The 144,179-nt window shown below is 44.7% G+C and overlaps 2 protein-coding genes and 1 pseudogene across 2 annotated transcripts; 1 reads left to right on the top strand and 2 right to left on the bottom strand.

Annotated features, from left to right (window-relative positions):
* The first annotated feature begins 57,443 nt into the window (after positions 1-57,443).
* LOC139563477 (adhesive plaque matrix protein-like) lies at positions 57,444-60,189 on the top strand (annotated as a pseudogene).
* A 10,763-nt stretch (positions 60,190-70,952) lies between these two features.
* plekhd1 (pleckstrin homology domain containing, family D (with coiled-coil domains) member 1) lies at positions 70,953-106,185 on the bottom strand. The gene is made up of 12 exons (XM_071382710.1): positions 105,796-106,185; positions 94,506-94,599; positions 94,212-94,301; positions 93,335-93,411; positions 91,102-91,193; positions 90,730-90,877; positions 86,654-86,747; positions 86,365-86,546; positions 84,807-84,939; positions 76,547-76,691; positions 73,251-73,394; positions 70,953-73,078 (listed from the first exon to the last, which is right to left on the bottom strand). The coding sequence occupies exons 1-12, from the start codon at positions 105,948-105,950 to the stop codon at positions 72,915-72,917; spliced, it is 1,518 nt and encodes a 505-aa protein (XP_071238811.1). The 5' UTR covers positions 105,951-106,185; the 3' UTR covers positions 70,953-72,914.
* Positions 106,186-110,886: 4,701 nt separating this feature from the next.
* Positions 110,887-128,082, bottom strand: LOC139563661 (zinc transporter ZIP9-like). The gene is made up of 7 exons (XM_071382513.1): positions 127,182-128,082; positions 126,778-126,886; positions 123,510-123,716; positions 122,646-122,714; positions 120,201-120,286; positions 115,245-115,379; positions 110,887-115,111 (listed from the first exon to the last, which is right to left on the bottom strand). Exons 1-7 carry the CDS (start codon positions 127,281-127,283, stop codon positions 114,875-114,877), a joined length of 945 nt encoding a protein of 314 aa, XP_071238614.1. The 5' UTR covers positions 127,284-128,082; the 3' UTR covers positions 110,887-114,874.
* Between the last annotated feature and the right edge of the window lie 16,097 nt (positions 128,083-144,179).

The following is a 144,179-nucleotide window of genomic DNA, read 5'->3' as shown; positions in this document are numbered from 1 at the left end:
TTGTGAAGAAGGCGCAGCCTCCATCAGGAGGCTGAAGAAATTTCGGCTTGTCACCAAAAGCACTCACAAACTTCTACAGATGCACAATCGAGAGCATCCTGTCGGGCTGTATCACCGCCTGGTACGGCAACTGCTCCGCCCACAACCGTAAGGCTCTCCAGAGGGTAGTGAGGTCTGCACAACGCATCACCGGGGGCAAACTACCTGCACTCCAGGACACCTACACCACCCGATGTCACAGGAAGGCCATAAAGATAATCAAGGACAACAACCACCCGAGCCACTGCCTGTTCACCCCGCTATCATCCAGAAGGCGAGGCCAGTACAGGTGCATCAAAGCAGGGACAGAGAGACTGATCAACAGCTTCTATCTCAAGGCCATCAGACTGTTAAACAGCCACCACTAACATTTAGTGGCTGCTGCCAACATACTGACTCAACTCCAGCCACTTTAATAATGGGAATTGATGGAAATGTATGTAAAAATATATCACTAGCAACTTTAAACTATGCCACTTTATGTTTATATACCCTACATTACTCATCTCATATGTATATACTGTACTCTATACCATCTACTGCATCTTGCCTATGCCGTTCTGTACCATCACTCATTCATATATCTTTATGTACATATTCTTTATCCCTTTACACTTGTGTGTATAAGGTAGTAGTTGTGGAATTGTTAGGTTAGATTACTCGTTGGTCATTACTGCATTGTCGTAACTAGAAGCACAAGCATTTCGCTACACTCGCATTAACATCTGCTAACCATGTGTATGTGACAAATAAAATTTGATTTGATTTGATTTATCTGATGATGTCTGGACAGATAAAGTATGACACGCCATACTCTTTTTGTCCAGACAGCATCAGATACATGTTCTACACATACGGAGACAGCGGGTCACCAGGCCCAGGCCCCCTAGGTCCCTCCCATACCACCGGCCCTGTCTCAGACCCCGTAAGGCCCTCCCATACCACCGGCCCTGGTCCAGGCACCCATACTGTCCCAAGTGAAACACTATTCCCTATATAGTGCACTAACTTTGACCAGGGCCCATAGAGTGCCAATATACAGCATCTTCTAAATGTGTGTTGAGAAACACTCCCTCCTTGTGGAGAACTGAGGAAGTGCACCTAAACCATCTAAACTAGCCACTTATAACAGTATCATTACCATCTGTTTGATATCAAATGGTTCATAGCAAAGTGTTGTCGAAGTGGTTGAAGACAGGTGCAGGTGTATAGAGCTGTAGTCAGTATTATATGAGAGGATCAGAGAGAGTTTTTGTAGAGAAGAGAGGGTATAGTGAAACACTGTGCTTCACTAGCAGCACAGAAATACACTGCACTGTCTTCAGCTTCTGTCACTTTGGGAATATGTAGATACGCCATTTTATTAGCTGCAGCATCTCCACTGACATTAAAACGCCCTTTAAAGAAATCTTCCACCGTTGGACTGGTGTATCTCACATACCCAATGAGTTTCAGAGCAGTGTTTTGGGCTGACTGTTGGTACCACAATATCATGTAGTAACTTGAAACAGTGTGGCTGCAGGTGAGATTAACTTTATCTTCAGGTCCTTTTAGTATTGCAGTAGGAGTCTGGTGAACTTTGTCTGTTGGTGACAGCCCTGTGGATGAAAACAGACAATATGAAATATACAGTATTACTCAGCATATTGACAGCAATATATTTCAGTAGTAAATCTATCTTTCACGAGGGATTTAGTACCTGTCACCCATAGTGGTAGAGTTGCTACATGTATGAGAAGCTTGATCATGTTGATGGTTCTGGAGAGAAGAGTCACATGGACAAGGAGAAAGGGTTTTCAGATAGTCAGAGATGTGATGTCATCTAGTGGGAGTGTCAAATGTATGTCAGCATCCCAAATGGCTCCCTATTCCCTTTCTAGTGCACTACTTTAGACCAGAGCCCATAGGGGGGAGAGGAGAATAAGGCAATAGAGAAGGGGAGCTGAACTGAGCTGCCGGAGGGGAAGGAAATCACATCACTTTGACGTCAGAACTTGTGTTGATATTCAAGCAGATCCCTTGTTCACCTTCAGGTCTCCTGTTCAACTTAAAGGTGTATTGTGGAACATACCGGTATCTACATCATTGAAAGTAGTCTGCATTTAGTCTTTAGATTTGATCTGTGTTATAGATTCTGCAGTCATCACACTAGAAATAGGATGTAATTTGAAGAAATACCTGAACCGTTTCTTCAAGACAACAACATCAACCACATTATTTGGTCTAGAGGTTTGATATCAACTTCCTCATGTGCTCAGACATCTACAGCGGTGGATAGCAGGTGTGCTGGGTGTTGATGTACACTGCAGTTATGGAGTAAAGGATCAGAAGAGGGTTTTGTAGAAGAGAGAAGGGTATCTACATCACTGTGTTGACTTCAGGTCAGAACAGTAATACACTGGACTGACTTCAGGTCAGAACAGTAATACACTGCACTGACTTCAGGTCAGAACAGTAATACACTGCACTGACTTCAGGTCAGAACAGTAATACACTGGACTGACTTCAGGTCAGAACAGTAATACACTGCAATGACTTCAGGTCAGAACAGTAATACACTGCACTGACTTCAGGTCAGAACAATAATACACTGCACTGACTTCAGGTCAGAACAGTAATACACTGCACTGACTTCAGGTCAGAACAGTAATACACTGCACTGACTTCAGGTCAGAACAGTAATACACTGCACTGACTTCAGGACAGAACAGTAATACACTGCACTGACTTCAGGTCAGAACAGTAATACACTACACTGACTTCAGGTCAGAACAGTAATACACTGCACTGACTTCAGGTCAGAACAGTAATACACTGCACTGACTTCAGGTCAGAACAGTAATACACTGCACTGACTTCAGGTCAGAACAGTAATACACTGCACTGACTTCAGGTCAGCACAGTAATACACTGCACTGACTTCAGGTCAGAACAGTAATACACTGCACTGACTTCAGGTCAGCACAGTAATACACTGGACTGACTTCAGGTCAGAACAGTAATACACTGCACTGACTTCAGGTCAGAACAGTAATACACTGCACTGACTTCAGGTCAGAACAGTAATACACTGCACTGACTTCAGGTCAGCACAGTAATACACTGCACTGACTTCAGGTCAGAACAGTAACACACTGCACTTACTTCAGATCAGAACAGAAGCTGAAGAGATGCTTCTTTCGATCCATTTCCAAGGATTTCAAAGTGCTCTTAAAATGATCCTTCAACTGTCTGACTTCTATAATACACATATCCAATCAGTTTCAGACTAGTATCATCTATTGACTGCTGGTACCATAATATAGTATTGTATAAACTAGTAGTATGGCTGCTGGTACTATAATATAGTATTGTATAAACTAGTAGTATGGCTGCTGGTACGATAATATAGTATTGTATAAACTAGTAGTATGGCTGCTGGTACTATAATATAGTATTGTATAAACTAGTAGTATAGCTGCATACCAGTATCACTGAGAGGAGAGAGAGAGGGGGGTGGGCAGGCTAGAGGGGAAAGAAACTAGAGACATTTTTAGAACTAGAGTTAGAGGTCCCCCTACAGTATGTGATGAGACCATCAGACATTAGTAGAACTAGAGTTAGAGGTCCCCCTACAGTATGTGATGAGACCATGAGACATTAGTAGAACTAGAGTTAGCGGTCCCCCTACAGTATGTGATGAGACCATCAGACATTAGTAGAACTAGAGTTAGAGGTCCCCCTACAGTATGTGATGAGACCATGAGACATTAGTAGAACTAGAGTTAGAGGTCCCCCTACAGTATGTGATGAGACCATCAGACATTAGTAGAACTAGAGTTAGAGGTCCCCCTACAGTATGTGATGAGACCATCAGACATTAGTAGAACTAGAGTTAGAGGTCCCCCTACAGTATGTGATGAGACCATCAGACATTAGTAGAACTAGAGTTAGAGGTCCCCCTACAGTATGTGATGAGACCATGAGACATTAGTAGAACTAGAGTTAGAGGTCCCCCTACAGTATGTGATGAGACCATCAGACATTAGTAGAACTAGAGTTAGAGGTCCCCCTACAGTATGTGATGAGACCATCTCTTTACATATTATATTACATCCTATTGAAATACTGGGGTTTTTGTGCAGCTGTACTTGTTGTCTGAATCACTGTGTTCACTCACAGCACAGAAGTACATCCCACTGTCTCCTGCCTCCAACTTCTTCACTGTGAAAGATCCCCTCTCAGCTACAGTCTTGTTGGCTGAGAATTTGTCTTCACTGAAATCCCCTGAATACTCAGGTTTGGAATTGGGAATAGTGAAGGCTACCTGCTTCATTCCCTCTCCTGGAAGCTGTCTGTACCAGTACATCTGGAAGTAGCTTCCACCCTTAGTGTGACTGCAGTTCATCGAAGCATCCCTGTCTTTCAGTCCCCAGAGTATGGTGGGTGTCTGAGTGACTTCACTCCCCTCAACAAGACCTGTAAGGATACAGTGAGAATGAGATCAATAGAGTTAGGTACAGTTAGACCTGAATACATCAAGACTCAGGTGAAGGGAACATATGCTTGGAAACATCAATATCTATAACTAGAGAAGACCGTCATTGTAAATAAGAATGTTGTTCTTAACTTTCCTGGTTAAATAAATGAAACATTATGAAACTGTACCTGCAGCACAGAGCAGTGAGACAGTAACAGTGGAGAGAAATGTGAACATGTTTGATCACGTTATATGTGAGAGTGCTGGAAAGAGTCTGGTATCAATGTCTATAAAACAAGAGGAGTGTCACATAGATGAATAGATGCCAATCAGTAGACCACGACAGGTTCCACCATATTCAACATGTCAGTGAAGTGGGAGGGACTGATGATCTGAATACATCATGCTAATTAGTGGTTCAGACTGTAGAGACATTCACATTATTAAAGTTAGAGGTCCCCCTACAGTCCATGATGAGACCATCAGCTCTTTACATATTATATTCTATCCTATAGAGCTCGCCAGCTTGTAGTCCTAAAACACGGAAATTAGTCAGCATTTTCTACCTCTGGTTCGACGACCATTGCTATGGGAGAAATGAAGGGGGAAATAATGGGGTTTTGGGATATAAGGTCTGAAGTTAACACAGGCTTTGGAGATATTATACATTTTGTTCTGTGCAATAACTTAAGGATCGGTCCCTTTTTTTCAATTTCACCTAAAATGACAAACCTGAATCTAACTGCCTGTAGCTCAGGACCTGAAGCAAGGATATGCATATTCTTGATCCCATTTGAAAGGAAACACTTTGACGTTTGTGGAACTATGAAATTAATGTAGGAGAATATAACACATTTCCAGAACGAAAAAATTCATCGTTTTTGAAATGCAAGAGAAAGACCAAACTTCCAGATAGGAGTCTAGGTGTAATTTATATTTTAGCCACCAGATGGCAGTAGTGTGTGTGCAAAGTTTCAGACTGATCCAGAGAAGAATTAAATTACTGCACAATATTTATAATTAATCTTGAGAGGACTTTTACCAAATGTGCCATTTTTGGTCCATTGATATATTTTCAAGTACATAACTATAGAGAACACAGGCAAATGATATGGTAATATCAAATTAAAGTTTACAGACTTCCAGAAATGTCATACATGATGGATCATTAGCTCATTTACTAACATTCACACATCAAGATGGCCGGGCGGGGTGGGTATGGAGCCAGAGACAGCAGTGGGGTCAAACTGTAGAACATAAAACTAGATTTTATCAAACAAAACTATGCTGCATTTTATCTCTGAGACCCTCAGGATGACACATCACAGCAAAATTACTGAATGTAAGTACATTATTTACCTTCAGAGGTGAATGTATCAAACCAGTTGCCCTGATAAAAGTGTTTTGTTGTTGTGGACTCTCCTCAAACAATAGCATGGTATTTTAGTCAATGTAATAACTACTGGTGAACGGGTGAAAGTGAGTGGTGCCCGCTGGGCTAGAGAGGCTGTAAGGGCTGCATGTGGGATATTTGGAGCAGAGGTATGAATAGTTGAATGGGAGATGTTTTTAACCATTTCTAATTATTATTGCTACATTTTATCGTTTGGGAAACACCAGTGAATAAAACCAAGAATGTAATGTCATCTAAAACAATAATTGGGTTCCATTAAGTGGAACAACGTCTGAGATTGAAGTAAATGTTCCACCTGCTGATACCACAGTATGGTGTTGTAGCTGGGGAGAGTGTGTTCCACCTGCTGATACCACAGTATGGTGTTGTAGCTGGGGAGAGTGTGTTCCACCTGCTGATACCACAGTATGGTGTTGTAGCTGGGGAGAGCGTGTTCCACCTGCTGATACCACAGTATGGTGTTGTAGCTGGGGAGAGCGTGTTCCACCTGCTGATACCACAGTATGGTGTTGTAGCTGGGGAGAGTGTGTTCCCCCTACTGATACCACAGTATGGTGTTGTAGCTGGGGAGAGTGTGTTCCACCTGCTGATACCACAGTATGGTGTTGTAGCTGGGGAGAGTGTGTTCCACCTGCTGATACCACAGTATGGTGTTGTAGCTGGGGAGAGTGTGTTCCACCTGCTGATACCACAGTATGGTGTTGTAGCTGGGGAGAGTGTGTTCCACCTGCTGATACCACAGTATGGTGTTGTAGCTGGGGAGAGTGTGTTCCACCTGCTGATACCACAGTATGGTGTTGTAGCTGGGTAGAGTGTGTTCCACCTGCTGATACCACACTATGGTGTTGTAGCTGGGGAGAGTGTCATCAGGACAGCAGTTTCTCCAGAACTCTGAAATACTGAAGATGGAGTCTGAAGAACGCTGGAACAGAGGAGTTCACCTGTTACAGAAGAGGAGAGAGAGACCTGTTTGTTATAACTACTGTAGTCATTCAGGAAATACATGTAGTTATAGATTATTTCAGACGGTATCTAATCTGTGTTCCAGAATAATCAAGAGATTCACGTTCATATGTGGAAAATATCCAACAGTGAAAGATTCTTAGTTCAACACTGAGTCAAGATGAACATTCAAAAGGACATGGATCTTCAGCTCTCAGACTCCTTACTACACACCATAGTTTACTGTGGTACTGTGTCTGGTGAGTCCACATGGATTTGTTGAGCTGTAACTCCACCTACAGGAAAGACATGATATCATACCATACTGTATCATGGTCTCCTGTATATCAGAGGGAACCTCCCCTTTCTGTTAGACCAGCTGGTGAGTGTTTTGGCATTGAATCAGAGTCAGATACAGTGTGATGTTAATACAGGTGTGATTAGTCTACAGTACACCAGGGAGGAGGTTTTTGTAGAGCAGAGAGAGAGATCTGATGCACTGTGTAAACTAGCAGCACAGTAATACACAGCACTGCTATTTGGAGTTAGTTGATTGATGGTTAAGGTGCTGGTACCACCTGCATTAGCATCTCCTTCTACATGAAATCCAGCCTCAGGATATCCAGTTTTCCTATTCTGGTATCCTAAATACACATATTCTCTGTAGTTGGATTGCTTGTACCAGAGGATTTTGTCATAGCTTGATATACTATGTGAACACTCCATCTTAGCCGACTTTCCCTGGTTCTTGTACAGGTCTGCAGGTCTCTGGTGAACCTGGTTACTGAGAGAAGAACCTGGAGAGAGAGACAACGAGAAGGAGAGAGAGAGACAGAGAGAGAGAGAAAGAGACAGGCAGACAGAAAGAGAGAGAGAGAGAGAGAGAGAGAGAGAGAGAGAGAGAGAGAGAGAGGCAACATATAAAGAAACATTTTCACCTGAAACATAAAAAACAATCAAATGAGGATATTAGTAGTTGATGAAATCAGTGATGTGAATACCTGCAGCCCAGGCTGTGTAACCCATGGTGATGGAGATAAGAATTGTGATCATGTTGACTCACTGTTAAGGAGACAGAATGAGACAACAGACAAACCCCTCCTCATGAATTAGAGGTGGCTTCTCATCAACTCATCTCAGTGATCTAATAGAGGGATGCTGCCTCCTTATGAGAACATCTAAACCATCAGAGACCTGAGATGAACCCTGCAGGAGGAGTCTATGTGGGACAGGAAGCAGGGTTTAGTAGAGCAGAGAGGGAGATCTGATGCACTGATATCTAGAGTTAGCTGATTGATTGAACCTGTTATGGCTGCAGCCCGGTGTCGGTACACTTATGACAACAGCCCGTCCAAGTGCAGGACGCGAAATTCAAAAGATATTTTTTAGAAATATTTAACTTTCACACATTAACAAGTCCAATACAGCAAATGAAAGATACACATCTTGTGAATCCAGCCAACATGTCCGATTTTTAAAATGTTTTACAGCGAAAACACCACGTATATTTATGTTAGCTCACCGCCAAATACAAAAAAGCACAGACATTTTTCACAGCACAGGTAGCTTGCACAAAACCAACCTAACTAACCAAGAACCAACCAAACTAACCAAGAAACAACTTCATCAGATGAAAGTCTTATAACAAGTTATACAATAAATCTATGTTTTGTTCGAAAAATGTGCATATTTGAGGTATAAATCATAGTTTTACATTGCAGCTACAATCGGAAATAGCACCGAAGCAGCTAGAACAATTACAGAGACCAAATTGAAATACCTAAATACTCATCATAAAACATTTATGAAAAATACATGGTGTACAGCAAATTAAAGACAAACATCTTGTGAATCCAGCATATATTTCCGATTCTTTAAGTGTTTTACAGCGAAAACACAATATAGCATTATATTAGCTTACTACAATAGCCAACCACACAACAGCATTGATATCGAATAAACCATCAAAATATATAAATTTTTTCAAACTTCTCAAACTTCATCAGATGACAGTCCTATAACATCATATTACACAATACATATATGGTTTGTTCGAAAATGTGCATATTTAGAGCTGAAATCCGTGGTTATACATTGGGAAAACTTAGCATCTTTTTCCCAGAATGTCCAGATATATTTCTGACACTCACCTATTCTAATCAACTAACTATTCATAGACTTTACTAAAAAATACATGTTGGACAGCAAATTAAAGATAGCTTAGTTCTTAATGTAATTGCCGTGTTAGAATTCTAAAAATAACTTCATTACGACATGCAGCTTACGTTATGGCGAGAGAGCGCCCAAAATCTGGGCGCAAACTAATAGTACACATGTTCGACAGATATATGAAATAACATCATAAATGGGTCCTACTTTTGATGATCTTCCATCAGAATGTTGTACAAGGGGTCCTTCGTCCAGAACAATCGTTGTTTGGTTTTAGAACGGGCTTTTTCCCTCTCGATTTAGCAAGCAAAACTTGCCAAGTGGCGGGAAGCTCTCCATCGTCAACAAACTCAGAGAACGGAACACGCCAAAACTCCCGAAAGAAAATTCAATAATCTGATTAAACTATATTGAAAAAACATACTTTACGATGATATTGTCACATTTATCAAATAAAATCAAAGCCGGAGCTATTAGCCGTCTATAACAACAGCTTTTCAGAAGCCAATCCGGAAGTCCTTTCCGCGTCTTCCTGAACAAAGGAAATTGGGGTACTGTCATTCCAAGCGCTCTTTTTTGACCATAGAAAGAGCTAGAGACCCCATTTCACCTCTCAAAGCCTATTGACATCTAGTGGAAGGCGTATGAAGTGCATGTATACTAATAGATTTCAAGCAAAAGATTAGATAGGCCCTGGAACAGAGCCTCGATTTGAGATTTTTCACTTTCTGACAGGAAGTTTGCTGCAAAATGAGTTCTGTTTTACTCACAGATATAATTCAAACGGTTTTAGAAACTTGAGAGTGTTTTCTATCCAATAGTAATACTAATATGCATATTGTACGAGCAAGAATTGAGTACGAGGCCGTTTGAAATGGGCACCTTTCATCCAAGTTACTCAATACTGCCCCTGCAGCCATAAGAAGTTTTAAAGGAAATATTCACCCATTTTGAATGTTATATTATTTTTGTGCATCTCTGAGTGAGGTCCTATCGATTCCAATGGGTGATTGAATGTTTTAATGTGTATCTGAGTTATTGGCATTCAAGCAGGCAGACATTCGTCCGTTTTGACGTAGTACTGTGGTAAAGTTTCTCTCAGTATGACGTAATACTGTGGTAAAGTCTCTCTCAGTATGACGTAGTACAGTGGTAAAGTCTCTCTCAGTATGACGTAGTACTGTGGTAAAGTCTCTCTCAGTATGACGTAGTACTGTGGTAAAGTCTCTCTCAGTATGACGTAGTACAGTGGTAAAGTCTCTCTCAGTATGACGTAGTACTGTGGTAAAGTCTCTCTCAGTATGACGTAGTACTGTGGTAAAGTCTCTCTCAGTATGACGTAGTACTGTGGTAAAGTCTCTCTCAGTATGACGTAGTACTGTGGTAAAGTCTCTCTCAGTATGACGTAGTACTGTGGTAAAGTCTCTCTCAGTATGACGTAGTACTGTGGTAAAGTCTCTCTCAGTATGACGTAATACTGTGGTAAAGTCTCTCTCAGTATGACGTAGTACTGTGGTAAAGTCTCTCTCACTACACTGGAAGTTAACAGGAATATGAATTGTAGATCACTAAAACGTCCATCATACATGTCAGATTACAATACTGGCTGATGTCATAACTCAGTCTTCTCTCATAACTCAAGATGTCCAATCATGATCATATTTTTTAGATATTCCTACCTGGAGAGATGTGTAATTTAACGTGTGTTTTCTCCTGCACATTTCTCCTATTTGTCTGTCTCTTCAGTCCGGGGTGCATTGCATGGTACCGCTGCCAAAGATATTAGAGAAAGGAGATAGGAATCCCATTGGGCAATGAATGGAGGAACGTATAACGACCCACCCAGCAGACTGTCGATTAGTCTGGACCTCTTTACTGCCGACACCGAGCCCCGCCGATTCATCACGACTGGTCTGCCGACGTAACCGTACGAGGGGGTTTCTACAGGCTCTTCGGTTGCGATGTCCCCCACAAGCCCCATCTGCTAGCCTGCTAGCCACGGCCTGCTAGCTGTTTGAATTGCCGTGTCTCCAGCTCGCCTAGCTACTCACTGCACCCTATGATCACCCGGCTACACATGCCTCTCCCTAATGTCAATATGCCTTGTCTATTGCTGTTTTGGTTAGTGATTATTGTCTTATTTCACTGTAGAGCCTCCAGCCCTGCTCAATATGCCTTAGCTAGCCCTTTTGTTCCACCCCCCACATATGCCGTGAACTCACCTGGCTTAAATGGTGCCTCTAGAGACAAAACCTCTCTCATTGTCACTCAATGCCTAGGTTTACCACCACTGTACTCACATCCTACTATACCCTTGTCCGTACATTATGCCTTGAATCTATTCTTCCGCGCCCAGAAATCTGCTCCTTTACTCTCTGTTCCGAACGCACTAGACAACCAGTTCTTATAGCCTTTAGCCGTACCCTTATCCTACTCCTCCTCTGTTCCTCCGGTGATGTAGAGGTTAACCCATGCCCTGCAGCCCCCAGCATCACTCCCATTCCCCAGGCGCTCTCATTTGTTGACTTCTGTAACCGTAAAAGCCTTGGTTTCATTCATGTTAACATTAGAAGCCTCCTCCCTAAGTTTGTTTTATTCACTGCTTTAGCACACTCCGCCAACCCTGATGTCCTAGCCGTGTCTGAATCCTGGCTTAGGAAGGCCACCAAAATCCAGAAATTTCCATCCCTAACTAAAACATTTTCCGACAAGATAGAACTGCCAAAGGGGGCAGAGTTGCAATCTACTGCAGAGATAGACTGCAGAGTTCTGTCATACTATCCAGGTCTGTGCCCAAACAATTCGAGCTTCTACTTTTAAAAATCCACCCTTCCAGAAACAAGTCTCTCACCGTATAGACCCCCTTCAGCCCCCAGCTGTGCCCTGGACACCATATGTGAATTGATCGCCCCCAACTATCTTCAGAGTTCGAACTGTTAGGTGGCCTAAACTGGGACATGCTTAACACCCAAGCCGTCTTACAATCTAAGCTAGATGCCCTCAATCTCACACAAATGATCAATTAGCCCACCAGGTACAACCCTAAATCCGTAAACATGGGCACCCTCTTAGATATCATCCTGACCAACCTGCCCTCTAAATACACCTCTGCTGTCTTCAACCAGGATCTCAGCGATCACTGCCTCATTGCCTGCGTACGTAATGGGTCTGCAGTCAAAAGACCACTCCTCATCACTGTCAAACGCTCCCTGAAACACTTCATCGCGAAGGCCTTTCTAATCGACTTGGCCCGGGTATCCTGGAAGGATATTGACCTCATCCCGTCAGTAGAAGATGCCTGGTTGCTCTTCAAAAGTGCTTTCCTCACCATCTTAAATAAGCATGCCCCATTCAAAAAATGTAGAACTTGGAACAGATATAGCCCTTGGTTCACCCCAGACTACCTACATGTACATATTATCTCAATTACCTTGACTAACCGGTGCCCCCGCACATTGACTCTGTACCGGAACCCCCTGTATATGGCCTTGCTATTGTTATTTTACTGCTGCTGTTGAAATATTTGTTACATTCATTTTACATTTTTTTATTAACACTTTTTTTCTTAAAAACGTCTTAACCCTCCCGTCATCCTCGTATTGTGCCTACACCCCATGTCCCCCGGGTCACCCTGTCCCGTCTTGGCTAAACGCTTGACGGGCACAAGTGTGACAGTATGCGTGTGAACAGCCTTTGCAGATGTATTTCCTACACCTGCAGCACACCGTGTGTGTCTTGGAGTCTTTCTTCGGTGGGCAGAGCTGACACCTCTTCCTCTTACTTGCCCCGGTGGCCGGGGTAGCGGCCGGGCCAGCGGAGGGCTCCTCGGGTTGTTGGCGAGCCGTAGCACTCTGTAGGACTTTGACAAGTGCTGACGCCGCACTTGTCACAACACTCCAGGAACACCCTCCTCCTTTTCCGCTTCCGAGGCATCCAGTCAGGTTTGATCTCTCGCCATATGACAAAGGCGTTGTAGGAGGACACGTCGAGGATGTTGTGGAAGATGACCAGGGGCCAGCGGGCAGTCATCCGTCTGCAGATGTAGGTCCCGACCACCTTGTCTAGGTTGTCCACGCCGCCCTTGTTGCAGTTGTTGTATAGGATGACGGCCGGCTTCCTGTCGCGGTGATCGCTGACGTCGGCCTCTGTGTGCAGCGTTTTTCTTTGCCAGGTACTAGAGTGGCGGTGGGCGTGAAGGCAAACCTGGAGGACAGGACCTGTCTGCCCTTTGACTCGAGCAGCGCCGGGAGCTCAGCCTTGTTCTTTCGCACCGTGCCCACCATGGTGAGGTTCCTCTTGAGGAGCCGCTGGCCCAGTTCGTAGGAGGTGAAGAAATTGTCACAGGTGACATTGTGACCACTCAGTCCCGTTGTCAGATCGAGGACGACGCGCATCCCCTGGTTCTTTTTGGGGCCTCCACTGGCCGCATTGCCGGTGTACACTTGCATCTTCCAAGCGTAGCTGGACTTGGCGTCGCAGGCCACCCACAACTTGATGCCGTATTTCGCCGGCTTGCTGGGAATGTACTGACGGAAAGGACAGCGGCTTTTGGCAGGGGAGAAGAGATTGGCGTCATTACTGGCTACTTGGGGACAATGAGTGCTATGTTATACATATACTACCTCTCTATACACACACACACACACACACACACACACACACACACACACACACACACACACACACACACACACACACACACACACACACACACACACACACACACACACACACACACACACACACACACACACACACACACACACACACACACACACACACACACACACACACACACACACACAGCAAAGTGTTGTTGAAGTGGTTGAAGACATGTGCAGGTGTATAGAGCTGTAGTCAGTATTATATGAGAGGATCAGAGAGGGTTTTTGTAGAGGAGAGAGGGTATAGTGAAACACTGTGCTTCACTAGCAGCACAGAAATACACTGCACTGTCTTCAGCTTCTGTCACTTTGTGAAAATGTAGATACGCCATTTTATTAGCTGCACCATCTCCACTGACATTAAAACGCCCTTTAAAGGAATCTTCCACCGTTGGACTGGTGAATCTCACATACCCAATGAGTTTCAGAGCAGTGTTTTGGGCTGACTGTTGGTACCACAGTTACGTGTCGTATCTTGTATCAGTGTGGCTGCAGGTGAGATTAACTTTATCTTCAGGTCCTTTTAGTATTGCAGTAGGAGTCTGGTGAACTTTGTCTGTTGGTGACAGCCCTGTGGATGAAAACAGACAATATGAAATATACAGTATTACTCAGCATATTGACAGCAATATATTTCAGTAGTAAATCTATCTTTCATGAGGGATTTAGTACCTGTCACCCATAGTGGTAGAGTTGCTACATGTATGAGAAGCTTGATCATGTTGATGGTTCTGGAGAGAAAAGTCACATGGACAAGGAGAAAGGGTTTTCAGATAGAGATGTGATGTCATCTAGTGGGAGTGTCAAATGTATGTCAGCATCCCAAATGGCTCCCTATTCCCTTTCTAGTGCACTACTTTAGACCAGGGCCCATAGAGGGGAGAGGAGAATAAGGCAATAGAGAAGGGGAGCTGAACTGAGCTGCCGGAGGGGAAGGAAATCACATCACTTTGACGTCAGAACTAGTGTTGATATTCAAGCAGATCCCTTGTTCACCTACAGGTCTCCTGTTCAATTTAAAGGTGTATTGTGGCACATATCAATCAATCAATCAAGTTTATTTTATATAGCCCTTCGTACATCAGCTAATATCTCGAAGTGCTGTACATAAACCCAGCCTAAAACCCCAAACAGCAAGCAATGCAGGTGTAGAAGCACGGTGGCTAAGAAAAACTCCCTAGAAAGGCCAAAACCTAGGAAGAAACCTAGAGAGGAACCAGGCTATGAGGGGTGGCCAGTCCTCTTCTGGCTGTGCCGGGTGGAGATTATAACAGAACATGGCCAAGATGTTCAAAATGTTCATAAATGACAAGCATGGTCAAATAATAATCAGGAGTAAATCTCAGTTGGCTTTTCATAGCCGATCATTAAGAGATGAAAACAGCAGGTCTGGGACAGGTAGGGGTTCCATAACCACAGGCAGAACAGTTTAAACTGGAACTGCAGCAAGGCCAGGTGGACTGGGGATAGCAAGGAGTCATCATGCCCGGTAGTCCTGACGTATGGTCCTAGGGCTCAGGTCCTCCGAGAGAGAGAAAGAAAGAGAGAAGGAGAGAATTAGAGAGAGCATACTTAAATTCACACAGGACACTGGATAAGACAGGAGAAGTACTCCAGATATAACCAACTGACCCTAGCCCCCCGACACAAACTACTGCAGCATAAATACTGGAGGCTGAGACAGGAGGGGTCAGGAGACACTGTGGCCCCATCCGATGATACCCCCGGACAGGGCCAAACAGGAAGGATATAACCCCACCCACTTTGCCAAAGCACAGCCCCCGCACCACTAGAGGGATATCTTCAACCACCAACTTACAATCCTGAGACAAGGCCGAGTATAGCCCACAAAGATCTCCACCACAGCACAAACCAAGGGGGGGCGCCAACCCAGACAGGAAGATCACATCAGTAACTCAACCCACTCAAGTGATGCACCCCTCCTAGGGACGGCATGAAAGAGCACCAGTAAGCCAGTGACTCAGCCCCTGTAATAGGGTTAGAGGTAGAGAATCCCAGTGGAGAGAGGGGAACCGGCCAGGCAGAGACAGCAAGGGCGGTTCGTTGCTCCAGAGCCTTTCCGTTCACCTTCACACTCCTGGGCCAGACTACACTCAATCATATGACCTACTGAAGAGATAAGTCTTCAGTAAAGACTTAAAGGTTGAGACCGAGTCTGCGTCTCTCACATGGGTAGGCAGACCATTCCATAAAATGGAGATCTATAGGAGAAAGCCCTGCCTCCAGCTGTTTGCTTAGAAATTCTAGGGACAATTAGGAGGCCTGCGTCTTGTGACCGTAGCGTACGTATAGGTATGTACGGCAGGACCAACTCGGAAAGATAGGTAGGAGCAAGCCCATGTAACGCTTTATAGGTTAACAGTAAAACCTTGAAATCAGCCCTTGCCTTAACAGGAAGCCAGTGTAGGGAAGTTAGCACTGGAGTAATATGATCAAATTTCTTGGTTATAGTCAGGATTCTAGCAGCCGTATTTAGCACTAACTGAAGTTTATTTAGTGCTTTATCCGGGTAGCCGGAAAGTAGAGCATTGCAGTAGTCTAACCTAGAAGTAACAAATGCATAGATGAATTTTTCAGCATCATTTTTGAACAGAAAATGTCAGATTTTTGCAATGTTACGTAGATGGAAAAAAGCTGTCCTTGAAACAGTCTTGATATGTTCGTCAAAAGAGAGATCAGGGTCAAGAGTAACGCCGAGGTCCTAAACAGTTTTATTTGAGACGACTTTACAACCATCAAGATTAATTGTCAGATTTAACAGAAGATCTCTTTGTTTCTTGGGACCTAGAACAAGCATCTCTGTTTTGTCCGAGTTTAAAAGTAGAACGTTTTCAGCCATCCACTTCCTTATATCTGAAACACAGGGTTCTAGCGAGGGCAATTTTGGGGCTTCACCATGTTTCATTGAAATGTACAGCTGTGTGTCATCCGCATAGCAGTGAAAGTTAACATTATGTTTTCGAATAACATCCCCAAGAGGTAAAATATATAGTGAAAACAATAGTGGTCCTAAAACGGAACCTTGAGGAACACCGAAATGTACAGTTGATTTGTCAGAGGACAAACCATTCACAGAGACAAACTGATATCTTTCCGACAGATAAGATCTAAACCAGGCCAGAACTTGTCCGTGTAGACCAATTTGGGTTTCCAGTCTCTCCAAAAGAATGTGGTGATCGATGGTGTCAAAGGCAGCACTAAGGTCTAGTAGCACAAGGACAGATGCAGAGCCTCGGTCTGACGCCATTAAAAGGTCATTTACCACCTTCACAAGTGCAGTCTCAGTGCTATGATGGGGTCTAAAACCAGACTGAAGCATTTCGTATACATTGTTTGTCTTCAGGAAGGCAGTGAGTTTTGCTGCGCAACAGCTTTTTCAATTTTTTTTGAGAGGAATGGAAGATTCGATATAGGCCGATAGTTTTTTATATTTTCCGGGTCAAGGTTTAGCTTTTTCAAGAGAGGCTTTATTACTGCCACTTTTAGTGAGTTTGGTACACATCCGGTGGATAGAGAGCCGTTTATTATGTTCAACATAGGAGGGCCAAGCACATGAAGCAACTCTTTCAGTAGTTTAGTTGGAATAGGATCCAGTATGCAGCTTGAAGGTTTAGAGGCCATGATTATTTTCATCATTGTGTCAAGAGATATAGTACTAAAACACTTAAGTGTCTCTCCCGATCCCAGGCCCTGGTAGAGCTGTGCAGATCCAGGACAGCTAAGCCCTGGAGGAATACGCAGATTTAAAGAGGAGTCCGTAATTTGCTTTCTAATGATCATGATCTTTTCCTCAAAGAAGTTCATGAATTTATTACTGCTGAAGTGAAAGCCATCCTCTCTTGGGGAATGCTGCTTTTTAGTTAGCTTTGCAACAGTATCAAAAATAAATGTTGGATTGTTCTTATTTTCCTCAATTAAGTTGGAAAAGTAGGATGATCGAGCAGCAGTGAGCGCTCTTCGATACTGAACGGTACTGTCTTTCCAAGCTAGTCGGAAGACTTCCAGTTTGGTGTGGCGCCATTTCCGTTCCAATTTTCTGGAAGCTTGCTTCAGAGCTCGGGTATTTTCTGTATACCAGGGAGCTAGTTTCTTATGACAAATGTTTTTCGTTTTTAGGGATGCAACTGCATCTAGGGTATTGCGCAAGGTTAAATTGAGTTCCTCAGTTAGGTGGTTAACTGATTTTTGTCCTCTGACGTCCTTGGGTAGGCAGAAGGAGTCTGGAAGGGCATCAAGGAATTTTTGTGTTGTCTGAGAATTTATAGCACGACTTTTGATGCTCCTTGGTTGGAGTCTGAGCAGATTATTTGTTGTGATTTCAAACGTAATAAAATGGTGGTCTGATAGTCCAGGATTATGAGGAAAAACATTAAGATCTACAACATTTATTCCATGGGACAAAACTAGGTCCAGAGTATGACTGTGGCAGTGAGTAGGTCCAGAGACATGTTGGACAAAACCCATTGAGTCGATGATGGCTCCGAAAGCCTTTTGGAGTGGGTCTGTGGACTTTTCCATATGAATATTTAAATCACCAAAAATTAGAATATTATCTGCTATGACTACAAGGTCCGATAGGAATTCAGGGAACTCAGAGAGGAACGCTGTATATGGCCCAGGAGGCCTGTAAACAGTAGCTATAAAAAGTGATTGAGTAGGCTGCATAGATTTCATGACTAGAAGCTCAAAAGACGAAAACGTCATTTTTGTTTTTGTAAATTGAAATTTGCTATCGTAAATGTTAGCAACACCTCCGCCTTTGCGGGATGCACGGGGGATATGGTCACTAGTGTAACCAGGAGGTGAGGCCTCATTTAACACAGTAAATTCATCAGGCTTAAGCCATGTTTCAGTCAGGCCAATCACATCAAGATTGTGATCAGTGAATAGTTCCTTGACTATAACTGCCTTTGAAGTGAGGGATATAACATTAAGTAACCCTATTTTGAGATGTGAGGTATCACGATCTCTTTCAATAATGTCAGGAATGGAGGAGGTCTTTATCCTAATGAGATTGCTAAGGCGAACACCGCCATGTTTAGTTTTGCCCAACCTAGGTCGAGGCACAGACACAGTCTCAATGGGGATGGCTGAGCTGACTACACTGACTATGCTAGTGGCTATCGGTGTCAGTGACTGTGACTCCACTAAGCTGGAAGGTTGGCTAACAGCCTGCTGCCTGGCCTGCACCCTATTTCATTGTGGAGCTAGAGGAGTTAGAGCCCGGTATCTACATCATTGAAAGTATTTGTCTTTCTTAGTCTTTAGATTTGATCTGTGTTATAGATTCTGCAGTCATCACACTAGAAATAGGATGTAATTTGAAGAAATACCTGAACCGTTTCTTCAAGACAACAACATCAACCACATTATTTGGTCGAGGTTTGATATCAACTTCCTCCATGTGCTCAGACATCTACAGCGGTGGATAGCAGGTGTGCTGGGTGTTGATGTACACTGCAGTTATGGAGTAAAGGATCAGAAGGGGGTTTTGTAGAAGAGAGAAGGGTATCTACATCACTGTGTTGACTTCAGGTCAGAACAGTAATACACTGGACTGACTTCAGGTCAGAACAGTAATACACTGCACTGACTTCAGGTCAGAACAGTAATACACTGCACTGACTTCAGGTCAGAACAGTAATACTCTGCACTGACTTCAGGTCAGAACAGTAATACACTGCACTGACTTCAGGTCAGAACAGTAATACACTGGACTGACTTCAGGTCAGAACAGTAATACACTGCACTGACTTCAGGTCAGAACAGTAATACACTGCACTGACTTCAAGTCAGAACAGTAATACACTGCACTGACTTCAGGTCAGAACAGTAATACACTGCACTGACTACAGGTCAGAACAGTAATACACTGGACTGACTTCAGGTCAGAACAGTAATACACTGCACTGACTACAGGTCAGAACAGTAATACACTGCACTGACTTCAGGTCAGAACAGAAGCTGAAGAGATGCTTCTTTCGATCCATTTCCAAGGATTTCAAAGTGCTCTTAAAATGATCCTTCAACTGTCTGACTTTTATAATACACAAATCCAATCAGTTTCAGACTAGTATCATCTATTGACTGCTGGTACCATAATATAGTATTGTATAAACTAGTAGTATGGCTGCTGGTACTATAATATAGTATTGTATAAACTAGTTGTATGGCTGCTGGTACTATAATATAGTATTGTATAAACTAGTATTATGGCTGCTGGTACCATAATATAGTATTGTATAAACTAGTAGTATGGCTGCATACCAGTATCACTGAGAGGAGAGAGAGAGGGGGGTGGGCAAGCTAGAGGGGAAAGAAAGTAGAGACATTAGTAGAACTAGAGTTAGAGGTCCCCCTACAGTATGTGATGAGACCATCAGACATTAGTAGAACTAGAGTTAGAGGTCCCCCTACAGTATGTGATGAGACCATCAGACATTAGTAGAACTAGAGTTAGAGGTCCCCCTACAGTATGTGATGAGACCATCAGACATTAGAAGAACTAGAGTTAGAGGTCCCCCTACAGTATGTGATGAGACCATCTCTTTGCATATTATATTACATCCTATTGAAATACTGGGGTTTTTGTGCAGCTGTACTTGTTGTCTGTATCACTGTGTTGACTCACAGCACAGAAGTACATGCCGCTGTCTCCTGCCTCCAACTTCTTCACTGTGAAAGATCCCCTCTCAACTACAGTCTTGTTGGCTGAGAATTTGTCTTCACTGAAATCCCCTGAATATTCAGGTTTGGAATTGGTAATAGTGAAGGCTACCTGCTTCATTCCCTCTCCTGGAAGCTGTCTGTACCAGTACATCTGGAAGTAGCTTAAACCCTTAGTGTGACTGCAGTTCATCTGAGCATCCCTGTCTTTCAGTCCCAAGAGTATGGTGGGTGTCTGAGTGACTTCACTCCCCTCAACAAGACCTGTAAGGATACAGTGAGAATGATATCAATAGAGTTAGATACAGTTAGACCTGAATACATCAAGACTCAGGTGAAGTGAACATATGCTTGGAAACATCAATATCTATAACTAGAGAAGACCTTCATTGTAAATAAGAATTGTGTTCTGAACTTTCCTGGTTAAATAAATGAAACATTATGAAACTGTACCTGCAGCACAGAGCAGTGAGACAGTAACAGTGGAGAGAAATGTGAACATGTTTGATCACGTTATATGTGAGAGTGCTGGAAAGAGTCTGGTATCAATGTATATAAAACAAGAGGAGTGTCACATAGATGAATAGATGCCAATCAGTAGACCGCGACAGGTTCCACCATATTCAACATGTCAGTGAAGTGGGAGGGACTGATGATCTGAATACATCATGCTAATTAGTGGTTCAGACTGTAGAGACATTCACATTATTAAAGTTAGAGGTCCCCCTACAGTCCATGATGAGACCATCAGCTCTTTACATATTATATTCTATCCTATAGAGCTCGCCAGCTTGTAGTCCTAAAACACGGAAATGAGTCAGCATTTTCTACCTCTGGTTCGTTGACCATTGCTATGGGAGAAATGAAGGGGTGAAATAATGGGGTTTTGGGATATAAGGTCTGAAGTTAAGGCTTTGGAGATATTATACGTTTTGTTCTGTGCAATAAATTAAGGATCGGACCCTTTTTTTCAATTTCTCCTAAAATGACAAACCTGAATCTAACTGCCTGTAGCTCAGGACCTGAAGCAAGGATATGCATATTATTGATACCATTTGAAAGGAAACACTTTGAGGTTTGTGGATCTGTGAAATTAATGTAGGAGAATGTAACACATTAGATCTGGTAAAAGATCTGGTAAAAAGAAAACGTACGTTTTCCCCGACGGAAATAATTAATCGTCTTTGAAATGCAAGAGAAAGGCCATACTTCGAAATAGGAGTCTAGGTGTATTTTATATTTTAGCCACCAGATGGCAGTAGTGTGTGTGAAAAGTTTCAGACTGATCCAGTGAAGAATTGCATTACTTCACAATATTTAGAATTAATCCTGACAGGAGTTTTACCAAATGTGCCATTTTTGGTCCATTGATATATTTTCAAGTACATAACTATAGAGAACACAGACAAATGATATGGTAATATCAAATTAAAGTTTACACACTCCCAGAAATGTCATACATGATGGATCATTAGCTCATTCACTAACATTCACACATCTAGATGGCTGGGCGGGGTGGGTAAGGAGCCAGAGACAGCAGTGGGGTCAAACTGTGGAACATAAAACTAGATTTTATCAAACAAAACTATGCTACATTTTATCTCTGGGACCCTCAGGATGACACATCAGAGCCAGATTACTGAATGTAAGTACATTATTTACCTTCAGAGGTGAATGTATAAAACCAGTTGCCCTGATAAAAGTGTTTTGTTGTTGTGGACTCTCCTCAAACAATAGCATGGTATTTTAGTCAATGTAATAACTACTGGTGAACGGGTGAAAGTGAGTGGTGCCCGCTGGGCTAGAGAGGCTGTAAGGGCTGCATGTGGGATATTTGGAGCAGAGGTATGAACAGTTGAATGGGAGATGTTTTTAACCATTTCTAATTATTATAAATACATTTTATAGTTTGGGGAACACCAGTGAATTTAACCAAGAAGGTAATGTCATGTAAAACCATAATTGGTTTCCATTAAGTGGAACGTCTGAGATTGAAGAACATGTTCCACCTGCTGATACCACAGTACGGTGTTGTAGCTGGGGAGAGTGTGTTCCACCTGCTGATACCACAGTATGGTGTTGTAGCTGGGGAGAGTGTGTTCCACCTGCTGATACCACAGTATGGTGTTGTAGCTGGGGAGAGTGTGTTCCACCTGCTGATACCACAGTATGGTGTTGTATCTGGAGAGAGAGTGTGAACAGGACAGCAGTTTCTCCAGAACTCTGAAATACTGAAGATGGAGACTGAAGAACGTTGGAACAGAGGAGTTCACCTGTTTCAGAAGAGGAGAGAGAGACCTGTTTGTTATAACTACTGTAGTCATTCAGGAAATAAATGGAATTATAGATTATTTCAGACGGTATCTAATCTGTGTTCCAGAATAATGAGAGATTCACGTTCATAGGTGGAAAATATCCAACTGTTAAAGATTCTTAGTTCAACAGTGAGTCAAGATGAACATTCAAAAGGACATGGATCTTCAGCTCTCAGACTCCTTACTACACACCATAGTTTACTGTGGTTCTGTGTCTGGTGACTCCACATGGATTTGTTGAGCTGTAACTCCACCTACAGGAAAGACATGATATCATACCATACTGTATCATGGTCTCCTGTATATCAGAGGGAACCTCCCCTTTCTGTTAGACCAGCTGGTGAGTGTTTTGGCATTGAATCAGAGTCAGATACAGTGTGATGTTAATACAGGTGTGATTAGTCTACAGTACACCAGGGAGGAGGTTTTTGTAGAGCAGAGAGGGAGATCTGATGCACTGTGTAAACTAGCAGCACAGTAATACACAGCACTGCTATTTGGAGTTAGTTGACTGATGGTTAAGGTGCTGGTACCACCTGCATTAGCATCTCCTTCTATATTAAATCCAGCCTCAGGATATCCAGTTTTCCCATTCTGGTATCCTAAATACACAAATTCTCTGTAGTTGGATTGCTTGTACCAGAGGATACGATTATAGCCTGATATACTATGTGAACACTCCGTCTTAGCAGACTCTCCCTGGTTCTTGTACAGGGATGCAGGACTCTGGTAAACCTGGTTACTGAGAGAAGAACCTGGAGAGAGAGAGAGAGAGAGAGAGAGAGAGAGACAGAGACAGAGAGAGAGAGAGAGACAGAGAGAGAGAGGGAGAGAGAGAGAGAGAGAGAGAGAGAGAGAGAGAGAGAGAGACAGAGAGAGAGAGAGAGAGAGAGAGAGAGAGAGAGAGAGAGAGAGAGAGAGAGAGAGAGAGAGAGAGAGAGAGAGAGAGAGAGAGAGAGAGAGAGAGAGAGAGACAGAGAGACAGAGAGACAGAGAGAGAGAGAGAGAGAGAGACAGAGAGAGAGAGAGAGAGAGAGAGAGAGAGAGAGAGAGAGAGACAGAGAGACAGAGAGACAGAGAGAGAGAGAGAGAGAGAGAGAGAGAGAGAGAGAGAGAGAGAGAGAGAGAGAGAGAGAGAGAGAGAGAGAGAGAGAGAGAGAGAGAGAGAGAGAGAGAGAGAGAGGTGAAACACCAGATAAAGAAACATATTCATCTGAAACATAAAAAACAATCAAATGAGGATATTATTAGTTGATGAAATCAGTGATGTGAATACCTGCAGCCCAGGCTGTGTAACCCATGGTGATGGAGATAAGAATTGTGATCATGTTGACTCACTGTTAAGGAGACAGAATGATAGACAAACCCCTCCTCATGAATTAGAGGTGGCTTCTCATCAACTCATCTCAGTGATCTAATAGAGGGATGCTGCCTCCTTATGAGAAGTAGAGCAGAGAGGGAGATCTGGCAAGATAGAACAGCACACTACGGGGGGGGGGGGGGGGGGGCAGTCTGTGCATATTTGTATACACCAGCTGGTGCACGAAATCTAAGGAAGTCTCTAGATTTTGCTCACCTGAAGTAGAGTATATTGTGATAAATTGCAGGCCACACTACTTGCCTAGAGAGTTTTCAGCTATACATTTTGTGGCTATTTTTTTACCACCACAGACAGATGCTGGCACTAAGACCGCACTCAGTCAGCTGTATAAGGATGTAAGCAAACAGGAAACCGCTCACCCAGAGGCGGCGCTCCTAGTGGCCGGAGACTTTAATGCAGGGAAACTTAAATCAGTTCAGCCAAATTTCTATCAACATGTTAAATGTGCAACCAGAGGGAATACAATTCTAGATCACCTGTACTCCACACAAAGAGACGCGTACAAAGCTCTCCCTCTCCCTCCATTTGGTAAATCTGACCACAACTCTATCCTCCTGATTCCTGCTTACATGCAGAAATGAAAGCAGGAAGCACCAGTGACTCGGTCTATTAAAGGAAAGTGGTCAGATGAAGCAGATGCTAAACTACAGGACTGTTTTGCTATCACAGACTGGAACATGTTCCGGGATTCTTCCGATGGCATTGAGGAGTACACCACATCAGTCACTGGCTTTATCAATAAGTGCATCGAGGACGTCGTCCCCACAGTGACTGTACGTACATACCCCAACCAGAAGCCATGGATTACAGGCAACATTCGCACTGAGCTAAAGGGTAGAGCTGCCGCTTTCAAGGTGTGGGACTCTAACCCGGAAGCTTACAATAAATCCTGCTATGCCCTGCGACGAACCATCAAACAGGCAAAGCGTCAATACAGGGCTAAGATTGAATCATACTACACCGGCTCCAACGCTCGTCTTATGTGGCAGGGCTTGCAAACTATTTCAGACTACAAAGGGAAGCACAGCCGCGAGCTTCCCAGTGACACGAGCCTACCAGACGAGCTAAACCACTTCTTTGTTCGCTTCGAGGCAAAAAACACTGAGGCATGCGTCTTGGTGAAATAAATGATCAATATTTCAATATTTTATTTGGACAGGCAAAGAGGTATGGTAGGGCGGGCCAGGACCCCTAGGGCCCTCCCATACCACCGGCCCTGGTCCAGGCCCCTTAGGGCCCTACCATACCACCGGCCCTGGTCCAGGCCCCCTAGGGCCCTACCATACCACCGACCCTGGTCCAGGCCCCCTAGGGCCCTCCTATACCGCCGGCCCTGGTCCAGGCCCCTTAGGGCCCTCCTATACCGCCGGCCCTGGTCCAGGCCCCCTAGGGCCCTCCTATACCGCCGGCCCTGGTCCAGGCTCCCTAGGGCCCTCCCATACAGCCGGCCCCGGTCCAGGCCCCCTAGGGCCCTCCCATACCACCAGCCCTGGTCCAGGACCCCAAACACATTTAAGGGGTGGTTTCATCCCAGGTAACACCCTATTCCCTATATAGGGCACTACCTTTGACCAGGGCCCATAGAGTGCCACCATACAGCATCTTCTAAATGTGTGTTGAGAAACACTCCCTCCTGGTGGAGAACTGAGGAAGTACACCTAAACCATCTAAACCAGCCACTTATAACAGTATCATTACCATCTGTTTGATATCAAATGGTTCACAGCAAAGTGTTGTTGAAGTGGTTGAAGACAGGTGCAGGTGTATAGAGCTGTAGTCAGTATTATATGAGAGGATCAGAGAGGGTTTTTGTAGAGGAGAGAGGGTATAGTGAAACACTGTGCTTCACTAGCAGCACAGAAATACACTGCACTGTCTTCAGCTTCTGTCACTTTGGGAATATGTAGATACGCCATTTTATTAGCTGCACCATCTCCACTGACATTAAAACGCCCTTTAAAGGAATCTTCCACCGTTGGACTGGTGTAACTCACATACCCAATGAGTTTCAGAGCAGTGTTTTGGGCTGACTGTTGGTACCACAGTATCATGTCGTATCTTGTATCAGTGTGTCTGCAGGTGAGATTAACTTTATCTTCAGGTCCTTTTAGTATTGCAGTAGGAGTCTGGTGAACTTTGTCTGTTGGTGACAGCCCTGTGGATGAAAACAGACAATATGAAATATACAGTATTACTCAGCATATTGACAGCAATATATTTCAGTAGTAAATCTATCTTTCATGAAGGATTTAGTACCTGTCACCCATAGTGGTAGAGTTGCTACATGTATGAGAAGCTTGATCATGTTGATGGTTCTGGAGAGAAGAGTCACATGGACAAGGAGAAAGGGTTTTCAGATAGTCAGAGATGTGATGTCATCTAGTGGGAGTGTCTAATGTATGTCAGCATCCCAAATGGCACCCTATTCCCTTTCTAGTGCACTACTTTAGACCAGAGCCCATAGGGGGGAGGGGAGAATAAGGCAATAGAGAAGGGGAGCTGAACTGAGCTGCCGGAGGGGAAGGAAATCACATCACTTTGACGTCAGAACTTGTGTTGATATTCAAGCAGATCCCTTGTTCACCTACAGGTCTCCTGTTCAACTTAAAGGTGTATTGTGGAACATACCGGTATCTACATCATTGAAAGTCTCTTTTAGTCTTTAGATTTGATCTGTGTTATAGATTCTGCAGTCATCACACTAGAAATAGGATGTAATTTGAAGAAATACCTGAACCGTTTCTTCAAGTCAACAACATCAACCACATTATTTGGTCTAGAGGTTTGATATCAACTTCCTCCATGTGCTCAGACATCTACAGCGGTGGATAGCAGGTGTGCTGGGTGTTGATGTACACTGCAGTTATGGAGTAAAGGATCAGAAGGGGGTTTTGTAGAAGAGAGAAGGGTATCTACATCACTGTGTTGACTTCAGGTCAGAACAGTAATACACTGCACTGACTTCAGGTCAGAACAGTAATACACTGCACTGACTTCAGGTCAGAACAGTAATACGCTGCACTGACTTCAGGTCAGAACAGTAATACACTGCACTGACTTCAGGTCAAAACAGTAATACACTGCACTGACTTCAGGTCAGCACAGTAATACAGTGCACTGACTACAGGTCAGAACAGTAATACACTGCACTGACTTCAGATCAGAAAGGTAATACACTGCACTGACTTCAGGTCAGAACAGAAGCTGAAAACAAACTTATTTCAATCAATTTCCAGGGATTTAAAATTGCTCTTTGAAAGAGAGAGAGTGGGGTTCAGGGGAGGGGGGGAGAGAGAGAGGGGGGGCAGGGGAGGGGGGAATAGAGAGAGTTAGAGGTCCCCCTACAGTATGTGATGAGACCATCAGACATAGAAGACCTAGAGTTAGAGGTCCCCCTACAGTATGTGATGAGACCATCAGACATTAGTAGAACTAGAGTTAGAGATCCCCCTACAGTATGTGATGAGACCATCTCTTTACATTTTATATTACATCCTATTGAAATACTGGGGTTTTTGTGCAGCTGTACTTGTTGTCTGTATCACTGTGTTGACTCACAGCACAGAAGTACATGCCACTGTCTCCTGCCTCCAACTTCTTCACTGTGAAAGATCCACTCTCAACTACAGTCTTGTTGGCTGAGAATTTGTCTTTACTGAATTCCCCTGAATACTCAGGTTTGGAACTGGGAGTAGTGAAGGCTACCTGCTTCATTCCCTCTCCTGGAAGCTGTCTGTACCAATACATCTGAATGTGTCCTACATCCTTAGTGTGACTGCAGTTCATCTGAGCATCCCTGTCTTTCAGTTCCCAGAGTATGGTGGGTGTCTGAGTGACTTCACTCCCCTCAACAAGACCTGTAAGGATACAGTGAGAATGAGATCAATAGAGTTAGGTACAGTTAGACCTGAATACATCAAGACTCAGGTGAAGGGAACATATGCTTGGAAACATCAATATCTATAACTAGAGAAGACCTTCATTGTAAATAAGAATGTTGTTCTGAACTTTCCTGGTTAAATAAATGAAACATTATGAAACTGTACCTGCAGCACAGAGCAGTGAGACAGTAACAGTGGAGAGAAATGTGAACATGTTTGATCACGTTATATGTGAGAGTGCTGGAAAGAGTCTGGTATCAATGTATAGAAAACAAGAGGAGTGTCACATAGATGAATAGATGCCAATCAGTAGACCACGACAGGTTCCACCATATTCAACATGTCAGTGAAGTGGGAGGGATTCTTAGTTCAACAGTGAGTCAAGATGAACATTCAAAAGGACATGGATCTTCAGCTCTCAGACTCCTTACTACACACCATAGTTTACTGTGGTACTGTGTCTGGTGAGTCCACATGGATTTGTTGAGCTGTAACTCCCCCTACAGGAAAGACATGATATCATACCATACTGTATCATGGTCTCCTGTATATCAGAGGGAACCTCCCCTTTCTGTTAGACCAGCTGGTGAGTGTTTTGGCATTGAATCAGAGTCAGATACAGTGTGATGTTAATACAGGTGTGAATAGTCTACAGTACACCAGGGAGGAGGTTTTTGTAGAGCAGAGAGGGAGATCTGATGCACTGTGTAAACTAGCAGCACAGTAATACACAGCACTGCTATTTGGAGTTAGTTGATTGATGGTTAAGGTGCTGGTACCACCTGCATTAGCATCTCCTTCTACATTAAATCCAGGCTCAGGAATTCCAGATGTCCCTATCATGTATCCTAAAAACACCAATTCTCTGTAGTTGGATTGCTTGTACCAGAGGATTTGATTATAGCTTGATATACTATGTGAACACTCAATCTCAGCCAACTCCCCCTGGTTCTTGTACAGGGATGCCGGACTCTGGTTAACCTGGTTACTGAGAGAAGAACCTGGAGAGAGAGAGAGAGAGAGAGAGAGAGAGAGAGAGAGAGAGAGAGAGAGAGAGAGAGAGAGAGAGAGAGAGAGAGAGAGAGAGACAGAGACACAGACAGAGAGAGACAGAGAGACACAGAGAGAGATGTGAAACAACAGATAAAGAAACATATTCACCTGAAACGTAAAAACCAATCAAATGAGGATATTAGTAGTTGATGAAATCAGTGATGTGAATACCTGCAGCCCAGGCTGTGTAACCCATGGTGATGGAGATAAGAATTGTGATCATGTTGACTCACTGTTAAGGAGACAGAATGAGACAGACAAACCCCTCCTCATGAATTAGAGGTGGCTTCTCATCAACTCATCTCAGTGATCTAATAGAGGGATGCTGCCTCCTTATGAGAACATCTAAGACATCAGAGACCTGAGATGAACCCTGCAGGAGGAGTCTATGTGGGACAGGAAGCAGGGTTTAGTAGAGCAGAGAGGGAGATCTGGCAAGATAGAACAGCACACTCACCTTTTGCTCACCTGAAGTAGAGTATATTGTGATAAATTGCAGGCCACACTACTTGCCAAGAGAGTTTTCAGCTATACTTTTTGTGGCTATTTTTTTACCACCACAGACAGATGCTGGCACTAAGACCTCACTCAGTCAGCTGTATAAGGATGTAAGCAAACAGGAAACCACTCACCCAGAGGCGGCGCTCCTAGTGGCCGGAGACTTTAATGCAGGGAAACTTAAATCAGTTCTACCAAATTTCTATCAACATGTTAAATGTGCAACCAGAGGAAAATAAATTCTAGATCACCTGTACTCCACACACAGAGACGAGTACAAAGCTCTCCCTCGCCCTCCATTTGGTAAATCCGACCACAACTCTATCCTCCTGATTCCTGCTTACAAGCAAAAATTAAAGCAGGAAGCACCAGTGACTCGGTCTATAAAAAAGTGGTCAGATGAATCAGATGCTAATCTACAGAACTGTTTCGCTGTCACAGACTGGAATATGTTCCGCGATTCCTCCGATGGCATTGAGGAGTACACCACATCAGTCACTGTACGTACATACCCCAACCAGAAGCCATGGATTACAGGCAACATGCGCACTGAGCTAAAGGGTAGAGCTGCCGCTTTCAAGGTGCGAGACTCTAACCCGGAAGCTTATAAGAAATCCTGCTATGCCCTGCGATGAACCATCAAACAGGCAAAGCGTCAATACAGGGCTAAGAATGAATCATACTACACTGGCTCCAACGCTCGTCTTATGTGGCAAGGCTTGCAAATTATTACAGACTACAAAGGGAAGTGACACGAGCCTACCAGACGAGCTAAACCACTTCTATGCTAGCTTCGAGGCAAGCAACACTGAGGCATGCATGAGAGCATCAGCTGTTCCGGACGAATGTGTGATCACGCTCTCCGTAGTCGACGTGAGTAAGACCTTTAAACAGGTCAACATACTCAAGGCTGCGGAGCCAGACGGATTACCAAGACGTGTGCTCCAGGCATGTGCTGACCAACTGGTTGGTGTCTTCACTGACATTTTCAACATGTCCCTGACTGAGTCTGTAATACCAACATGTCTCAAGCAGACCACCATAGTCCCTGTGCCCAAGAACACAAAGGTAACCTGCCTAAATGACTACTGACCCGTAGCTCTCACGTCTGTAGCCATGAAGTGCTTTGAAAGGCTGGTCATGGCTCACATCAACACAATCATCCCAGAAACCCTAGACGCACTCCAATTTGCATACCGCCCAAACAGATCGACAGATGATGCAATCTCTATTGCACTCCACACTGCCCTTTCCCACCTGGACAAAAGGAACACTTATGTGAAAATGCTATTCATTGACTACAGCTCAGCATTCAACACCATAGTGCCTCAAAGCTCATCACTAAGCTAAGGACCCTGGGACTAAACACCTCCCTCTGCAACTGGATCCTGGACTTCCTGACGGGCTGCCCCCAGGTGGTAAGGGAAGGTAACAACACAACTGCCACGCTGATCCTCAACACGGGGGCCCCTCAGGGGTGCGTGCTCGGTCCCATCTTGTACTCCCTTTACACTCATGGATCCATGGCCAGGCACGACTCCAACACCATCATCAAGTTTGCCAATGACACAACAGTGGTAGGCCTGATCACCAACAACGATGAGATAGCCTATAGGGAGGAGGTCAGAGACCTGGCCATTTGGTGCCAGGACAACAACCCATCCCTAAACGTGATCCCGACAAAGCAGATGATTGTGGACTACAGGACAAGGAGGACCAAGCACGCCCCCATTCTCATCGACGGGGCTGTAGTGGAGCAGGTTGAGAGATTAAAGTTCCTTGGTGTCCACATCACCAACAAACTATTATGGTCCGAACACACCAAGACAGTTGTGAAGAGGGCACGACAAAGCCTATTCCCCCGCAGGAGACTGAATTTTTTTTGGCATAGGTCCTCAGATCCTCAAATGGTTCTACAGCTGCACCATCGAGAGCATCCTGACTGGTTGCATCACTGCCTGTTTTGGCAACTGCTCGGCCTCGGACCGCAAGGCACTACAGAGGGTAGTGTGTACGGCCCAGTACATCACTGGGGCCAAGCTTCCTGCCATCCAGGACCTCTATACCAGGCGGTGTCAGATGAAGGCCCTAAAAATTGTCAAAGACTCCATTCACCCTAGTCATAGACTGTTCTCTCTGCTGTCGCACAGCAAGAGGTACCGGATAGCCAAGTCCAGGTCCAAAAGGCTTCATAACAGCTTCTACCCCCAAGGGAGAAGACTCCTGAACAGCTAATCAAAGGGCTACCCAGACCCCTCTTTTACGCTGCTGCTGCTCTCTGTTTATTATTTATGCATAGTCACTTTAACTCAACCTACATGTACATATTACCTCAATTACCTTGACTTTATTTATTTTTATTTTTTTATTTTACCGTTATTTTACCAGGTAAGTTGACTGAGAACACGTTCTCATTTGCAGCAACGACCTGGGGAATAGTTACAGGGGAGAGGAGGGGGATGAATGAGCCAATTGTAAACTGGGGATTATTAGGTGACCGTGATGGTTGAGGGCCAGATTGGGAATTTAGCCAGGACACCGGGGTTAACACCCCTACTCTTACGATAAGTGCCATGGGATCTTTAATGACCTCAGAGAGTCAGGACACCCGTTTAACGTCCCATCCGAAAGACGGCACCCTACACAGAGCAGTGTCCCCAATCACTGCCCTGGGGCATTGGGATCTTTGTTTAGACCAGAGGAAAGAGTGCCTCCTACTGACCCTCCAACACCACATCAAGCAGCACCTGGTCTCCCATCCAGGGACTGACCAGGACCAACCCTGCTTAGCTTCAGAAGCAAGCCAGCAGTGGTATGCAGGGTGGTATGCTAACCGGTGAACCCGCACATTGAGTATGTACCGGTACCCCCTGTATATGGCCTTGCTATTGTTATTTTACTGCTGCTGTTGAAATACTTGTTACTTATATTTTCAATTTTTTACTTAACACTTTTTTTCCTTAAAAACTTCTTTAAGCATTGTTGGTTAAGGGCATTTAAGTAAGCATTTCAATGTAAAGTCTATGCCTGTTGTATTCGGCTCAAGTGACAAATAAAATTGAATGTGATTTGACATGCCAATCTCCTTTTGTCCAGACAGCATCAGATACGTGGTCTACACATACTGAGACAGAAGGGAGCTGTTTCACTGTCCAGACAGCATCAGATACATGGTCTACACATACTGAGACAGAGAGGAGCTGTTTCACTGTCCAGACAGTATCAGATACATGGTCTACGCATACTGAGACAGAGAGGAGCTGTTTCACTGTCCAGACAGCATCAGATACACGGTCTACACATACTGAGACAGAGAGGTGCTGTTTCACTGTCCAGACAGCATCAGATACATGGTCTACACATACTGCGACAGAGAGGAGCTGTTTCACTGTCCAGACAGCATCAGATGGTCTACACATAAAGAGACAGAGGGGAGCTGTTTCACTGTCCAGACAGCATCAGCTGGTCTACACATAAAGAGACAGAGGGGAGCTGTTTCACTGTCCAGACAGCATCAGATGGTCTACACATACTGAGACAGAGGGGAGCTGTTTCACTGTCCAGACAGCATCAGATACATGGTCTACACATACTGAGACAGAGAGGAGCTGTTTCACTGTCCAGACAGCATCAGATACATGGTCTACACATACTGAGACAGAGAGGTGCTGTTTCACTGTCCAGACAGCATCAGATACATGGTCTACACATACTGAACTTTGTCTGTTGGTGACAGCCCTGTGGATGAAAACAGACAATATGAAATATACAGTATTACTCAGCATATTGACAGCAATATATTTCAGTAGTAAATCTATCTTTCATGAGGGATTTAGTACCTGTCACCCATAGTGGTAGAGTTGCTACATGTATGAGAAGCTTGATCATGTTGATGGTTCTGGAGAGAAGAGTCACATGGACAAGGAGAAAGGGTTTTCAGATAGTCAGAGATGTGATGTCATCTAGTGGGAGTGTCAAATGTATGTCAGCATCCCAAATGGCACCCTATTCCCTTTCTAGTGCAATACTTTAGACCAGAGCCCTATGGCACCCTATTCCCTATATAGTGCACTACTTTAGACCAGAGTCCATAGGGGGGAGAGGAGAATAAGACAATAGAGAAGGGGAGCTGAACTGAGCAGCCGGAGGGGAAGGAAATCACATCACTTTGACGTCAGAACTTGTGTTGATATTCAAGCAGATCCCTTGTTCACCTACAGGTCTCCTGTTCAACTTAAAGGTGTATTGTGGAACATACCGGTATCTACATCAATGAAAGTATTTGTCTTTCTTAGTCTTTAGATTTTATCTGTGTTATAGATTCTGCAGTCATCACACTAGAAGTAGGATGTAATTTGAAGAAATACCTGAACCGTTTCTTCAAGACAACAACATCAACCACATTATTTGGTCTAGAGGTTTGATATCAACTTCCTCCATGTGCTCAGACATCTACAGCGGTGGATAGCAGGTGTGCTGGGTGTTGATGTACACTGCAGTTATGGAGTAAAGGATCAGAAGGGGGTTTTGTAGAAGAGAGAAGGGTATCTACATCACTGTGTTGACTTCAGGTCAGAACAGTACTACACTGCACTGACTTCAGGTCAGAACAGTAATACACTGCACTGACTTCAGGTCAGAACAGTAATACACTGCACTGACTTCAGGTCAGAACAGTAATACACTGCACTGACTTCAGGCCAGAACAGTAATACACTGCACTGACTTCAGGTCAGAACAGTAATACACTGCACTGACTTCAGGTCAGAACAGTAATACACTGCACTGACTTCAGGTCAGAACAGTAATACACTGCACTGACTTCAGGTCAGAACAGTAATACACTGCACTGACTTCAGGACAGAACAGTAATACACTGCACTGACGTCAGGTCAGAACAGTAATACACTGCACTGACTTCAGGTCAGAACAGTAATACACTGGACTGACTTCAGGTCAGAACAGTAATACACTGCACTGACTTCAGGTCAGAACAGTAAGGGAGAGAAAGAGGGGAGAGAGAGAGAGTAGTCATGTGAATCACATCTATTCAGGGGGGAGTAATGGAATTTAACATTGTAACATTGCATAATGTATGTTAATGCGTGATGACACTAAACTGTAAATACTGGTATACTGTACTAGGACAGATATCACCTTGCTTATGCCATCATCCATCTGTGTTTATTCATTGGCACTGAGTCAAAGTCAAAGCTCAGATGCAGGTGTTCTGAGCCGTGGTGTAATAATACCATCAGACAGGGTTTTTGTAGAGGACAGGAGGAAGTCTACATCACTGTGTTGGCTGGCTGCACAGTAATAAACTGCACTGTGTTCAGGTCCTCTCAGACTCACTAGATGAAGATACGCCTCTTTCCCACCGTCTCCACTCACATTGAAGTGCTTTTCAAATGATTTCTCCATGGTTATTGACTTGTAATATGCATAACCAATGAGTTTCATAGCAGTGTCTCCTGCTGACTGTTTGTACCATAGTATCATGTAGTAGTTAGGGATAGTATGGCTGCAGGTGAGTTGAACGTTTCCTCCAGGTCCTTCTGTTAGTGCCACAGGCCTCTGATGAACCATGCTACTAAACGACTGTCCTGTGGACAGAGAGAGAGAGGAGAGAGGGAGAGAGAGAGGAGAGAGAGGAGAGAGGGAGAGAGAGGGAGTGAAGGTGATAGAGAGAGAGAGATGACATGAAGTGAGGAATAGAGAGAAAGAAAGAGAGAGAAGGAGCGAGAGAAACGATATTTTATTCAGTTTGATGACATTCGTAGTATCGTTAGGCTTCTCATCGTAAGTGATTTAATACCTGTCACCCAGAGTGGTAGAGCTGCCAGGTGAATCAGAACTCTGAACATCATGATGAAGAAGAATATTATGATGATGATGAAGATGATGAAGATGCTGAGGAAGACGATGATGATGATGAGGATGTGATATGAGTGTCTCCTGGATGAAGCTCTGAGGTGAAAGGAGATTGGCTGTAGTAGTATCATGTTTCCTACAGGGTGGTGGATAGTGACAGTGTTAGAGGGAGTGTCAGGAAGCCTGTACTGTAAAGCTTGCTCACAGAACCTCACTACAGTATGTGATGAAACCATCAGACATTAGTAGAACTAGAGTTAGAGGTCCCCCTACAGTATGTGATGAGACCATCAGACATTAGTAGAACTAGAGTTAGAGGTCCCCCTACAGTATGTGATGAGACCATCTCTTTACATATTATATTACATCCTATTGAAATACTGGGGTTTTTGTGCAGCTGTACTTGTTGTCTGAATCACTGTGTTCACTCACAGCACAGAAGTACATGCCGCTGTCTCCAGCCTCCAACTTCTTCACTGTGAAAGATCCCCTCTCAGCTACAGTCTTGTTGGCTGAGAATTTGTCTTCACTGAAATCCCCTGAATATTCAGGTTTGGAACTGGGTGTAGTGAAGGCTACCTGCTTCATTCCCTCTCCTGGACGCTGTCTGTACCAGTACATCTGGTAGTAGCTTAGACCCTTAGTGTGACTGCAGTTCATCTGACCATCCCTGTCTTTCAGTCCCAAGAGTATGGTGGGTGTCTGAGTGACTTCACTCCCCTCAACAAGACCTGTAAGGATACAGTGAGAATGAAATCAATAGAGTTAGGTACAGTTAGACCTGAATACATCAAGACTCAGGTGAAGGGAACATATGCTTGGAAACATCAATATCTATAACTAGAGAAGACCTTCATTGTAAATAAGAATTGTGTTCTGAACTTTCCTGGTTAAATAAATGAAACATTATGAAACTGTACCTGCAGCACAGAGCAGTGAGACAGTAACAGTGGAGAGAAATGTGAACATGTTTGATCACGTTATATGTGAGAGTGCTGGAAAGAGTCTGGTATCAATGTATATAAAACAAGAGGAGTGTCACATAGATGAATAGATGCCAATCAGTAGACCGCGACAGGTTCCACCATATTCAACATGTCAGTGAAGTGGGAGGGACTGATGATCTGAATACATCATGCTAGTTAGTGGTTCAGACTGTAGAGACATTCACATTATTAAAGTTAGAGGTCCCCCTACAGTCCATGATGAGACCATCAGCTCTTTACATATTATATTCTATCCTATAGAGCTCGCCAGCTTGTAGTCCTAAAACACGGAAATGAGTCAGCATTTTCTACCTCTGGTTCGTTGACCATTGCTATGGGAGAAATGAAGGGGTGAAATAATGGGGTTTTGGGATATAAGGTCTGAAGTTAAGGCTTTGGAGATATTATACGTTTTGTTCTGTGCAATAAATTAAGGATCGGACCCTTTTTTTCAATTTCTCCTAAAATGACAAACCTGAATCTAACTGCCTGTAGCTCAGGCCATGAAGCAAGGATATGCATATTATTGATACCATTTGAAAGGAAACACTTTGAGGTTTGTGGATCTGTGAAATTAATGTAGGAGAATGTAACACATTAGATCTGGTAAAAGATCTGGTAAAAAGAAAACGTACGTTTTCCCCGACGGAAATAATTAATCGTCTTTGAAATGCAAGAGAAAGGCCATACTTCGAAATAGGAGTCTAGGTGTATTTTATATTTTAGCCACCAGATGGCAGTAGTGTGTGTGAAAAGTTTCAGACTGATCCAGTGAAGAATTGCATTACTTCACAATATTTAGAATTAATCCTGACAGGAGTTTTACCAAATGTGCCATTTTTGGTCCATTGATATATTTTCAAGTACATAACTATAGAGAACACAGACAAATGATATGGTAATATCAAATTAAAGTTTACACACTCCCAGAAATGTCATACATGATGGATCATTAGCTCATTCACTAACATTCACACATCTAGATGGCTGGGCGGGGTGGGTAAGGAGCCAGAGACAGCAGTGGGGTCAAACTGTAGAACATAAAACTAGATTTTATCAAACAAAACTATGCTACATTTTATCTCTGGGACCCTCAGGATGACACATCAGAGCCAGATTACTGAAAGTAAGTACATTATTTACCTTCAGAGGTGAATGTATAAAACCAGTTGCCGTGATAAAAGTGTTTTGTTGTTGTGGACTCTCCTCAAACAATAGCATGGTATTTTAGTCAATGTAATAACTACTGGTGAACGGGTGAAAGTGAGTGGTGCCCGCTGGGCTAGAGAGGCTGTAAGGGCTGCATGTGGGATATTTGGAGCAGAGGTATGAACAGTTGAATGGGAGATGTTTTTAACCATTTCTAATTATTATAAATACATTTTATAGTTTGGGGAACACCAGTGAATTTAACCAAGAAGGTAATGTCATGTAAAACCATAATTGGTTTCCATTAAGTGGAACGTCTGAGATTGAAGAACATGTTCCACCTGCTGATACCACAGTACGGTGTTGTAGCTGGGGAGAGTGTGTTCCACCTGCTGATACCACAGTATGGTGTTGTAGCTGGGGAGAGTGTGTTCCACCTGCTGATACCACAGTATGGTGTTGTAGCTGGGGAGAGTGTGTTCCACCTGCTGATACCACAGTATGGTGTTGTATCTGGAGAGAGAGTGTGAACAGGACAGCAGTTTCTCCAGAACTCTGAAATACTGAAGATGGAGACTGAAGAACGTTGGAACAGAGGAGTTCACCTGTTTCAGAAGAGGAGAGAGAGACCTGTTTGTTATAACTACTGTAGTCATTCAGGAAATAAATGGAATTATAGATTATTTCAGACGGTATCTAATCTGTGTTCCAGAATAATGAGAGATTCACGTTCATAGGTGGAAAATATCCAACTGTTAAAGATTCTTAGTTCAACAGTGAGTCAAGATGAACATTCAAAAGGACATGGATCTTCAGCTCTCAGACTCCTTACTACACACCATAGTTTACTGTGGTACTGTGTCTGGTGAGTCCACATGGATTTGTTGAGCTGTAACTCCACCTACAGGAAAGACATGATATCATACCATACTGTATCATGGTCTCCTGTATATCAGAGGGAACCTCCCCTTTCTGTTAGACCAGCTGGTGAGTGTTTTGGCATTGAATCAGAGTCAGATACAGTGTGATGTTAATACAGGTGTGATTAGTCTACAGTACACCAGGGAGGAGGTTTTTGTAGAGCAGAGAGGGAGATCTGATGCACTGTGTAAACTAGCAGCACAGTAATACACAGCACTGCTATTTGGAGTTAGTTGATTGATGGTTAAGGTGCTGGTACCACCTGCACTAGCATCTCCTTCTATATCAAATCCAGCCTCAGGATATCCAGTTTTCGCTATCATGTATCCTAAAAACACAAATTCTCTGTAGTTGGATTGCTTGTACCAGAGGATGACATTATAGGTTGATATACTATGTGAACACTCCATCTTAGCAGACTCTCCCTGGTTCTTGTACAGGGATGCAGGTTTCTGGTGAACCTGGTTACTGAGAGAAGAACCTGGAGAGAGAGAAAGAGATTGAGAGAGAGAGAGTGAGAGAGACAAACATATTCACCTGAAACGTAAAAACCAATCAAATGAGGATATTATTAGTTGATGAAATCAGTGATCTGAATACCTGCAGCCCAGGCTGTGTAACCCATGGTGATGGAGATAAGAATTGTGATCATGTTGACTCACTGTTAAGGAGACAGAATGAGACAGACAAACCCCTCCTCATGAATTAGAGGTGGCTTCTCATCAACTCATCTCAGTGATCTAATAGAGGGATGCTGCCTCCTTATGAGAACATCTAAGACATCAGAGACCTGAGATGAACCCTGCAGGAGGAGTCTATGTGGGACAGGAAGCAGGGTTTAGTAGAGCAGAGAGGGAGATCTGATGCACTGATATCTAGAGTTAGCTGATTGATTGTTAAAGGAAGTATTCACCCATTTTGAATGTTATAATATTTTTGTGGATCTCTGAGTGAGGTCCTATCTATTCCATGGGTCATTTCATGTTTTAATGTGTATCTGAGTTATTGGCGTTCAAGCAGGCAGACATTGGTCTATTATGGCGTAGTACTATGACAAAGTCTCTCTCAGTATGACGTAGTACTGTGGTAAAGTCTCTCTCAGTATGACGTAGTACTGTGGTAAAGTCTCTCTCAGTATGACGTAGTACTGTGGTAAAGTCTCTCTCAGTATGACGTAGTACTGTGGTAAAGTCTCTCTCAGTATGACGTAGTACTGTGGTAAAGTTTCTCTCAGTATGACGTAGTACTGTGGTAAAGTCTCTCTCAGTATGACGGTGTACTGTGGTAAAGTCTCTCTCAGTATGACGTAGTACTGTGGTAAAGTCTCTCTCAGTATGACATAGTACTGTGGTAAAGTCTCTCTCAGTATGACGTAGTGCTGTGGTAAAGTCTCTCTCAGTATGACGTAGTACTGTGGTAAAGTCTCTCTCAGTATGACATAGTACTGTGGTAAAGTCTCTCTCAGTATGACATAGTACTGTGGTAAAGTCTCTCTCAGTATGACGTAGTGCTGTGGTAAAGTCTCTCTCAGTATGACGTAGTACTGTGGTAAAGTCTCTCTCAGTATGAGAGAGCCATCCTCAGGTCTCTACCACTCAGCCATCCTCAGGTCTCCGCCACTCAGCCATCCTCAGGTCTCCGCCACTCAGCCATCCTCATGTCTCCACCACTCAGCCATCCTCAGGTCTCTACCACTCAGCCATCCTCAGGTCTCTACCACTCAGCCCTCCTCAGGTCTCTACCACTCAGCCATCCTCAGGTCTCGAACACTCAGCCATCATCAGGTCTCTACCACTCAGCCATCATCAGGTCTCTACCACTCAGCCATCCTCAGGTCTCCACCACTCAGCCATCCTCAGGTCTCTACCACTCAGCCATCCTCAGGTCTCTACCACTCAGCAATCCTCAGGTCTCCACCACTCAGCCATCCCCAGGTCTCTACCACTCAGCCATCCTCCGGTCTCCACCACTCAGCCATCCTCCGGTCTCCACCACTCAGCCATCCTCCGGTCTCTACCACTCAGCCATCCTCAGGTCTCTACCACTCAGCCATCCTCAGGTCTCTACCACTCAGCCATCTTCAGGTCTCTACCACTCAGCCATCCTCATGTCTCTACAACTCAGCCATCCTCATGTCTCTACAACTCAGCCATCCTCATGTCTCTACCACTCAGCCATCCTCAGGTCTCCACCACTCAGCCACACACACTGATACTGACACTTCACATACACACATATATACAGTAGTGGCCAAAAGTTTTGAGACTGACACAAATATTAATTTTCACAAAGTCTGCTGCCTCAGTTTGTATGATGGCAATTTGCAATTTACTCCAGAATGTTAAGAAGAGTGATCAGATTTATTTCAATTAATTGCAAAGTCCCTCTTTGCCATGCAAATTAACTGAATCCCAAAAACACATTTCCACTGCATTTCAGCCCTGCCACAAAAGGACAAGCTGCCATCATGTCAGTGATTCTCTCGTTAACACAGGTGTGAATGTTGACGAGGACAATGCTGGAGATCACTCTGTCATGCTGATTGAGTTCGAATAACAAACTGGAAGCTTCAAAAGGAGGGTGGTGCTTGGAAACATTGTTCTTCCTCTGTCAACCATGGTTACCTGCAAGGAAACACGTGCCGTCATCATTGCTTTTCACAAAAAGGGCTTCACAGGCAAGGATATTGCTGCCAGTAAGATTGCACCTATATCAACCATTTATCGGATCATCAAGAACTTCAAGGAGAGCAGTTCAATTGTTGTGAAGAAGGCTTCAGGGCGCCCAAGAAAGTCCAGCAAGCGCCAGGACCGTCTCCTAAAGTTGATTCAGCTGTGGGATCGGGGCACCACCAGTACAGAGCTTGCTCAGGAATGGCAGCAGGCAGGTGTGAGTGCATCTGCACACACAGTGAGGCGAAGACTTTTGGAGGATGGCCTGGTGTCAAGGAAGCCACTTCTCTCCAGGAAAAACATCAGGGACAGACTGATATTCTGCAAAAGGTACAGGGATTGGACTGCTGAGGACTGGGGTAAAGTCATTTTCTCTGATGAATCCCCTTTCCGATTGTTTGGGCAATCTGGAAAAAAGCTTGTCTGGAGAAGACAAGGTGAGCGCTACCATCAGTCCTGTGTCATGCCAACAGTAAAGCATCCTGAGACTATTCATGTGTGGGGTTGCTTCTCAGCCAAGGGAGTGTGCTCACTCATAACTTTGCCTAAGAACACAGCCATGAATAAAGAATGGTACCAACACATCCTTCGAGAGCAACTTCTCCCAACCATCCAGGAACAGTTTGGTGACGAGCATTGCCTTTTCCAGCATGATGGAGCACCTTGCCATAAGGCAAAAGTGATAACTAAGTGGCTCGGGAACAAAACATCGATATTTTGGGTCCATGGCCAGGAAACTCCCCAGACCTTAATCCCATTGAGAACTTGTAGTCAATCCTCAAGAGGCGGGTGGACATACAAAAATCCACAAATTCTGACAAACTCCAAGCATTGATTATGCAAGAATGGGCTGCCATCAGTCAGGATGTGGCCCAGAAGTCTTGAATAAGAAAGGCCACACTGCAAATATTGACTCTTTGCATCAACTTCATGTAATTGACAATAAAAGCCTTTGCCACTTATGAATTGCTTGTAATTATACTTCAGTATTCCATAGTAGCATCTGACGAAAATATCTAAAGACACTGAAGCAGCAGACTTTGTGGAAATTTATATTTGTGTCATTCTCAAAACTTTTGGCCATGACTGTATATACACACACACACTCATTCACCCATGCTCAGTCACTCAATACAGTATGAGCCCTTGTATCTGAGGATGTCTGGACAGATAAAGTATGACACGCCATACTTTTTTTGTCCAGACAGCATCAGATACATGGTCTACACATACGGAGACAGATGGTCACCAGGCCAAGGCCCCCTAGAGCCCTCCAACACCACCGGCCCTGTCTCAGACCCCCAAGGGCCCTCCCATACCACCGGCCCTGTATCAGACCCCCAAGGGCCCTCCCAAACCCCCGGCCCTGTCTCAGACCCCCGAAAGGCCCTCCCATACCACCGGCCCTGTTTCAGACACCGTAAGGCCCTCCCATACCACCAGCCCTTGTCCAGGCACCCATACTGTCCCAAGTGAAATACTATTCCCTATATAGTCAACTAACTTTGACCAGTGCTACGATACAGGGCCGGTGGTGTTGGAGGGCTCTAGGGGGCCTTGGCCTGGTGACCATCTGTCTCCGTATGTGTAGACCATTTGTAAGTCGCTCTGGATAAGAGCGTCTGCTAAATGACCTAAATGTAAATGTAATACAGCATCTTCTAAAAATTTGTTGAGAAACACTCCCTCCTGGTGGAGAACTGAGGAAGTGCACCTAAACCATCTAAACCAGCCACTTATAACAGTATCATTACCATCTGTTTGACATCAAATGGTTCATAGCAAAGTGTTGTTGAAGTGGTTGAAGACAGGTGCAGGTGTATAGAGCTGTAGTCAGTATTATATGAGAGGATCAGAGAGGGTTTTTGTAGAGGAGAGAGGGTCTAGTGAAACACTGTGCTTCACTAGCAGCACAGAAATACACTGCACTGTCTTCAGCTTCTGTCACTTTGGGAATATGTAGATACGCCATTTTATTAGCTGCAGCATCTCCACTGACATTAAAACGCCCTTTAAAGGAATCTTCCACCGTTGGACTGGTGTATCTCACATACCCAATGAGTTTCAGAGCAGTGTTTTGGGCTGACTGTTGGTACCACAGTATCGTGTCGTATCTTGTATCAGTGTGTCTGCAGGTGAGATTAACTTTATCTTCAGGTCCTTTTAGTATTGCAGTAGGAGTCTGGTGAACTTTGTCTGTTGGTGACAGCCCTGTGGATGAAAACAGACCATATGAAATATACAGTATTACTCAGCATATTGACAGCAATATATTTCAGTAGTAAATCTATCTTTCATGAGGGATTTAGTACCTGTCACCCATAGTGGTAGAGTTGCTACATGTATGAGAAGCTTGATCATGTTGATGGTTCTGGAGAGAAGAGTCACATGGACAAGGAGAAAGGGTTTTCAGATAGTCAGAGATGTGATGTCATCTAGTGGGAGTGTCTAATGTATGTCAGCATCCCAAATGGCACCCTATTCCCTTTCTAGTGCACTACTTTAGACCAGAGCCCATAGGGGGGAGGGGAGAATAAGGCAATAGAGAAGGGGAGCTGAACTGAGCTGCCAGAGGGGAAGGAAATGACATCACTTTGACGTCAGAACTTGTGTTGATATTCAAGCAGATCCCTTGTTCACCTACAGGTCTCCTGTTCAACTTAAAGGTGTATTGTGGAACATATCGGTATCTACATCATTGAAAGTATTTGTCTTTCTTAGTCTTTAGATTTGATCTGTGTTATAGATTCTGCAGTCATCACACTAGAAATAGGATGTAATCTAAAAAAATACCTGAACCGTTTCTTCAAGACAACAACATCAACCACATTATTTGGTCTAGAGGTTTGATATCAACTTCCTCCATGTGCTCAGACATCTACAGCGGTGGATAGCAGGTGTGCTGGGTGTTGATGTACACTGCAGTTATGGAGTAAAGGATCAGAAGGGGCTTTTGTAGAAGAGAGAAGGGTATCTACATCACTGTGTTGACTTCAGGTCAGAACAGTAATACACTGCACTGACTTCAGGTCAGAACAGTAATACACTGCACTGACTTCAGGTCAGAACAGTAATACACTGCACTGACTTCAGGTCAGAACAGTAATACACTGCACTGACTTCAGGTCAGAACAGTAATACACTGGACTGACTTCAGGACAGAACAGTAAGGGAGAGAGAGAGAGAGATGGAGAGAGAGATAGGGGAAAAGGGAGAGAGAGTAGTCATGTGAATCACATCTATTCAGGGGGGAGTAATGAATATGACATTGTAACATTGCATAATGTATGTTAATGAGCGATGACACTAAACTGTAAATACTGGTATACTGTACTAGGACAGATATCACCTTGCTTATGCCATCATCCATCTGTGTTTATTCATTGGCACTGAGTCAAAGTCAAAGCTCAGATGCAGGTGTTCTGAGCCGTGATGTAATATTACCATCAGACAGGGTTTTTGTAGAGGACAGGAGGAGGTCTACATCACTGTGTTGGCTGGCTGCACAGTAATAAACTGCACTGTGTTCAGGTCCTCTCAGACTCACTAGATGAAGATACGCCTCTTTCTCACCGTCTCCACTCACATTGAAGTGCTTTTCAAATGATTTCTCCATGGTTATTGACTTGGTATATGCATAACCAATGAGTTCCATAGCAGTGTCTCCTGCTGACTGTTTGTACCATAGTATCATGTAGTAGTTAGGGATAGTATGGCTGCAGGTGAGTTGAACGTTTTCTCCAGGTCCTTCTGTTAGTGTCACAGGCCTCTGATGAACCATGCTACTAAATGACTGTCCTGTGGACAGAGAGAGAGAGAGAGGGAGAGAGAGAAAATAGAGGAGAGAGAGAGAGAGGGAGAGAGAGAGAGGAGAGAGAGAGAGAGGAGAGAAGGTGACAGAGAGAAGGAGCAAGAGAGAGGATATTTTATTCAGTTGGATGACATTCGTAGTCTCGTTAGGCTTCTCATCGTAAGTGATTTAATACCTGTCACCCAGAGTGGTAGAGCTGCCAGGTGAATCAGAACTCTGAACATCATGATGAAGAAAAATACTATTACGATGATGATGAATATGCTGAGGAAGACGATGATGATGAGGATGTGATATGAGTGTCTCCTGGATGAAGCTCTGAGTTGAAAGGAGATTGGCTGTAGTAGTATCATGTTTCCTTCAGGGTGGTGGATATTGACAGTGTTAGGGGGAGTGTCAGGAAGCCTGTACTGTAAAGCTCATAGGACCTCACTGTGAACATGACTGATTACATGATCATGACAATGAAACCATCAGACATTAGAAGAACTGGAGTTAGAGGTCCCCCTACAGTATGTGATGAGACCATCAGACATTAGTAGAACTAGAGTTAGAGGTCCCCCTACAGTATGTGATGAGACCATCAGACATTAGTAGAACTAGAGTTAGAGGTCCCCCTACAGTATGTGATGAGACCATCAGACATTAGTAGAACTAGAGTTAGAGGTCCCCCTACAGTATGTGATGAGACCATCAGACATTAGTAGAACTAGAGTTAGAGATCCCCCTACAGTATGTGATGAGACCATCAGACATTAGTAGAACTAGAGTTAGAGGTCCCCCTACAGTATGTGATGAGACCATCAGACATTAGTAGAACTAGAGTTAGAGGTCCCCCTACAGTATGTGATGAGACCATCAGACATTAGAAGAACTAGAGTTAGAGGTCCACCTACAGTATGTGATGAGACCATCAGACATTAGTAGAACTAGAGTTAGAGGTCCCCCTACAGTATGTGATGAGACTATCAGACATTAGTAGAACTAGAGTTAGAGGTCCCCCTACAGTATGTGATGAGACCATCAGACATTAGTAGAACTAGAGTTAGAGGTCCCCCTACAGTATGTGATGAGACCATCAGACATTAGTAGAACTAGAGTTAGAGGTCCCCCAACAGTATGTGATGAGACCATCAGACATTAGTAGAACTAGAGTTAGAGGTCCCCCTACAGTATGTGATGAGACCATCAGACATTAGAAGAACTAGAGTTAGAGGTCCCCCTACAGTATGTGATGAGACCATCAGACATTAGTAGAACTAGAGTTAGAGGTCCCCCTACAGTATGTGATGAGACCATCTCTTTACATATTATATTACATCCTATTGAAATACTGGGGGTTTTGTGCAGCTGTACTTGTTGTCTGTATCACTGTGTTCACTCACAGCACAGAAGTACATGCCGCTGTCTCCTGCCTCCAACTTCTTCACTCTGAAAGATCCAGTCTTAGCTGTAGTCTTAACAGTTGGATATTTTTTTTCACTGAAGGCTCCATAGTCTGGTTTGTTATAAGTACTTGTGTAAACTACCTTCTTCATTCCTTCTCCTGGAAGCTGTCTGTACCAATACATCTGGTAGTAGCTTACATCCTTAGTGTGACTGCAGTTCATCTGAGCATCCCTGTCTTTCAGTTCCCAGAGTATGGTGGGTGTCTGAGTGACTTCACTCCCCTCAACAAGACCTGTAAGGATACAGTGAGAATGAAATCAATAGAGTTAGGTACAGTTAGACCTGAATACATCAAGACTCAGGTGAATGGAACACATGCTTGGAAACATCAATATCTATAACTAGAGAAGACCGTCATTGTAAATAAGAATGTTGTTCTCAACTTTCCTGGTTAAATAAATGAAACATTATGAAACTGTACCTGCAGCACAGAGCAGTGAGACAGTAACAGTGAAGAGAAATGTGAACATGTTTGATCACGTTATATGTGAGAGTGCTGGAAAGAGTCTGGTATCAATGTATATAAAACAAGAGGAGTGTCATATAGATGAATAGATGCCAATCAGTAGACCACGACAGGTTCCACCATATTCAACATGTCAGTGAAGTGGGAGGGACTGATGATCTGAATACATCATGCTAATTAGTGGTTCAGACTGTAGAGACATTCACATTATTAAAGTTAGAGGTCCCCCTACAGTCCATGATGAGACCATCAGCTCTTTACATATTATATTCTATCCTATAGAGCTCGCCAGCTTGTAGTCCTAAAACACGGAAATGAGTCAGCATTTTCTACTTCTGGTTCGTTGACCATTGCTATGGGAGAAATGAAGGGGTGAAATAATGGGGTTTTGAGATATAAGGTCTGAAGTTAACACAGGCTTTGGAGATATTATACGTTTTGTTCTGTGCAATAAATTAAGGATCGGACCCTTTTTTTCAAATTTCTCCTAAAATGACAAACCTGAATCTAACTGCCTGTAGCTCAGGCCCTGAAGATATGCATTTTATTGATATCAGTTGAACATAAACCCTTTGACGTTTGTGGATCTGTGAAATTAATGTAGGAGAATATAACACATTAGATCTTGTAAAAATGCGTTTTCCCACCCAAACAATTAATCGTCTTTTAAATGCAAGAGAAAGACCATACTTTCAGATAGGAGTCTAGGTGTAATTTAGATTTTGGCCACCAGATGGCAGTGGTGTGTTTGCAAATTTTCAGACTGATCCAGTGAAGAATTACATTACTGCATAATATTTTGTATTAATTCTGACAGTAGTTTGACCAAATGTGTCATTTTTTTTTCATGTACATAACTATAGAGAACTATAGAGAACATAGAACAATTATATGGTAATAACAAATTAAAGTTTATTCCGTTCACCAGCTCCGGACGTGTAAGTCTGATAAGAGAATGATGTTCTCCAGGTACATAACCCAATTTAATTATATTACTCAGTCTGCGAACCAGAATTTGTAAGATCCTGGTCGAATTAAAAGACGGAGGCCCAGCTAAAATAGTCAAAAAGGTTTATTCACGGGAACGTTCTTAAGTCAAGAATACAAAACAATTCATTTTATACTGACTTCCCACGCACACACATTCACACAACCATACGCACACACAAACAGACGCACACAATGTCCTGCTACGCACACACTGTCTCACTACCCAGCCGACAAAGGAGACCTTGTCATTTAGACTCTCTCCCAAATCTCTAGTCAGGTCGGCACCAAGCTCAGACAGTCTGTGTTTAAAATACCATAAAGACATATTGTCTTACCCTAATTCTGACTAGGACTACACATTTATTGATTATGATTTTATACATTCTAATCAATTTCATACAAGTATATGTTTCAGGGCGGAATATTCTAATCATTCAATTAACAGATAATTCTCAACTATCAAAGTCACAGTCCATCTAGGGTTTAGTGCAGCTATACTTGTTATATTGTATCAAAACTGGGGGTTTAGTACAGCTGTACTTGTTAAAATATATTAATACTGGGGGTTTAGTACAGCTGTACTTGTTAAAATATATTAATACTGGGGGTTTAGTACAGCTGTACTTGTTATATTAATACTGGGGGTTTAGTGGATTTATTTAGGATCCAGATTAGTTCCTGCCAAGGCAGCAGCTACTTTTCCTGGGGTTTATTGTGGATCCCTATTAGTTCCTGTCAAGGCAACAGCTACTCTTCGTGGGGTTTATTGTGGGTCCCCATTAGTTCCTGTCAAGGCAGCAGATACTCTTCCTGGGGTTTATTATGGATCCACATTAGTTCCTGCCAAGGCAGCAGCTACTCTTCCTGGGATCCAGCAAAGTTAAGGCAGTTATTTACATTTAAAAACATGACATTAGATTTCATAACAGATTTCACAGCACATTAAGTGTTCGCCGTCAGGCCATTACTTTGCTACAACATGCACTATATGTGACTCATTTCAGGAAACTAGGTGTATGTCGTGTGTCACTTCTTGACATGAGAGGCATTTGAACGTAAACAATTTTTAAAAACTTTTTTGAGGCTCGCCGCCATTGGACTCTTGAGCAGTGGAGGGATGAATCTCTGGAGTGATGAATCACCCTTCACCACCTGGCAGTCCGATAGACGACTCTGGGTTTGGCGGATGCCTGGAGAACACTTCATGCCCCATTGCATAGTGCCAACTGTAAAGTTTGGTGGAGGAGGAATATGGTTTGTGGCTATCGTTCATGGTTTGGGCCCCTTAGTTCCAGTGAAGGGAGATCTTAATGCTACAGCATATAATGACATTCTAGAATATTCTGTGCTTCCAACTTTGTCGCAAGAGTTTTGAGGTACTTACAGAAGAGGAACTTTTTGAGGCAATGAAATATTTGCAGTCTGGAAAAACACCAGGGCTTGATGGTATACCAGTAGTATTTCTGACCTTTTTTGATGTGCTTAAAGATCCATTATTAGCATGTTTTAATTACTTCTATAAAAATGGTAGACTTTCAGGTACTCAACAAGAAGGTCTGCTTTCATTACTACTGAAACAGGACCCAGGTGGTAAGTATAAAGATCCAGTCCTTTTATACTTAAACCCAAAATGGTTCTCCAGTAGATTTTTTAAGAAAGTTTAATCCTTTGTTCAGAAATTTTCCCCTTTCTTAAACAAGCCATACAAAGCTTCTCACAATTGACATTTTATTGTCCAGAAAAGATATAACAAATATTGCAAAAAAAACATTCTTTGTATTATATTTATTCATAATATGATGTATAGCAATGGTGGAGCGATGTCACATATGCAGCTATAGAAAATATACGGGAACTGCTTTGCTCAATCCAAAATTACAACCAACGGATTGCAGCATTACCACAACAATGGAGGAGGCAAGCGGATTGCAGCATTACCACAACAATGGAGGAGGCAAGCGGATTGCAGCATTACCACAACAATGGAGGAGGCAAGCGGATTGCAGCATTACCACAACAATGGAGGAGGCAAGCGGATTGCAGCATTACCACAACAATGGAGGAGGCAAGCGGATTGCAGCATTACCACAACAATGGAGGAGGCAAGCGGATTGCAGCATTACCACAACAATGGAGGAGGCAAGCGGATTGCAGAATTACCACAACAATGGAGGAGGCAAGCGGATTGCAGCATTACCACAACAATGGAGGAGGCAAGCGGATTGCAGCATTACCACAACAATGGAGGAGGCAAGCGGATTGCAGCATTACCACAACAATGGAGGAGGCAAGCGGATTGCAGCATTACCACAACAATGGAGGAGGCAAGCGGATTGCAGCATTACCACAACAATGGAGGAGGCAAGCGGATTGCAGCATTACCACAACAATGGAGGAGGCAAGCGGATTGCAGCATTACCACAACAATGGAGGAGGCAAGCGGATTGCAGCATTACCACAACAATGGAGGAGGCAAGCGGATTGCAGCATTACCACAACAATGGAGGAGGCAAGCGGATTGCAGCATTACCACAACAATGGAGGAGGCAAGCGGAAATGGGAGAAGGTAGGGCACTTGTTTGTCTGCCATATATTAAAGATAGCAATTGTCTGAAAATAATTTGCATAAATAGAAAAATATACCTGATTCAGTTGAGGAAAAAATGTTGACAGCTGCACCATGAAGGTGCAAAATAAATGGAAAGAGATTTTGAATGTACCAATTCCATGGCACATGGTATAAAAACTGATACAAAAAACAACACTTGATTCAACACTTCAAGTTTTTAAATTTAAATGATTATACTAAATCCTTGCCACCAACAGAATGCTTTATATATGGGGTATACAACCATCTCAGCTCTGAAGATTTTACTGCGAAGAGACAGAATCACTAGATCATTTATTCTGGTATTACCCTTCTGTAGCTGGTTTCTGGTTATAGGTTCAGAAATGGTTATAAAAAATCACAACATTCACTTAAAATTAACCTTAAAAATAGCAATGTTGGGCGATTTGGAAAGCCATAGTCAATCAATCAATAATATAATAATACTCATAGGAAAGATAATGAACTTTAGCTCACAATCTGTGGATCCAATACGAGTAGAAAGGTTCAAAATGTATGTAAAACATCACAGCACAATTGAAATATATATGTCACACGGAAAACCAAACGAGGTCTATGATGGTCCCGTGTGGCTCAGTTGGTAGAGCATGGCGCTTGCAACGCCAGGGTTGTGGGTTCATTCCCCACGGGGGGACCAGGATGAATATGTATGAACTTTCCAATTTGTAAGTCGCTCTGAATAAGAGCGTCTGCTAAATGACTTAAATGTAAATGTAAATGATAGGTGGGATGGGCTGAGAGTGGCTGAGGGGTGGGATTAAAGAGCTTATGTTTGCTAATGTATTATTGTTATGTGATTGCTTTATATAAAAGTACCATCCAGGATGTATCACATCCGGCCGTAATTGGGAGTCCCATAGGGCGGTGCACAATTAGCCCAGCATCATCTGGGTTTGGCCGGGGTAGGCCGTCATTGTAAATAAGAATTTGTTCTTAACTGCCAAGCCTAGTTAAATAAAGGTTAAATAAAAAATAAAAATAAAAATGATGTACGTAAAACATGTATGTAAAACGTAATGTAAAATGTAATGTAAAATGTATGTGCAGCAGAAAAGCTGTAAAAACCAAACAAGATATGTGTCATCCGAAGAGGTGGATGGGTAAAAAAATAAAAAAAATAATGTAAAGGCCCTTTCCTGTTTTAGCATGACAAAACCCCTGTGCACAAAGTGTCGTCCATATGTAACAGTATAACTTTAGTACGTCTCCTCGCCCCGACACGGGCGCGAACCAGGGACCCTCTGCACACATCAACAACTGACACCCACGAAGCGTCGTTACCCATCGCTCCACAAAAGCCGCGGCCCTTGCAGAGCAAGGGGAAACCCTACTTCAGGTCTCAGAGCAAGTGACGTAACTGATTGAAACGCTACTAGCGCGTACCCGCTAACTAGCTAGCCATTTCTCATCCGTTACACATAGAGAAATGTTTTTTCGAGATCAGAGTGGAAGAACTTGACTTGCCTGAACAGAGCCCTGACCTCAACCCCATCGAACACCTTTGGGATGAATTGGAACGCCGACTGTGAGCCAGGCCTAATCGCCCAACATCAGTGCCCGAGCTCGCTAATGCTCTCATGGCTGAATGGAAGCAAGTCCCCGCAGCAATGTTCCAACATCTAATGAAAAAGCCAGAAGAATGGAGGCTGTTATAGCAGCAATGTTCCAACATCTAGTGGAAAGCCTTCCCAGAAGAGTGGAGGCTGTTATAGCAGCAATGTTCCAACATCTAGTGGAAAGCCTTCCCAGAAGAGTGGAGGCTGTTATAGCAGCAATGTTCCAACATCTAGTGGAAAGCCTTCCCAGAAGAGTGGAGGCTGTTATAGCAGCAATATTCCAACATCTAGTGGAAAGCCTTCCGAGAAGAGTGGAGGCTGTTATAGCAGCAATGTTCCAACATCTAGTAGAAAGCCTTCCCAGAAGAGTGGAGGCTGTTATAGCAGCAATGTTCCAACATCTAGTGGAAAGCCTTCCCAGAAGGGTGGAGGCTGTTATAGCAGCAATGTTCCAACATCTAGTAGAAAGCCTTCCCAGAAGAGTGGAGGCTGTTATGACAGCAATGTTCCAACATCTAGTGGAAAGCCTTCCCAGAAGAGTGGAGGCTGTTATAGCAGCAATGTTCCAACATCTAGTGGAAAGCCTTCCCAGAAGAGTGGAGGCTGTTATAGCAGCAATGTTCCAACATCTAGTGGAAAGCCTTCCCAGAAGAGTGGAGGCTGTTATAGCAGCAATGTCCCAACATCTAGAGGAAAGCCTTCCCAGAAGAGTGGAGGCTGTTATAGCAGCAATGTTCCAACATCTAGTGGAAAGCCTTCCCAGAAGAGTGGAGGTTGTTATAGCAGCAATGTTCCAACATTCCCAGAAGAGTGGAGGCTGTTATAGCAGCAATGTTCCAACATTGGCAGAAGAGTGGAGGCTGTTATAGCAGCAATGTTCCAACATTGGCAGAAGAGTGGAGGCTGTTATAGCAGCAATGTTCCAACATTGCCAGAAGAGTGGAGGGTGTTACAGCAGCAAAGGGGGGACCAACTCCATATAATCAGCTTGCATCAAGAACATTTTGATTGAAAAGAGAATAGAGGTTCTCTCAGTTACCAGCAGTGAGTCAACCCCAGCAGTGAGTCAACCCCAGCAGTGAGTCAACCCCAGCAGTGAGTCAACCCCAGCAGTGAGTCAACCCCAGCAGTGAGTCAACCCCAGCAGTGAGTCAACCCCAGCAGTGAGTCAACCCCAGCAGTGAGTCAACCCCAGCAGTGAGTCAACCCCAGCAGTTGTTTACCTTCCACTACTTGCCAAAATGTGGAAGGATTAATCATATTATCAGCAGTAGATTAAAGGTAGTGGTCTGCTTTCAGCTTTCAGGTAATAGCCTCACCCTGATTCAGAAGGCAGTAGAGGGTAGTGTTCTGATTTCAGGTCATAGTCACAACCTGATTCAGAAGGCAGTAGAGGGTAGTGTTCTGATTTCAGGTCATAGTCACACCCTGATTCAGAAGGCAGTAGAGGGTAGTGTTCTGATTTCAGGTCATAGTCACACCCTGATTCAGAAGGCAGTAGAGGGTAGTGTTCTGATTTCAGGTCATAGTCACACCCTGATTCAGAAGGCAGTAGAGGGTAGTGTTCTGATTTCAGGTCATAGTCACACCCTGATTCAGAAGGCAGTAGAGGGTAGTGTTCTGATTTCAGGTCATAGTCACACCCTGATTCAGAAGGCAGTAGAGGGTAGTGTTCTGATTTCAGGTCATAGTCACACCCTGATTCAGAAGGCAGTAGAGGGTAGTGTTCTGATTTCAGGTAATAGCCTCACCCTGATTCAGAAGGCAGTAGAGGGTAGTGTTCTGATTTCAGGTCATAGTCACAACCTGATTCAGAAGGCAGTAGAGGGTAGTGTTCTGATTTCAGGTCATAGTCACACCCTGATTCAGAAGGCAGTAGAGGGTAGTGTTCTGATTTCAGGTCATAGTCACACCCTGATTCAGAAGGCAGTAGAGGGTAGTGTTCTGATTTCAGGTCATAGTCACACCCTGATTCAGAAGGCAGTAGAGGGTAGTGTTCTGATTTCAGGTCATAGTCACACCCTGATTCAGAAGGCAGTAGAGGGTAGTGTTCTGATTTCAGGTCATAGTCACACCCTGATTCAGAAGGCAGTAGAGGGTAGTGTTCTGATTTCAGGTCATAGTCACACCCTGATTCAGAAGGCAGTAGAGGGTAGTGTTCTGATTTCAGGTCATAGTCACACCCTGATTCAGAAGGCAGTAAAGGGTAGTGTTCTGATTTCAGGTCATAGTCACACCCTGATTCAGAAGGCAGTAGAGGGTAGTGTTCTGATTTCAGGTCATAGTCACACCCTGATTCAGAAGGCAGTAGAGGGTAGTGTTCTGATTTCAGGTCATAGTCACACCCTGATTCAGAAGGCAGTAGAGGGTAGTGTTCTGATTTCAGGTCATAGTCACACCCTGATTCAGAAGGCAGTAGAGGGTAGTGTTCTGATTTCAGGTCATAGTGACACCCTGATTCAGAAGGCAGTAGAGGGTAGTGTTCTGATTTCAGGTCATAGTCACACCCTGATTCAGAAGGCAGTAGAGGGTAGTGTTCTGATTTCAGGTCATAGTCACACCCTGATTCAGAAGGCGTTTAAAAGCCATCCAATCATAGTCCACAAAGCATTCTGTTTCCTTACGATTTCAGCTAGTTCATCTGAGAACCAAGGGGTGTCTCTGCCCTTCATTCTGTATTGCTTGAAAGGGGCATGCTTGTTGCATATATCCTGGAATGCTTTGTGGAAGTAAGAAAAGGCAACATAATTTTTATAATAATTATATAATAATATATAATAATTATAATATATAATAATTACAATAATAATTCAACATCAGGGATGAATGCAACTGTATTCCAGGCAATGTTAAAAACATAATGTAAAAATAACGTGAATATCAAACTGCTTCCAATTTATTATCATGATGATACGTAGAGGTAGTTTAGTGATCATGATGATACGTAGAGGTAGTTTAGTGATCATGATGATACGTAGAGGTAGTTTAGTGATCATGATGATACGTAGAGGTAGTTTAGTGATCATGATGATACGTAGAGGTAGTTTAGTGATCACAGTGATCACTTATGTGTTTAGACCAGAAGCATTAAAACGATGTGGAGTGTTGGTTAAAATAAGATCAATCAAAGAGGATTTTTAGAGGACACTTTCCATTCAAACTGGTTACATTGTTAACAACCTGAGTAAGATTCTAGGTATTATATAGATTGTTGAGTTGGGTCAGAGCTAGAAGTTAACCAGACTAGGTTCAGGTCAGTTGCAAACGAGAGTTTCTATTGGACAAATTCAGGTATGTTTATCCCGGTTTCATTCCATTTGCTTCCTTTTGAGATTTTTTTTTCAACAGAATCGTCAGAATGAATGCACCCCTGATCACCCGTAAACGCAGTTCACTGTCATAGCAGCCACATACAAACAGCATGATCCCGTAAAAAAAAATCTAAGCCAAACCTTCATATCGTAACTGCTAAGTGCTACACACAGCCTACATCGTTGTCACCATATTAGCTAGCGTCATAGTCAACATAGCTACTAGAACTAACGTGTTAGTAAACCCGCTACAATCAAGCAGTACAGTGTACAGCAAGCAGTTACCAGCGGGCCCCAGTGGCAATAAATGAATAAAACCAAAAGATTACCTTGACTTGGAAGAGTTCTAGTGTCGGATAGCCATAGACAGTTAGGTAACATAGCATCACTCTGTTTGAATTGGGTGTTTGAGTAGGCTAAACTAGCTAGCTGCATTCGCTAGCTAAGTAAGTGAAAGTGGAAAAAAAAGACAACGAAATATAGCTAGCTCTCCATCTGTCTTGCTTCTCCTTCATTAAAAAAATGAATTTGTTCAAAACTGTTCAACTATTGTCTTTCTCTCTCTTTGAGTCAACTACTAACCACATTGTATACACTGCAGTGCTAGCTAGCTGTAGCTTATGCTTTTAGTACTCGATTCATTCTTTGATCCTTTGATTGGGTGGACAACATGTCAGTTCATGCTGCAAGAGCTCTTATAGGTTGGAAGACATCCTCCGGAAGTTGTCATTATTACTGTGTAAGTCTATGGATGGGGGTGAGAACCATGAGCCTCCTAAGTTTTGTATTGAAGTCAATGTACCCAGAGGAGGACGGAAGCTAGCTGTCCTCCGGCTACACCATGGTATTACCCTACAGAGTGCTGCTGAGGCTACTGTAGACCTTCATTGCAAAACTGTGTGTTGTAATCAATTATTTGGTGACATGTGAATACATTTAGTATCGTTTATAGTACAGTCTGTGTCGCGTTGCTGAGGGGTCTGGTGACGTGATGTTCCATCGCTGGGTCTAACAGCGGCCAGTCTTTCCTCCGTCAACTGGTAGTATGAAGAGTGACGGTGCGGAGGAGCTCACTAAACACACTAATTTGGAACTAGAAAGCATTTTGTTTAAGAAAAACAATCGGCGAAGAGGCAGGTTAGTGGGTGTTTTGCTTCAGTCAGTACGCTAGCATTAATATTAACGAGTGTTTTGCTTCAGTCAGTACGCTAGCATTAATATTAACGAGTGTTTTGCTTCAGGCAGTACGCTAGCATTAATATTAACGAGTGTTTTGCTTCAGTCAGTATGCTAGCATTAATATTAACGAGTGTTTTGCTTCAGTCAGTACGCTAGCATTAATATTAACGAGTGTTTTGCTTCAGTCAGTACGCTAGCATTAATATTAACGAGTGTTTTGCTTCAGTCAGTACGCTAGCATTAATATTAACGAGTGTTTTTGTGCTTCTTCCCTGTGAAACGTATCATCAGGCGGAGATTCTCTACGCGATGTGATAGGAGTCGTTTTGGTAGAGGTAGGTCTGCAGACATGGCCCATTTATAAATCAGCTTATAACATCATTCCTCTGAAGGCCTCGATTACAGCATAACGGGCATCGTGTAAAGAGAATAAATAAATGAAAGTACGCAGCAGCACCATCCACGTAAAATAGGCGCTAGATATTCCCTCACCTACACAGACAGACATACAGACACAGACAGACATACAGACACAGACAGATTGCATCCCTCTTAAGCCCTGAACAAAGACGGCCTGATTATAATCCTACTGATTACTATTCACCTCATTCCTCTACCTTAATCATTCCCCCATCCACCCCCCATCCATCCCCCCTCCCTCCATCCACCCCCTCTCTATCCCTCCCTCCATCCATCCCCCCCTCCATCCCTCCATCCATCCATCCATCGATTGACTCGTCAGAGGACCAGCTATGGGCAGAGGACGAGCTATGGTTGACCAGTCTGAAACAGAGGACCAGCTATGGTTGACCAGTCTGAAACAGAGGACCAGCTATGGTTGACCAGCCTGAAACAGAGGACCAGCTATGGTTGACCAGTCTGAAACAGACGACCAGCTATGGGCAGAGGACCAGCTATGGTTGACCAGTCTGAAACAGACGACCAGCTATGGGCAGAGGACCAGCTATAGTTGACCAGTCTGAAACAGACGACCAGCTATGGGCAGAGGACCAGCTATGGTTGACCAGTCTGATACAGAGGATCAGACCAAGGGGAAAGGCCCACAGATGGAGGTCCCAATGGTGGCCTCTGAAGCCCAAAGACTACCAGACCAGGCCTCTGCACCCACCAGACTACCAGACTAGGCCTCTGCACCCACCAGACTACCAGACCAGGCCTCTGTACCCACCAGACCAGCCCTCTGCACCCACCAGACTACCAGACCAGGCCTCTGCACCCACCAGACTACCAGACCAGGCCTCTGTACCCACCAGACTACCAGACCAGGCCTCTGCACCCACCAGACTATCAGACCAGGCCTCTGCGACTACCAGACCAGGCCTCTGTACCCACCAGACCAGCCCTCTGCACCCACCAGACCAGGCCCCTGCACCCACCAGACTACCAGACCAGACCCCTGCACCCACCAGACTACCAGACCAGCCCTCTGCACACACCAGACCAGGCCCCTGCACCCACCAGACTACCAGACCAGCCCTCAGCACCAACCAGACCAGACCTCTGCACCCACCAGACTACCAGACCAGCCCTAAGCACCAACCAGACCAGACCTCTGCACCCACCAGACTACTAGACCAGCCCTCTGCACACACCAGACTACCAGACCAGGCCCCTGTACCCACCAGACTACCAGACCAGGCCTCTGTACCCACCAGACTACCAGACCATGGTGATGGGAAAGCAACAAAGGAGGGCGAGGGTGTGGGTGGCAGTAATGCAGAGACCACATCTATACACTCTGGGCTGGGGGAGAGGATGGCAGCCCCTCCCCCAGTTGGACAGGAGGCCAGCGCTCCCAGTCCATTCACCCAGCCCCAGCTTCATAGCCCTCCAGACAGGCAGCTTTAGCCTCCTCCAGTCCTCCAGCCTCCCCCTCCACACACCCAGCTTCAGTCTCCTCCCCCTCCAGACACCCAGGTTCAGCCTCCTCCCCCTCCAGACACCCATCTTCAGCCTCCTCCCCCTCCAGACACCCAAGTTCAGCCTCCGAGTCCTCCCCCTCCAGACACCCAGGTTTAGCCTCCGAGCCCTCCCCCTCCACACAACCAGGTTCAGCCTCCTCCCCCTCCAGACACCCATCTTCAGCCTCCTCCCCCTACCCCTCCAGACACCCAGGTTTAGCCTCCGAGTCCTCCCCCTCCAGACACCCAGGTTTAGCCTCCTCCCCCTCCTCCTCCCCCTCCAGACACCCAGGTTCAGCCTCTGAGCCCTCCCCCTCCAGACTTCCCCCACCCTCCCCCTTAGATCCCTTCAGTCAGTCAGGAGACAGCAACCCCCACTCTAGACATCAGCCAGCCTTCGAGCCCTGCACATCCAGACCTCAAGCCTCCAAGCAGCGACCCAGAGAGCCCAGAGAAAAAATCTCCCAGGCTGCACCTGGACCTGTATAACTTTGACACCCCGGAGGGACGTGGCTACGTCCTGACCAGACCTCGCTTCCTGGAGGCCTCGGCCCGCTGTGGGGTCAAACCTACTTTGACACCCCGGAGGGACGTGGCTACGTCCTGACCCGTCCTCGTTTCCTGGAGGCCTCGGCCCGCTGTGGGGTCAAACCTGTGGATCATATAAAAGTCTCTACCCTGGTCCTACTAAACGTCCTAAAACCTCCTCGTCCTCAGAGCTAACCAAGGCACCCCGCCCTGTCTCGGGTCCACCACTGGTAGTCAGAAAGGTTCCCAGGAGCACTAAAGCCTACAACATCTTCCCCAGATCAGCCTGCAAACCCTCTTCCTTCCCCAGATCAGCCTGCAAACTCTCTTCCTTTCCCAGATCAGCCTCCAAACCCTCTTCCTTTCCCAGATCAGCCTCCAAACCCTCTTCCTTTCCCAGATCAGCCTCCAAACCCTCTTCCTTTCCCAGATCAGCCTTCAAACCCTCTTCCTTTCCCAGATCAGCCTCCAAACCCTCTTCCTTTCCCAGATCAGCCTCCAAACCCTCTTCCTTTCCCAGATCAGCCTCCAAACCCTCTTCCTTCCCCAGAACAATCACCTCTATGACCTCCACCATGTCCAAAAGTTCCATGCAGAGCCCAGTCACCCGGACTACAGCAGCTCTCAACGGCTGGGGGTTTAGGAGGGCCCTTCGCTCTCCACATTGGCCACCCTCCACCCCATCCGAAAGGCAGAGGAAATATCCACTCCTTAGAGTCCTTGCAGAGAAGGATGGACACCATCTCCACCTCCACTACCAACTCTACCACCACCTGCACCTTCTTTGGTGAGGAGTCTGGTGCATATTCCTCCTATAGCTGGGATGGACTCAGGAACCCCTGGGCCAAGTCGTCCTTAGCCTGGGGGACCTCAGTCATTCCTTCCAGACCACCCAGAAAGGGGAGCGCATCATCAAGGAGGTGCGGCGGCGGGGGCTGAAGGCGGTGCCGGAGCGGGACAGGAAGATCACTCCTCTGATGCTAGCCCGGTACCAGGAGGAGGACATCATGAGCCAGAAGCGATACGTGGCTCACCTGCAGTGGGACAGCGAGAAGCGCCTGGGGGACATACAGCGGGAGGACCGAGATAAGCAGCGGGCGGTGCTGCAGTCTCAGCGGGCGGTGCTGCAGTGTCAGCGGGCAGGGCAGTCCCAGGTGTCCCTCCGTCAGTACCGGCTCAGCCAGCAGGAAAGGGAGTTGGTGGAGGCTAAGCTATGTCAGGTGGTGGAGAGCGAGGAGCGGTAGCATTGCTAGCTATTTCAGACAAACTTTGCTAGCTCATGGCAACGTTGCCATCTCTCTAAAGTTAACTTGATGACATCCTAATGAAGTTGTTTTCTACTCATTATTTGTCTGCTTTGTCATCGTATTTCTAGGCCACTATAAAGTGTACATTTGACAAATCAGTCATAAGCCCCCATTCAGAAAGACTTGGCATTAACCAGTCAGACATCAATATGCTGCTGCATCTGTAGAATGTTGATGACAATGGCAACGATGCAACCGAGTGACGGAGGTGCAACCAATGAATAGTTGGTTACTGGACTCAATGCTGAGCAGATTAAGGCCATCTCTCTCTGAGGAATGATAGCTCCTGTCGTATGATGATCCATCTCCTCTCCTCACCCGTTTATTTGATGATGTCAGAATCATTCCTTTGTATTATTTAGCATATTATCTTGAAGCCAAAAGTACATTTCAGAAAATGCAAATCAATGAAAAAAACAGTGCCTTCGGAAAGTATTCAGACCCCTTGACTTTTTTTCACATTTTTTAAGGTTACAGCCTTTAAAATCGAATAAATGTTTTCCTCATCAATGTCGTGTCTTTGCTGTGCCGGATTAAGTGATATGACATGCTATTTTATAAAATAATTTCTCTGTAATTAATATTACCTGATTAAACTAATCATGTAAATGTAATTAACTAGAAAGTCGGGGCTCCACGGAAGAATGTTTATAGAGCTGTTGCCTTCCGAATAAACTCTTAAAGACCTGGTCATCTTTTATATCAATAGCGGTCAATTATTAATCGTCACCTTATTCAGTCTCATCTGAACGTTGTAAAATGATTGGTTATCTTCATGAACCCTGGCTAACAAGTTGAATCAGCAATACAAAATTTGGTTTAATTATTTATTTACTAAATACCTAAATAATCACACAGAATTACATATACACATATACATATGGATCATACATTGATTACTAATTATGTCATACAAGAAAACATCCCTAGCGGACGGAACCGATATGACGGCTGGTTACACAAAGAAAGGGGGTTGGGTTTGAATGAAAGCGCGGGAAGACTGAGGAACAAAAGGATTGGGTCTCTATCGGACCTTATGAAGCTATGGTATCGTAAATACATAATCTTATGCATTCTAAATAACCGCCCATTTGTAAAAGGAAAATGCAAGAAATATTTACTCTGAGCTGCGCTTCGATAGATTGGTCGTAGATGGAAGGCTGGGTTGCCCAGCAGAGATCTTTCTTGTCCTTTGAAGAATATGTATTGTGGTAGAACAGATACGTTGTAGTACCCTGTCTTTCTGAGATTGTCCGTCCTTTCCTAGCCCACGTTTACAGCTGCTGCTGATAACTCGACGTCTAGGATGTATCACTTCTTTAGTGAATAAGAGTTCACAGTGCATACCAAGTTTCCATACTATAAGTTCATGCTATATTCTGGCTGGTATCGTCGAAATTCATCCTTTCAGCGTGTCGATTGTCACCTCCACATTGAAATTCGCCCTTTTAAACATATGGACATCAGTCCTCACGTCACCGGGAACACGAAGGTTGACTTTCGTCAATGGGCTTTTGTAGTGGTGGAGAGAAGGGCGTCTCATAGTTTACAACCAATGTCTGTTCACATGGGCGGGGCCACTGAGTGAGCATAGTTCACTTATGAAAACAATTCTCTCATTTAGAAGCTAAAATTACATTTAATATTTTCCCAAATAGTTTCATATTTAAACATTTAAATTGCACAACAATTCCATGTGAATCTGATAACTAGAATGTGTAGACTTTCCAAGATACAGTTTATGTCGTCCTATCATCAGTAATAATGTCTCAGACACCAACAGATCTGACATCATATTCTTTAAGTACCAACGGATATTTTCAACTGGTTGGATTACCGAAATATGGTTCCGTTCCCCACCCTTTTGATGTTACCAGACTCTCTCTATGTTAACTAAGGGCTTTCCAAGAGTCAAATCTGTAGAGTAGAGAGAGAAAAGGGGGAAAGGTATTTATGGGGGTCATAAAACTCACCAACAGGGCAACCTCATGACATCAATCTACACACAATACCCTCATAATGACAAAGTGAAAAAATGGCCTCTTTGTGTGAAGGATAACCGGTTGTAAAATAAAGTGTTTCATTAGCTTATCCAGTTCAATGCAATAATTGTTTGTACTGATGGGTTCTGACTCCTAAACTTGAAATATTGTTAATTATCAGATATCCTATTGAAATATTGAGTCCCGTAGTCTGGTTTCCACACCAGAAGTTAATGGGTATCTGTAGGAGGAAGGTATATGGTGGAGGCAGTTAAGCTGGGAATGTACCGAGTGAAGGAAAGACGATCACATGGTTGCAGGCACTGATAATGGTGAAGAGATGTGGTTTAGTGAGGAAGGGGGTCGAGGTCAGGTCACATTAAGGGAGAACTTAACTTCCTGCCTAGCAATAAGGATGTAATGTTTAGAGAGGAGGAGGATACTCTACCCAAATTGGGGTGTATAGTATATACTACCACTGGTGGAAACACCTCTTTGTCTGTGCAGCTGTCCGACACTTGGGTGAATACACTTGGTTTGAGCTTTACTAAGTGAGTTTATTTAGAACCTACCGGTACAATTAGTCTCACTCTCTCTCACACACACACACACACACACACACACACACACACACACACACACACACACACACACACACACACACACACACACACACACACACACACACACACACACACACACACACAGTCTTGTACAGCTAACCTTGTGGGGACATACAATTCAGTCCCATTCAAAATCCTATTTTCCCTAACCCCTAACCCTAAACTTAACCCTAATCCTAACCCGTACTCTTACCCTAACCCTAACCTTAACCCTAACCCTAACCCAAAAACCTAAACGTTATCCTAACCCTAAACCTTACCCTAGCTCCTAACCCTAACCCTACAACTAACCCTAGCTCCTAACCTTAATATTTAACTTAATTCTAACCCTAACACTAATTCTAACCTTAACCCTAAACCCCCTAGAAATAGCATTTGACCTTGTGGGGACTAACAAAATGTCCCCAGCTGGTCAACTTTTTGTTCGTTTACTATTCTTGTAGGGACTTCTGGTCCCCACAAGAATAGTTAAACACGTCCACACACACACACACACACACACACACACACACACACACACACACACACACACACACACACACACACACACACACACACACACACACACACACACACAAACACAACCTGACATTGTAGCCAATAGGCTTTAGAGGCCTGTGTACTAATCCCTAATCTCGCTGATTAAAACAGAAAGAGAAATACACGAGGTTGCTTTGGCCTCTGATGTAGGAGTTACCATGGTAATAGCACCAGGGGATTGGGCGGAGCTGAGGGGTAGCAGAAGGTAGAGCTGAGAGAGCGAGGGAGGGAGGGAAAGAGAGAGAAACCCCAAAAAACAAAGCAAACTTGAATGCTATTTGTCCTTAAACAGAGTACACAGTGGCAGAATACCTGACCACTGTAACTGACCTAAACTTAAGGAAAGCTTTGACTATGTACAGACGCAGTGAGCACAGCCTTGCTATTGAGAAAGGCCACCGAAGGCAGACATGGCTCTCAAGAGAAGACAGGCTATGTGCTCACTGCCCACAAAATGAGGTGGCAACTGAGCTGCACTTCCTAACCTCCTGCCAAATGTATGACCATATTAGAGACACATATATAACTTAGATTACACAGACCCACAAAGAATTAGAATAACAAATCCAATTTTGATAAACTCCCATATCTACTGGGTGAAATACCACAGTGTGCTATCACAGCAGCAAGATTTGTGACCTGTTGCCACACGAAAAGGGCAACCAGTGAAGAACAAACACCATTGTAAATACAACCCATATTTATGTTTATTTATTTTCCCTTATGTACTTTAAGTATTTACACATCATTACAACACTGTATCTAGACATAATATTACAATGCAATGTCTTTATTCTTTTGGAACTTTTGTGATTGTAATGTTTACTGTACATTGTTATTGTTTATTTCACTTTTGTTTATTATCTAGTTCACTTGCTTTGGCAATGTTGATATATGTTTCCCATGCCAATAAAGCCCTTAAATTGACGGAGGGAGGGAGGGAGAGGGAGAGAGACAGGGTGTGTGGGAATGTGAGGGACTGTCAGTTCGGTGCTGGTGGGAGGAGAGGAGGCAGAGGGGAGAGGTGCTGGTAGGAGGAGGGGAGGCAGAGGGGAGAGGTGCTGGTGGGAGGAGGGGAGGCAGAGGGGAGAGGTGCTGGTGGGAGGAGGGGAGGCAGAGGGGAGAGGTGCTGGTGGGAGGACGGGAGGCAGAGGGGAGAGGTGCTGGTGGGAGGAGGGAAGGCAGAGGGGAGAGGTGCTGGTGGGAGGAGGGAAGGCAGAGGGGAGAGGTGCTGGTGGGAGGAGGGGAGGCAGAGGAGAGAGGTGCTGGCAGCAGGGCCGGCCCAAGGCACAAGTGACATAAGCAATCGCTTAGGGTCCCAGGCCGTTAAGGAGCCCCAGACCAGAAAACACACATATATATATATATATTTTGGAAACTCAGTCAGTGTCTCAACTTACTGTTGAGAATAAGAGTTGTAGAATACACAAGTGGCAATTTCTAAATGTGGTTGTGCATCAGCAGCTTTTCTCTTGTTACGTCAGTCAGCTCAATTAGTGATGTCAGCTAGCAGTTTACAGATTGGTAAGTTAGTATAGCCAGTATCTAAACTTGTAGTAATCATGGCCAAATACTGACCGGGTACGCAGGGCTCATGCCCAGGGAACCTGACCCCCTGGGGGCCCTGACATCCGGTGGCCTTGACCTCCAGGGGGCGCTGACCTCCGGGGGGCCCTGACCTCCAGGGGCCCCTGACCTCCAGGGGGCCCTGACCTCCAGGGGGCCCTGACCTCCAGGGGGTCCTGACCTTCGGGGACCCTGACCTCCAGGGGCCCTGACCTCCAGGGGGACCTGATCTCCAGGGGGCCCTGACCTCCAGGGGGCCCTGACCTCCAGGGGGGCCCATTTGATTTTGTTAGTAACTCTCACTCAGATATCATTAACATGGCATAAGCTATGGCAAAATGAGTAAAATTGCATGAAATTTGTTTAAATTTTGCCCATTGGCAAAATGTGTAGAACTGCAGAAAACTTGCTTTAAAACTGCAACACGTTCTCTATGCCCCATGGCAAAATGTGTTGAATTGCAGGAAATTTACTTTAAAACATAAAAAATATGCCTGCTTGGTGGGGCCAACCAAATCTCGCTTAGGGCCCCAAAAAGGCTAGAGCCCGGCAGGCTGGAAAGAGAGGGAGGGCATTTCATTTCAGCACACAGCAGAACGTGTGCTTCTCCTCCCAACTGGCCTACAGCTGCAGATTTCTCTCATCTAGCTAGTGCCCCAAGAGGACCCCTATTCTCTATACAGTGCACTACTGTTGACCAGGGCCAATGGGACTCTGGTCAAAAGTAGTGCACTATATGGGGAATAGGCTAGCCATTTGGGACACAGCGTATAACTAGCAGATTCCTAAAGGACATTTATTGGAGACAAGGCAAGCTAATAGTACAATAATCATATTGACATGTGTAGGTCTCTCTCTCTGTCTCTCAGCTCTCTCTCGCTCAGCTCTCTCTCTCTCTCTCTCTCGCTCAGCTCTCTCTCTGTCTCTCAGCTCTCTTTCTCTCTCTCTCTCAGCTCTCTCTCGCTCAGCTCTCTCTCTGTCTCTCAGCTCTCTCTCGCTCAGCTCTCTCTCGCTCAGCTCTCTCTCGCTCAGCTCTCTGTCTCTCAGCTCTCTCTCTCTCTGTCTCTCAGCTCTCTCTCAGCTCTCTCTCTCTCTGTCTCTCAGCTCTCTCTCTCTCTATCTCTCAGCTCTCTCTCTGTCTCTCAGCTCTCTCTCAGCTCTCTCTCAGCTCTCTCTCTCTCTGTCTCTCAGCTCTCTCTCTCTCTCTCTCTCTCAGCTCTCTCTCTCTCTGTCTCTCAGCTCTCTTTCTCTCTCTCTCTCAGCTCTCTCTCGCTCAGCTCTCTCTCGCTCAGCTCTCTCTCTCTCTCTCTCTCTCATCTCTCTCTCTCTCTCTCTCAGCTCTCTCTCTCAATTCAATTCAAGGGGCTTTATTGGCATGGGAAAGATGTGTTAACATTGCCAAAGCAAGTGAGGTAGACAATATACAAAAGTGAAATAAACAATAAAAATTAACAGTAAACATTACACATACAGAAGTTTCAAAACAATAAAGACATTACAAATGTCATATTATATATATACACAGTGTTGTAACAATGTACAAATGGTTAAAGTACACAAGGGAAAATAAATAAGCATAAATATGGGTTGTATTTACAATGGTGTTTGTTCTTCACTGGTTGCCCTTTTCTTGTGGCAACAGGTCACAAATCTTGCTGCTGTGATGGCACACTGTGGAATTGCACCTAGTAGATATGGGAGTTTATCAAAATTGGATTTGTTTTCGAATTCTTTGTGGATCTGTGTAATCTGAGGGAAATATGTCTCTCTAATATGGTCATACATTGGGCAGGAGGTTAGGAAGTGCAGCTCAGTTTCCACCTCATTTTGTGGGCAGTGAGCACATAGCCTGTCTTCTCTTGAGAGCCATGTCTGCCTACAGCGGCCTTTCTCAATAGCAAGGCTATGCTCACTGAGTCTGTACATCTCTCTCAGCTCTCTCTCTCTCTCTCAGCTCCCTCTCAGCTCCCTCTCAGCTCCCTCTCAGCTCCCTCTCAGCTCCTGTACTATTTGGTCGCAGGCTTTTTAACAGAACAGAAAATCTGCCAACCGTTATCAACATTGTAAATACTGAGATATATCTGCCCAAAAGGTTTGTGAGCTGTTCCCTGCAGCATTAGGCCGGCCTGGCAGAGAGAACTGTGCTAGGCTTACTGCAATGAACGCAGATCTCTGTCTACGTCCCAAATCAAACCTTATGTAGTGCACCACTTTTGACCAGGGCCCATAAGGCTCAAATCAAAAGTAGTGTACTATGTAGGGAAAAGGATGTTCTTTAACTAGCCGTAGGTGAGATGGAAGAATTACAAACGTGAGCTTTTTATCTGCCTGTGAGAAAAAATATATATATTTAAAGGGAAAATCTTTATGTTATCTTCAGTATTAAATGTCATAATGATGTGTTGATGTGTTACAGATCCTGGCGAGGGTGGAAAGGGCGATGACTTCCTCCACCTACCTACTGGCCCCACCACCACCTACAATGGCCTACAGAACACTACTGTATGCAAGAGAACTATGTCCTACAGAACACTACTGTATGCAAGAGAACTATGTCCTACAGAACACTACTGTATCCAAGAGAACTATGTCCTACAGAACACTACTGTATCCAAGAGAACTATGTCCTACAGAACACTACTGTAGCCAAGAGAACTATGTCCTACAGAACACTACTGTATCCAAGAGAACTATGTCCTACAGAACACTACTGTAGACAAGAGAACTATGTCCTACAGAACACTACTGTATCCAAGAGAACTATGTCCTACAGAACACTACTGTATCCAAGAGAACTATGTCCTACAGAACACTACTGTAGACAAGAGAACTATGTCCTACAGAACACTACTGTAGACAAGAGAACTATGTCCTACAGAACACTACTGTAGACAAGAGAACTATGTCCCACAGAACACTACTGTATCCAAGAGAACTATGTCCTACAGAACACTACTGTATCCAAGAGAACTATGTCCTACAGAACACTACTGTAGACAAGAGAACTATGTCCTACAGAACACTACTGTAGACAAGAGAACTATGTCCTACAGAACACTACTGTAGACAAGAGAACTATGTCCTACAGAACACTACTGTAGACAAGAGAACTATGTCCTACAGAACACTGACCTAATGTAGATGGTCATGTAGGGGTCTAATGTAGGGGGTCATGTAGGGGTCTAATGTAGGGGGTCATATAGGGGTCTAATGTAGGGGGTCATGTAGGGGTCTAATGTAGGGGGTCATGTAGGGGTCTAATGTAGGGGGTCATGTAGGGGTCTAATGTAGGGGGTCATGTAGGGGTCTAATGTAGGGGGTCATATAGGGGTCTAATGTAGGGGGTCATGTAGGGGTCTAATGTAGGGGGTCATATAGGGGTCTAATGTAGGGGGTCATGTAGGGGTCTAATGTAGGGGGTCATGTAGGGGTCTAATGTAGGGGGTCATGTAGGGGTCTAATGTAGGGGGTCATATAGGGGTCTAATGTAGGGGGTCATGTAGGGGTCTAATGTAGGGGGTCATGTAGGGGTCTAATGTAGGGGGTCATGTAGGGGTCTAATTTAGGGGGTCATGTAGGGGTCTAATGTAGGGGGTCATATAGGGGTCTAATGTAGGGGGTCATGTAGGGGTCTAATGTAGGGGGTCATGTAGGGGTCTAATGTAGGGGGTCATGTAGGGGTCTAATGTAGGGGGTCATGTAGGGGTCTAGTGTAATGTACCAGACCAGAACAAGGCCTAGTTTAGGTTTAGGGTTATAGAGCTGTAGTGTATTGTACCAGACCAGAACAAGGCCTAGTTTAGGTTTAGGGTTATAGAGCTGTAGTGTATTATAACAGACCAGAACAAGGCCTAGTTTAGGTTTAGGGTTATAGAGCTGTAGTGTATTATAACAGACCAGAACAAGGCCTAGTTTAGGGTTAGGGTTATAGAGCTGTAGTGTATTGTACCAGACCAGAACAAGGCCTAGTTTAGGGTTAGGGTTATAGAGCTGTAGTGTATTGTACCAGACCAGAACAAGGTTTAACACAGCTTTAATAACAACAACAAGGCATTTCGTTTCATTACTACAACAATAGTAGGTTCAAAATTATATTTTGTTTCCCTGCCCTAATACATGAGGACATCTTTTCCACAGGGCCACGTGTTGAGTTATATTGGTTAATCTTTTCCACAGGGCCAAGTGTTGAGTTATATTGGTTAGTCTTTTCCACAGGGCCACGTGTTGAGTTATATTGGTTAGTCTTTTCCACAGGGCCACGTGTTGAGTTATATTGGTTAGTCTTTTCCACAGGGCCACGTGTTGAGTTATATTGGTTAATCTTTTCCACAGGGCCACGTGTTGAGTTATATTGGTTAGTCTTTTCCACAGGGCCACGTGTTGAGTTATATTGGTTAGTCTTTACCACAGGGCCACGTGTTGAGTTATATTGGTTAATCTTTACCACAGGGCCACGTGTTGAGTTATATTGGTTAGTCTTTACCACAGGGCCACGTGTTGAGTTATATTGGTTAGTCTTTACCACAGGGCCACGTGTTGAGTTATATTGGTTAGTCTTTACCACAGGGCCACGTGTTGAGTTATATTGGTTAGTCTTTTCCACAGGGCCAAGTGTTGAGTTATATTGGTTAGTCTTTACCACAGGGCCACGTGTTGAGTTATATTGGTTAATCTTTACCACAGGGCCACGTGTTGAGTTATATTGGTTAGTCTTTACCACAGGGCCACGTGTTGAGTTATATTGGTTAGTCTTTTCCACAGGGCCACGTGTTGAGTTATATTGGTTAGTCTTTACCACAGGGCCACGTGTTGAGTTATATTGGTTAATCTTTACCACAGGGCCACGTGTTGCGTTATATTGGTTAGTCTTTACCACAGGGCCACGTGTTGAGTTATATTGGTTAGTCTTTACCACAGGGCCACGTGTTGAGTTATATTGGTTAGTCTTTTCCACAGGGCCACGTGTTGAGTTATATTGGTTAGTCTTTTCCACAGGGCCACGTGTTTAGTTATATTGGTTAGTCTTTTCCACAGGGCCAAGTGTTGAGTTATATTGGTTAGTCTTTTCCACAGGGCCAAGAGTTGAGTTATATTGGTTAGTCTTTTCCACAAGGCCACGTGTTGAGTTATATTGGTTAATCTTTTCCACAGGGCCACGTGTTGAGTTATATTGGTTAATCTTTACCACAGGGCCACGTGTTGAGTTATATTGGTTAGTCTTTTCCACAGGGCCACGTGTTGAGTTATATTGGTTAGTCTTTTCAACAGGGCCACGTGTTGAGTTATATTGGTTAGTCTTTTCCACAGGGCCACGTGTTGAGTTATATTGGTTAGTCTTTTCCACAGGGCCACGTGTTGAGTTATATTGGTTAGTCTTTTCCACAGGGCCAAGTGTTGAGTTATATTGGTTAGTCTTTTCCACAGGGCCAAGTGTTGAGTTATATTGGTTAGTCTTTTCCACAGGGCCACGTGTTGAGTTATATTGGTTAGTCTTTACCACAGGGCCACGTGTTGAGTTATATTGGTTAATCTTTACCACAGGGCCACGTGTTGAGTTATATTGGTTAGTCTTTTCCACAGGGCCACGTGTTGAGTTATATTGGTTAGTCTTTTCCACAGGGCCACGTGTTGAGTTATATTGGTTAGTCTTTTCCACAGGGCCACGTGTTGAGTTATATTGGTTAATCTTTTCCACAGGGCCACGTGTTGAGTTATATTGGTTAGTCTTTTCCACAGGGCCACGTGTTGAGTTATATTGGTTAGTCTTTTCCACAGGGCCACGTGTTGAGTTATATTGGTTAGTCTTTTCCACAGGGCCACGTGTTGAGTTATATTGGTTAGTCTTTTCCACAGGGCCACGTGTTGAGTTATATTGGTTAGTCTTTTCCACAGGGCCACGTGTTGAGTTATATTGGTTAGTCTTTTCCACAGGGCCACGTGTTGAGTTATATTGGTTAGTCTTTTCCACAGGGCCACGTGTTGAGTTATATTGGTTAGTCTTTTCCACAGGGCCACGTGTTGAGTTATTTTGGTTAATTTCTATAATTTCCAGTGAGATGTTGTTTATAGCGAATCTGATGAGGTTTTCTGGTCGAGAACAGATTATACAGATGATAGGAGCATTGCACCTAGCCTGGTCCCAGATCTGTTTGTGCTGTCTTGCCAACTGCTATGGTCATTACCTAGCTTGGTCCCAGATCTGTTTGTGTTGTCTTGCCAACTCCTATGGTCATTACCTAGCCTGGTCCCAGATCTGTTTGTGTTGTCTTGCCAACTCCTATGGTCATTACCTAGCCTGGTCCCAGATCTGTTTGTGTTGTCTTGCCAACTGCTATGGTCATTACCTAGCTTGGTCCCAGATCTGTTTGTGTTGTCTTGCCAACTCCTATGGTCATTACCTAGCCTGGTCCCAGATCTGTTTGTGTTGTCTTGCCAACTCCTATGGTCATTACCTAGCCTGGTCCCAGATCTGTTTGTGTTGTCTTGCCAACTCCTATGGTCATTACCTAGCCTGGTCCCAGATCTGTTTGTGTTGTCTTGCCAACTCCTATGGTCATTACCTAGCCTGGTCCCAGATCTGTTTGTGTTGTCTTGCCAACTCCTATGGTCATTACCTAGCCTGGTCCCAGATCTGTTTGTGTTGTCTTGCCAACTCCTATGGTCATTACCTAGCCTGGTCCCAGATGTCTAACTTGGTTTCATATCAGATAAAAACATACACCTCATATGAATCAGTTTCATCAACCTGCAAATAAACAACAGTTTTTAAATGAACCAAAAGCCATCTGTGTAAATACAATCAACAAGCAAAGACGAGAAAAATAAAAGTCACATTTTCCGACATTGTGTGTCGACTTGTGTTGGCTATATGGTTGATTGACATTTGCATTTCTATTTCCTATTTTAAAGAGTACATCTTTGGTGTTACACAGGGTCAGGTTTAAGGCTTCTGCCTGTACCGTACTTTAAACCCTCACATTGTCACAGTGGCATATCGTGTTGGTTCAATAACTATATCCATTATTTTTCCAACCGTCCTCGAAACTGTAGGACAGTAAAGAGAGCTGCTATACCTTTTGCAATAACCATTAATTTTGTTTGAATAAAAACAAACTGTAATGCAGTTTGAACACAACCAGGCTGTTGTAGAGATGACATCATAAAGATAGTCTCGACCCAGCTACAACACCGTGGGAGCAGACGACAGGACTTGACATCCTAAAGATAGTCTCGACCCAGCTACAACACCGTGGGAGCAGACGACAGGACTTGACATCCTAAAGATAGTCCCGACCCAGCTACAACACCGTGGGAGCAGACGACAGGACTTGACATCCTAAAGATAGTCTCGACCCAGCTACAGCACCGTGGGAGCAGACGACAGGACTTGACATCCTAAAGATAGTCCCGACCCAGCTACAACACCGTGGGAGCAGCCGACAGGACTTGACATCCTAAAGATAGTCCCGACCCAGCTACAACACTGTGGGAGCAGACGACAGGACTTGACATCCTAAAGATAGTCCCGACCCAGCTACAACACCGTGGGAGCAGACGACAGGACTTGACATCCTAAAGATAGTCCCGACCCAGCTACAGCACCGTGGGAGCAGACGACAGGACTTGACATCCTAAAGATAGTCCCGACCCAGCTACAACACTGTGGGAGCAGACGACAGGACTTGACATCCTAAAGATAGTCCCGACCCAGCTACAGCACAGTGGGAGCAGACGACAGGACTTGACACTATTACACTGAGGAATTAGTCTCACTCTCTCTCACACACACACACACACACACACACACACACACACACACACACACACACACACACACACACACACACACACACACACACACACACACACACACACACACACACACACACACACACACACACACACACACACACACACACACTCCCGCAGTCCATCCCTCCCTATCTCTCTGTCAGTCATCTTTCTTGGCGGAGGCCTCCTGGTCGTGGCGTGTGATGATCTTGTAGACGCTCTTCCTGAAGCAGCTGTCGGAGGTCAGTCGCCGGGCAGTCTCCCTCAGGTCCTCTATGCTGGCGCTGTCGCCACGGGAAACCACGAATGACTGGGAGTGTTTCACTGCAGATGAAAAAACATGAGTGTTTGTGTGTGTGTCACAGGAGGTTGGTGGCACCTTAATTGGGGAGGACGGCTCATAATAATTGCTGGAGGGAAATTAGTGGAATCAAACACATTCGCTCCGTTCCAGCCATTATTATGAGCCATCCTCCCCTCAGCAGCCTCCACTTACACCAGTGGTGTTTGGAGGCCCGTCTCTGGATCCGGCAGCTCTTAATGCGTCGTGCTGTAGCCTTGTGGAGATACACAGCATTCTTCATTATAGAAGGGAGCTTGGCCTCGATCTCTGCAGCACAGATGCACTCCTCAAAGAACTCTGGGTGAAGAACACACACATATTCATGTAGCTATACTGAACAAAAATATAAACACAACATGCAAAAGGTTGGTCCCATGTTTCATGAAATAAAAGATCCCAGAAATGTTCCATACGCACAAAAAGCGTATTTCTCTCAGAGTTTGTGCACGAATATGTTTGCATCCCTCTTAGTGAAAAATTTCTCCTAATTTCTCCAAGATAAGCCTGATAGGTGTTGCATATCAAGAAGCTGATTAAACACCTTGTGCTGGGGACAATAAAAGGCCCTCTAAAATGTGCAGTTTGGTCACACAACAATGCCACTGATGTCTCAAGTATTGGTGCAGGAATGTCCACCTGAGCTGTTGCCAGATAATTTAATGAATAAGCCCCCTCCTACGTCGTTTTAGAGAATTTGGCAGTACGTCCAATCGGCCTCACAACCGCAGACCACGTGTAACCACGCCAGCCCAGGACCTCCACATTTGGCTTCTTCACCTGTGGGATCGTCTGAGACCAGCCACCCGGACAGCTGATGAAACTGTGGGTTTGCACAACCAAAGAATTGTCTCGGGGAAGCTCATCTGCGTGCTCGGTGTCCTCACCAGGGTCTTGACCTGACTGCAGTTCGGTGTTGTAACTGACTTCAGTGGGCAAATGCTCATCTTCGATGGCCACTGGCACGCTGGAGAAGTGTGCTCTTCATGGATGAATCCTAATTTCAACTTTACTGAACGGCTCGCCCACACGACGCCATACGTGTTTGCTGATGTCAACGTTGTGAACAGAGTGCCCCATGGTGGTGATGGGGTTATGGTATGGGGCAGGCCTAAGCTACGGACAATGAACAAAATTGCATTTTATCGATGGCAATTTGAATGCACAGAGATACCGTGACGAGATGCTGAGGCCCATTGTCGTGCCACTCATCCCCCGCCATCACCTCATGTTTCAGCATGATAATGCACTGCTCCATGTTGTAAGGATCTGTACACAATTCCTGGAAGCTGAACATTTCCCAGTTCTTCCATGGCCTGCATTCTTCCCAGATTTGTCACCCATTGAGCATGTTTGGAATGCTCTGGATCGACGTGTACGACCGCGTGTTCCAGTTCCTGGCAATATCCAGTAATTTTCTCACAGCCATTGAAGAGGAGTGGGACAACATTCCACAGGCCACAATTAACAGCCTGATCCACTCTATGTGAAAGAGATGTGTTGCGCTGCATGAGGCAAATGGTGGTCACACCAGATACTGACTCGTTTTCTGATCCAGGTATCTGTGACCAACAGTGTCACACCCTGATCTGTTTCACCTCTCTTTGTGCTTGTCTCCACCCCCCAGCAGGTGTCTCCCATCTCCCCCCATTATTCCCTGTGTATTTATACCTGCGTTTTCTGTTTGTCTGTTGCCAGTTCGTCTTGTCCCGTCAAGTCTTACCAGCGTGTTCCCGTGATCTAGTTTTTGTTTTTCCCTGTCTTCCCAGTTCTGACCTTTCTGCCTGTCCTGACCCTGATCTTACCTGGTGTCCTGTACCTGCCTGACTCTGATCATGCCTGGTGTCCTGTACCTGTCTGACCCTGATCCTACCTGGTGTCCTGTACCTGCCTGACCCTGATCCTACCTGGTGTCCTGTACCTACCTGACCCTGATCCTACCTGGTGTCCTGTACCTGCCTGACCCTGATCCTACCTGGTGTCCTGTACCTGCCTGACTCTGATCCTACCTGGTGTCCTGTACCTGCCTCACTCTGATCCTACCTGGTGTCCTGTACCTGCCTCACTCTGATCCTGCCTGGTGTCCTGTACCTGCCTGACCCTGATCCTACCTGGTGTCCTGTACCTGCCTGACTCTGATCCTACCTGGTGTCCTGTACCTGCCTGACTCTGATCCTGCCTGGTGTCCTGTACCTGCCTGACCCTGATCCTACCTGGTGTCCTGTACCTGCCTGACTCTGATCCTACCTGGTGTCCTGTACCTGCCTGACTCTGATCCTACCTGGTGTCCTGTACCTGCCTGACCCTGATCATGCCTGGTGTCCTGTACCTGCCTGACCCTGATCCTACCTGGTGTCCTATACCTGCCTGACTCTGATCCTACCTGGTGTCCTGTACCTGCCTGACTCTGATTGGGATTACGACTCTTTGCCTACCTTGACTTATCTTTTGCCTGCTGTCCTGTACTATAAAAAACTCTGAGACTCGTACTATCCACCTCCTGTATCTCAATCTGGGTCTTAGCCTGAGTTGTGATAACAGACGCATGTCTATATTCCCCATCATGTGAAATCCATAGATTAGGGCCGAATGAATTCATTTCAATTGACTGATTTACTGTAACTCAGTAAAATCTTTGAAATTGTTGCATGTTGTGTATATATTTTTGTTCCTTGCAGCACTCAGTAATTGCTAGGACACTAAATATGACTTAAATAATATACTCCATTATTCTGGGTTAACTGAACCCCTTTATGAATCATTCTGGGTTAACTGAACCCCTTTATGAATCATTCTGGGTTAACTGAACCCCTTTATGAATCATTCTGGGTTAACTGAACTGCTTTATGAATCATTCTGGGTTAACTGAACCCCTTTATGAATCATTCTGGGTTAACTGAACCCCTTTATGAATCATTCTGGGTTAACCCGTGGGTAGAAGTGTTTATGGCTGTGTGTTTATCTATGACTCATGAAGAATGTGTGTGTGTGTGTGTACGTGTGTACGAGTGTGCATGTGTACACGTGTGTGCACGTGTGTGTACGTGTGTGTACGTGTACGTGTGTGTGTGTGTACGTGTGCGTGTGTATGTGTGTGTACGTGTGCGTGCGTGTACGTGTGTGTACGCGTGTGTGTACGTGTGTGTGTGTGTGTACGTGTGTGTGTGTGTACGTGTGTGTGTGTACGTGTGCGTGTGTATGTGTGTGTACGTGTGCGTGCATGTACGTGTGTGTGTGTGTATGTGTGTGTACGTGTGCGTGCATGTACGTACGTGTGCGTGCATGTACGTACGTGTGTGTGTATGTGTGTGTACGTGTGCGTGCATGTACGTACGTGTGTACGTGTGTGTGTACGTGTGTGTGTACGTGTGTGTGTACGTGTGTGTGTGTACGTGTGTGTGTACGTGTGTGTGTGTACGTGTGTGTGTACGTGTGCAGTAAGTGTAACTCACTCCTGAGGTTGTTGACGTCTCCCTTCATCTTGTCATCCTTCTCTTTGGAGCGTTCCAGAGAGCTCAGACCTTTCTCCAGGTTCTGTAGAGCCTCCTCAGCCTGCTTCAGCCTCCGCTCCAGCTCCATACGAGACTCAATCTCCGCCTGGGACACAACACAGGTCAGAGCCCATATTCACAAAGCATCTCAGGGTCAGCCTTTTTGATAATAATGTGTTCTGTTAACAATGAAAAATGAAAATCTCTTCTTGAATAGGATCTTAAAGTTGAATCCATATATTGACGTCATTTTTTTGGGGGGGTCTACGGGGAGGAACGATGGAAGAGCTGTAACATCGAATTAGCATAATTAAAACATCCCCAATAAAAAAAAATGGTTTTAACGTACGTGAATGTGTTTTTGCAGAGCGTACAACCATGCCGACAACCATCCGTGGAGATCAGTGGACAAAGGGCTGGACAACAGGCCATGCCGAAAAAACGCACGGTTGCCAAGAATTCGGTTAGTTTTGCTTGATTCTTAAAAAATGTGTACGCAGCATTTGTGTTGAAATCCTCTGATTTCAAAAGTTACAAGTTCAAATCCAGCGATAGAAAGTTGTTTGAGATTTTAGTTTTAAGCCCAAACTTAGTTAATCCCAAACCTAAACTTAACCTTTAACACTTTGAAATGTTACGTTAAACATGGATGAGCGTCTACTTCTGACATGAGACTGTGAGAGCTAGTTGTAGTTACTTAACCAGGTCAAAAGATCTGACCCATCTTAAATTTGGAAACTACTTGCACGTTCGTTAACCATTTGTTTACACTTTGTTCAGTTACCTCATTGGCTAGCTAGCTAAAAACCTGGTAACTTGACCAGTATATCAAACATCAGTCAGGTTACCTCATTGGCTAGCTAGCTAACATCCTGGTAACTTGACCAGTATATCAAACATCAGTCAGGTTACCTCATTGGCTAGCTAGCTAACATCCTGGTAACTTGACCGGTATATCAAACATCAGTCAGGTTACCTCATTGGCTAGCTAGCTAACAACCTGGTAACTTGACCAGTATATCAAACATCAGTCAGGTTACCTCATTGGCTAGCTAGCTAACAACCTGGTAACTTGTCCGGTATATCAAACATCAGTCAGGTTACCTCATTGGCTAGCTAGCTAACATCCTGGTAACTTGACCGGTATATCAAACATCAGTCAGGTTACCTCATTGGCTAGCTAGCTAACATCCTGGTAACTTGACCGGTATATCAAACATCAGTCAGGTTACCTCATTGGCTAGCTAGCTAACAACCTGGTAACTTGACCAGTATATCAGTCAGGTTACCTCATTGGCTAGCTAGCTAACATCCTGGTAACTTGACCAGTATATCAAACATCAGTCAGGTTACCTCATTGGCTAGCTAGCTAACATCCTGGTAACTTGACCAGTATATCAGTCAGGTTACCTCATTGGCTAGCTAGCTAACAACCTGGTAACTTGACCAGTATATCAGTCATGTTACCTCATTGGCTAGCTAGCTAACAACCTGGTAACTTGACCAGTATATCAGTCATGTTACCTCATTGGCTAGCTAGCTAACAACCTGGTAACTTGACCAGTATATCAGTCAGGTTACCTCATTGGCTAGCTAGCTAACATCCTGGTAACTTGACCGGTATATCAAACATCAGTCAGGTTACCTCATTGGCTAGCTAGCTAACAACCTGGTAACTTGACCAGTACATCAGTCATGTTACCTCATTGGCTAGCTAGCTAACAACCTGGTAACTTGACCGGTACATCAGTCATGTTACCTCATTGGCTAGCTAGCTAACAACCTGGTAACTTGACCGGTACATCAGTCATGTTACCTCATTGGCTAGCTAGCTAACAACCTGGTAACTTGACCGGTACATCAGTCATGTTACCTCATTGGCTAGCTAGCTAACAACCTGGTAACTTGACCGGTATATCAGTCATGTTACCTCATTGGCTAGCTAGCTAACAACCTGGTAACTTGACCGGTATATCAGTCAGGTTACCTCATTGGCTAGCAAGCTAACATCCTGGTAACTTGACCGGTATATCAGTCATGTTACCTCATTGGCTAGCTAGCTAACAACCTGGTAACTTGACCGGTATATCAGTCATGTTACCTCATTGGCTAGCTAGCTAACAACCTGGTAACTTGACCGGTATATCAGTCAGGTTACCTCATTGGCTAGCTAGCTAACAACCTGGTAACTTGACCGGTATATCAGTCATGTTACCTCATTGGCTAGCTAGCTAACAACCTGGTAACTTGACCGGTATATCAGTCATGTTACCTCATTGGCTAGCTAGCTAACAACCTGGTAACTTGACCGGTATATCAGTCATGTTACCTCATTGGCTAGCTAGCTAACAACCTGGTAACTTGACCGGTATATCAGTCAGGTTACCTCATTGGCTAGCTAGCTAACAACCTGGTAACTTGACCGGTATATCAGTCATGTTACCTCATTGGCTAGCTAGCTAACAACCTGGTAACTTGACCGGTATATCAGTCATGTTACCTCATTGGCTAGCTAGCTAACATCCTGGTAACTTGACCGGTATATCAGTCATGTTACCTCATTGGCTAGCTAGCTAACAACCTGGTAACTTGACCGGTATATCAGTCATGTTACCTCATTGGCTAGCTAGCTAACAACCTGGTAACTTGACCGGTATATCAGTCATGTTACCTCATTGGCTAGCTAGCTAACAACCTGGTAACTTGACCGGTATATCAGTCATGTTACCTCATTGGCTAGCTAGCTAACAACCTGGTAACTTGACCGGTATATTAGTCATGTTACCTCATTGGCTAGCTAGCTAACATCCTGGTAACTTGACCGGTATATCAGTCATGTTACCTCATTGGCTAGCTAGCTAACATCCTGGTAACTTGACCGGTATATCAAACATCAGTCAGGTTACCTCATTGGCTAGCTAGCTAACAACCTGGTAACTTGACCAGTATATCAGTCAGGTTACCTCATTGGCTAGCTAGCTAACAACCTGGTAACTTGACCAGTATATCAGTCAGGTTACCTCATTGGCTAGCTAGCTAACAACCTAGTAACTTGACCAGTATATCAGTCAGGTTACCTCATTGGCTAGCTAGCTAACAACCTGGTAACTTGACCAGTATATCAGTCAGGTTACCTCATTGGCTAGCTAGCTAACAACCTGGTAACTTGACCAGTATATCAGTCAGGTTACCTCATTGGTTAGCTAGCTAACATCCTGGTAACTTGACCGGTATATCAGTCATGTTACCTCATTGGCTAGCTAGCTAACATCCTGGTAACTTGACCGGTATATCAGTCAGGTTACCTCATTGGCTAGCTAGCTAACAACCTGGTAACTTGACCGGTATATCAGTCAGGTTACCTCATTGGCTAGCTAGCTAACATCCTGGTAACTTGACCGGTATATCAGTCATGTTACCTCATTGGCTAGCTAGCTAACATCCTGGTAACTTGACCGGTATATCAGTCATGTTACCTCATTGGCTAGATAGCTAACAACCTGGTAACTTGACCGGTATATCAGTCATGTTACCTCATTGGCTAGCTAGCTAACAACCTGGTAACTTGACCGGTATATCAGTCATGTTACCTCATTGGCTAGCTAGCTAACATCCTGGTAACTTGACCGGTATATCAGTCAGGTTACCTCATTGGCTAGCTAGCTAACAACCTGGTAACTTGACCGGTATATCAGTCAGGTTACCCCATTGGCTAGCTAGCTAACAACCTGGTAACTTGACCGGTATATCAGTCAGGTTACCTCATTGGCTAGCTAGCTAACATCCTGGTAACTTGACCGGTATATCAGTCAGGTTACCTCATTGGCTAGCTAGCTAACATCCTGGTAACTTGACCAGTATATCAGTCATGTTACCTCATTGGCTAGCTAGCTAACAACCTGGTAACTTGACCAGTATATCAGTCATGTTACCTCATTGGCTAGCTAGCTAACAACCTGGTAACTTGACCAGTATATCAGTCATGTTACCTCATTGGCTAGCTAGCTAACAACCTGGTAACTTGGACAGTATATCAGTCAGGTTACCTCATTGGCTAGCTAGCTAACAACCTGGTAACTTGACCAGTATATCAAACATCAGTCAGGTTACCTCATTGGCTAGCTAGCTAACAACCTGGTACCTTGACCAGTACATCAGTCAGGTTACCTCATTGGCTAGCTAGCTAACAACCTGGTAACTTGACCAGTATATCAGTCAGGTTACCTCATTGGCTAGCTAGCTAACATCCTGGTAACTTGACCAGTATATCAGTCAGGTTACCTCATTGGCTAGCTAGCTAACATCCTGGTAACTTGACCAGTATATCAGTCATGTTACCTCATTGGCTAGCTAGCTAACAACCTGGTAACTTGACCAGTATATCAGTCATGTTACCTCATTGGCTAGCTAGCTAACAACCTGGTAACTTGACCAGTATATCAGTCATGTTACCTCATTGGCTAGCTAGCTAACAACCTGGTAACTTGGCCAGTATATCAGTCAGGTTACCTCATTGGCTAGCTAGCTAACAACCTGGTAACTTGACCAGTATATCAAACATCAGTCAGGTTACCTCATTGGCTAGCTAGCTAACAACCTGGTACCTTGACCAGTACATCAGTCAGGTTACCTCATTGGCTAGCTAGCTAACAACCTGGTAACTTGACCAGTATATCAGTCAGGTTACCTCATTGGCTAGCTAGCTAACATCCTGGTAACTTGACCAGTATATCAGTCATGTTACCTCATTGGCTAGCTAGCTAACATCCTGGTAACTTGACCAGTATATCAGTCAGGTTACCTCATTGGCTAGCTAGCTAACAACCTGGTAACTTGACCAGTATATCAGTCAGGTTACCTCATTGGCTAGCTAGCTAACATCCTGGTAACTTGACCAGTATATCAGTCAGGTTACCTCATTGGCTAGCTAGCTAACATCCTGGTAAATTGACCAGTATATCAGTCATGTTACCTCATTGGCTAGCTAGCTAACAACCTGGTAACTTGACCAGTATATCAGTCAGGTTACCTCATTGGCTAGCTAGCTAACATCCTGGTAACTTGACCAGTATATCAAACATCAGTCAGGTTACCTCATTGGCTAGCTAGCTAACAACCTGGTAACTTGACCAGTATATCAGTCAGGTTACCTCATTGGCTAGCTAGCTAACAACCTGGTAACTTGACCAGTATATCAGTCAGGTTACCTCATTGGCTAGCTAGCTAACAACCTCAATAGCAAAACAGAAACAGAAACATAACATTCTACAAATTACTTTAACTTCATTGACAGGTATTCCTATCAAACATTTATATTTTTTAACAAACTAATGTATTTACAGTGTTAGATATTAGTTTCTAGGGCACGACATGGGATTCAAAAGTAGCTAGAATTCATTGAGGCCCAATATTCATTGAGTGTATAAAAAATGCTCTTTCCATGACATTGACTGACCAGGTGAAAGCTACGATCCCTTACTGACTTCACCTAAATCTACTTCAATCAGTGTAAATGAAGGAGAGGAGACAGGTTAAATAATCATATTTAAGCTTTGAGACAATTGAGACATGGATTGTGTATGTGTGCCATTCAGAGGGTGAATGGTTGGTCAACTTACATTCCAGTACAACATTGGTGCCAAAAGACCCACTAAAGAATGCACAACTCGTCGTACCTTGACACAAATGGGGTATGGCAGCTGACGACCTTATAGAGTTCCACTTCTTTAAGCAAAAATTAACAAACTTTGTTTGCAATGGGCTAAGGAATGAATACACTGGACACAGGAGAATTGGAGAAAAATTGCCTGTTGTGATGAATCTTGGTTCCTGCATTTTCACGCTAAATGGGAGGACTAGGGTACGGAGAAAACCATGAGTACATGCATCCATCATGCCGCGTGTCAACACTGCAGGTGATGGTGTTAGATGTGTTTTCATGGCACATATTGGGCCCCATGATAAAAAGTGGACCAACGTTTGAAGGCCACACAGGATATCTAACCATCATCGCTAATCAGGTTCATCCCTTCATGGCAGCAGTGTATCCATCTGTGATGGATTTTTTCAGCGGGATAAAGCCCCATGCTACAAGGTTAGCGTTGTCCAGGACTGGTTCCACAAACATGACAGTGAATTCAGCTTACTGCAGTGGCCTGCCCAGTCACCAGATCTCAATCCAATTGAGCATCTGTGGGATAAAATGGAACAAGCTATTCGGAGTAGAGATCCACTACCAGCCGACTTGACACAACTGTGGGAAGCGTTTGTGTCAACACGGGCCAGCATCCCTGTGGAACGTATTCGACACCTCGTAGAGTCCATGCCCCGATGAATTGAGGCTGTTCTGAGGGCAAAAGGGGATGCAACTCAATATTAGGAAGGTGTCCTAAGGTTTTGTACACTCAGTGTAGGCTGTATGTATGTCAATAAATTCAAACAATCTTATTTTCTGATGCTCCTAAATTTTTTGCCGTGCTCCGAACTTTTGGGAGCTTTTTATTTATTTAGAGCCCAGAATTACTGTAACTGACGCCAATGTAGATAGTCAGGGTAGCTTTTTGTTGAACTATTTAGTAGTCTTATGGCTTGGGGGTAGAAGTTGTTCAGGGTCCTGTTGGTTCCAGACTTGGTGCATCGGTACCGCTTGCCGTGTAGTAGCAGAGAGAACAGCCTGTGACTTGTGTGGCTGGAGTCCTTAACAATTTTTAGTCTTCCTCTGAACCCGCCTGGTATATTGGTCCTCAGTGTTGTACTGGATCATACGCACCACCCTCTGTAGCGCCTTATGCTCGGATGCAGATCAGTTGCCATACCAGGCGGTGATGCTCTCGATGGTGCAGCTGTAGAGCTCCTTGAGGATCTGGGGACCCATGCCAAATATTTTCAGTCTCCTGAGGGGGAAGATGTGTTGCCGTGCCCTCTTCACGACTGTCTTGGTGTGTTTGGACCATGATAGTTAGTTGGTGATGTGGACACCAAGGAACTTGAAACTCTCGACAAGCTCCACTACAGCCCTGTTGATGTTAATGGGGGTCTGTTCGGCCCTCCTTTTCCTGTAGTCTATGATCATCTCCTCTGTCTTTCTCACATTGAGGGAGAGGTTGTTGTCCTGGCACCACACTGCCAGGTTCCTCACCTCCTCCCTATAGGCGGTCTCGGTAATCAGGCCTACCACGGTTGTCGGTAATCAGGCCTACCACTGTTCTGTCGTCAGCAAACTTAATGATGGTGTTGGAGTCGTGCTTGGCCACATAGTCGTGGGTGAACAGGGAGTACAGGAGGGGACTAGGCACGCACCCCTGAGGGACCCCGGTGTTGAGGATCGGCGTGGCAGATGTGTTGTTGCCTGCCCTTACTATCTAGCAAGAACTCTCTTGGTAGATAGTCTGGTCTACAGCTTATCATGAGGTACTCTACCTCAGGTGAGCTTTACCTCGAGACTTATTTAATATTAGACATAGCACACCAGCTGTTTTTGACAAATAGACACACCCACCCCTTGTCTTACCAGACGTAGCTGCTCTGTCCTGTCGATGCACGGAAAACCCAGCCAGCTCTATTTTATCCGTGTCGTCGTTCAGCCACGACTCGGTGAAACATAATATATTACAGTTTTTAACATCCCGTTAGTAGGATAGTCTTGACCGTAGATCATCCAGTTTATTCTCCAGTGATTTGCCAATAGAATTGATGGTAGTGGTGATTTACTCACTCACCTACGTCCAGAAGCTCTTTTCGGTCATAAGAGACGGTAGCAGCAACTTTATGTACAAAATAAGTTACAAACAATGCGAGAAAAAAAAACCCACAGTTGGTTAGAAGCCTGTAAATGTGCAGTCCTCCACTCCGGCGCCATTATTATGCAATAGAGATTTTGTCATCTGTGGATCTGTTGGGGCGGTATGCGAATTGGAATGAGTCCAGGGTGTCGGATGAAGGTGTTGATGTGAGCCATGGCCAGCCTTAATGCCATAACTCTGGCCAAAAGTAGTACACTATCTAGGGAACAGGGTCCCATAGCTCTGGCCAAAAGCAGTGCACTATATAGGGAAAAGGGTGCCATAGTGTACTACTTTTGGCCAGAGCTATCTAGAGAACAGAGTCCCATAGCTCTGGCCAAAAGCAGTGCACTATATAGGGAACAGGGTCCCATAGCTCTGGTCAAAAGTAGTGCACTATGTAGGGAATAGGGTGCCATTTGAGAGGCCGTATGGTTTACCTTGAGTTCCACCTCAGTCTGCTTCTTGTCCACAGTGAGCTGTGTGAGGGACTGCTGTAGAGTCCTGGACTGGCAGGAGTAGAACTCGCTCTCCTGTTGCAGAACTGTGGCACGCTGCTCATTCTCCGTTAGTCTGCGGGGGGGCGAGCCAGAGAACACACAGTCCTATGCACGCTCGCCTTGCACACACACGCACGCTCGCCTTGCGCAGTCAGTCGGTCGGTCGGTCGGTCGGTCGGTCGGTCGGTCGGTCGGTCGGTCAGTCAGTCAGTCAGTCAGTCAGTCAGTCAGTCAGTCAGTCAGTCAGTCAGTCAGTCAGTCAGTCAGTCAGTCAGTCAGTCAGTCAGTCAGTCGAGAGGTACAAAACACACACACACACAGTGACGGGCACATTGCCAGACACACAGTTATAGGAAAGGCACTGTGCATACTAACACAATCCTGCAGTCCAATCCCCATCCACAGCAGGTCAATACCAGGCTAAGTGTTAAAAAGCCTTCCGCCCTGGGCATTTATATCGCTTACCTCTTACCCGACCTCTTACCCAACCTCTTACCCAACCTCTTACCCAACCTCTTACCCAACCTCTTACCCAACCTCTTACCCAACCTCTTACCTAATGAAGGAATTTGGTAGGATAATGTATCACAAGGGGATGTTAATATAAGACACAAGCTCACAATGATCTGTTAGAGAAGAATGTCGTTCTGTAGGTCCTAATTTCCAGGAAATGCTCTGTGGGAAATTAGAGGGCCTTGTTGCAGAGCTCTACATTGGGGACACTTGATTGAGAGACACCCTCATTAGGCCTCACGGCGGAGCTCTGCAGTGGGGCCCTTTATTGAGAGAAACCCTCAATAGGCCCTCACCATGGGGCTCTTCAATGTGACTCCGCCTTGAGAGATACCCACAGTAGGCCTCACGGCGGAGCTCTCCCGTGAGGCCCTTCATTGAGAGAAACCCTCAATAGGCCCTCACCATGGGGCTCTTCAATGTGACTCCGCCTTGAGAGATACCCACAGTAGGCCTCACGGTGGAGCTCTGCAGTGAGGCCCTTCATTGAGAGAAACCCTCAATAGGCCCTCACCATGGGGCTCTTCAATGTGACTCTGCCTTGAGAGATACCCATAGTAGGCCTCACGGCGGAGCTCTGCAGTGGGGCCCGCCATTGACAGATACACTGCATATCTTTTTTTTTATACAACACTCATGCCCTCTGGTCAACACCAGTTTCCCATCACATCCTGATCCCAGTCACTGGTGCTTGTCGTTGGTTTGGCTGTTGAGGAATCAATGCACATTTCCAATTTAATGGTGTTTCTCACCCTCATTAAACTCTTAGGCAGCCACAGGGCAGTCAGCTGTGATCAGACGCGGGCACGCTAACGTTCTGAAAGCGGACCAGCCGGCCCGGTCACATGCAGCTCCATCTGAGGTCACATCCTCTCTAACCAATCGGCTGATTCATGTGTCTTTTATATGGTAGGAGGGGGTTTTACGAACTTCTGAACTTTTCACACAAGACTGGACAGAAATAAGATGTTCCTGGTCCTCTCACCTCTCCTCCGCCTGCTCCTTCTCTCTCTGCAGTTTCCTCATCTGCTCTTCAATGTGTCTCAGCTCCGATCGCAGTCCCGTGTCACCAGGCTCCTCCTCCTCCTCCTCTGGATGCTCAGCCCCCTGCTCAAGGTCCTTCTCCCTCAGCAACTCCAGGGTTCGCTGCTTCTCATGGGACAGCTCCTGAAGGACCAGATCATGGATGTAATGAAGGTGTGTGTGTACCTGAGTGTGTGTGTACCTGAGTGTGTGTGTGTGTGTGTGTTTCTCCTCAAATTAATTTTAAATACCTCAATAGATTTCTGTAGAAGTGTTGTTAAACTGTTCAGCTCCTCTTTTTCAGACTCCACACCTTTCAGAGACTGTGCTGTGCCATCCAAGTCCCTGTCAACAACAAGGGGGACCACACAGTGTACTAGCAACACTCTCCAGACTGACCAGTTCAGAGAGCATCAACCCCACAACAGACCTGAGGATCAGAGTCTTAAGACTTTTCACAGCAGTTTAGTTAACGCAGTGGATAAAGACGGAGATACGAGCTACATTCCTTATTTTAAATGCACTTTATATGTATTACATGCACCTTTCTTACTCGTATGTGGGGATTACTGTATATTATTATTACTGTATATTATTATTACTGTATGTTACTTATTACTGTATATTATTATTACTGTATATTATTATTACTGTATGTTACTTATTACTGTATATTACTTATTACTGTATATTATTATTACTACTGTATATTACTTATTACTGTATATTATTATTACTGTATTATTATTACTGTATATTACTTATTACTGTATATTATTATTACTGTATATTACGTATCACTGTATTATTATTACTGTATATTACGTATTACTGTATATTATTATTACTGTATTATTATTACTGTATATTATTATTACTACTGTATATTACTTATTACTGTATATTATTATTACTGTATATTACTTATTACTGTATATTATTATTACTGTATATTACGTATCACTGTATTATTATTACTGTATATTACTTATTACTGTATATTATTATTACTGTATATTACGTATGACTTACTACTGTATTATTACTGTATATTATTATTACTTATTACTGTATATTACGTATTACTGTATGTTACTTATTACTGTATTTTATTTATTACTGTATTTATTTGAGTTGAGTTGAGTTTATTTCTACAGGGACAGTGCACATTAATCAACGTTTCAGTAAAAGTGCCGGTTTTAGCCAGCCGGCTAATTTTCAACCGCAGTCCCTGGGCAGGTTATTAAAAACAATTACAATATAAACAATCATTGAGCAGTGAGCACACGCAGAGCAACATAGGACAAGCAAGACGTAGCATACAGACAGAGCAACATAGGACAAGCAAGACGTAGCATACAGACAGAGCAACATAGGACAAGCAAGACGTAGCATACAGACAGAGCAACATAGGACAAGCAAGACGTAGCATACAGACAGAGAAACATAGGACAAGCAAGACGTAGCATACAGACAGAGCAACATAGAACAAAAAGCAGCAAGACAAAATTCATAAAAGCAACAAAGTATTTCCACACCTCACAAGCTACAGACAACAGACAACATGGAAAGCAGCAATACACAGCTAGGGATTATGTTCACAAATCTGATTGACCTTTAGCCATGTCTTCATGCATTTTGTGAAAGTGTGATATGTGGTGCAGTTATGTGTGTCTGATGGCAGTGTATTCCAGACATGGGAAGCTCTCACAGAGAAAGCGGATTTACTAAAGGTGCTTTTCCTTAAGGGAACTATACAGTCACCTCTCATGGCAGACCTTGTGGATCTGCTGCCATATGTTTGGGTTTTCTGTTTAACAAAAATACTGAGTGGAGGGGGAGCCAGGCCATTTAGGATCTTGAATACAAGACATGCATCGGTGTATTGCACAAGATTTTCCCAACTCAGGAGCTCATGCTTTCTGAGGATGTAACAGTGATGATGGCTATTGGGCTTCCTATCAAGCACTTTGAGTGCCTGTTTGTAGACAGATTGAATAGGTTTTAATGTTGTACAGCCAACTTGGGCCCAACTAGTCAGGCAGTATGTTAAGTGGGGGAGTATCATAGATTTGAAGTACAGTTTTGCTACCTCTGTAGTCAAACAATTTCATATAAATCGGAAATTAGCTAGGTTGAATTTGGTTATCTGAATTACCTTTTTCACATGCTTTTTAAAAGAGAGGTTGGAATCAAGTATGATGCCAAGGTACTTAAAATCAGATACCACCTGGATCTTCTCCCCTGACACATAGACATCTGGCTCAGTAGCATCTGTTGCCCTCTTTGTGAAGAACATGCAAACAGTTTTTTTCACATTGAGATGCAAACACGAGTCACTGAGCCACTTTGTAACCTGGACCATTACAGTAGTGAGTTACTTTGTAACCTGGACCATTACAGTAGTGAGTCACTTTGTAACCTGGACCATTACAGTAGTGAGTCACTTTGTAACCTGGACCATTACAGTAGTGAGTCACTGAGCCACTTTGTAACCTGGACCATTACAGTAGTGAGTCACTGAGCCACTTTGTAACCTGGACCATTACAGTAGTGAGTTCTTGTGCAGCTTGTTGTTTGCTCTTTGCACATATATCACTGTATCATCTGCATACATTTGAACTTCAGACCCAGTACAGACAGAAGGCAGATCACTAATGTACAGGCTGAACTACAGACCCAGTACAGACAGAAGGCAGATCATTAATGTACAGGCTGAACAGGAGGGGCCCCAGTACAGACCCTTGGGGGACGCCCACATCATAGCTAAGAGTGGGCGACAGCTCATTGCTCACTCTGACACACTGAGTTCTGCCTTCAAGGTTTGATTTCATCCATCTCAAGGCATCGGGGGGAAAGTTGAACTTGGACAATTTTGTGATGAGAATCTCATGGTTAACAGTATCAAAAGCCTTCCTTAGGTCCAGAAACACAGCCCCAACAACGCCCCCTTTGTCCATCTTGGACTTCACATTTTCCAGAAGAAAGCAGTTGGCCGTTTCTGTGGAGTGTTTCGCTCTGAAGCCAAACTGCATGGAGTGTAATGTGAAGGGGCTGTTGTTGAGGTGGGCAATCAGTTGTTTTGCTACACACTTTTCAACAACCTTTGACACCACAGGTAGTATACTAATGGGCCTGTAGTTACTCACGTCAGCAGGGCCGCCTGATTTAAAGATGGCCGGTATTATGGCCGACTTCCATACCCTTGGAAACACCCCGAGACCAATAGATGTGTTGGTGACCTTGGTAATGGGGCCAATGAGTGACTCTTTGTAGTTTTTAAGAAAGGTAGAGTCCAGCCCAAACACATCTTTGGCTTTAGAGTTCTTTAGTGAGCTAATCACCTTGTTCACCTTTGACTCAGAAACCTCCCTTATGATGAAGACAGGTTGAGTGTCATTTACTAGCACTGAGCCCAAAAAAACAGTGGAGTGGTTCTGTGTGAGTACCCAAACAGAGTCAATAAAGTAGGAATTGAAGTCTATTGCTATTTCGACTGCACCCTGTGTTAGATTGTTATTCACCATGATTTCTAGTCTTTTTGCAGTGTTACTATGGTCTTTCCCTGTTAACTTTTTTAGATTCTCCCAGATCAATTTAGAATTTCCCTTTGCTTCACCAATTATGTGCATAAAAAAGTTTGCCTTGGCCTGTCTGATTTCTTTCCTCACCTTATTTCTCAACATGGTAACCCTACGTCTGTCATGCTCTAATTTGGATCTTAGGGCTATTTTTAGAGCATAATCTCGTTCTTTCATCAATTTCCAGATTTCTCCAATTAGCCAAGGAAGAGTGCTCTTTTGGCCAGGTTTGGATTTGATTTTCTTTAGGAAACCATTTATTGTAGTCTGGATTGTGGATAGAAAAACCTGACTATCAGCTTCCACGTCTGTATAGGACAAGAGATCATTCCAGTTAATTCCCTTTATTGCGTTTTCAAAATAGTTTAATTCACTCTTAGGTATTCTGAGTTGATCCGGCTTTCTAACAGTAGAAAGGTTAAACCTGCTCTTAGACAGCTTTCTGGCTATAAGTGTCAGATTATTTAAATATATTATTTATTATTGTATATTATTACTACTGTATATTATTATTACTGTATTACTTATTACTGTATTTTATTTATTACTGTATTTATTTATGTATATTATTTATTATTGTATATTATTTGTTACTGTATATTATGTGTTTCTGAAGTATTTCTTACTGTATTTATTTATTTCTGTAAATTATTTATTACTGTATATTATCTATTACTGTATATTATTTATTACTGTATTTATTATTGTAAAGATCCCAGTTTGTGTTCTCCATATCTCTCTCTTACAGTTTGATCTGATCCTGCTCTGCTCTAAGCTCCGTCACCAGCTCCTCAAACTTCTGCTTCTCCTCCTCCAGAACCAGGTTCAGACGTTCCAGATGCTCCTTCTGCTCTCTCTGCAGGCTCAGTTCTTCTGTCTCCTCCATCAGCTTATCTGGGGGTGACAAAACAGCCTGATTGCTTGTTGTATATGGCCATTGTCTCCACGTGGGACTGTAAGCATCAAAACTAAAAGAACAAAAGGACTTTCAGCCCCTCAGACCTGCCACCCTGACCCATACCTGCCCATGTCCCCCTCTCACCCATTCCCTCCTCTCTCCCCTGAACCAGGCCTCATGCCTCCTGCCTCCCCATGCCTCCCACAGTTCCTCTTCTTACCCAGGTACTCTTGTTTCTCCTTGGCCAGCTGCAGTCCCTGGGCTTCCAGGCTCTCTATCATGGCTTCTCCCAGTTGGGCGTTCTTCCAGGTGCTGGAGGTTTTAGACACTAGGTGTTTAACAGGTTTAACACAGCATGTGGCCATATAGGTTTTATACAGCATGATCACCACCAGTACCACACAACAGTAGGTCACATATTCCACTATACAATTGCAGACCTGTGCAGCTCCTCTATTCATGTCTGAGGAGACTAAAGTCCCCCTCTAAGGTGGACCCTTTACTTAGAGTTAGACTTATAGACTTAACCCCTGCTGCCCCTGATAATACAGTTAGTGGGGTCAGTTGGATTTAAAGAGACAGTGCATAGTTTGTCTACAGTTAGAGTTAAAGAGACAGTGTGGTCAGTTGGATTTAAAGAGACAGTGTGGTCAGTTGGATTTAAAGAGACAGTGTGGTCAGTTGGATTTAAAGAGACAGTGTGGTCAGTTGGATTTAAAGAGACAGTGTGGTCAGTTGGATTTAAAGAGACAGTGTGGTCAGTTGGATTTAAAGAGACAGTGTGGTCAGTTGGATTTAAAGAGGCAGTGCCTAGTTTGTCTACAGTTAGAGTTAAAGAGGCAGTGTGGTCAGTTGGATTTAAATAGGCAGTGCCTAGTTTGTCTACAGTTAGAGTTAAAGAGACAGTGTGTAGTTTGTTCACAGTTACATTACCGTTCAAAAGTTTGGGGTCACTTAGAAATGTCCTTGTTTTTGAAAGAAAAGCACATTTTCTGTCCATTAAAATAACATCAAGTTGATCAGAAATACAGTGTAGACATTGTTAATGTTGTAAATGACTATTGTAGCTGGAAACTGATAATTTTTTATGGAATATCTATATAGGCATACAGAGGCTCGTTATCAGCAACCATCACTCCTGTGTTCCAATGGCACATTGTTAGCTAATCCAAGTTTATCATTTTGAAAGGCTAATTGATCATTAGAAAACCCTTTTGCAATTATGTTAGCACAGCTGAAAACTGTTGTCCTGATTAAAGAAGCAATGAAACTGGCCTTCTTTAAGACTAGTTGAGTATCTGGAGCATCAGCATTTGTGGGTTCGATTACAGGCTCAAAATGTCCAGAAACAAAGATTTTCTTCTGACACTCATCAGTCTATTCTTGTTCTGAGAAATGAAGGCTTTTCCATGTGAGAAATTGCCAAGAAACTGAAGATCTCATACAACGCTGTGTACTACTCCCTTCACAGAACAGCACAGACAAGTCCTCAACTGAAACAGACAAGTCCTCAACTGGCAGCTTCATTAAATAGTACCCGCAAAACACCAGTCTCAACGTCAACAGTGAAGAGCCGTCTCCGGGATGCTGGCCTTCTTGGCAGAGTTGCAAAGAAAAAGCCATATCTCAGACTGGCCAATAAAAAGAAAAGATTAAGATGGGCAAAAGAACACAGACACCAGCATCCTGGAGTCGCCTCTTCACTGTTGACGTTGAGACTGGTGTTTTGCGGGTACTATTTAATGAAGCTGCCAGTTGAGGACTTGTGACGCGTCTGTTTCTCAAACTAGACAGTAATGTACTTGTCCTCTTGCTCAGTTGTGCACCGGGGCCTCCCACTCCTCTTTCTATTCTGGTTAGAGCCAGTTTGCACTGTTCTGTGAAGGGAGTAGTACACAGCGTTGTATGAGATCTTCAGTTTCTTGGCAATTTCTCACATGGAACAGCCTTCATTTCTCAGAACAAGAATAGACTGACGAGTTTCAGAAAAAAGTACTTTGTTTCTGGCCATTTTGAGCCTGTAATCAAACCCACAAATGCTGATGCTCCAGATACTCAACTAGTCTAAAGAAGGCCAGTTTCATTGCTTCTTTAATCAGGACAACAGTTTTCAGCTGTGCTAACATAATTTCAAAAGGGTTTTCTAATGATCAATTAGCCTTTCAAAATTATAAACTTGGATTAGCTAACACAACGTGCCATTGGAACACAGGAGTGATGGTTGCTGATAATGGGCCTCTGTACGCCTATGTAGATATTCCATTAAAAATCAGCCGTTTCCAGCTACAATAGTCATTTACAATATTAACAATGTCTTCACTGTATTTCTGATCAATTTGATGTTATTTGTTTACAGTTGCAGTTTGTACAGCTAGATTTAAAGAGGCAGTGCGCAGTTTCAGTTTGTTTACAGTTAGATTTAAAAAGGCTTTATGTAGTAAATAGTGACTCACACTCTGCCAGACTCCTGCAGCATCTCCAGCCACTGGTTTTGTTCTGCCTCATTCTCTGCAGCCAGGACAATGTTACCCTGAGGAAGTAATAGAGCATCATCACACGATAATATACAGCAGCATACATTATCATCACACGATAATATACAGTTCATACATTATCATCATGTGATAATATACAGCAGCATACATTATCATCATGTGATAATATACAGCAACATACATTATCATCACACGATAATATACAGTAGCATACATTATCATCACGCGATAATATACAGCAGCATACATTATCATAACTAGATAATATACAGTAACATACATTATCATCACATGATAATATACAATATCATACATTATCATCACATCATGCATACATCCCGTGTGGCTCAGTTGGGCATGGCGCTTACAACGCCAGGGTTGTTGGTTCGATTCCCACGGGGGACCAGTACGAACAACAACAGAAAGTATGAAAACGTATGCACTGAATAAGAGTCTGCTAAATGACAAAAAAAATCACATCACAAACAGTAGCACGCATCTGTAACAGTATAACTTTAGTCCGTCCCCTCGCCCCGACCCGGGCGCGAACCAGGGACCCACTGCACACATCAACATCAGTCCCCCACGAAGCATCGTTACCCATCGCTCCACAAAAGCCGCGGCCCTTGCAGAGCAAGGGGAACCACTACTTCAAGGTCTCAAAGCGAGTGACGTCACCGATTGAAACACTATTAGCGCGCACCACCGCTAACTAGCTAGCCATTTCACATCGGTTACACATCATCACATGAGATATACAGTAACTGCCTAATAATACAGAGATGCAGATTTCAAGTATCTATTATTAAAGCAACAGTATTTTCTAAGTGCTTACAGTGAAGTCGTCATGATTTATAACCATGGCGAATGGCATGCCCTGGTCTTCCTTCGGATCCACAACACAGCCTCCTAAGGGGATCACACCCTGAGACAGACAGGATGAAGACAACACAATGCATCAACTTCTCATAGTTGAATATATATATATATATATATATATATATATATATATATATATATATATATATATATATATATATTCTACGTGTCATCATGCATGTGAGATATAATGTGAAAATATTGCAGACCTTTTGAGGTTAACACTTGCACCATGTTGAGTAAAGCTCACCTTGGGGTGGATGTTAAAGTATTTGTTGGTCTCAAAGCTTCTCTTCTCATTCTCTGCATAGTAGAGCAGGAAACTGTCTTTGATGATGAAGAATCTAGGAGGATGGAGAACGTGTCATTAGTTGGAGGAGAAAGAGGGACGGCAACACTGGGCTAAACAAGAGACTGAGACAAACAGACAGGCAGGCAGCAGCCCATAGACTGCATCCTGACTGGATCGTATAGGTAAACAAACAGACAGGCAGGCAGCAGCCCATAGACTGCATCCTGACTGGATCGTATAGGTAAACAAACAGACAGGCAGGCAGCAGCCCATAGACTGCATCCTGACTGAATCATATAGGTAAATAAACAGACAGGCAGGCAGCAGCCCATAGACTGCATCCTGACTGGATCGTATAGGTAAACAAACAGACAGGCCGGCAGCAGCCCATAGACTGCATCCTGACTGGATCGTATAGGTAAACAAACAGACAGGCAGGCAGCAGCCCATAGACTGCATCCTGACTGGATCGTATAGGTAAACAAACAGACAGGCAGGCAGCAGCCCATAGACTGCATCCTGACTGAATCATATAGGTAAACAAACAGACAGACAGGCAGCAGCCCATAGACTGCATCCTGACTGAATCGTATAGGTAAACAAACAGACAGGCAGGCAGCAGCCCATAGACTGCATCCTGACTGAATCATATAGGTAAACAAACAGACAGGCCGGCAGCAGCCCATAGACTGCATCCTGACTGAATCATATAGGTAAATAAACAGACAGGCAGGCAGCAGCCCATAGACTGCATCCTGACTGAATCATATAGGTAAATAAACAGACAGGCAGGCAGCAGCCCATAGACTGCATCCTGACTGGATCGTATAGGTAAACAAACAGACAGGCAGGCAGCAGCCCATAGACTGCATCCTGACTGAATCATATAGGTAAATAAACAGACAGGTAAGCAGCAGCCTAGCTAACCCACACCACCAAGTCATACCAGCAGAGTCAGACAGAGGTTTACTAACTAACCCACACCACCAAGTCATACCAGCAGAGTCAGACAGAGGTTTACTAGCTAACCCACACCACCAAGTCATACTAGCAGAGTCAGACAGAGATTTACTAGCTAACCCACACCACTAAGTCATACCAGCAGAGTCTGACAGAGGTTTACTAGCTAACCCACACCACCAAGTCATACCAGCAGAGTCTGACAGAGGTTTACTAGCTAACCCACACCACCAAGTCATACCAGCAGAGTCTGACAGAGGTTTACTAGCTAACCCACACCACCAAGTCATACCAGCAGAGTCTGACAGAGGTTTACTAGCTAACCCACGCCACCAAGTCATACCAGCAGAGTCTGACAGAGGTTAAACTAGCTAACCCACACCACCAAGTCATACCAGCAGAGTCTGACAGATTTACTAGCTAACCCACGCCACCGTTAGACCCGACGATGTGTTTCTGCCTATGAGCTTAGATAGCCAACATCGCCTACAAGCGTGATCAGTGATTTCTATTGGAGAAGCAGTTTCTGCCTGTCTTCATACTGTCTTTGCTGAAACTAACCTTAGAAACTCTGCCTCCTACAGTGTCCCTAAAAAACTACAAATCCCTTTGAACACGGCTTATGTGGCATCAATACGGGTCAGGAACATTGATTCTAGTGTCAAAATGGACTACTACGTGTATATAGGATAATTTGTCATTTTTTTTATTTAACCTTTATTTAACTAGGCAAGTCAGTTTAAGAACAAATTCTTATTTACAATGACAACTTAATGTGACATGATCCCCATTAAACATACCAGTCAACCCACAGTATATGTAGCCTATTGGACATTCACATTGCACTGTATAGTCTTACCTGTGGATTGTGGACAATGAAATGGGATAGTCAAAGTCACCGCAATAACATTCATTTTTATTTATACAATGGGTGGGTCTAATGCTGATTGGTTAAAACCGGATTCCAGTTGGTGTCTATTCCACAAGTTACCACCGGCTAAATCTATGACGTTAAAATTAATATTTACTCTGTTCCATCTGACTGCGCGATCCACTGTCTCATCAGCCCAGGCAGGGAAATTAAAAACTTGATCTCCACTATAAAAAACATCTAGACATGATCTCACATTTCTTTTAGACAAACATTTCGTTTTCAACAGCAAAGAGAGCACATTTTCTATGCCAGGTGAAATTGCACTTTAAATGTCACTAGAAAACAGCTTAAACAAATGCAAATGCAGCTACTGTTGTTATTCTGGCTGCTCTGTTTGTCGTGACTAAATTAGCTGTAATTGGCTAGCGAGCAAGCAAGGGATAAGAATGTTGCCAGCCAGTATGACAATGGAACATTTAGAATGAAGGACTTGTTCCGAACGATTGGGTCGGATCTCTGGCAACTGAACCAAAAGAAGAAACTACCAGCCGGCTCGGGTAGCAACACTACATTTGTGTCGGGACTATATCTTGTGAAAGGATGAAATAATATGAATAAATTCATCAAGATAATGTTTTTAATGAAAATATTTAAATCATTATTTGAATATGTTGGTAACCCCATTGTATAAAAGTGATAATGTCCTCGAAGCCGGTGTTTGGAAGAAATATTGGCACGGTTTGCCGGCCCTCGACTTTGTCTTGGGCTCAACAGCACCCATGTCAGTATATTCTCCAAACCCCGGCTTTTCGGGCATTATCACTTAAATAAACTCTTCACAGTTGTGTTCTGTGGGCGTATCTGAGTAGGCTGATACCTTATTTAATGGATCCACAATCCATAGGGGAGGCCCTACATTGAGATAGAAGAATGACCCCAATGCAAGTCTAATACATCCACAGTGCGATTTCAAACAGATTTATTTTGTCAAACTAACAAATTGTATTTTGTTTATATATATAACAACATTCCAACATTGTTTAGCAATATCTAGTCCAAATATGGCATGATTCCACTATTTGTATCCGTTTTCATCACTTTCAATTTAAGGTGAACCGCATATTCCGCTATTGTAGCTAATCCTTATCGTGGCTAGCTACACGACGGTGCTTCCCTTCATAGAATGGGACTTGGTTGTTTCATCCGCAGTCAATGCATTCAAACAACGGATCACCGGAGTTTGAGACTGACAAGCCCTAGCTAGCTAGATATACGGTTTGGATACGGATATACGGTTTGGATACGGATATACGGTTTGGATACGGATATACGGTTTGGATACCGTGCCGAAGTTCCCTAACATACCGAATAGGTGGAGTTGGAGTTAATCTTTCCCCCCACTGGTGGTGATTATACTGGTACTTGGACTACATCTAGTTAGCTATGTAGCTATACAGAACAACAATATAAACACAACATATAAAGTGTTGGTCACGTTTCATGAGCTGAAATAAAAGATCCCAGAAATGTTCAATATGCACAAAAAAAGCTAATTTCTCTCAAATGTTTTGTGCACAAATTTGTTTACCTCCCTGTTAGTGAGCATTTCTCTTTGGCCAAGATAATCCATCTGACCGGTGTGGCATATCAAGAAGCTGATTAAACAGCATGATCATTACACAGGTGCATCTTGTGCTGGGGGACAATAAAAGGCCACTCTAAAATGTGCAGTTTTGTCACACAACACAATGCCACAGATGTCTCAAGTTTTGAGGGCGCGTGCAATTGGCATGCTGACTGCAGGAATGTTCATTTCTCTACCATAAGCCACCTCCAATGTTGTTTTAGAGAATTTGGCAGTATGTTCAACCGGCCTCACAACCACAGACCGTGTGTAACCACGTCAGCCCAGGATCTCCACATCTAGCTTCTTCACCTGCGGGATCATCTGGGGGAGGGGGGTGCTGAGGAGTAATTCTGTATGTAATAAAGCCATTTTGTGGGGAAAAACTGATTCTGATTGTCTGGGCCTGGCTCCAAAGTGGGTGGGCCTATGCCCTCCCAGGCCCACCCACGCCTCCACTTCTGCTCAGTCGTAGATTAGGGCCTAATGTATTTGTTTCAGTTGACTGATTTCCTTATATGAACGGTAACTCAGTAAAATCGTTGAAATTGTTACGTTTATATTTTTGTCCGGTTTTTATTTTGATAATCATTAAAGAGGGTGTTGTTTGGGCTAAATTATAGGTGGGCTATGTACAGGTGCAGTAATCTGTGAGCTGCTCTGACAGCTGTTGCTTAAAGCTAGTGAGGGAGATAAGTGTTTCCAGTTTCAGAGATTTTTGTAGTTCGTTCCAGTCGTTGGCAGCAGAGAACTGTAAGGAGAGGCGGCCAAAGGAAGAATTGGTTTTGGGGGTGACCAGAGAGATATACCTGCTGGAGCGCGTGCTACAGGTGGGTGCTGCTATGGTGACCAGCGAGGTGAGATAAGGGGGGACTTTACCTAGCAGGGTCTTGTAGATGACCTGGAGCCAGTGGGTTTGGCGACGAGTATGAAGGGAGGTCCAGCCAACGAGAGCGTATAGGTCACAGTTTTGGGTAGTATATGGGGCTTTGGTGACAAAACGGATGGCACTGTGATAGACTGCATCCAATTTATTGAGTAGGGTATTGGAAGCTATTTTGTAGATGACATCGCCGAAGTCGAGGATCGGTAGGATGGTCAGTTTTACAAGGGTATGTTTGGCAGCATGAGTGAAGGACGCTTTGTTGCGGAATAGGAAGCCAATTCTAGATTTAACTTTGGATTGGAGATGTTTGATGTGAGTCTGGAAGGAGAGTTTACAGTCTAACCAGACACCTAGGTATTTGTAGTTGTCCACGTATTCTAAGTCAGAGCCGTCCAGAGTAGTGATGTTGGACAGGCGGGCAGGTGCAGGCAGCGATCGGTTGAAGAGCATGCATTTAGTTTTACTTGTATTTAAGAGCAATTGGAGGCCACGGAAGGAGAGTTGTATGGCATTGAAGCTCGTCTGGAGGTTAGTTAACACAGTGTCCAAAGAAGGGCCAGAAGTATACAGAATGGTGTCGTCTGCGTAGAGGTGGATCAGAGACTCACCAGCAGCAAGAGCGACATGGCGATCACCCCCCAAAAAATTTAACAGCATCATAACACGGCAATGTTGTCTCCTACTAATTATTAGCCTACTTTAGCAATGTCATTGTATTTCCCAATCTGGAGCCAGTCAGTCTACATCTGTAAAGCATAGAAGTAGCTTCCAAACGAGATTACGTTATTTCTCGAGCTATGGTTATATTTGAGGGATGTAGACAATCGTTGACCCTGTTTTTCTGTTAGACAGTGCACAGTTGGGTGCCAGATTGATCCCCTTGTCATGAACAGATGCCGGGACCTACCAGAGGGAGCAAAGGTAGCATAACATATCCAGTAATGTGATTGCAATGTTTTAGCGACCTCCAAAAATAATTTCATTCACTTTTCACTTGCTGTTTTATTTACAGCTCTGTCTGGCAAGACCTCAGAATAAAAGTGCCATGCCACAGAAGTACCATTGTTGCCAGTCTCCCTCGACTCCTATGACAGAAGTACCGTTGTGACACCTCCTCCGTTGTTGCCAGTCTCTCTCGACTCCTATGACAGAAGTACCGTTGTGACACCTCCTCCGTTGTTGCCAGTCTCTCTCGACTCCTACGAAAAGGACACGCCATCATAAGGCCTCTGATAGTGACCCGAGTTACTGTTCTGATGACACAGATGGCTTCCTCAACAACGACAGGTGATATATGAAAAGTTGTATATATTGTATATGGTTTCATATACAACTAGTAGAGTCATTTTGGTTGTGAATGCGCATTAGCAAAAAGGTTTGTCCTTTCTTTAGAGTCAACATGTAGTTTACGACTTGGCTGTCAACACCACGTCATAAGATTGCCTGCTACAGTTGTTAGAGAGGTGTCCAGTTTGCAGCAGAACATGCAGAGAAGACCAGCAAGGGGGCCCTCATCAGCATCATGCAGACATGACCTCGCTGTGAGCATTCCTATAAGTACCCGGGCCAGCAATCTTCACCTGTCAACAGCGACAGCTTTCACAGGCTCATCATTTGTAATAAAATACAGAAGGCAAACCACTTCGTTACTTTGATACATTTGATAACCCAAATGTGAAACATAATTTATGTAAACTGACATTATTTGTTGTTTATCGTTTACTTCTTAAATGCATATAATGTCCAGGGTATAACCTAGCCTGGTGGAACCAGCCTGATCACTGTGTTCACCATATAATGTCCAGGGTATAACCAGCCTGATCACTGTGTTCACCATATAATGTCCAGGGTATAACCAGTCTGATCACCATATAATGTCCAGGGTATAACCTAGCCTGGTGGAACCAGCCTGATCACCATATAATGTCCAGGGTATAACCTAGCCTGGTGGAACCAGCCTGATCACCATATAATGTCCAGGGTATAACCTAGCCTGGTGGAACCAGCCTGATCACCATATAATGTCCAGGGTATAACCAGCCTGATCACCATATAATGTCCAGGGTATAACCTAGCCTGGTGGAACCAGCCTGATCACCATATAATGTCCAGGGTATAACCAGCCTGATCACCATATAATGTCCAGGGTATAACCTAGCCTGGTGGAACCAGCCTGATCACTGTGTTCACCATATAATGTCCAGGGTATAACCTAGCCTGGTGGAACCAGCCTGATCATTGTGTTCACCATATAATGTCCAGGCTATAACCTAGCCTGGTGCTGTAAATAAACATGTACAGTGCCCTCGGAAATTACTCAGACCCCTTGACTTTTTCCACATTTTGTTATGTTACAGCCTTATTTTAAAATGGATTAAATAAAATTTTAATAAATCCTCAGCAATCTACACACAATACCCCATAATGACAAAGTTTATTTATATATAAAAAGAAGGATTTACATAATTATTCAGAACCTTTGCGGTGACACTTGAAGTTGAGCTCAGGTGAAACCGGTTTCCATTGATCATTCTTGAGATGTTTCTACAACTTGGAGTCCACCTGTGGTAAATTCAATTGATTGGACATGATTTGGAAAGGCACAAACCTGTCTATATAAGGTCCCAACAGTTGACAGTGCATGTCAGAGAAAAAACCAAGCCATGAGGTCGAAGGAATTGTCCGTAGAGCTCAGAGACAGGATTGTGTCGAGGCACAGATCTGGGGAAGGGTACCAAAAAATTTCTGCAGCATTGAAGATCCCCAAGAACACAGTGGCCTCCAACATTCTTAAATGGAAGAAGTTTTGGAACCACCAAGAATCTTCCTAGAGCCGCCCGGCTAAACTGTGCAATCAGGGGAGAAGGGGCTTGGTCAGGGAGGTGACCAAGAACCCGATGGTCACTCTGACAGAGCTCTGGATTTCCTTTGTGGAGATGGGAGAACCTTCTAGAAGGATAACCATCTCTGCAGCACTTCACCAATTAGGCCTTCATGGTAGAGTGGCCAGACATTAGCCACTCTTCAGTAAAAGGCACATGATATCCCGCTTGGAGTTTGCCAAAAGGCACCGAAAGACTCTCAGACCATGAGAAGTAAGATGCTCTAGTCTGATGAAACCAAGATTGAACACTTTGGCCTGAATGCCAAGCGTAACGTCTGGAGGAAACCTGGCACCATCCCTACGGTGAAGCATGGTGGTGGCAACATCATGCTATGGGTACGTTTTTCAGCGGCAGGGATTGGGAGACTAGTCAGGAGCAAGGGAAAGATGAACGGAGCAAAGTACAGAGAGGTCCTTGATGAAAACCTGTTACAGAGCGCTCAGGACCTCAGACTGGGGTGAAGGTTCACCTTCCAACAGGACAAAGACCCTAAGCACACAGCCAAGACAACGCAGGAGTGGCTTCGGGACAAGTCTCTGAATGTCCTTGAGTGGCCCAGCCAGAGCTCGGACTGGAACCTGATCGAACATCTCTGGAGAGACCTAAAATAGCTGTGCAGCAACGCTCCCCATCCAACCTGACAGAGCTTGAGAGAATCTGCAGAGATGAATGGTAGAAACTCCCCAAATACAGGTGTGCCAAGCTTGTAGCGTCATACCCAAGAAGACTCGATGCTGTAATCGCTGCCAAAGGTGCTTCAACAAAGTCCTGAGTAAAGGGTCTGAATACTTATGTAAATGTGATATTTCTGTTTTACATTTTTTAATGAACTGAGAGACCTTACAGATAATTGTATGTGTGGAGTACAGAGATTAGGTAGTCATTCAGATATCATGTTAAACAATATTATTGGACCGAGTGACTCCATGGAACTTATTATGTGACTTGTTAAGCAAATGATTACTCCTGAACTTATTTAGGCTTGCCATAACAAAGGGGTTGAATAATTATTGAATCAAGTTTCACGTTTAATTAATTTGTAAAATATTTGATAAAACAGAATTTCAACTTTGACATTATGCGGTATTGTGGGTAGGCCAGTGACCCAAAACAAATCTACATTTTATCAATTTTAAATTCAGGCTGTAACACAACAAAATGTGTAAAAAATCAAGGGGTATGAATACTTTCTGAAGTATCTGCACATCAGCTATGACGTCTTTGTTTAATGCCGATATTGTGTGGAATGTTTTATTGATGTGATACGTTAGTGCTATTCTGTGTAAGGCTAAGTGCTACGTGAGGATCCAATGAGAAACAGGATTAGGTTGTTCTGATTGTTGATCATAGATAGCACTTACTGTAGTAGCGGAAAAATCATGATGGATCTGAGCCAAGAGTTTGACTGTGAGCTTTATCACGGCAGAAGTAAAGCTCTGCAGAGTATTCTGCCATCTGGGCGACAAAGACAGTACTGAACTAAAGAGGCCGATCCCACAGCAGCCCAGTTGTCAGACAGGAAATGGAACCATATTGTAGTTACTCCACAATACTAACCTGATTGAACTTTATGTCCTGAATAGAAAGTGTTATGTTTGGGACAAATCAAACACAACAAATCACTAAATACCACTCTTTATATTTTCAAGCACGGTGGTGGCTGCATCATGTTATGAGTATTTTTAGGATGAAAAAGCACAGGCAAAATCCTAAGGGAAAACCCAGGTCAGTCTGCTTTCCAACAGACACCGGGAAACAAATTCTAGTTACAGTTTTGACTTAAACCAGCTTGAAAATCTATGGCAAGACTTTAAAATGGCTGTCTAGCAATAATCAACAACCAAATTTGACAGAGTTTGAAGATTTAAAAAAAAAAAAATTGCAAATATTGTACCATCCAGGTGTGCAATGTTCTTAGAGACTTACTCAGAAAGACCCACAGCTGTGATCGCTGCCAAAGCTGATTCTAACATGTATTGAGGGGGATGAACACTTATCTAATCATGATATACTAATGTTTTTTAACCTCAGGGATTATGCTGTTGTGTAAAATGCCTTTTTGTTTTAATATTAAAGTTTAATGTACCAAAAAAAAGTTGTTCATCTGTAAACCAACGTTAACATTGTCATTTATTTCCCCCTTCTATATACACTGCCAGTACTTGTGTCACTATGCCAGGCCCTACCTGCTGCTAGGTAGAATTAACTAGACAGGTGATAATGCCAGGCCCTACCTGCTGCTAGGTAGAATTAACTAGGCAGGTGATAATGCCAGGCCCTACCTGCTGCTAGGTAGAATTAACTAGGCAGGTGATAATGCCAGGCCCTACCTGCTGCTAGGTAGAATTAACTAGACAGGTGATAATGCCATGCCCTACCTGCTGCTAGGTAGAATTAACTAGACAGGTGATAATGCCAGGCCCTACCTGCTGCTAGGTAGAATTAACTAGACAGGTGATAATGCCAGGCCCTACCTGCTGCTAGGTAGAATGAACTAGACAGGTGATAATGCCAGGCCCTACCTGCTGCTAGGTAGAATGAACTAGACAGGTGATAATGCCAGGCCCTACCTGCTGCTAGGTAGAATGAACTAGACAGGTGATAATGCCATGCCCTACCTGCTGCTAGGTAGAATTAACTAGACAGGTGATAATGCCATGCCCTACCTGCTGCTAGGTAGAATTAACTAGACAGGTGATAATGCCATGCCCTACCTGCTGCTAGGTAGAATGAACTAGACAGGTGATAATGCCATGCCCTACCTGCTGCTAGGTAGAATGAACTAGACAGGTGATAATGCCATGCCCTACCTGCTGCTAGGTAGAATGAACTAGACAGGTGATAATGCCATGCCCTACCTGCTGCTAGGTAGAATGAACTAGACAGGTGATAATGCCATGCCCTACCTGCTGCTAGGTAGAATGAACTAGACAGGTGATAATGCCATGCCCTACCTGCTGCTAGGTAGAATGAACTAGACAGGTGATAATGCCATGCCCTACCTGCTGCTAGGTAGAATGAACTAGACAGGTGATAATGCCAGGCCCTACCTGCTGCTAGGTAGAATGAACTAGACAGGTGATAATGCCATGCCCTACCTGCTGCTAGGTAGAATGAACTAGACAGGTGATAATGCCATGCCCTACCTGCTGCTAGGTAGAATGAACTAGACAGGTGATAATGCCAGGCCCTACCTGCTGCTAGGTAGAATGAACTAGACAGGTGATAATGCCATGCCCTACCTGCTGCTAGGTAGAATGAACTAGACAGGTGATAATGCCATGCCCTACCTGCTGCTAGGTAGAATTAACTAGACAGGTGATAATGCCAGGCCCTACCTGCTGCTAGGTAGAATGAACTAGACAGGTGATAATGCCATGCCCTACCTGCTGCTAGGTAGAATGAACTAGACAGGTGATAATGCCATGCCCTACCTGCTGCTAGGTAGAATTAACTAGACAGGTGATAATGCCAGGCCCTACCTGCTGCTAGGTAGAATGAACTAGACAGGTGATAATGCCATGCCCTACCTGCTGCTAGGTAGAATTAACTAGACAGGTGATAATGCCAGGCCCTACCTGCTGCTAGGTAGAATTAACTAGACAGGTGATAATGCCATGCCCTACCTGCTGCTAGGTAGAATTAACTAGACAGGCCCTACCTGCTGCTAGGTAGAATGAACTAGACAGGTGATAATGCCATGCCCTACCTGCTGCTAGGTAGAATTAACTAGACAGGCCCTACCTGCTGCTAGGTAGAATTAACTAGACAGGTGATAATGCCATGCCCTACCTGCTGCTAGGTAGAATTAACTAGACAGGCCCTACCTGCTGCTAGGTAGAATGAACTAGACAGGTGATAATGCCATGCCCTACCTGCTACTAGGTAGAATGAACTAGACAGGTGATAATGCCATGCCCTACCTGCTGCTAGGTAGAATTAACTAGACAGGTGATAATGCCATGCCCTACCTGCTGCTAGGTAGAATGAACTAGACAGGTGATAATGCCAGGCCCTACCTGCGGGACCACTTGGCAGAGGACCGCCCGAAGGGCCTCTTCCAGAGCACCCCATGCAGCTGCACCTTGGTGCTAATGTCCAGCACTTCAGAGTCTGTCTGCTCCATGGACGTCCAGTAGGAAAAGAGAGAGGGTTTGGAGGACGAGGAGAACATCGCTATAACTAACCCTCCTAAACCTTCCACAGAGGGGCGGGGAGTTGGACAAAATATCAATGGAACAAAAATAGAAATGAGGAACTAGGAAGGACACACAGAGCAGCCACACACACATACACCCAATAACACACACACAACACACACTTGTGGACACGACATACACTCACAGACAAAGTAACACATATCCTGATACCAAACTCAGCGGGGTGGAATGATGAAGCTGCCAATACATCAGCATCAGCTGGAGGCGGACTAATGGACAGAGAGGAGGGGCAGAGAGGATGAAGAGAGACGGGTTGGGGAGGGCAGGAGAGGATGAAGAGAGACGGGTTGGGGAGGGCAGGAGAGGATGAAGAGAGACGGGCTGGGGAGGGCAGGAGAGGATGAAGAGAGACGGGCTGGGGAGGGCAGAGAGGATGAAGAGAGACGGGTTGGGGAGGGCAGAGAGGATGAAGAGAGACGGGTGGGGGAGGGCAGAGAGGATGAAGAGAGACGGGTTGGGGAGGGCAGAGAGGATGAAGAGAGACGGGTTGGGGAGGGCAGGAGAGGATGAAGAGAGACGGGTTGGGGAGGGCAGAGAGGATGAAGAGAGACGGGTTGGGGAGAGCAGAGAGGATGAAGAGAGACGGGTTGGGGAGGGCAGAGAGGATGAAGAGAGACGGGTTGGGGAGGGCAGAGAGGATGAAGAGAGACGGGTTGGGGAGGGCAGGAGAGGATGAAGAGAGACGGGTTGGGGAGGGCAGGAGAGGATGAAGAGAGACGGGTTGGGGAGGGCAGGAGAGGATGAAGAGAGACGGGTTGGGGAGGGCAGGGGAGAGAGACGGGTGGGGGAGGGCAGGAGAGAGAGACGGGTGGGGGAAGGCAGGAGAGAGAGACGGGTGGGGGAAGGCAGGAGAGAGAGACGGGTGGGGGAGGGCAGAGAGGATGAAGAGAGACGGGTGGGGGAGGGCAGGAGAGAGAGACGGGTGGGGGAAGGCAGGAGAGAGAGACGGGTGGGGGAAGGCAGGAGAGAGAGACGGGTGGGGGAGGGCAGAGAGGATGAAGAGAGACGGGTGGGGGAGGTCAGAGAGGATGAAGAGAGACGGGTGAGGGAGGGCAGGAGAGAGAGACGGGTGAGGGAGGGCAGGAGAGAGAGACGGGTGGGGGAGGGCAGGAGAGAGAGACGGGTGAGGGAAGGCAGGAGAGAGAGTGAGTGAGGGAGGGCAGGAGAGAGATAGTGAGGCAGAGGCTTTAGAAATGCGTTTTAGTAAATCTGTTGCTAGGTCAATACATCCCTGTCATCCTCTCTCTCTCTCTCTCTCTGCGCCAGACAGGCAGGCCAGTCAAATCTGTTATTCAGATTACTGTAGAGCAGCTTCCTGTAGAGAGCACAGGAAGCAGCTTCCTGTAGAAAGCAGCTTCCTGTAGAGAGCACAGGAAGCAGCTTCCTGTAGAGAGCAGCTTCCTGTAGAGAGCACAGGAAGCAGCTTCCTGTAGAGAGCAGCTTCCTGTAGAGAGCAAAGTAGGGCAGGCATGCGTCCCAAATGGCACTATTCTACTGTTGACCAGGGGCTGTTGACCAGGGCTGTTGACCAGGGGCTGTTGACCAGGGGCTGTTGACCAGGGGCTGTTGACCAGGGCTGTTGACCAGGGCTGTTGACCAGGGCTGTTGACCAGGGGCTGTTGACCAGGGGCTGTTGACCAGGGATGTTGACCAGGGCTGTTGACCAGGGCTGTTGACCAGGGGCTGTTGACCAGGGCTGTTGACCAGGGGCTGTTGACCAGGGGCTGTTGACCAGGGGCTGTTGACCAGGGGCTGTTGACCAGGGATGTTGACCAGGGCTGTTGACCAGGGCTCGTAGGAGTGTAAACTGACGCTCGACAAGAACACACACACTACTTTCTAGCAAAGAGCATGTCACATAGTAAAATGGAGAGCACGATATGTTATGTGTATATTTACTGTGGTGTTACAGATTTATACATCTGAATGGTTACAGCATGTATGCATATTTAGGGAGTGTGTGTGTGTGTGTGTGTGTGTGTGTGTGTGTGTGTGTGTGTGTGTGTGTGTGTGTGTGTGTGTGTGTGTGTGTGTTTTAATGGATAGGATATTCAAATCTATATCCAGGTCTGCCTCTGCAGCCAATCTATATGACCGCTATGTGGATTTATAGTTAAATAACACATCCAGGTCTGCCTCTGCAGCCATTCTATATGACCGCTATGTGGATTTATAGTTAAATTACACATTCAAGTGTTCTCCAAGACTCAGGGATTGTCTTTCATTCTATACATACTGTAGGCTTAATGGCAGCAGTGGAAAAAGTACCCAATTGTCATACTTGAGTAAAAGTAAAGATACCATAATAGAAAATGACTCAAGTAAAAGTCACACAGTAAAATAAAAATATACTTCAGTATCAAAGTAAAAAAAGTATAAATCATACATCAAAATTTATGGCAACAGAACACATAGGTAGGGCCTGCCTCTCAACCTGTGTCCTGGTTACGTCTAGTGTGGGTGGACTAAATCAACCTGAGTGTCCTGGTCTGGTGTGGGTGGACTAAATCAACCTGAGTGTCCTGGTCTGGTGTGGGTGGACTAAATCAACCTGAGTGTCCTGGTCTGGTGTGGGTGGACTAAATCAAACTGAGTGTCCTGGTCTGGTGTGGGTGGACTAAATCAACCTGAGTGTCCTGGTCTAGTGTGGGTGGACTAAATCAACCTGAGTGTCCTGGTCTGGTGTGGGTGGACTAAATCAACCTGAGTGTCCTGGTCTGGTGTGGGTGGATTAAATCAACCTGAGTGTCCTGGTCTGGTGTGGGTGGACTAAATCAACCTGAGTGTCCTGGTCTGGTGTGGGTGGACTAAATCAACCTGAGTGTCCTGGTCTGGTGTGGGTGGACTAAATCAACCTGAGTGTCCTGGTCTGGTGTGGGTGGATTAAATCAACCTGAGTGTCCTGGTCTGGTGTGGGTGGACTAAATCAACCTGAGTGTCCTGGTCTGGTGTGGGTGGACTAAATCAACCTGAGTGTCCTGGTCTGGTGTGGGTGGACTAAATCAACCTGAGTGTCCTGGTCTGGTGTGGGTGGACTAAATCAACCTGAGTGTCCTGGTCTGGTGTGGGTGGACTAAATCAACCTGAGTGCCCTGGTCTGGTGTGGGTGGACTAAATCAACCTGAGTGTCCTGGTCTGGTGTGGGTGGACTAAATCAACCTGAGTGTCCTGGTCTGGTGTGGGTGGACTAAATCAACCTGAGTGTCCTGGTCTGGTGTGGGTGGACTAAATCAACCTGAGTGCCCTGGTCTGGTGTGGGTGGACTAAATCAACCTGAGTGTCCTGGTCTGGTGTGGGTGGACTAAATCAACCTGAGTGTCCTGGTCTGGTGTGGGTGGACTAAATCAACCTGAGTGTCCTGGTCTGGTGTGGGTGGACTAAATCAACCTGAGTGTCCTGGTCTGGTGTGGGTGGACTAAATCAACCTGAGTGTCCTGGTCTGGTGTGGGTGGACTAAATCAACCTGAGTGTCCTGGTCTGGTGTGGGTGGACTAAATCAACCTGAGTGCCCTGGTCTGGTGTGGGTGGACTAAATCAACCTGAGTGTCCTGGTCTGGTGTGGGTGGACTAAATCAACCTGAGTGTCCTGGTCTGGTGTGGGTGGACTAAATCAACCTGAGTGTCCTGGTCTGGTGTGGGTGGACTAAATCAACCTGAGTGTCCTGGTCTGGTGTGGGTGGACTAAATCAACCTGAGTGTCCTGGTCTGGTGTGGGTGGACTAAATCAACCTGAGTGCCCTGGTCTGGTGTGGGTGGACTAAATCAACCTGAGTGTCCTGGTCTGGTGTGGGTGGACTAAATCAACCTGAGTGTCCTGGTCTGGTGTGGGTGGACTAAATCAACCTGAGTGTCCTGGTCTGGTGTGGGTGGACTAAATCAACCTGAGTGCCCTGGTCTGGTGTGGGTGGACTAAATCAACCTGAGTGTCCTGGTCTGGTGTGGGTGGACTAAATCAACCTGAGTGTCCTGGTCTGGTGTGGGTGGACTAAATCAACCTGAGTGTCCTGGTCTGGTGTGGGTGGACTAAATCAACCTGAGTGTCCTGGTCTGGTGTGGGTGGACTAAATCAACCTGAGTGTCCTGGTCTGGTGTGGGTGGACTAAATCAACCTGAGTGTCCTGGTCTGGTGTGGGTGGACTAAATCAACCTGAGTGCCCTGGTCTGGTGTGGGTGGACTAAATCAACCTGAGTGTCCTGGTCTGGTGTGGGTGGACTAAATCAACCTGAGTGTCCTGGTCTGGTGTGGGTGGACTAAATCAACCTGAGTGTCCTGGTCTGGTGTGGGTGGACTAAATCAACCTGAGTGTCCTGGTCTGGTGTGGGTGGACTAAATCAACCTGAGTGTCCTGGTCTGGTGTGGGTGGACTAAATCAACCTGAGTGTCCTGGTCTGGTGTGGGTGGACTAAATCAACCTGTGCGCAATGGCGGGCGAGCGGTGCGGTCAGCATGTAAGGTGTATGGTTGAGCAACCGGGTGATAGCCCGCTAGTGGATGACATATTTAGCCTCTCTGTGTTAGTGGTGGCTGTTTAACAGTCTGATGGCCTTAAGATAGAAACTGTTTTTCAGTCTCTCGATCCCTGCTTTGATGCTCCTGTACTGACCTCAACTTCTGGATGATAGCGGGGTGAACAGGCTGTGGCTCGGGTGGTTGATGTCCTTGATGATATTTTTGGCCTTCCTGTAACACCGGGTGGTGTAGGTGTCCTGGAGGGCAGGCAGTGTGTCCCCGGTGATGGCAGGCAGTGTGTCCCCGGTGATGCGTTGGGCAGACCTCACCACCCTCTGGAGAGCCCACGCTGGGGGATAGCTCCTTGAGGATGAGGGCAGGCTCAGGGGTGGGTTTGATCTGGCCAGGACAGGTGACCAAACAGTCAGAGTCGGGACACATTGCACCAATTCATTTTTATTTATTTAAATAAATCATAAAAACACAGTTTTGCAACAGATTTGACTTTTTCAGTCCTTATGGAATGATCACATGACAATCCCCGACGATGTCTACTGCTACCCCCCCGACGCCCCTCAACAACTCTCTCACACACGTCTTTTGACTAGATCCAGAAGGGTAGGAATTCACATCCCTCGACTAGATCCCAGAGGCTTCACGAGATCCACTATTTCACTAAGAACCATTAGGGAGGACATCCCTTTAGAACAGACTTACAGTTTGGTTCCATGAAATCTCATGGGGGGAAAGAAGCAGTGTGCAGCTGAAGGTACTGAACAACCACCTATACAACCCCCCAGAAGAGAGAGAGATAACTGGGTCTTCTCCAGCAGTGTTTTTGTATAAAATGTTTCACTCACTAAGCCAGGAGGTTTTGTACAGAGGTTAATGAGTGTCAAATTTGTAAAAAAAAACAAACAAAAAAAAACAAAAACATATGGCTTATTTTCTACGTGTGGTTTATTTGATCGAATAGCGACATTGAGTGGCATCTCTTTCAATTGTTAGAGATGCCACTCAACCACCTGGTCAATATAATGGATAACTCTGTGTGGGTAGACACGGACACCAGATCTCACAAAATTAACATGATTATTGCTGAGATTTTATAACATTGATAAAGACAGAAGATGAATTAAAGCAAATCGGAGGGAAAAAAAACTAAAGTCATTACGTCAGAACTGCTGTTTTGTTTGGCCCAAATGCAAATAGCTAAGTCCCTCTTCACAGACAGACACTACGTGATCCAGACAAAGCTTTCTGTCTGCACATTTTTATTTATTTTTATTTTACCTTTATTTAACTAGGCAAGTCAGTTAAGAACAAATTCTTATTTTCAATGACGGTCTAGGAACGGTGGGTTAACTGGCCTAGGAACGGTGGGTTAACTGCCTGTTCAGGGGCAGAACGACAGATTTGTACCTTGTCAGCTCGGGGATTTGAACTTGCAACCTTTCGGTTACTAGTCCAACGCTCTAACCACTAGGCTACCCTGCCGCCCCAATAGATGGAACATCTACAGGTGTCTGTCTGTCTGTTGGCCTACACTCCATATTGCTGGTCCCTCAGTTCAGAATTCATTATAATGCGTCTATTGGTCTGACTACTCACTGAAAAATGATAAATGTCATGTACCCTACAATCACCCAGTCCTCCGTCCTCAAACATCAAATAGACCAGCAGCTATTCTACAATCACCCAGTCCTCCAACATCAAGTACACCAGTACCCAGTCCTCCAACATCAAATAGACCAGTAGTTATTCTACAATCACCCAGTCTACCACCATCAAGTACACCAGTACCCAGTCCTCCAACATCAAATAGACCAGTAGTTATTCTACAATCACCCAGTCTACCACCATTAAATAGACCAGTACCCAGTCCTCCAACATCAAATAGACCAGTACCCAGTCCTCCAACATCAAATAGACCAGTACCCAGTCCTCCAACATCAAATAGACCAGTACCCAGTCCTCCAACATCAAGTAGACCAGTACCCAGTCCTCCACCATCAAGTAGACCAGTACCCAGTCCTCCACCATCAAGTAGACCAGTACCCAGTCCTCCACCATCAAGTAGACCAGTACCCAGTCTACCACCATCAAGTAGACCAGTACCCAGTCCTCCAACATCAAGTAGACCAGTACCCAGTCCTCCACCATCAAATAGACCAGTACCCAGTCCTCCAACATCAAGTAGACCAGTACCCAGTCCTCCACCATCAAGTAGTCCAGTACCCAGTCCTCCACCATCAAGTAGACCAGTACCCAGTCCTCCAACATCAAGTAGACCAGTACCCAGTCCTCCACCATCAAGTAGACCAGTACCCAGTCCTCCACCATCAAGTAGACCAGTACCCAGTCCTCCAACATCAAGTAGACCAGTACCCAGTCCTCCACCATCAAGTAGACCAGTACCCAGTCCTCCACCATCAAGTAGACCAGTACCCAGTCCTCCACCATCAAGTAGACCAGTACCCAGTCCTCCACCATCAAGTAGACCAGTACCCAGTCTACCACCATCAAGTAGACCAGTAGTTATTCTACAATCACCCAGTCTACCACCATCAAATAGACCAGTAGTTATTCTACAATCACCCAGTCTACCAACATCAAATAGACCAGTACCCAGTCCTCCACCATCAAATAGACCAGTACCCAGTCCTCCACCATCAAGTAGACCAGTAGTTATTCTACAATCACCCAGTCTACCACCATCAAATAGACCAGTACCCGGTCCTCCACCATCAAGTAGACCAGTAGTTATTCTACAATCACCCAGTCTACCACCATCAAGTAGACCAGTAGTTATTCTACAATCACCCAGTCTACCACCATCAAATAGACCAGTACCCAGTCTACCACCATCAAGTAGACCAGTAGTTATTCTACACTCACACAGTCTACCACCATCAAGTAGACCAGTAGTTATTCTACAATCACCCAGTCTACCACCATCAAGTAGACCAGTAGTTATTCTACAATCACCCAGTCTACCACCATCAAGTAGACCAGTAGTTATTCTACAATCACCCAGTCTACCACCATCAAATAGACCAGTACCCAGTCTACCACCATCAAGTAGACCAGTAGTTATTCTACACTCACACAGTCTACCACCATCAAGTAGACCAGTAGTTATTCTACAATCACCCAGTCTACCACCATCAAGTAGACCAGTAGTTATTCTACAATCACCCAGTCTACCACCATCAAGTAGACCAGTAGTTATTCTACAATCACCCAGTCTACCAACATCAAATAGACCAGTAGTTATTCTACAATCACCCAGTCTACCACCATCAAATAGACCAGTAGCTATCCTGCAATCACTCAGGAAAACAGGTCTGGAGAGAACCACATTTTAAACTAAACGTGAAAGAAAGCAGGGTAATTCAAGGGCTGATATAAGTTTAGATCTTATGGTGTATAATTTAGAGGCTGGTCCTGGAGCCAGGGCCTCCATTATGAGGCTGAAGCAAGACAGTCATCCTTTAAGCTGTTTACCCAACAAGGCGGCGGGGATTTCCTTTTGTTATCGTTTGAACTGCAGATTGCCCCTTTAAGCCTCAGTTAACAGGTTAGCTAGAGTCTGTGGAAAGCAGTCTTATAGACAATATGTCTCAGATGTCCAACGTCCTTTAACAGTACGGTAGATAAATAGCCTATCGATCAGGCCAAACGTCGTAGAAGTGCAACTACTCACATGTAAACTTCTAAATAGTTACCGATTCCACTAGCAAGAATATAAATATAGACTACATTCCATCACACAGTAAGAGTACCGTGTGTCAGAGTGTAAGCTCAACATAGCATGAAAACCAGTGAGGGTGAAAAATCACTCTTGATTTAAAAACTTTAGTTTTACTGCAAGATGTCACAAGTATCTCTACATTTCTCACAGCCCAGTCCTCAACAACAACAACAACAAAAGCAGGTACATTAACATGAGTTCAGGAGTTGACAGTTCATTTGTAGCACTGAAACAGGATACAACCATAATAATCAACTCCCCTGCTTTCTGTAAAGCCTACCTAGAGAGAACCCACCGCCCCCCACCCTGAAAATAGAAAAATAAATGTCTGCTTAAAAGAAGCAGAAAACATGGTAGCAGTCTGGTCATCAGTATCAGCAGATAGCACTTCCTTTAGAGTGTTGAACAAGTGGGAGGTCCTTGTTACTATGGTTATGACATCATCGCCCCTTTGTGTTGTCCAGCGCGGTTCCGATTCCACCCGCAGGTCGTTGTCCCGGCGACGAGGACACAACAACCGCAATCCAACCAAATCAGAAGTCCATCAACTGATGGTAAATAAGACATTTGAGATGTGTGATAAGAGGTGTCTGTTAGGCTGCTTTCTCTCTAAACCTACTCTTCCTCTCTTACATCCCTCCTTTCCTCTCCTCCTCTGGGTCTCCTCTGTGTGTCTAGTGGTGGTGTCCAACAGACAGCACCAGCGGTATCAGACAGCCCAGAACCAGAGCCCCAACCTCCACCTTGCTCAGTCCCTTCGCCGCTTCCTTCCCCGGTGTGGGGGAGTGGCTGTGTCCGGTCCCGCCCACTTCGGGCAGAACGTGTACGGTGGCGACGTACAGGAAGGTCCCGGCAGAGAACAGCATGGCCACGCCCGTGGCGTTCACGTTGGACAGTGCCTCTTTACTGCTCTGGAGGGGGAGAGGACAAAACAATTGGTGGTTGTTAGAATAGGGAGGGGGTTGGCGGGGTATTGGGGAGGGGTAGTGGGGAGAAGGGGTAGTGGGGTATTGGAGAGATCATAGCCAGAGACAACCAACTGACCTGGCTGAGTCCTACGAAGGTAACCATGGCGAGGACAGGTGCTGCCAGGGCGAAGGCCAGCAGGTGTTTACGGATCCGGTTCCTCTCCAGACCAGCATGCATCAGGAAAGAGACCAGGCCAAAGGCTGCTGGGGCCTGGGCGGAACGATAAGAGACAGGGTTTAAACACACATGGTTTAATTACGAGAGGAATTACAAAGAACAAAACACACCTACAAAATATAGACGGCGTGTACAAACATTAGGAACACCTGCTCTTTCCATGACATAGACTGACCAGGTGAATCCAGGTGAAAGATATGATCCCTTATTGATGCCACCTGTTAAATCCACTTCAAATCAGTGTAGATGAAGGTGAGGAGACAGGTGGTTAAAGAAGGAGTTTTAAAATCAGGGGATTAGGTAGCTGACTAGTGGTGGCTATTCAGCAGTCTGGTGGTCTGAGGGTAGAAACTATTGGCCAGTCTGACATGAAGCTCCTGTACTGCCCGTGTCTGAGTGAAGGAAGCGGGGAGAGCAGGCCGTGGCTCGGGTGGCTGATGATCTTCTTGGCCTTCCTGCGACACCTGGTGATGTAGTTGTCCTGGAGGGCAGGCAGTGAGCACCCAACGGGCTGAGCGTTCCACTCTCTGTAGCGGTCTGTGGTGGTGGAGTTTACTGTGCCAACAGCCCCTGTAGAACACGGAGGGTCCTCGGGGACAGAACCAAGGAGGTTCAGTCCCAGGGCCATGAGCTTTGTGGTGGTGGAGTTTACTGTGCCAACAGCCCCTGTAGAACACGGAGGGTCCTCGGGAACAGAACCAAGGAAGTTCAGTCCCAGGGCCATGAGCTTTGTGGTGGTGGAGTTTACTGTGCCAACAGCCCCTGTAGAACACGGAGGGTCCTCGGGAACAGAACCAAGGAGGTTCAGTCCCAGGGCCATGAGATTTGTGGTGGTGGAGTTTACTGTGCCAACAGCCCCTGTAGAACACGGAGGGTCCTCGGGAACAGAACCAAGGAAGTTCAGTCCCAGGGCCATGAGCTTTGTGGTGGTGGAGTTTACTGTGCCAACAGCCCCTGTAGAACACGGAGGGTCCTCGGGAACAGAACCAAGGAGGTTCAGTCCCAGGGCCATGAGCTTTGTGGTGGTGGAGTTTACTGTGCCAACAGCCCCTGTAGAACACGGAGGGCCCTCGGGGACAGAACCAAGGAGGTTCAGTCCCAGGGCCATGAGCTTTGTGGTGAGCTTAGAGGGCACTATGGTATTAAAGGCCGAGTTGTAGTCGATGAACCTCACATATGCATTCCTTTTGTCCAGGTGGGTGAGGTAAGGGTAAGTAAGGGGCAGTGTGTAGTGCTTCGAATTTCCCAGCGGCCTTAATGCCCTCTAAAAAAAAATCCATGCCTTGCGGCCACAATGGCCGTTGTACCCTTAGGCTGAAAATAATCACTATAACTCCCTTCTCCCGGCTGCCAGACTTCTATTCTTTATTTAACTAGGCAAGTCAGTTAAGAACAAATTCTTATTTAAAATGACGGCAAAACCCGGAAAATACTGGGCCAATTGTGCGCCACCCTATGGGACTCCCAATCACCATCAGAAGCAGGACGTACCTGAGCTCAATTTCGAGTCTCATAGCAAAGGGTCTGAAAATAAGGTATTTCTGTTTGTTTTTTTCTTCTAATAAATGTGCAAAAATGTATAAAAACCATTTTTTTTCGCTTTTTCATTATGGGGTATTGTGATGTCATTATGGGGTATTGTGATGTCATTATGGGGTGTTTTGTGTAGATTGATGAGGAAAATGTTTTATTTAATCCATTTTAGAATAAAGCTGTAACGTAACATGAGGAAAAAGGTGTCCGAATACTTTCCCAATTAAAAGTCTAATTAAAGTTCCAACTTCTGGGAGGTGCTTCAGGAAGCACGGGGTGAAATCTATTCAAATTACCTCAACAAATTGACAACTAGAATGCCAAAGGTCTGCAAGGCTGCAATTGCTGCAAATGGAGGATTCTTTGATGAAAGCAAAGTTTGAAGGACACAATTATTATTTTAAATAAAAGTCATTATTTATAACCTTGTCAACATCTTGACTATTTCCAGTTCATTTGCAACTCATTTGATGTACGTTTTCATGGAAAACAAGGACCTTTCTAAGTGACCCCAAACTTTTCAATGGTAGTATATGTATGTGAACAGACATTTTCAGTGATGAAATATAACAAGTCAAGGCACAGATCATCTCTTACTGACTCTCACGTCTCAGCAATCCTGCTCGTCAGAAACTATACCGGACTTCACTGCTCTAGTCAATGCCCATCAGAGACTTCACTGCTCTAGTCAATGCCCATCAGAGACTTCACTGCTCTAGTCAATGCCCATCAGAGACTTCACTGCTCTAGTCAATGCCCATCAGAGACTTCACTGCTCTAGTCAATGCCCATCAGAGACTTCACTGCTCTAGTCAATGCCCATCAGAGACTTCACTCCTCACACCGATTGAGGAGTTTAAACGTAATGTTGAGCTCTCTCTCTTTCTGGTGTTTTTGTGCATAACCCGTTAACAAGAGTTCTGTCCGTGGTGATGAATGCAGTGTACTTTTCCCTCTGTGTAGTTCATTGCATGTTTAATAATGAAAATACCTACCAAAAGGAGAACATGGGATGTGGTTTATTTCTGTGCATGTTAAACACAGTAAAATAAGTAGAATATCTGGATGTGATTTACAGTAGATATATCTGTCAGTCATACACATGATGTACAATCCTGTAATATGATTCTGGCCCGCGATGGTAAAAATATATTCTAATGTGGCCCTCCATGGTAAATAATTGTCCAGGCCTGCTCTAGAAGCACTTCACAATGACGGAAGCTACGGGTTGGCAGTCATTCATTTCATTTCCCAGGGATGGTAATATCACACGTGTGGAAGCTTTCAATATACTTTGTATCACTAATTTACTGAAATGCTTAGATTATTTTGGCAGTTACATGAAACTGAGTTGAATTGGTTAAACTAACTCCCAGTGCCATCAAATTGGCAGCGTTTTCAAGAGGGTGGGTGGGCATTAGAGGTCGACCGATTAATCGGAATGGGCGATTTAATTAGGGCCGACTTCAAGTTTTCATAACAATCGGAAATCTGAATTTTATTTAACTAGGTAAGTCAGTTAAAAACACATTCTTATTTTCAATGACGGCCTAGAACGGTGGGTTAACTGCCTTGATCAGGGGCAGAACGACAGATTTTCGCCTTGTCAGCTCAGGGATTCAATCTTGCAACCTTACAGTTAACTAGTCCAACGCTCTAACCACCTGCCTCATTGCACTCCACAAGGAGCCTACCTGTTACGCGAATGCAGTAAGAAGCCAAGGTAAGTTGCTAGCTAGCATTAAACTTATCTTATAAAAAAACAATCAATCATAATCACTAGTTAACTACACATGGTTGATGATATTACTAGTTTATCTAGCGTGTCCTGCGTTGCATATAATCGATGCAGTGCGCATTCGCGGAAACAGGAATGTCGTTGCTCCAACGTGTACCTAACCATAAACATCAATGCCTTTCTTGAAATCAATACACAAGTATATATTTTTAAACCTGCATATTTAGTTAATATTGCCTGCTAACATGAATTTCTTTTAACTAGGGTAATTGTGTCAATTCTCTTGCAACAGAGTCAGGGTATATGCAACAGTTTGGGCCGCCTGGCTCGTTGCGAACTAATTTGCCAGAATTTTAGATAATTATGACATAACATTGAAGGTTGTGCAATGGAACAGCAATATTTAGACTTATGGATGCCACCGGTTAGATAAAATACGGAACGGTTCCGTATTTCACTGAAAGAATAAACGTTTTGTTTTCTAAATGATAGTTTCCTGATTTGACCATATTAATGACCAAAGGCTCGTACTTCTGTGTGTTATGTTATAATTAAGTCTATGATTTGATATTTGATAGAGCAGTCTGACTGAGCGATGGTAGGCAGCGGCAGGCTCGTAAGCATTCAATCAAACAGCACTTTCGTGCGTTTGCCAGCAGTTCTTCGCTGTGCTTCAAGCATTGAGCCGTTTATGACTTCAACTCCCGAGATTAGGCTGGTGTAACCGATGTGAAATGGCTAGCTAGTTAGCGGGGTGCGCGCTAATAGAGTTTCAATCGTGACGTCACTCGCTCTGAGACTTGGAGTAGTTGTTCACCTTGCTCTGCAAGGGCCGCGGCTTTTGTGGAGCGATGGGTAACGATGCATCGAGGGTGGCTGTTGTCGATGTGTTCCTGGTTCGAGCCCAGGTAGGGGAGAGGAGAGGGACGGAAGCTATACTGTTACACTGGCAATACTAAAGTGCCTATAAGAACATCCAATAGTCAAAGGTATATGGAATACAAATGGTATAGAGAGAAATAGTCCTATAATAACTACTAAAACTTCTTACCTGGGAATATTGAAGACTCATGTTAAAAGGAACCACCAGCTTTCATATGTTCTCATGTTCTGAGCAAGGAACTTAAACGTTAGCTTTCTTACATGGCACATATTGCACTTTTACATTCTTCTCCAACACTTTGTTTTTGCATTATTTAAACCAAATCGAACATGTTTCAGTATTTATTTGAGGCTAAATGGATTTTATTGATGTATTATATTAAGTTAAAATAAGTGTTCATTCAGTATTGTTGTAATTGTCATTATTACAAAAAAAAATCTAAAAGAAAATAATAAAAAATATTAAAAAACGGCCGATTAATCGGTATGGGCTTTTTTTGGTCCTCCAATAATCGGTATCGAAAAATCATAATCGGTCGACCTCTAGTGGGCATGTCACGTGTCTTTGAGAGACAGAGGATCCAATATGGAAGGAAGGAAGGTGTTAAACAACACAGTGACTCATTATATTCACACTGAGATGGACTGTTGAAACACAAGATGTCGATAAGAAGACGAAGGTGTTGTTATTGTCACTGTACCTTGTGAAGCATGATGGCCACAAAGACAATGAGCTGAACACTGGTCTGGGAAGTTGAAGCTGCTGCTCCGAGAGCCACTCCGTCAGCTGGAAGATCAGAATCACCTTTATTTTCCCAGCACACTATGCAAAACATTAAGAACACCTGCTCTAAAGCTGGGTAAATTAGACGCCCATTCGTTCTTTATATTAATGGAGCATAGGCTATGCTGGAGCAACTGTAGACCTAACTGTCACAATAAAAAAGTTACGATGATGAGATGATGGGTCTACAGGCATTGTGAACTGCAGCTCTATACCGAGACGGTCCTCCTGTCCCTCCCTCCACCCGAGACGGTCCTCCTGTCCGTCCCTCCACACCGAGACGGTCCTCATGTCCGTCCCTCCACACCGAGACGGTCCTCCTGTCCCTCCCTCCACCCGAGACGGTCCGCATGTCCCTCCCTCCACCCGAGACGGTCCTCCTGTCCCTCCCTCCACACTGAGACGGTCCTCCTGTCCCTCCCTCCACCCCGAGACGGTCCTCCTGTCCCTCCCTCCACACTGAGACGGTCCTCCTGTCCCTCCCTCCACCCGAGACGGTCCGCCTGTCCCTCCCTCCACACTGAGACGGTCCTCCTGTCCCTCCCTCCACCCTGAGACGGTCCTCCTGTCCCCCCCTCCACCCCGAGACGGTCCTCCTGTCCCCCCCTCCACACTGAGACGGTCCGCCTGTCCCTCCCTCCACCCTGAGACGGTCCTCCTGTCCCCCCCTCCACCCCGAGACGGTCCTCCTGTCCCTCCCTCCCTCCACACCGAGACGGTCCTCCTGTCCCTCCCTCCACACCGAGACGGTCCTCCTGTCCCTCCCTCCACACCGAGACGGTCCTCCTGTCCCTCCCTCCACACCGAGACGGTCCTCCTGTCCCTCCCTCCACCCGAGACGGTTCGCCTGTCCCTCCCTCCACACTGAGACGGTCCTCCTGTCCCTCCCTCCACCCCGAGACGGTCCTCCTGTCCCTCCCTCCACCCCGAGACGGTCCTCCTGTCCCTCCCTCCACACCGAGACGGTCCTCCTGTCCCTCCCTCCACCCCGAGACGGTCCTCCTGTCCCTCCCTCCACACCGAGACGGTCCTCCTGTCCCTCCCTCCACCCCGAGACGGTCCTCCTGTCCGTCCCTCCACCCCGAGACGGTCCTCCTGTCCCTCCCTCCACCCCGAGACGGTCCTCCTGTCCCTCCCTCCACACCGAGACGGTCCTCCTGTCCCTCCCTCCACCCCGAGACGGTCCTCCTGTCCCTCCCTCCACCCCGAGACGGTCCTCCTGTCCCTCCCTCCACCCCGAGACGGTCCTCCTGTCCGTCCCTCCACCCCGAGACGGTCCTCCTGTCCGTCCCTCCACCCCGAGACGGTCCTCCTGTCCCTCCCTCCACCCCGAGACGGTCCTCCTGTCCCTCCCTCCACACCGAGACGGTCCGCCTGTCCCTCCCTCCACCCCGAGACGGTCCTCCTGTCCCTCCCTCCACCCCGAGACGGTCCTCCTGTCCCTCCCTCCACCCCGAGACGGTCCTCCTGTCCCTCCCTCCACCCTGAGATGGTCTGTCTCTCCCCTGAGTGTTGATTCATCATACAGAGGCTGTAGAGAAGACAGATTTAGACATCACATATCATTTAACAGTTCCATTTCACGCCATGCTGTTCATATACATAATTTATAATAATCATTTTATCGGTTTCTCTCAGTTATTTATCCCGTGAAAAGGGAGTGGTTTTGGGCGGTAAATCCCAGTAACCGGGTTCCCGCCATTCAACCCTAACAGACTGACCAGGTGAATCCAGGTGATGATGATATGATCCCTTATTGATGTCACTTTCTAAATCCACTTCAATCAGTGTACATGAAGGGGAGGAGACAGGTTAAAGAAGGATTTGTAAACCTTGAGACAATAGAGACATGGATTGTGTATGTGTGCCTATGAACAGGGTATGGTAGTAGGTGCCAGGCGCAACGGTTTGTGTCAAGAACTGCAACGCTGCTGGGTTTTTCACACTCAACAGTTTCCCGTGTAGATCAAGAATAGTCCACCACCCAAAGGACATCCAGACAACTTGACACAACTGTTGGAAGCATTGGAGTCAACATGGACCAGCATCCCTGTGGAACGCTTTCAAAACCTTGTAGAGTCCATGTCCCTGACGAATTGAGGCTGTTCTGAGGACAAAAGGGGGGGGTGCAACTCAATACTAGGAAGGTGTTCCTAATGTTTGGTATAGTCAGTGTATATGTACCAGGAATTTGACCTAATGAATTTGACCTATAATAAACAGAATATACACCCAAAACAATTGACAATCCACATTCAGTAGATAAGATGCCGAATCCACCTACAAGCCTCCGTAGACTTCCACTCTCTCTTCTTCCTAAAAACATCTTGGTCTGAAACATTGTATAATGAAGCCATCTTACCTGCCGCATGGACAACCAGTCCCAAGGTGGTGGTGATCTTTGAGCTGGCAATCCTCGCAGACTCTGGATCTAAACAAACACACACACCAAATCAGACATACAGACCACTCAATGGACAAATCTTGTAACAAATCAGAACCCTGGTTGATTTCCCTGGACAGTTTAAGACCTGGTGATGCTCATACTGAGCATGTGTCCTAGTCCAGGATTAGACTTAATATGTCCAGGGAAACAGCCTTCATCCCACACTGACTGCCACTGGTGCGTGTCAAATCAAATCAAATCGTATTTGTCACATGCGCTGAATACCGTGAAATGCTGACTTACAAGCCCTTAACCAACAATGCAGTTGAAGAAAGAGTTATGAAAATATTTTGTAAATAAACTAAAGTAAAAAAATTAATAATAAAAGTAACACTATAAAATAACAATAACGAGACGATATACACTGTACCAGTACAGAGTCAGTGTATGGGGGTACAGGTTAGTCGAGGTAATATGTACATGTAGGTTGGGGTAAAGTGACTATGAGCAGATAATAAACAACGAGTAGCAGCAGTGTGAAAACACAGGGGGGCATTTGATTTAATTGTCTAGACTGACCGTCAACACTGCTGTATGTCTGTGTGTGTGTGTGTGTGTGTGTGTGTGTGTGTGTGTGTGTGTGTGTGTGTGGACTGACCGTCAACACTGCTGCATGTCTGTCTGTGTGTGTGTCTGTGTGTGTGTGTGTGTGTGTGTATGTGTGTGTGTGTGTGTAGACTGACCGTCAACACTGCTGCATGTGTGTGTGTGTGTGTGTGTGTGTGTGTGTGTGTGTGTGTGTGTGTGTGTGTGTGTGTGTGTGTGTGTGTGTAGACTGACCGTCAACACTGCTGTGTACGTGGGCGCTTCCTATCTGGTCGACCAGCAGCATGAAGACAAACCCCAGGACCAGGGACACCCCGATGTAGGCATGGAGGTGCTCGTGGCTGTGGCTGTGCTCCCCACTGACCCCCAGAGCTGCATCCACACCGTCCCTGGGCTCAGACACCCCCACCCCCTCCACCTGGCCAGGGGCGTGGTGCACACCTACACAGAGAGAGAGACTGAGACCCTAACCCAGACAGTAGCGACAGAGACCCTAACCCAGACAGTAGAGACTGAAGACCCTAACCCAGACAGTAGAGACTGAGACCCTAATCCAGACAGTAGCGACAGAGACCCTAACCCAGACAGTAGAGACTGAGACCCTAACCCAGACAGTAGATTCTGAGACCCTAACCCAGACAGTAGATTCTGAGACCCTAACCCAGACAGTAGAGACTAAAGACCCTAACCCAGACAGTAGATTCTGAGACCCTAACCCAGACAGTAGAGACTAAAGATCCTAACCCAGACAGTAGCGACAGAGACCCTAACCCAGACAGTAGAGACTGAGACCCTAACCCAGACAGTAGATTCTGAGACCCTAACCCAGACAGTAGATTCTGAGACCCTAACCCAGACAGTAGAGACTGAGACCCTAACCCAGACAGTAGATTCTGAGACCCTAACCCAGACAGTAGATTCTGAGACCCTAACCCAGACAGTAGATTCTGAGACCCTAACCCAGACAGTAGATTCTGAGACCCTAACCCAGACAGTAGATTCTGAGACCCTAACCCAGACAGTAGAGACTGAAGACCCTAACCCAGACAGTAGAGACTGAGACCCTAACCCAGACAGTAGAGACTGAGACCCTAACCCAGACAGTAGAGACTGAGACCCTAACCCAGACAGTAGAGACTGAGACCCTAACCCAGACAGTAGAGACTGAGACCCTAACCCAGACAGTAGAGACTGAGACCCTAACCCAGACAGTAGAGACTGAGACCCTAACCCAGACAGTAGAGACTGAGACCCTAACCCAGACAGTAGATTCTGAGACCCTAACCCAGACAGTAGAGACTGAGACCCTAACCCAGACAGTAGAGACTGAGACCCTAACCCAGACAGTAGAGACTGAGACCCTAACCCAGACAGTAGAGACTGAGACCCTAACCCAGACAGTAGAGACTGAGACCCTAACCCAGACAGTAGAGACTGAGACCCTAACCCAGACAGTAGAGACTGAGACCCTAACCCAGACAGTAGAGACTGAGACCCTAACCCAGACAGTAGATTCTGAGACCCTAACCCAGACAGTAGAGACTGAGACCCTAACCCAGACAGTAGATTCTGAGACCCTAACCCAGACAGTAGAGACTGAGACCCTAACCCAGACAGTAGAGACTGAGACCCTAACCCAGACAGTAGAGACTGAGACCCTAACCCAGACAGTAGAGACTGAGACCCTAACCCAGACAGTAGATTCTGAGACCCTAACCCAGACAGTAGATTCTGAGACCCTAACCCAGACAGTAGAGACTGAGACCCTAACCCAGACAGTAGAGACTGAGACCCTAACCCAGACAGTAGAGACTGAGACCCTAACCCAGACAGTAGAGACTGAGACCCTAACCCAGACAGTAGATTCTGAGACCCTAACCCAGACAGTAGAGACAGAGACCCTAACCCAGACAGTAGAGACTGAGACCCTAACCCAGACAGTAGATTCTGAGACCCTAACCCAGACAGTAGATTCTGAGACCCTAACCCAGACAGTAGATTCTGAGACCCTAACCCAGACAGTAGATTCTGAGACCCTAACCCAGACAGTAGATTCTGAGACCCTAACCCAGACAGTAGAGACTGAGACCCTAACCCAGACAGTAGATTCTGAGACCCTAACCCAGACAGTAGAGACTGAGACCCTAACCCAGACAGTAGAGACTGAGACCCTAACCCAGACAGTAGAGACTGAGACCCTAACCCAGACAGTAGAGACTGAGACCCTAACCCAGACAGTAGAGACTGAGACCCTAACCCAGACAGTAGAGACTGAGACCCTAACCCAGACAGTAGATTCTGAGACCCTAACCCAGACAGTAGAGACTGAGACCCTAACCCAGACAGTAGAGACTGAGACCCTAACCCAGACAGTAGATTCTGAGACCCTAACCCAGACAGTAGATTCTGAGACCCTAACCCAGACAGTAGAGACTGAGACCCTAACCCAGACAGTAGATTCTGAGACCCTAACCCAGACAGTAGAGACTGAGACCCTAACCCAGACAGTAGATTCTGAGACCCTAACCCAGACAGTAGAGACTGAGACCCTAACCCAGACAGTAGAGACTGAGACCCTAACCCAGACAGTACAGTGCCTTGCAAAAGTATTGACCCCCTTGGCGTTTTTCCTATTTTGTTGCATTACAACATGTAATATAAATGGATTTATTCCGGAGAAGTGTAGTGTAGGATACGACTGAAATGTTGCGGGTGAGGAGAAAGCTAGTCATGAAGCGCTGGGCATCTTGTTGTTGTGACATGTATTATCTGAATTAGGCCCACAGAATTATACCTATGGAGGAGCGGCTTCTATGAAGGAACTTTGAATGTCTTCAAACTTCAGAGTTTGCTTCACTAAAGTTGGACCAGGGCTAGCTAACGTTGGACTAGAGCTAGCTAACGTTGGACCAGAGCTAGGTAACGTTGGACCAGAGCTAGCTAACGAACGTTGGACCAGAGCTAGCTAACGAACGTTGGACCAGAGCTAGCTAACGAACGTTGGACCAGAGCTAGCTAACGAACGTTGGACCAGAGCTAGCTAACGAACGTTGGACCAGAGCTAGCTAACGAACGTTGGACCAGAGCTAGCTAACGAACGTTGGACCAAAGCTAGCTAACGTTGGACCAGAGCTAGCTAACGTTGGACCAGAGCTAGCTAACGTTGGACCAGAGCTAGCTAACGTTGGACCAGGGCTAGCTAACGTTGGACCAGAGCTAGCTAACGTTGGACCAGAGCTAGCTAACGTTGGACCAGAGCTAGCTAACGTTGGACCAGAGCTAGCTAACGTTGGACCAGGGCTAGCTAACGTTGGACCAGGGCTAGCTAACGTTGGACCAGGGCTAGCTAACGTTGGACCAGGGCTAGCTAACGTTGGACCAGGGCTAGCTAACGTTGGACCAGGGCTAGCTAACGTTGGACCAGGGATAGCTAACGTTGGACCAGGGATAGCTAGCGTTGGAGGGTTCCAGGGTTCCATTTGATATGCAGATTGAGTCTCACCCTCCAGGACCTCCTCATACAGGGCATGCACCCCCTCAGGGATGATGACAGCCAGGGCAGTACCACACAGCAGCCCTGCTCCCAGGACCGTCACCAGCTTCAGTTTCTCCTGCAGGACCGGACAACCAGGACAGAGGGTTCATCAGCAGGACACCCAGGACAGGGGAGGAGGGGTAGGATCAATAGTCAACACATGAACTTTGGCCTCGGAATAGCAATTATTAGGCTAGCTAACATCACTGAAGATGTAGAACATCATGTGACGGTTAGAACAGTCTGATTGATACAGTAAAAGGTGTGCCTTTATGTGCATAGTAATTTCAGTAGCTAAGGACTTCGGCTGAAGACTCCACTTCAAATTCAATTTTGTTACTCAGCAAATTTGTAGTTTGAGTGTTACTCACCTCTGAGAAGTTGACAGCCAGAGGAATGGTTCCAGACACATAACATCCCACTAGCATTGCCAGTGACAGCAGGCTGATCGAAGTGAAGTCGTCCATAGACATAATTGAAGCTGTGCTTTGCTAACAACAATTAGCCTGACTACTGGAAAGCTGTAGTTAGAGCGGTAGACTCAGACTAATCTGAATCCAGAAGTTGACTAGCTAGATAGGTTGGCAAGCTTGATTGCTAGACAGATAACGCCAACTGTAAAAATAACACAATCTCTTTTCCCATTAGCACTGACTTTGGTGATAAATACTTTGTTGAGGGAAAATGTAACGTGATGTGTCTTCTCACCTAACTATCTTAAAACGAATTCATGAATTGTAAGTCGCCCTTGACAAGAGCGTCTACTTAATGACTAAAATGTCAAACAATGATCACAAGAATCGACTTCGCAGCAATGATAGCTTGCTAAAACTAACTGCACAGAGGTCTAACAGCCATGTTGTCAGTTCCGCTATCTAGCTAAATAACCCAACGATTTAACGAGGCACCACGGTATTGACCTTGAACACGGTTGTTTATGCAATCATGTCAATCTAGCTAATCTGATTCTTACTTTTGCAGAAATCTAAACATCGTCTAGTACTAGCTACTGTAACGTTAGTAAATTAGATTGTCTGCTAGGCTAACTATCTTCCCTCACAAGTCTTGTTGCCTACAGTTGACACGTTGTCATCCCTAGAAAGTGTATTGCCCATATCGTACTCTTCAATATAGCTATTTGTTTAAAGAAGAAGAATTGCGCAAAACTAACTGCACTTAGCTATTATTCTTTATAGCTATCTAGCTCGAAATGTTTCTGCCAAATTTAGCACTTCCGGGTAACGCTCATTGTTCATGCAATGCCACGTAAACGTGCCATGCGCATGCACAAAATCTGCATTCTTCCTCTGTTTACTTTTCTTCACTGACCGATACGTCATTCGTTTCAAACGTAAACCAATGTATTACATGTATAACAAGTTTAACCGTTTTAGTTGGTTGTGGTTAATCTTTTCTTAGAACTAGTCTCTCTCTCTAACTCCCACTGCTGCAACTCTAAAATACAACTCTACAAAAATATTATTTATATATATATAAAAATAAAAATAATATTTTTGTAGAGTTGTATTTTAGAGTTGCAGCAGTGGGAGTTAGATATATATATATATATATAATTTGAAAAAGCTTCTTTAATCATATCATAATTTTATTTGGCTTTTATTCAACCAGGTAAGTCATGAGAACACATACTATTTTGCCATAATGACATGTACCGTGATGCCTCAAACACAGATGAATGGGTTGTTAAAATACTCTTTACATCAAAGCTCCCGGGTGGAGCAGCGGGCTAAGGCACTGGATCTCAGTGCTAAGGCGTCTCTACAGACACCCTGCTTCTAATACAGGCTGTATCACAACCTGGCTGTGATTCGGGGGCCCATAGGGCGGCGCACAATTGGGCCAGTGTCGTCCGGGTTAGGATTTGGCCAGGGTAGGCCGTCATTGTAAATAATATTTTGTTCTTAACTGACTTTAAATAAAGGTTACATTTAAAAATATATAATTAAAGTGTCTTTCATCATGTGACTTCCTCATCTCTGACTGACTGCGATGAGTGACATCATGTTAGTTCTGATGATTCTGGTAAAACATTCCCATTGACAACCTGTGTATTCCACTATGATGATGACAATATTATGAGGAGTAAAAAAAAAAATCTTATTTTTTTTCTTAGTTAACATTGTGTACTATCTGATCATTATCTTCTATTCTATTCCGTGCTATGCGTTTCTATGTTCTATGTTTCTATGTTTCTATGGGTGCTATGTGTTTCTCAAGGTTTAACTTATGTTTGTATTCCCCCTCTAACGGCCTGTCTCTGAAGCAGCCACCTGGGTAAAGTTGGGGAAACCAGTCAATCTAAGTTATGTTCAAGACAACACCACCAAGACCGGCATGTTCTGGTACCAGAAGAGAGGAATGTACTACTGGCATGTTCTGGTACCAGAAGAGAGGAATGTACTACCGGCATGTTCTGGTACCAGAAGAGAGGAATGTACTACCGGCATGTTCTGGTACCAGAAGAGAGGAATGTACTACCGGCATGTTCTGGTACCAGAAGAGAGGACTACTGTACTACTGGACAAGTGCATCTTCTGTTAGAAACATTTAAATTATGTCCCTGTCCATATAGGTCATATCCCCTGAGGGAAAAGGGTTAAAACGGTTTTATTTCACCAAAATAGTTATTTAATTCAAGCCAACTTTACAGCGTATACTTTCTCTAACTGGTTCAATGTGTGTCTCTCAGTATCTTCTTCATTTGGCCATGCAGTGTTGATGGTAGATGTAGAGGCTGAAGGCTTCAGGGACGACAGGAGAGGAACTTCTCTGACTCTGTCTGTGGACGAGACTCAGCTGTCTCTCAGTGTGGTGTACCACTGCACCATACAGGGTACCGAGTGAACCCTGCACCTGGGGCCCTGAAAAAAAAAACACTTATGGAAGCAATCAGCCACAGAGCTGCGGAGGGTGTGTGTGTGTACGTGGGGGTGTGTGCGGGTGTGTGTGTGTGTGTGTGTGCGCGCGTGCGTGCGTGTGTGTGCGTGGGGGGGAGGGTGGAAAATGAAAAATGTGTTTCCTTCTATCTTGTGTATTGTATACTACTATAAATGTTTGTCAAGTTCCTGATTGGTCTAATCTAATTGTATTGTTATATTGACAAAGGAAACAATACAAATTAGAATTAAACAAAATAGCTGTCAAAACTAATGGCAAAAAATAACTATTGATATAACACACAAACTGAATGACCACTATAGACTCCTAACCTCCAAGTATAGACCAGTATAGACCCCTACCCTCCAGGTATAGACCCCTACCCTCCAGGTATAGACCCCTACCCTCCAGGTATAGACCCCTACCCTCCAGGTATAGACCAGTATAGACCCCTACCCTCCAGGTATAGACCCCTACCCTCCAGGTATAGACTCCTAACCTCCAGGTATAGACCAGTATAGACCCCTACCCTCCAGGTATAGACCAGTATAGACCCCTACCCTCCAGGTATAGACCAGTATATACCCCTACCCTCCAGGTATAGACCCCTACCCTCCAGGTATAGACCCCTACCCTCCAGGTATAGACCCCTACCCTCCAGGTATAGACCAGTATAGACCCCTACCCTCCAGGTATAGACCCCTACCCTCCAGGTATAGACCCCTACCCTCCAGGTATAGACCAGTATAGACCCCTACCCTCCAGGTATAGACCCCCTACCCTCCAGGTATAGACCCCTACCCTCCAGGTATAGACCAGTATAGACCCCTACCATCCAGGTATAGACCAGTATAAACCCCCTACCCTCCAGGTGTAGACCAGTATAGACCCTTACCCTCCAGGTATAGACCAGTATAGACCCCTACCCTCCAGGTATAGACCAGTTTAGACCCCTACCCTCCAGGCATAGACCAGTATAGACCCCTACCCTCCAGGTATAGACCAGTATAACCCCCTACCCTCCAGGTATAGACCAGTATAACCCCCTACCCTCCAGGTATAGACCAGTATAGACCCCTACCCTTCAGGTTTAGACCCCTACCCTCCAGGTATAGACCAGTATAGACCCCTACCCTCCAGGTGTAGACCAGTATAGACCCCTACCCTCCAGGTATAGACCAGTATAGACCCCTACCCTCCAGGTATAGACTAGTATAGACCCCTACCCTCCAGGTATAGACTAGTATAGACCCCTACCCTCCAGGTATAGACCCCTACCCTCCAGGTATAGACCAGTATAGACCCCTACCCTCCAGGTATAAACCAGTATAGACCCCTACCCTCCAGGTATAGACGAGTATAGACCCCTACCCTCCAGGTATAAACCAGTATAGACCCCTACCCTCCAGGTATAGACCAGTATAGACCCCTACCCTCCAGGTATAGACCAGTATAGACCCCCTACCCTCCAGGTATAGACCAGTATAGACCCCTGCCCTCCAGGTATAAACCAGTATAGACCCCTACCCTCCAGGTATAGACCAGTATAGACCCCTACCCTCCAGGTATAGACCAGTATAGACCCCCTACCCTCCAGGTATAGACCAGTATAGACCCCTGCCCTCCAGGTATAAACCAGTATAGACCCCTACCCTCCAGGTATAGACGAGTATAGACCCCTACCCTCCAGGTATAAACCAGTATAGACCCATACCCTCCAGGTATAGACCAGTATAACCTCCTACCCTCCAGGTATAGACCAGTATAGCCCCTACCCTCAAGGGATAGACCAGTATAGACCCCTACCCTCCAGGTATAGACCCCTACCCTCCAGGTATAGACCAGTATAGACCCCTACCCTCCAGGTATAGACCAGTATAGACCCCTACCCTCCAGGTATAAACCAGTATAGACCCCTACCCTCCAGGTATAGACCAGTATAGACCCCTACCCTCCAGGTATAGACCAGTATATACCCCTACCCTCCAGGTATAGACTAGTATAGACCCCTACCCTCCAGGTATAGACCAGTTTAGCCCCCTACCCTCCAGGTATAGACCAGTTTAGCCCCCTACCCTCCATGTATAGACCCCCCCGTTTGCAAGTACAGAGCTCTCCCTGGGATTGCATAGAATGCTTCTAATCCTTTATACTGTATATGTATATATACCCTGGGATTGCATAGAATGCTTCTAATCCTTTATACTGTAGCCTACATGTTCTAGTCTTCTATGTTGTTGTTATATCTTAAGTACCATTCATCACCACACATTAAGTTCCCTCCCAGGAATAACAATTATTAGAATTGAATTGAAGATGGAGGTGGAACACACATCTGTCTCTGTCTACTGTGGGGGCCTAACCCAGCTGACTCCTCCTACCTGATGGAAGATAAGGAACTGTGCCTCGATAATCATTGTGATGTCACTTCCTGACTCCTCCCTTGTTCGTGTTCTGGAACACAGCCCGTGTGTTCCAGAACGGCCACCTCTGTTACATCATAGAGTTTTTAGTTGTCACCCAGGGCCGGATACTGTAGCAGCAGCTGATATATTAGCCGCACATTACAAGACTAGTAAAACCTTTTCACAGATACAAATTACAACTGTATGATCATTTATTTTCTTGTCATCATGATCCTTGGGGTCTTCTTAGTCTGCTCTCTATATCTGCCATGGACCAGAGGTGAGGAGAATAGTGAGATGAGAGAGATTGATATTGGACTTATATTGAGATATATTTCCCAGTCTTAAATACTTTTCCCTCTCCTCGTTCTGTTTGTTTCCTTTCTCTCTTTCTCTCTCTCTTCCTCTCTCCCGCTCCCTCCCTCCCTCTTATCTCTCTCAATTAAATTCAATTAAATTCAAAGGGCTTCTCTCTCTCTCTCTCCAGGTTCCTCTGCACATATAGTTCACCAGTTTCCTTCTGCTCTTATCAAGAAGCATGGAAGCTCTGTTGATCAGGAGATCCACTGTTCACACTCTATCCTCAACCATGATCGCATGCTCTGGTACAAACAAGACAGAAACGGGGCTCTCAAACTACTAGGATATCTCAATCTGAATTTTGCCAGTTCAGAAGAATATGTGAAAGGGAAGATCAGTATCCAGGGGGATGGCCGTAGTTATGGAAACTTCTCTATCTCTGGTCTGAAGCAGGAAGACAGTGCTGTTTATTTCTGTGCAGTGTTACCACAGTGCTGTAAACTCCCTACTGCCTCTACAAAAACCCTCCTCTGTCTGGGCCTATGTCTGTCTGTTCACTAGAGCTGAGCCCCCTCTCTCTCTCTCTCTCTCTCTCTCTCTATTCAAAGGGGCTTTATTGGCATGGGAAAACATATGTTTACATTGCCAAAGCAAGTCAAATAAACAATAAACAAAAGTGAGAAGAAACTAATTTAACAACATCAGAAAAAAAATGATGAGGACATTAACAGTAAACATTGCACTCTAAAAGGTTTAAAAAATATAGACATTTCAGGTGTTATATTATCAGTTATGTACAGTGTTTTAGCAATGTGCAAATAGTTGTTGTAGGAATATAAATAAACAGATACATATAGGTGGTATTTACAATGTTATTTGTGTTCCACTGGTTGCCCTTTTCTCATGGCAACAGGTCATGAGTCACATCTTGCTGCTGTGATGGCACATTGTGGTATTTTGCCTAACAGATGTGGGAGTTTATCAATGTTGGATTTGTTTTCAAATTCTGTGTGGGTCTGTATGATCTGTGGGAAATATGTGTCTCTAATATGGTCATACATTTGGCAGGAGGTTAGGAAGTGCAACTCAGTTTCCACCTCATTTTCTGGACAGTTGGCACATATCCTGTCTTTTCTTGGGAGCCAGGTCTGCCTATAGCGACCTCTCTCAATAGCAATGCTCACTGAGTCTGTACATAGACAAAGCTTTCCTTAAGTTTGGTCTGTCTCTCTCTCTCGCTGCACACCTGTAGATAACGTCTAGGACAAGAGTGAGACATCATCTCAGGTAAGAATTGGAATCCATTGGTGACCTGTTTCAGGAAGTTATGCGTATGTTGCATGTCACTACATCACAGGAGAGGCATTTTAGTGTAATTTATTTTATTTTGTTTATCAAAATGTGTTTTTTGGCAGAAATGCCTTCTGGAACGTGAACTTTCATGTGCCTTAAAAACAAACATGTATGCCATCTGTAAATACGAATAAACATTTTTAAATTACGAGTTTGTTTAGCCACCCAAAAAAGATAGGAACCTTCCTGCTAGTCATGATTGGCTGAGATAATGGTTGGGCTGAACGTGACGAGAGATGAGTTTGGATTGGTTTGCCACGTAGCATGCTTCTGTCTATAACATGAGCTGCTTAGTATGTGTAGATAGTCCTTGCTACCGCAGCTTTTTTGAAAGATATAACGTTAGCCACGGAGAGCTGCAAAAGTGTTCCTACTGCTCTCAACAACATTGCTGCCCTGAATTTAGCTATCGACAAAGATCAATGGGACAATAGTTGTGATGGACTACTTTCTGCACACGGTCAGTGTGAACTGGAGTGACTTGACACATCGGGCCAAACAAGCAGTAGCTACAAACTAAATGGAAACGACACAGGACATCGTACTTAGTTAGAGTGGTTCCAGTCTGCCGTGAAGCATCCATCCATGTTTACGGGTCTAGCTACATTTTCAGATATTATATGCTTCAAATTTAGAAAGTAGTTTTCATTACATGTTAACATGTACTGCTAGCTAGCTAGCGAACGTAAACTCGCTGACTCACTAGATAACGTTACATGTGTGATCTGTGTCGTAATATTATTCGTATCTCAGAAATCGATTTGCATTGCTAAAAATATCCTAATGTTAGCTAGCTAGCTAACATTGATCCTAGTTGGTTAGCTTTAGCTACCTGCAGATTCATGTTACTGCATTTTATGCATGATGGCTAGTCATGACAATCTGTTTGTGCTGTATGGGTAGGGATTATGGTTCATTGTTTAGCTAGCTAGCTACATGTCTAAACAAAAGACTCCACTTCGCCAGATGATTACAGGACCCATCAAGTTAGCCAGGTTTGTCTGGAGGTGATTACGACTATCTATTGTATTTAATGAACATGTGTACATGTCTAGACAATAGTGACCCATCCACTTAGCTAGATGTCACTGGGTGGTGGTTAAAGTCTTTATTTCATATGATCCATCGATTTACACCAGTATGTCTGGGTAAACTTCATCTAATAATTATAAAATATTTCTATCTGGACACTTTCTATTTTTTATATTGCTACTATGCAAATATTCCGGTAACCTTTTCACTGTACCGATTACACGTTCTGTATCTTGTACATGTGACAAATATATATATTTTTATTTGATATAGTGTGTGTGTTTACCAGAGATGACAATGTGAGGAACAACATGACCTTCATCAAGGTCAGATTAGGATCCAGGCCAAGGACTAGATCAAGTGTATTTTTACCTGGGGTCTTTCCTTATTGTAGGCTACTACTTTCACCACTTTTAGTCTTGAAATCTTTGGTTGTTTACTACACTACTCACTCTGTTTAGCACATGGCCTCGCATGTGAATCCTTAAAGAGATGGATGGGGCTAATGATTAAGAGGGTGTGAACGATGCTGAATGGGTGTAGACAAAGAAGAGCTCTCCAGTAGGTGTACCAAAACATTCAATGGCCATTTTCTTAACGGTGGGTTTACAAATGTATCAACTTTCGAAGAATAATTACTTTCCCATTGTTCCTCAACTGCAGTGTATGATATACCATTTTGAAGCTCAGAGTCTCAAATTTTATCCAATGTAAAAAAAAAATAAATCTTCTCATTTTGCTACATAAAACCGAATTGAGGTGGTCGTTCACATTGCTCATTGACTGATAATGTCTAACTGCAGCCTGAGTTTTTTTGATGACACGTTGTAGTGTAGAGTGGAACTGTAACGGCTCTCGTTGGTGGTATGAAGAGTGGACCAAGGCGCAGCGTTGTAAGTGTTCATGATTATTTTATTTCAAAAACACTCAAACAAAATAAAAAACGTGAAAACGAAAGCGCACAGTTCTGTCAGGCAGAAACACTAAACAAAAAACAAGATCCCACTACCTAATGGTGAGAAAAAGGGCTGCCTAAGTATGATCCCCAATCAGAGACAACGATAGACAGCTGCCTCTGATTGGGAACCACACTCGGCCAAAAACAAAGAAACAGAAAACATAGAATTCCCACCCAAATCACACCCTGACCTAACCAAATAGAGAAATAAAAAGGCTCTCTAAGGGCGTGACAGGAACAATGTATTATTGACATATTCAATCTTCAAAAGTGTTTTCCTGTGAACAAGTCGTCAGTGTTTTGTGATTATTGGTGTCGTAAACATGTTAGCTAACAGGTTAGCAATTAGCATGTTTGACATTTCAGTTGAAATACTACTGTTATCAAATCAAATCAAATGTATTTATATAGCCGTTCGTACATCAGCTGATATCTCAAAGTGCTGTACAGAAACCCAGCATAAAACCCCAAACAGCAAGCAATGCACATGTAGAAGCACGGTGGCTAGGAAAAACTCCCTAGAAAGGCCAGAACCTAGGAAGACACCTAGAGAGGAACCAGGCTATGAGGCGTGGCCAGTCCTCTTCTGGCTGTGCCGGATGGAGATTATAACAGAACATGGCCAAGATGTTCAAATGTTCATCGGTGACCAGCAGGGTCAAATCATAATAATAATCACAGTGGATGTCGAGGGTGCAACAGGTCAGCACCTCAGGAGTAAATGTCAGTTGGCTTTTCATAGCCGATCCCTCAGAGTATCTCTACCGCTCCTGCTGTCTCTAGAGAGTTGAAAACAGCAGGTCTGGGACAGGTAGCACGTCCGGTGAACAGGTCAGGATTCCATAGCCGCAGGCAGAACAGTTGAAACTGGAGCAGCAGCACGACCAAGTGGACTGGGGACAGCAAGGAGTCATCATGCCAGGTAGTCCTGAGGCATGGTCATAGGGCTCAGGTCCCCCGAGAGAGAGAAAGAAAGAGAGAAAGAGAGAATTAGAGAGAGCATACTTAAATTCACACAGGACACCGGATAAGACAGGAGAAGTACTCCAGATATAACATACTGACCCTAGCCCCCCGACACATAAACTACTGCAGCATAAATACTGGAGGCTGAGACAGGAGGGGTCAGGACACACTGTGGCCCCATCCGATGATATCCCCGGACAGGGCCAAACAGGCAAGATAAGCCCCCACACCACTAGAGGGATATCTTCAACCACCAACTTACCATCCTGAGACAAGGCCAAGTATAGCCCACAAAGATCTCCGCCACGGCACAACCCAAGGGGGGGCGCCAACCCAAAGAGGAAGATCACGTCAGCGAGTCAACCCACTCAAGTGACGCACCCCTCCTAGGGACGGCATGGAAGAGCACCAGTAAGCCAGTGACTCAGCCCCTGTAATAGGGTTAGAGGTAGAGAATCCCAGTGGAGAGAGGGGAACCGGCCAGGCAGAGACAGCAAGGGCGGTCCGTTGCTCCAGAGCCTTTCCGTTCACCTTCACACTCCTGGGCCAGACTACACTCAATCATATGACCAATCATATGACCTACTGAAGAGATGAGTCTTGAAAATCTTGGCCATGTTCTGTTATAATCTCAACCCGGCACAGCCAGAAGAGGACTGGCCACCCCTCATAGCCTGGTTCCTCTCTAGGTTTCTTCCTAGGTTTTAGCCTTTCTAGGGAGTTTTTCCTAGCCACCGTGCTTCTACACCTGCATTGCTTGCTGTTTGGGGTTTTAGGCTGGGTTTCTGTACAGCACTTTGAGATATCAGCTGATGTTAGAAGGGCTATATAAATACATTTGATTTGATTTGATTTGAGTACAATAGATATTGCATAATCTGTGGATCTGTTTGGGCGGTATGAAAATTGGAGTGGGTCTAGGGTTTCTGGGAGAATTGTTTTGATGTGAGCATTACCAACCTTTCAAAGGACTTCATGGCTACAGACGAGTGCTACGGGCCTGTAGTCATTTATGCAGGTTGCCTTTGTGTTCTTTTTTTTTTTTTTTTTTTTTTTTTTTTTTAATTTTATCCCCTTTTCTCCCCAATTTTCGTGGTATCCAATCGCTAGTAATTACTATCTTGTCTCATCGCTACAACTCCCGTACGGGCTCGGGAGAGACGAAGGTCGAAAGTCATGCGTCCTCCGAAGCACAACCCAACCAAGCCGCACTGCTTCTTAACACAGCGCGCCTCCAACCCGGAAGCCAGCCGCACCAATGTGTCGGAGGAAACACCGTGCACCCGCCCCCCTCAGTTAGCGCGCACTGCGCCCGGCCCGCCACAGGAGTCGCTGGAGCGCGATGAGACAAGGATATCCCTACCGGCCAAACCCTCCCTAACCCGGACGACGCTAAGCCAATTGTGCGTCGCCCCACGGACCTCCCGGTCGCGGCCGGCTGCGACAGAGCCTGGGCGCGAACCCAGACTCTGGTGGCGCAGCATCGCAGTGCTCTAGACCACTGCGCCACCCGGGAGGCCCCGCCTTTGTGTTCTTGGGCACAGGGATTATGGTGGTCTGCTTGACACATGTTGGTATTACAGACTCAATCAGCGACATGTTGAAAATGTCAGTGAAGACACCTGCCAGTTGGTCAGCACATGCTGGTAATCCGTCTGGCTCCGCAGCCTTGTGTATGTTGACCTGTTTAAAGGTCTTACTCACGTCGGCTACGGAGAGCGTGATCACACAGTTGTCCGGAACAGCTGATGCTCTCATGCATGCCTCAGTGTTGCTTGCCTCGAAGTGAGCAAAGAAGTGGTTTAGCTCGTGTGGTAGGCTTGTGTCACTGGGCAGCTCGCGGCTGTGCTTCCCTTTGTAGTCTGTAATAGTTTGCAAGCCCTGCCACATAAGACAAGCGTTGGAGCCGGTGCAGTATGATTCAGTCTTAGCCCTGTATTGACGCTTTGCCTGTTTGATGGTTCGTCGCAGGGCATAGCAGGATTTCTTGTAAGCTTCCAGGTTAGAGACCCGCACCTTGAAAGCGGCAGCTCTACTCTTTAGCTCAGTGCGAATGTTGCCTGTAATCCATGGCTTCTGGTTGGGGTATGTACGTACAGTCACTGTGGGGATGACGGCCTCAAAGCACTTATTGATAAAGCCAGACTCTGATGTGGTGTACTCCTCAATGCCATCGGAGGAATCGCGGAACATGTTCCAGTCTGTGATAGCGAAACAGTCCTGTAGTTAAGCATCTGCTTCATCTGAAGCAGACCGAGTCACTGGTGCTTCCTGCTTTAATTTTTGCTTGGAAGCAGGAATCAGCAGGATAGAGTTGTGGTCGGATTTACCAAATGGAGGGCGAGGGAGAGCTTTGTACGTGTTTCTGTGTGTGGAGTAAAAGGGGATGTAGAATTTATTTCCCTTTGGTTGCACATTTAACATGTTGATAGAAATTTGCTCGAACTGATTTAAAACTTCTACTTGCACACAATCCCGGATCCGGGAGCACCCTCATCAGTAAAAAAAGCTGACTAGCATAGCCTAGCATAGCGCCACAAGTAAATACTAGCATCTAAATATCATGAAATCACAAGTCCAAGACACCAGATGAAAGATACACATCTTGTGAATCCAGCCATCATTTCTGATTTTTAAAATGTTTTACAGGGAAGACACAATATGTATTTCTATTAGCTAACCACGATAGCAAAAGACACAACTTTTTTCCCCACCATTTTTTTACTGCATAGGTAGCTATCACAAATTCGAACAAATAAATATATAAATAGTCACTAACCAAGAAACAACTTCATCAGATGACAGTCTGATAACATATTTATTGTATAGCATATGTTTTGTTCGAAAAATGTGCATATTTCAGGTATAAATCATAGTTTTACATTGCAGCCACCATCACAACTCTCACCAAAGCAACTAGAATAACTACAGAGAGCAACGGGAATTACCTAAATACTCATCATAAAACATTTATGAAAAATACACAGTGTACAGCAAATGAAAGACAAAGATCGTGTGAATCCAGCCAATATTTCAGATTTTTAAGTGTTTTACAGCGAAAACACAATATAGCATTATATTAGCTGACTACAATAGCCAACCACACAACAGCATTGATTCAAGCCAACAGTAGCGATAACGAATAAACCAGCAAAAGATATAAAATTATTCACTAACCTTCTAAAACTTCTTCAGATGACAGTCCTATAACATCAAATTACACAATACATATATGGTTTGTTCGAAAATTTGCATATTTAGCGGCACAAATCGTGGTTATACAATATGAATAGTAGCCAAAATGCAAACAAAATGTTGGGAGAAATCTTGGGAGAGGCACCTAATCTAATCAATAACTAATCATAAACTTGACTAAAAAATACAGGTTGGACAGCAAATGAAAGATACATTAGTTCTTAATGCAACCGCTGTGTTAGATTTTTTAAATTAACGTTACTACGACATACAGCGTGCGTTAAAGCGAGACCGCACCGAAATTAATGGCAGAATAATAGTTTAACATTTTTCAACAGAACAACGAATTAACATCATAAATAGTTCTTACTATTTGATGAGCTTCCATCAGAATCTTGTGCAAGTTGTCCTTTGTCCAGAAAAATCGTTGCTCGGTTGTAGATTGTCGTCTTCAACTTTGGAATTAGCAGCAAACATTAGCCATGTGGCGAAGACGTGTCCAACTCACCATAACGCAGCACAAATAAAATACAGAAAATCGCAATATACTGATATAAACTATAAAATATATAAATATATTACATTATGATGTTTTTAACACCTATATCGAATAAAATCAGAGCCGGATATATCTAACGCCTATAACGAGAGCTTTTCAGAATGCAATCCTGAGGTCTGTCTTGCGTCATGACGAACGTTGAAAAGACTGCACACCCGGTTCCAAGAGCTCTTGTTCGGCCTCAGATCTACCTAGACACCCCATTCCAATTCTCACTGCTTACTGACATCTAGGGGAAGGATTATGCAGTGCATGTCGAACCATAGATTACATGCAAATTAATAAACTGACCCTGGAACAGAGTGCCCGATTTCAGATTTCTCACTTCCTGACAGGAAGTTTGCATGCAAAATTAGTTCTGTTTTACTCACAGATATAATTCAAACGGTTTTAGAAACTAGAGAGTGTTTTCTATCCAATAGTAATAATAATATGCATATTGTACGAGCAAGAATTGAGTACGAGGCAGTTTAATTTGGGAACTAATTTTTACAAAGTGAAAACAGCGCCCCCCTATTGAGAAAAGGGTTAAGTTTCCCTGCATTAAAGTCTCCGGCCACTAGGAGCGTCGCCTCTGGGTGAGTGGTTTCCTGTTTGTGTCACGTTCCTGACCTGTTTTCTCTTGTTTTTGTATGTGTTTAGTTGGTCAGGGCGTGAGTTGGGGTGGGCATTCTATGTTTTGTGTTTCTATGTTGGGGTTAATGGTTTGCCTGATATGGTTCTCAATTAGAGGCAGGTGTTTGACGTTTCCTCTGATTGAGAACCATATTAAGGTAGGATGTTCTCACTGTTTGTTTGTGGGTGATTGTCTTCCGTGTCTGTGTATGTCGCACCACACGGGACTGTTTCGGTTGTCGTTCGTGTATGTAGTCTGTTCCTGTTCGTGCGTTCTTCGTGTCTATGTAAGTTCTCATGTTTAGGTCAGTCTACGTCGTTTTGTTGTTTTGTAGTTTTCCAGTATATTTTCGTGTCAGTGTTCGTCTGGTCTATTAAATAAATGTAATAATGTATTCATCTACCGCTGCGCCTTGGTCTAATCTCTCTCCGCAAGACGAACGTTACAGTTTGCTTATTTCCTTATACAGCTGACTGAGTGCGGTCTTAGTGCCAGCATCTGTCTGTGGTGGTAAAAAAACAGCCACGAAAAGTATAGCTGCAAAGTCTTTAGGCAAGTAGTGTGGCCTACAATTTATCACAATATACTCTACTTCAGGTGAGCAAAATCTAGAGACTTCCTTAGAATTCGTGCACCAGCTGTTGTTTACAAATATGCACAGACCGCCCCCCTCCTCATACCGGAGTGTGCTGTTCTATATTGACAGATCTCCCTCTCTGCTCTACTAAACCCTGCTTCCTGTCCCACATAGACTCCTCCTGCAGGGTTCATCTCAGGTCTCTAATGTTTTAGATGTTCTCATAAGGAGGCAGCATCCCTCTATTAGATCACTGAGATGAGTTGATGAGAAGCCACCTCTAATTCATGAGGAGGGGTTTGTCTGTCTCATTCTGTCTCCTTAACAGTGAGTCAACATGATCACAATTCTTATCTCCATCACCATGGGTTACACAGCCTGGGCTGCAGGTATTCAGATCGCTGATTTCATCAACTAATAATATCTTCATTTGATTGGTTTTCATGTTTCAGGTGAATATGTTTCTTTATATGTTGTTTCACCTCTCTCTGTCTCTCTCTCTGTCTCTCTCTGTCTCTCTCTCTCTTTCTCTCTCTCTCTCTCTCTCTTTCTGTCTGTCTGTCTCTTTCTCCAGGTTCTTCTCTCAGTAACAAGGTTCACCAGAGACCTGCAGACCTGTACAAGAACCAGGGAAAGTTGGCTAAGATGGAGTGTTCACATAGTATATCAGGCTATGATCGTATCCTCTGGTACAAGCAATCCAACTACAGAGAATTTGTGTTTCTAGGATACCTGTATGGGAAAGATGGATATCCTGAGCCTGGATTTAATATAGAAGGAGATGCTAATGCAGGTGGTACCAGCACCTTAACCATCAATCAACTAACTCCAAATAGCAGTACTGTGTATTACTGTGCTGCTAGTTTACACAGTGCATCAGATCTCCCTCTCTGCTCTACAAAAACCTCCTCCCTGGTGTACTGTAGACTAATCACACCTGTATTAACATCACACTGTATCTGACTCTGATTCAATGCCAAAACACTCACCAGCTGGTCTAACATAAAGGGGAGGTTCCCTCTGATATACAGGAGACCATGATACAGTATGGTATGATATCATGTCTTTCCAATAGGGGGAGTTACAGCTCAACAAATCCATGTGGACTCACCAGACACAGTACCACAGTAAACTATGGTGTGTAGTAAGGAGTCTGAGAGCTGAAGATCCATGTCCTTTTGAATGTTCATCTTGACTCACTGTTGAACTAAGAATCCCTCCCACTTCACTGACATGTTGAATATGGTGGAACCTGTCGTGGTCTACTGATTGGCATCTATTCATCTATGTGACACTCCTCTTGTTTTATAGACATTGATACCAGACTCTTTCCAGCACTCTCACATATAACGTGATCAAACATGTTCACATTTCTCTCCACTGTTACTGTCTCACTGCTCTGTGCTGCAGGTACAGTTTCATAATGTTTCATTTATTTAACCAGGAAAGTTAAGAACAACATTCTTATTTACAATGAAGGTCTTCTCTAGTTATAGATATTGATGTTTCCAAGCATATGTTCACTTCACCTGAGACTTGATGTATTCAGGTCTAACTGTACCTAACTCTATTGATTTCATTCTCACTGTATCCTTACAGGTCTTGTTGAGGGGAGTGAAGTCACTCAGACACCCACCATACTCTGGGAACTGAAAGACAGGGATGCTCAGATGAACTGCAGTCACACTAAGGATGTAGGACACATTCAGATGTATTGGTACAGACAGCTTCCAGGAGAAGGAATGAAGCAGGTAGCCTTCACTACTCCCAGTTCCAAACCTGAGTATTCAGGGGAATTCAGTAAAGACAAATTCTCAGCCAACAAGACTGTAGTTGAGAGTGGATCTTTCACAGTGAAGAAGTTGGAGGCAGGAGACAGTGGCATGTACTTCTGTGCTGTGAGTCAACACAGTGATACAGACAACAAGTACAGCTGCACAAAAACCCCAGTATTTCAATAGGATGTAATATAAAATGTAAAGAGATGGTCTCATCACATACTGTAGGGGGACCTCTAACTCCCCCCTCTCTCTCTCTCTCCTCTCTCTCTCTCTCTCTCTCTCTATCCCCCCTCCCCTGCCCGCCCTCTCTCTCTCCCCCCCTCCCCTGAACCCCACTCTCTCTCTTTCAAAGAGCAATTTTAAATCCCTGGAAATTGATTGAAATAAGTTTGTTTTCAGCTTCTGTTCTGACCTGAAGTCAGTGCAGTGTATTACTGTTCTGATCTGAAGTCAGTGCAGTGTATTACTGTTCTGACCTGTAGTCAGTGCAGTGTATTACTGTGCTGACCTGAAGTCAGTGCAGTGTATTACTGTTCTGACCTGAAGTCAGTGCAGTGTATTACTGTTCTGACCTGAAGTCAGTGCAGCGTATTACTGTTCTGACCTGAAGTCAGTGCAGTGTATTACTGTTCTGACCTGAAGTCAGTGCAGTGTATTACTGTTCTGACCTGAAGTCAACACAGTGATGTAGATACCCTTCTCTCTTCTACAAAACCCCCTTCTGATCCT

The sequence above is a fragment of the Salvelinus alpinus genome, chromosome 34 (genome assembly GCF_045679555.1).
Source record: "Salvelinus alpinus chromosome 34, SLU_Salpinus.1, whole genome shotgun sequence".
In the NCBI taxonomy this organism is placed as follows: domain Eukaryota; kingdom Metazoa; phylum Chordata; class Actinopteri; order Salmoniformes; family Salmonidae; genus Salvelinus; species Salvelinus alpinus.
This window is presented reverse-complemented; position numbering and strand designations above follow the sequence as displayed.

Excerpts from the sequence above, each read along its gene's own strand:
- plekhd1 (XM_071382710.1), bottom strand. The coding sequence starts at position 105,950 with ATGTTCTCCTCGTCCTCCAAACCCTCTCTCTTTTCCTACTGGACGTCC. Across the intron at positions 91,194-93,334 it reads CTGCAGGAGTCTGGCAGAGT|CACCTGGAAGAACGCCCAAC; the intron begins GTGAGTCACTAT and ends TAAAACCTCCAG. Across the intron at positions 84,940-86,364 it reads AAGGAGCAGGCGGAGGAGAG|ACTAACGGAGAATGAGCAGC; the intron begins GTGAGAGGACCA and ends GCCCCCCCGCAG.
- LOC139563661 (XM_071382513.1), bottom strand. The coding sequence starts at position 127,283 with ATGTCTATGGACGACTTCACTTCGATCAGCCTGCTGTCACTGGCAATG. Across the intron at positions 126,887-127,181 it reads TGGCTGTCAACTTCTCAGAG|GAGAAACTGAAGCTGGTGAC; the intron begins GTGAGTAACACT and ends CCGGTCCTGCAG. Across the intron at positions 115,380-120,200 it reads TGGCCATCATGCTTCACAAG|GCCCCAGCAGCCTTTGGCCT; the intron begins GTACAGTGACAA and ends CGTTCCGCCCAG.